At 46.0% G+C, this 144,179-nt stretch overlaps 1 protein-coding gene across 2 annotated transcripts; it reads right to left on the bottom strand.

The window, feature by feature from the left end:
• Nucleotides 1-80,534: 80,534 nt before the first annotated feature.
• AEBP2 (AE binding protein 2) lies at nucleotides 80,535-134,141 on the bottom strand. Of its 2 annotated transcripts, XM_077340137.1 has the most exons (9): nucleotides 133,168-133,994; nucleotides 111,056-111,263; nucleotides 106,039-106,146; nucleotides 101,035-101,221; nucleotides 94,256-94,380; nucleotides 89,087-89,154; nucleotides 86,201-86,314; nucleotides 85,802-85,868; nucleotides 80,535-82,667 (listed from the first exon to the last, which is right to left on the bottom strand). In XM_077340137.1, the coding sequence occupies exons 1-8, from the start codon at nucleotides 133,839-133,841 to the stop codon at nucleotides 85,814-85,816; spliced, it is 1,539 nt and encodes a 512-aa protein (XP_077196252.1). In that variant the 5' UTR covers nucleotides 133,842-133,994; the 3' UTR covers nucleotides 80,535-82,667; nucleotides 85,802-85,813. The 2 variants fall into 2 exon arrangements, with proteins under 2 accessions (XP_077196252.1, XP_077196253.1); XM_077340138.1 differs by lacking the exon at nucleotides 85,802-85,868 and having other exon boundaries at nucleotides 133,168-134,141.
• Nucleotides 134,142-144,179: the final 10,038 nt, after the last annotated feature.

Here is a 144,179-nt window from a genome sequence, read left to right as displayed (position 1 = left end):
AAGTCTGTTCGGCAATACAGGAAGAGCCTCGTTGAGACAATGAACTTCCTGCAGGCTTCATTAGTTTTATGTTTTTGTTTCCTCATAAACCCTGCTGAGTGCTGACAAAAGTAGTATAACGTTTTCCACATTTCCAAGGATTCCTTTTCAACTGTGCAGCTGGGACGGATTATTACTTTCTTAGAGCAGGTCAGGAAGACAAAGAGCCTCTTGGGGAAGGCCCGGAGATTTTAATTCCTGGGTTTTGAACTGCTGACTAATTGGGAATAATCAGAGTCCCTTTGGCGCCCGTTGCCTTCCTTGTACCAACGGACCTATCTATTAGGTGAGATAGATACGAATTCAGTTTATTTGCATTCATCATTCCACATAGTTCAGCAGCTGAATAGGCTGCCTAAGGAGGTGGTGAGCTCCCCCTCACTGGCAGTCTTCCAGCAAAGGTTGGATACACACTTTTCTTGGATGCTTTAGGATGCTTAGGGCTGATCCTGCATTGAGCAGGAGGTTGGACTAGATGGCCTGTATGGCCCCTTCCAACTCTATGATTCTATGATAAAATCCTGAGTGTACTTCCAATGACATGCTGGCCCTCTTATTTGCCCTCAGTGGGGAGGTCCTATGGAGGGCCAACCACAGGACATGCATGGAAGCCTACCTTCTCTCCCTACCTTCTCACAGCTGCCAAGCCTGGGGAAACTGGGCCACTTCCTCTGTGGAGACCCTACCTATCTCATATGCTTCTTCCCCACCAGTGGCAGCAGGGAAGGTGGCTGACTCCTCTGTGGAGGCCCAGCCAATCCCACCCACCTTCTCGCCATTGGCAGAGGCAATGGGGCCACCCACATCCTTCACCGCAGCCCTGCTCCTCTCCCCGGCCTCCCATTGGGAGAGTGGAGGGGGGACCCTGGCCCCCCAGACTACTTCTAAAGCAAGCATCTTCTCCACTTCTCCACTAGTAGAGCAATAAAGAAATGACATAAATCGTATGGCAGATACTAAAAGGTGCAATTTTGGGCTGGGAAGGAGGCGAACGTTTGTGTAGAGAAGAGATTGAACTTCAAAAGCTTTGTGATTAGATTCAAATCGCCCCGTGCAGTCTCTTGTGAGGATAGGTGTGGTTTTAATGTCACCTGGAATCAGGCGATTGGTCCATCAAGATCAGTATTCCCAACTCAGACTGGCAGCTGCTCTCTGGGGACTCAGACGGAAGCCTTTCATATCGCCAATTATGTGTTCCTTTAGCCTGGAGGTGACAGGGATTGAACCTGGGGCCTCCTGGGCCTATTCTGCACACATGGGATAATGCACTTTCAAGGTGCTTTTGCAGCTGGATTTCCCCGTGCAGAACAGGATAATCTACTTCTAAAGTGCATTATCCAACATGTGCAGAATGGGCCCTGGATGCCAAGCTGATGCTCTACCACTTAGCCATGGCTCCTTCCCTTTTTGCTGAAATGTCCCTGTCCAAACGAATGTGTGCGATTTTTGTGTCAGTTGGGTAAAAACTGTAAGAATTGGATTTATTTATTTTATACCCTGCTTTTTACCCCAAGGAGGACCCAGTATGGCTCACATTATTTTCCTCTCCTCTGCTTTCACTTCACAACATTCCTACAAGGTAGCTTTGGTTAAGAAGAACTGGGCCATATAGGGTTGCCAACTCTGGGTTGGGAAGAACCTGGAGACTTTGGGGTTGGTGTCGGGAGAGAGGATTTGGGGCAGGGAAGGACCTCAGTGGAGTATAATGCTATGGAGTCCACCCTCCAAGGCAGTCATTTTCTCCAGGGGAACTGATCTCTGTCACCTGGAGATATGCTATAATTCCAGGGGATCCCCAAGTCTGGCACCCAGCAAGTCTATATGGCACCAGTGGGGATTTGAACATGGATTTCCCAACTCCTAGAGTTGAAAGGGATCTCATGGATCATCTAGTCCAACCCGCTGCAGTATGCAGGACACTCACAACCTATTGCTCATCCACTCTAACCTGCCACCCCCTTGAGCCTTCACAGAATCAGCTTCTCCGTCAGATGGCTTCCCTAGCCTCTGCTTAAAAATTTCCAAACATAGAGAACCCACCACCTCCTGAGGAAGCCTGTTCCACTGAGAAACTGCTCTGACTGTCAGGAACTTCTTCCGGACGTTTAGATGGAATTTCTTTTGAATGAATTTCATCCCCTTGGTTCTGGTCCATCCCTCCAGGGTTTCTCAACAAGGGTTTCGTGAAACCCTGGGGTAACTTGATGGCCCAGGAAGGATTTCTCAAAAGGGTGGTATGCCTCGCGCCCTAATGGCCAATGACGGGACTGGAGAGGGTGGGAAGGGGAGGGGCCCCAGGTGGGCATGTCCACAGCTCTGCTTCCCAATCATATTCTGCACCATCATGCCACTTCTGGGCTTTCTCAAAGCCTGAAGAATGTTTCAAGGGTTTCTCAGTGGTAGAAAAGTTGAGAAAGGCCACTTTAACCATGACACCACGCTGGAGAATGTATCCTGAATGCCAACACCATAACCTGTGAGGCCCAGAAGAAACGACAGCCATTGTACTGGCTCATTCCTAAACTTACTTTGGGAAATCAGGATGGGAAAGGTAGAGAAGCTTGTACCTTCTCAGTTTGGCGATTTGGAGGGCTCACTGTACATTTCTCTCTTATTTTCTGTTTTATTGCCTGTTAATGGCTACTGCTTGTTTTTAGGGAACATATTCATGCTGGTCTTTTATGTGTTGTGCTAATACAGTTTTATTGCTTGAATTGTTCCGGGCCGCTCCTTGGGGAGCAGTAGAGCTCAGAGAGCAGGGTACACACATGTTAAACACAGAGGGAGTGTGATTTATGAGTGTATTCATTTTCTTCTACCCACAGAGCGCCAATTCCAGAAGGTGGTGCTGGGGAATTGCTGCTTAGTCCCATGGCAGTCAGGCAATAAAGTCTCGCAGCAATAGTCCCCCTACTCCACCAGTGGAAGAGCTGATCTGCCTGTTGGCAGAGTAATGAACAAAGCAATGATGCACAACCTGATTAAAGAGTCGATAAAGTTTTGTTTAGGAACTAACATACTTGATAGGAAAGAGGAGACCAGAGATAGGTTTCCATCAGGTAATTCTTCTTCTCCTGGGTTAATGTGTGTCGTGCCTAACTGGCTCCCTCTTGTAGGTATAGGGATGCCAATCCCCAGGTGAGGCCTGGGGATCTCTGGAATTACAGGTCATCTCTAGACTGACGAGATCTAGAGAAAATGGCTGCTTTGGAGGGTTCCTCCCTGCCCCAAATCCAACCCACTATTGGCTCCACCCCCCCCCCCAAGTCTCCAGGTATTTTCAAGCCCAGAGCTGGCAATCCTATGCAGGTGTTACTAATTGGGCCCTTGCAACTCACAGACCTCTGCTCATCTTCAGGGTCAAAGTGTAAAACAGGCTAATTGGCTTTACGTGAGAACTAGTGAGGCACTAGTTTTGAGAGCCTCTTGTGGCGCAGAGTGGTAAGGCAGTGATATGCTGCCTGAAGCTGTCTGCCCGTGAGGCTGGGAGTTCAATCCCAGCAGCCGGATCAAGGTTGACTCAGCCTTCCATCCTTCCGAGGTCGGTAAAATGAGGACCCAGCTTGCTGGGGGGTAAACGGTAATGACTGGGGAAGGCACTGGCAAACCACCCCGTATTGAGTCTGCCATGAAAACGCTGGAGGGAGTCACCCCAAGGGTCAGACATGGCTCGGTGCTTGCACAGGGGATACCTTTACCTTTACCTTTACATCTGTGAACTGCTGGCAGCAACGTCGAGGAACACTTGAGCCGAGGCCTGCATTTTCATGCTAGAAAGATTGTGTAATCTTATGCAATGTTGATTGTGTTAGTTAAGCTAGTATTTCTTATTTTCCGAGTTGCTTGATTTTAGACACCCATGTTGCCTATTGATAAACTGATATTTCTAAATTTGTTGTAATAAACTACATTACATTTAGTGTATTGGTTAGGAGTGCAGACTTCTAATCTGGCATGCCGGGTTCGATTCTGTGCTCCCCCACATGCAGCCAGCTGGGTGACCTTGGGCTCTTCACAGCACTGAGAAAGCTGTTCTGACCGAGCAGGAATATCAGGGCTCTCTCAGCCTCACCCACCCCACAGGGTGTCTGTTGTGGGGAGAGGAAAGGAAGGTGACTGTAGGCTGCTTTGAGCCTCCTTCAGGTAGAGACAAGCGGCATATAAGAACCAACTCTTCTTCTTCTTCTACATATATATTTTTATAACAGTCTGTCACTTGTACACACTTGCCCAGGAAAAACATGGGGTACAAACCTGGATTCCTTGACAGTTCCTAAGAAAATTGCCCTAAGTGTCAGATAGCCACTGACTCCTGCCATGAATCGCTTGACCAGAGTCCCCGAACTCTCCATGGAGAATTGTTCCACTCACACACACTTTTCTTTCTGTTCCCAAGCTCTGAGCCAGAGGCCCCTCTATCATGCCTCCAGAATCTTTGGCTGTAAACAGTACTATCCTTCGAAGATAAGAGCCATCCTGTGCGAACCTAAATTGTGTACAGGTTGTGGTGGGGATTTGCTTCCGTAATTGCCTTTTGATCCCTATTGCTTTTGTCCTTAACATTGCAGGAGTCCTGTGATGCTGTTCGTTCTCTTCTGAAACAAACTACTGAGTTGTTGTTGTTTTTTTTGCCAAAGCTCTGAGTCTACCGATTTTGGGGAGGTTTACTATGGTATGCAACAACGTAGAATCATATAAATCATAGGGTTGGAAGGGACCATACAGGCCATCTAGCCCAACCCCCTGCTCAAGGCAAGATCAGCCTAAAGCATCCAAGATCTGCCAGCCGCTGTTTGAAGACCACCCCATATCCTCAGGCAGCCCATTCCACTGGTGAACTACTCTGACTGTGAAAAAAATTCCCCCTGAGATCTAGCCGATACCGTTCTACATGTAATTTAAGCCCACTACTCCAGCTTCTATCTTCCACTGCCAACAGGAACTGCTCCCTCCCCTCCTTTGAGTGACAACTTTTCAAATACTTAAAGAGAGCCATCACATCCCTGCTCAAACCCAATGTACAATGGAGACAGACAAGGAATGACAACAGAAGAGAAGGTACAAACCTATCTGATTGTCTTCCTGCTGCCTTCTTCAAGGTCCTCATCCCGTCTTCTTTGTCTGAGTGTCCTCCTGCTGCCTTCTTCAAGGTCCTCATCCCGTCTTCTTTGTCTGAGTGTCTTCCTGCTGCCTTCTTCAAGGTCTTCATCTCTTCAACTGTGGCAGACGTTTTACTTGAATAAGTCAATAGCAAGTCACAACCAGTGGGTGTTATGGTGGGGGCCAATAATTAGAGGCAATATAATTGCCATTAGCCTTGGCCCAGATAGCTCAAGCTAGCCTGAACTCGTCAGAACTCGGAAGCTAAGCAGGATTGGCCTTGGTTAGTTCTTGAATGGGAGACCATCAAGGTGGTTCAAGGTAATCCACCACTGAAATCTCTTGCCTTGAAAACTTTATGGAGCAACCAAAAGTCATCTGAGACTTACCAGCAAACAAAGTGTGTGTTGACTTAGGTTGCCAGCTCTCACTGGGGAAATCTCTGGAAATTTGGGAGGTGGAGCCTGATGAGGACAAGTTTGGGGAAGGGAGGGCCTTCAGTAGGGTATAATGCCACAGAATCCCCCCCCCCTCTGAAGTGGCCATTTTCATCAGGGGAACTGCTCTCTGTCACATGGAGATAAGTTGTAATTCCCAGAGATCTCCAGCTACCACCTGGAGGTTGGTAACCCTAGAGGGGAGTCAACTTTACAAACAGTGCCTCGTAGAAGCCAGAATTCATGGAGCAACCTCTGCACTTATTTATTTTTATTTATACCCCGCTTTTCTTCCTAGATGGGACAATGGCTCTATCCCTGGAACTGCACAAATTAGACCCTGATGCTAACAAAGGTTACACTGAAATTATAATATATAAAATATAGCTGAATAAATATGATGCCTTTTTATCCCTTCTTCTAGGTATGAGTCATATTTGGAAGGAAAGGTTTCTCCTCTAGCTGTATATCAGGACAACCCAAAAGGCAAATCTTCCATTGAAGTTGGGAAAGATGATTTATAGAGCGTAGCCGGTATGGTCTCCTCCACGGTAGCCCGGAAAAGGGGTCACTGTTGGAAGACTGCCTGTTACAAAGATGATCCAGCACCATGCAGCCATTTTCTAGCCAACATCCTGCTGAAATAACTTCTGTTCATGTAATAAAAGGGAATGCGGTTTGGAGACTGGAATCCCTGGATTCTCTCTGAAGTCCCTAGCATTAATCCAGGACAGCAGTTTCCAAACAGATGGCTTTGAGTGATACTTCCCTGACATCGCTGCTAGGACGGATGGTAAGCAGGAAGAGAGATCCCCAAACAGAAAGGGTGCCAAGATCAGCAGTCATGTCATACCTTTTTTATTTGGGACAGCCAAATTCCCTCCCGCCCCTTCCACATGTGCAAGCTTTCCTCCAAAGCTAAATTGTTTGCTGCAAAAAAAAGGGGGGAGAGAAGGAAAGGATTTCAGGACATGACAGAACCACTCCCAGTCTAGATACAGAAACATCGAGCGGGAACAATGCAGGAAATTTTCAACTACTTCCCTGGTCATTCTCCCGATGACCCCAGAAGAAGTCAAAAATCTGGGCATCTAAGAAAGGGCTCATCCCTTCCTGCCCTCCCTCTCATGATCTACCGAAATCCCTATGAGTCATACAATCAGCACTACTGTCTGATGACTGTCTAACCCAGGGGTCAATTAGCTGTCTAGCCTGTCTCCTGTCAGATGATCATCTAGCCCAGGGTAGCCAAACTGTGGCTCTCTAGATGTCCATGGACTACAAATCCCACGAGCCACATGCTGGCAGGGGCTCTCCAGATGTCCTTGGATTACAATTCCCCTTATCCCCTGAGCCCCTGCCAGCATGTAGCTTATGGGAATTGTAGTCCATGACATCTGGAGAGCCATAGCTTGGTCATCCCTGGGCTAGCCTCTGCTTAAAACCTGCCAAAAAAGGAGATTCCACCAACTCCTGAGGAAGCCTTTCTCACTCAGGAAGTTCTTCCTAATGTTTAGCCAAAAACCTTTTTGATCTAATTTGAATCCATTGGTTCTGGTCCACCCTTCTGGGGCATCAGAAAACAACCCCGCTCCATCATCTGACAGCCTTTGAAATACTTGAAGATGGTCTTTGCATCACTTCTCAGTCATCTTCTCTCCAGACTAAACATTCCCAGCTCCTTCAGCCTTCATAGGACTTGATCTTCATAGGACCTTTGACAGGACTTGACCTCCAGATGCCTTCCTTAGTTGTCCTCTTCTGGATACGTTCCAGCTTGTCAACATTCTCCTTCAACTGTGGTCCACCAAACTGAACACAGTTCTCCAAGTGAGATCTAACCAGAGCAGAATAAAGTAATGCCATCACTTTGTATGATCTGGACACTATACTTCTGTTGGTGCAGTCCAAAATTGCATCTCCCTACTTAGCTACTGCATCGTGTGGCTGACACATGTTCAGCACTTGATCTACTTAGACCCCTAGAAGATTTTTGAATGAGCTACTAGCAAGACACATCTCTTCCATTTGTTTTATTTTTCCCTACCTAAATTCAGAATTATAAATTTATCTCATTTGAAATTCACTTTGTTTGAGAGCCAGTTTGGTGTAGTGGTTAGGAGTGCGGACTTCTAATCTGGCATGCCGGGTTCGATTCTGTACTTCCCCACATGCAGCCAGCTGGGTGACCTTGGGCTCGCCACGGCACTGATAAAGCTGTTCTGACCGAGCAGGAATATCAGGGCTCTCTCAGCCTCACCCACCTCACAGGGTGTCTGTTGTGGGGAGAGGAAAGGGAAGGCGACTCTAAGCCATTTTCAGCCTCCTTCGGATAGGGAAAAGTGGCATATAAGAACCAACTCTTCTTCTTCTTCTTTAGCCCAATTTTTAAACTTAATGATTATTAAATTTATATGCTGCACCTCACTTGTGTCTTGGGGTGGCTAACAACATTATTATAAATACAATTCAAACAACAGTAAAACAGAGTCCATTAAGGCAGGAGTAGAAAGGGTGTGGACTCCCACCAGAGCTCCTACAGGGGTCTGCAGAGCCCTGGTTGAGAATGGCTACTCTGGACTCTGAAGTCCAGGTCTTTCATACCTTTCATTTTCCAACCAGTCATTATCATCCTGCATCTTGACTCTTGTCTTCCGGTGTGTTTATTGCCCTTCCCAATTTAGTATCATTTGGACATTTAATCAACATTCCCTCTATTCCTTAACCTTAGTCATCTGTAAAGTTCGTAAACAGCACAGGGCCCTGGAGAGTTCTCTGAGGCCTTCCACTTGTCACTCCTCTCCAAGTGGACGAGGAACCATTAACAAACACTCCTTGGGTGCAATCTGTCAACCAGTTATAAATCCGCCTTAGTGGGAACCAAACCCTGTTTTTACCAGCTTGTCAACAAAAAACATCATGTGGAACCTTATCAGAGGCCTTACTGAAATCAAGATAAACTATGTCTACAGCATTTCCCTGATCCAACAAAGCAGTAATTCTCTCGAGAAAGCAGATAAGGGTAGTCTGACATGATTTGTTCCCGGCATGACCTGGAAACTGCCGTCTACTGATTCAGATCACCGGTCAGTCTTATCTACTCTGCATTGCAGTGGCTCTCTAGGGCAGTCACTTTCAACCTTTTGATCATGGGGGAGCCCCCGAAATAATTGGTCAGGCTTCAAGGAGCCCCAGACGTGATGTCAGTTGGCCACGCCTCTCTGCCATGCCCCCTGGAAGTGACGTGCCACCAGAAGTGACATCACTACCCGTGTTAACAGGCAGGCTCAAGGAGAACTGAGGAGGGAGACAGGACAGAACTCTATGATTCTATGACATGGTTTAAGGTGGGAGTAGGCATGCAGGCCCCCTGCCAAGTGGGAAACCACAAGAGAACTCACTCATGCTTGAGAGGGGGATGGGGAAGCAATGGAAGTGGCCAGTCCCCTAGAATCATAGAATCATAGAATCATAGAGTTGGAAGGGGCCAACCAGGCCATCTAGTCCAACCCCCTGCTCAACGCAGGATCAGCCCTAAGCATCCTAAAGCATCCAAGAAAAGTGTGTATCCAACCTTTGCTTGAAGACTGCCAGTGAGGGGGAGCTCACCACCTCCTTAGGCAGCCTATTCCATTGCTGAACTACTCTGACTGTGAATTTTTTTTCCTGATATCTAATTTGAGGCCGGGTCCATTAAGGCAGGAATGAAAAGGCTGTGGACCTCCTCTGGACCTCCTGCAGACCCCCTGAGGTCTGCAGGCCCCTGGATGGGAATCCCTTCTCTAGAGTCTCAAGTCTAGGATAAGGCACTTTCAATGTGCTTTGGCAGCTGGATTTTCCTGTGCAGAACAGGAAAATCTACTTCTAAAGTGCATTGAAAGTGCATTATCTATTGTGTGCATAAATGCCCTCCTCCTCTATCAATAACTACACTGATTACTGTGACAGTTTAAGTGAAGAACTTTGAACACTGAGAACAAGGAACTGGGTATCGGGATAGTTGGCTAATATAGAGAGAGAGCCAGCTTGGTGTAGTGGTTAGAAGTGTGGACTTCTAAACTGGCATGCTGGGTTCAATTCTGCGCTCCCCCACATGCAGCCATGTGGGGGGAGCACAGAGCCTCCTTCGGGTAGAGAAATGCGGCATAGAAGAACCAACTCTTCTTCTTCTTCAGTAATATCAGGGCTCTCTCAACCTCACCTCCCTCACAGGGTGCTTGTTCTGGGGAGAGGAAAGGGAAGGTAAATGTGAGCTGTTTTGAGACTTCTTTGGGTAGAGAAATTGGCATATAAGAATAAATTCTTCTTCTTCTTCTGAGTTTCCTCGGTCACAAAAACACGACTGTGTGTATTAAAAGAGTATTCCCAAGAAGTACATTTCAAAAGAAAAAAAATAGCACTTACTCTAGTAGATTCATGCAAATGGGTCGCCGTTTTGGTCTGAAGTAGCACAATAAAATCAGAGTCCAGTGGCACCTTTAAGACCAACAAAGATTTATTCAGGGCGTGAGCTTTCGAGTGCAAGCACTCTCTGTCAAACTATCTTCTTACATTATATTCCCTGTCATGTAAGAAGATTATAGTCTGACAAAGAGTGCTTGCATTCGAAACCTCACGCCCTGAATAAATCTTTGTTGGTCTTAAAGGTGCTACTGGACTCTGATTTTTTTAGTAGTTTCAGTTTACATACTGGTTGTAAATTGGTGGGGTTAGGGGTGAACTTACTGCGGAAGGGAAGAATCAGGAAGTAAACATAAATGTCCCTGTGTCTCCTAGAAATGACATAGTACGCTGTGAATTTTGTGGCCGACATTCTGGTATGTGAAAAGGAGGGGGGGGGGATTTTCCTGTTTTGTTTGTATTAGGATGCAATTACAGAGCCTCTTGTGGCGCAGAGTGGTAAGGCAGCTGTCTGAAAGCTTTGCCCAGGAGGCTGGGAGTTCAATCCCAGCAGCCGGCTCAAGGTTGACTCAGCCTTCCATCCTTCCGAGGTCGGTAAAACGAGTACCCAGCTTGCTGCTGGGGGGGTAAACGGTAATGACTGGGGAAGGCACTGGCAAACCACCCCGTATTGAGTCTGCCATGAAAACGCTGGAGGGCGTCACCCCAAGGGTCAGACATGACTCAGTGGTTGCACAGGGGATACCTTTACCTTTACCTTAGGATGCAATTGCATTATCCTGCATGCTCAATTCAAAAAGAAGGGGAGGGGAAGCGAATGCCCACTCTCCTGATAGAAGTACCAAAATGCAAGCTGTGAGAAAACCCCCAATGCAGAATGCCAGCCACAGATTCGGGGTTTGCATCCAGAATTCAATGCAGTGAGAACAATGCTGGCAGATCACAGCTGGTGCAAGTATTTGCCAGCCTGGAGTAGGCAATCCTAGATTTTGGAAGGCCAGGCCAGTTAGATTGGATAGGATTATGCTCGACAGTCTGTCTCAAGAGTCAGACGGCTCCTTTATGTCCTTGAGGCCCATTTGATTCAGCCAAATTGTTGGGGGAGCCCCAATCCCTCCTCACTCACCAACCTGACCCAAGTAAAAAAACTCTGCGTTACAAACAAAACAGTCAGTTGAGCTGCATAACCCCACCACTGATCCTCGTCTGAGATGATTCCTGTACTTTTTGGAGTTTGGAGCTCATAATACTGGCTTTTGCCCCTGTAATTACTGAGAACAGCTGCATCGGGTGAAGTTCTCCCCAACCCTTAAAAGGTGTCAGAAACCCCTTTAAGGTTTGCATCTGGCCACCTAAAATGGCAATGATAATAAAGACGATGTTGTGAGTTTTTTTGCAGGGTCTTTTTTTTTCTTCTTCTTTTTTGTCATCCTGGGCAAGCTTCCAGACATTCTACATTATAAATAAAAGCGATGGTTTCTTATATAAGTTTCTTCTGTGTCATTGCTCTTTCAAAATGTGCTTCTTCTTACGGAGAGATAAGGCAGCCTGTATGTAACCAGAGTGTTTTTACAATAGCAGAAAAGGCAGATAATCCAACCAATTGTATAATTGTTTGATGAAGCCCAGATGTTGCAGACAGCTAAGGCCTGACTGTTTCTGGATTAGTTATTTAAACCAGGCTGCCCTTTTATATTCTGAGGTAAATTTATGCCAGATATATCCGCCTAAACAATACACCGTGGTAGCCAGGGCAGATTTACTTCAGGATGCTCAAACTCTCTGACTTTTCTTAACCTTAAAAACTGAAATGAGCTTTTCTTGTTCAGGGCATAATAACCACAGATTAGCTGGGCCAGATTTTCAACTGGAAATTCTCCCGCATCCTTCCCACTCCCTCACCCCGCTCAGGATCCTCCCAGGAGTAGTAACAAAATGACTTTAAAAGACCCATATCAATATAGTTTCAAACGGAAAGCTATTTTGAGCTATCGGATGCCAAAATAAGGTAATATTCATGTCTAGCTTGCTTTCAGCCTACAAATCCCTTATTCAAATCTTACCTTGGCTCTGACCTCATTTAGGCAAGCTACTCTTATTAGTCTTTCCCTGCTATGCATTTTTTAAAAATGGGAAGAATAGAATATTATAGGGTTACCAGATGTCTTTTTTTAGAGGATGTGTCCTCTTTTTTTTTTTGGTGTCTGTCCTCTTTTAGGCTCTTTTTAAAAAAACTGGTGAAAATGTCCTCTTTTGGGGGTTGGAAAGTTAGATATATTCCTTATTAGTAGCAAGGATCACAGCTTAAATAGAAGGGGTATTTAAAATGAGATTTGTCGTAGCGTCACTGTGCTCTAGCATTTCACAAAAAAAAAACTCTATGGTTTACCATAGAAAAAAAATGGCATACAAGAACCAACTCCTCCTCCTCCTCCTCCTCCTCCAGGGGAACTGATTTATCCAGCCTCCATTTGCGGCCAGTAAGTTGCCCCCGCGAAGAATAGCTAGTATGATCGTGCCTCCTTCTGTTCAAAATGTAACCAAACAAGGGGGTCTGGCCTCTTGAGATCGGTGTAATTCAGTGACTCTTTTCACAGGCACAAGTGTGGAGTGGGAAATGGGCCACATTAGAAAAACCAAGAGAAAACAAACTTAACTTTTTCTTGGCTTGCTTCCGGAGTTCTTAGAAGTATAGCTTGTTCATGCTGCAGCGGGAAGAACAATGCTTGCTATAGTTGGCTATAGCAATTAATCAAACGGGCGACTTATTTTTCATGTGTAAGATATTAGTAAGCCCCACACCACCGTTGTCTGCTAAATGATGCGGAGGATTTTATCACTGCTTCTTCCCCTGAACCCTTCCCCACACCACCACCCAAATTTGTGGCCAAATCGGGACATGCTGGAGAACATTCCCAGCTGTGACTTTCCCATCCAGTTTGAGCAACGTCCTCAGAGACTGTTTGTGACTTCTGCGTTTCAAATACAGAGCCCACCCCCCCAAATATCTCTTTTATTGTTCATCCACATATTGCAATCAGCATAATTTGAAGGAAAAAAAGTGTTCAAAAAAGTGTTAAGTATTTGAAAGGTTGTCACTTGGAGGAGGGCAGGATGCTGTTTCTGTTGGCTGCAGAGGAGAGGACACACAGTAATGGGTTTAAACTACAAGTACAACGATATAGGCTAGATATCAGGACAAAAAATTTCACATTCAGAGTAGTTCAGCAGTGGAATAGGCTGCCTAAGAAGGTGGTGAGCTCCCCCTCACTGGCAGTCTTCAAGCAAAGGCTGGATACACACTTTTCTTGGATGCTTTAGGATGCTTAGGGCTGATCCTGCGTTGAGCAGGGGGTTGGACTAGATGGCCTGTATGGCCCCTTCCAACTCTATGATTCTATGATTCTATGATTCTTTCACTCTCTAATCTTGCATTCTCGGTCCATGTGGGGTCCCACACACCGAAGCAGGATACTTTTGCTTGATCCTCACAGGCCGTTCCTTTCCGACACAATTTATCATCTCTGATCGCTGATAACTGGTTCTATTTTGCCTTTCCCTCACAACCCTTTTCCTCAGGCCTGAAACATCTTTTTTGACACGTCTTTCATAGCCCCCGTAACGCTTACATAACCCGAGCGCGTTGCTGGCAGGGGTTGAGTCAACCAAGCAGAATATATTAGGAAGAAAATGGTCTCCCCCACCCAGCCGGCTCCCCGGAGGATGCTCAAGGCCATGTAAATCAGGTTCTGCGCATCACACCCCTTCACACATCCATCTCTGAATGCAGCCGAGAGGAGCATGTACGCATATCAAAGGTATCTTTTATGGCAACGTCGGCAAGATTGGGCGTTCAGCTGTGTTAGCAAAAGGGAACTTTTTAGGGAACAGATGTAGGAGTGCTTGAAATCTCGGGCATGATACGGGGTGGGGGGGGAGGCTTGCTCATAGACTGGATTTCAAAGGGGGCATTTATAGTTCGGAACTGAAATGGAACTGATTTGCGGTGGACAGAATACATCAAGAATAGGGCCAGATTCCACCACCACAGAGTTTCATGTTTCTGTGGAAGTGGATTCCAGGTTACCTTAGAATTACTGGACAGCTGTTAGCATAGCAGTAGCTGTGGTCGGCTGGTTCCAAGGAAAAGCGGTCTATAAATGGAAATTTTAAGGAGCTGAAACAGATGGGAACGGGTTCAGAAGAGGACAATGGAAATGCCTGTTCGAATCCAGGCTTCCTCAACCAGGGTGTCGTGAAAATTCTTATATAAAATTGTTACACATTTATTGGGGGATATGGCCATAGATGGTCCTGTCGGCTTACCCCTCCCCTCCCAAAATGGCCAGGAGGGGGTGGGAAGGGAAAGGGTCCCGGGTGGGCATGTGCACAGCGATGCTTCCCAACCATATTCTGCACAATTGTGCCACTTCTGGGGTTTCTTGAAGCCTGGAGAATATTTCAGGAGTTTCTCAATGGTAAAAAAGTTGAGAAAGGCTGGTCTGATCCATATTTTGTAGCAGGAGAAGTAGAAGACAGTGAGTAAGTTTAGTCTGGAGAGAAGATGATGGAGAAGAGAAATACTGGTACTCTTCAAGAACCCGAAGTGAACATCCAAGGTGGCCTTGGGCAAGTCACCATCCTGTTATAGCGGTTCTCACAGAGCTATTCTCTTAGTTCCAGCAACCTCACAGGGTGTTCGTTACAGGGAGAGTAAGGGAAAGTGATTCTGAGCCACTTTGAGACTCCTTTGGGTAGTGAAAAATTGGGTACCCAAAAACCTCCTCCTCTTCTTCTTCTCCTTCAGAAAGCATGGGTTGGATCTTTGCTTTAAAAAAAAAAAGATGGTATAAGCATAGACGATTTAAGAAAACAGTTTGCAGTTGAGTGTTTACATGCAAACACATTTCAGGAAGGGAGTGGCAATTATTTAAAAGAATTTGGAACTGGACCCAAGGGACAAGTCCGATGAGCTTCTAAAATGGATTGACTTTCAGATTTCAGCACACATCCCCCTCCACGGCTTCCCGTTTTAAGGCCCATCCAAAGGGGTCTGAGAAACCACTGGAGCAAGCAGGAGGGCTGTAATGAACGCTGAGTGTAGCCATCTGCCCATTCCAGACAGCTGAATAACTTCCAGGGCTCCCCGCGAGACCGACAGGGACACGGATTTTAATAGAGTCTATCACAGATGGTTTCTGTAGTCGGGACCTTTCAGCAATGACGTCAAAGAGGTTGCACAGCTAGTATTTCACATCGCTGCAGGCTTGTCCTAAATGACATTAGGCCGTAATGAATTTGGGGGTGGGGAGAGGACGGGAGATTCGTCTATCTCTGTTAAATAACAAGCAAGGACAGCGCGTTCGCTGGTTTATCCTCACTAGGGCAGCCCTTCGCTGTCTTTGCGTCAGACGAGGAAAGGGTGTGAATCCCATGGGCGAGCCGCGTGACTCGATTAATTTTCAGGACACCGCCAGAGCAGGCTTTGAAAACCCCTGCAGAACCTGGTTAAAATATAAGCCTGAAATGGAAATATCATCTAATATTCAAGGTGAACAGGAAGAGAATGACCTCAGGTCCCGACAAGAGATACTGTTTATTTCTTTGTCCACAGATTTGTACTCTGCTTTGCCCTCTCTGCCAAGATCCAAAGTGGCTTACAAAGTGTTTGTTTGTTTATTCCTTTATTTATTAGGCTAATAGACAGCCACTCTCAGCCCAGCCGTCTTGTGGCAGTTTACAAAATATAAAATAGATATTTTAAAAAAACCCTCAGAGTTGATGACAGCATGATCAATAATACAACTCCCTTGTGGACCCACAACTCCGATGCTCACAATCGTTAATTCAGTGGATGACCCTAGGTAATGTTAGTCTGGGGTGAGGGGAGACCCAGATTGTAAAGGACAGGGAGGGACCTGCAGATCTAGTAACTCCAGTCGCTGCCCTGGCCTCAACCAAATGCCTCAATTTGCATGTACATCTAGGTTTGCCGCACAGTTACCCCCTCCTATGTCTATTGATCCTAGAGGAGATCAGCCCGGACTGCTCCTTAGAAGGCCAGATCCTGAAGATGAAACTCAAATACTTTGGCCACCTCATGAGAAGGAAGGACTCCCTGGAGAAGAGCCTAATGCTGGGAAAGATTGAGGGCAAAAGAAGAAGGGGACGACAGAGAATGAGGTGGCTGGATGGAGTCACTGAAGCAGTCGGTGCAAACTTAAATGGACTCCGGGGAATGGCAGAGGACAGGAAGGCCTGGAGGATCATTGTCCACATGGGGTCGCGATGGGCCGGACACGACTTCGCACCTAACAACAACAACAATGTCCATTGAAAAGAGAAGACCGTTTAGGACTGCACTATTATTCCTGACGCAGTCCCATGTTCTCCACAAAGCCTTCTCGGTTGTGACCCACTAGATTTTGTCCTGGTTGTGCACACACCAGGTACGCTCTGTATGCCTCAAATCCAGTGTTGGCCATTAGTCCCATTATCCATTCAAGACAATTTGTCTGGAACTCCCGTTTGCAAACTCAATCAGACTAGGCTTGAGCAATTGCAGCAGATTTATGTCATGATGATGTAAGCAGGCTGCAGAAGGCGCTTTGCAAGGGAGCAGACTGTGTAGTTGTTCTTGAGACTTTTTAGCGAGGCAGCTCTGTTCAAAAGGGGGGGGGGAGAACTGATTTGTTGTTGTTGTTAGGTGTGAAGTCGTGTCTGACCCATCGTGACCCCCTGGACCAGGGGTAGTCAAACTGCAGTCCTCCAGATGTCCATGGACTACAATTCCCAGGAGCCCCTGCCAGGGAATGCTGGCAGGGACTCCTGGGAATTGTAGTCCACGGACATCTGGAGGGCCGCAGTTTGACTACCCCTGCCCTGGACAATGATCCTCCAGGCCTTCCTGTCCTCTACCATTCCCCGGAGTCCATTTAAGCTCGCACCGACTGCTTCAGTGACTCCATCCAAGCACCCCCTTCTTCTTTTGCATTAGGCTCTTCTCCAGAGAGATTAGACCGATCAGATAGCTGGACATTGTGTTTTCTGGGAACGGCTGTCTAGATCTACGACATCGTCTCCCCCAGCCCCTCAAAGTGAGAGACCACCGATTTGAAACCCTGCGCTTTAAAAGGGGAAAAGAACATGCCTAATGACATTAGGAGTCATTTGTAGTCTCAATGTTGTCTGTTTCTGATTAACTTTGATGCAATAGTGATAAATTACTATTTTCTGGGAACAAGCTGTCAAGGATGAAGCTGACCGGACAGGGGGCATCGGGGGAGATAGGGGCAGGCAATGGAGAGCAGCAAGCTTTTCTTGGACCGTTTACACACTGGTGGTTTCCTGCTGGGATGCAGCCTGGAGTTTTAGTTGTGGCAGATTGCCCCACCTCTTCCTGCACCCACACAGGGGAGCATTTAGCTTGGTGCACCTCATCCGCCCCCGATTTGTGCTCCTGCACGGGAGCTGGGGCAGTGAAGTTCCCAGTGCGTAAACGGTCTTGATCATGCATTTTGCAATGCGGATTCTTTGGGCATCCATGAAAGGGGGAAAACCCTTCGCAAGAAAAGACAGATGCAGAGAAGACAGGTTAGGCAGATCCCGTGGTAGGGAGAACACAAAGGGGGCATCGAGGGAAAACTGGTCTGTGCATTGGCAATGGGTTTGAATGGGTATTGCTTTACGTCCAGGTACATGTCCATGTCCTGCTTTCCCTCTTTAAGGCCCTGATAGAATTTTCCCAGTCCTGCAGGCCCTGTAAAATAGAGCTCTTCTGCCAGGTCTTTGGGCGAGGCCAGGCTGAGTAAGATTTGGGCCCCTCCCTGAGTTAGCTGGAATATGAAGCTGCCTGGAGCAACCCCTGAGGCAGATTTGATGCTTGTTGAGCAGGAGGGAGGGCCGTTGCCTGGGGTGGAGATGGGATTTTAATGGGGTCTGTGTTAATTGTGGAATTTTACTGTGAAAGACAACTGTTATCCACCACAAGCCACTGTGTGGGAGTGGAAGGAGTGGAGGGATACAAGTTGGATCATAGATAGATGGATGGATGGATGGATGGATGGATGGATGGATGGATGGATGGATGGATGGATGGATGGACGGACACATCAGCACATCAGTTAATGCATGGGGTCATCGTCAATGGAAATGAGTTACCAGGATTGGGGAATCTGACTGCAGCCAAGATCCATAAGCAAAGGGTGGGGTATTTGCAATATCTGTTCCATCTGCAAACAGCCCTTCTCCATGGCTAAATTCGTTCCAGTTAATCTATTTATCGAATGGCAGGTGTCAGTTCAGCTCATTTATACACCATTCCAAAAGCTACAATTAGAAACCGTACGTCATGGGCAGCAGAACCCAACCAATTCTAATCATCATTGGCAAGCTGCTATTCCGGCATTAGGCATAATTAGTTACATTAAACCTCCAGGGAGAAGGAGGAAGACAAGGAGGAGGAGGAGGAGAAGAAAAGGAAGAAGGAGGAGGATGAGGACCATGAGAAAGATAAGGGTGTGGAGGACAAGGAAGAGGAGGAGGAGGAGGACCGCAGAACACCTATGGCGAGGGCGCACAACTGGCCTCATTCTCTGGGTAGCCAGGAGGGTGGAGCATGGTGTGGCTGTACTGAGGTTAGCCAGGTGGCCTCCCTCAGTCTCATAGCAATTGGCATCCTCACCCAGTTCCCTGGATGACCTCATGCTGGATCTTCCTCCTTATTCAAAGTGCCAAAAAGTGGCACGGAAGAAGAGGAGGAGGCCAGATGTGGGGAAGAGGCTCTGACTGGCCCTCAATGAGGGATGGCTGTACCACTGAGGGCCAATTAGAGGGCTGACATTGTCGGGTAATATCCAGCACTTTTTATACGATGTGATTCTGCAGATTATTTTTAAAAATGCCTCCCTGGGAGTGAAGGAAGTGGGGCTTACTCCTGTGTAGACTTGCTTAGGCTTGCTTCCTGTGCCAACCCAATTCCAGCTCATCGACATGTGTGATCTCATCACCCCTCACCCCTAAATTGATCCGCCCTAAAAGTACGTCACTCGTTGATATCTCCCAGGAGATTACCGATTTCTCCCCACTTCTTCCCCTTTGTCCAGATACCCCTTTCGCTGACCGAGAGTGAACCAGATAGGAAATCAACACTGACTTTGTTCAACATGAAACCCCTGCAGAACTCCCGGCATCCTAGCCCTTGGCCATGCCTGCTCTGCTAGAGAAACAAACGAGACAGAAAATCGATTCAGATAACAAGGACGTTCTTTTTTAAAAAAAAAAGAAATCAAGGTCAGTGGCATATAAGGCATGGCTTTACAGTACTGCAAAAAATGCAGCCTTGGCAATTAGATGAGCATGTAGAAGATGTAAGCCTATATTGGCAGGTGCCTTGTACCTTGAAGTCACAAGGCAAATTAAAGGGGACCGCACCAATATATCACCAGTCTAGAAAAACAGGGTAAATTGCTCTGATATTGTTGCATAGAATGGGGGAAAGCCAATATTAAACAAGGTATACTAGACTGTAGAGCAGGGGTAGTCAGACTGCGGCCCTCCAGATGTCCATGGACTACAATTTCCAGGAGCCCCTGCCAGCGAATGCTGGCAGGGGCTCCTGGGAATTGTAGTCCATGGACATCTGGAGGGCCGCAGTTTGACTACCCCTGCTGTAGAGCCTCTTGTGGCGCAGGGTGGTAAGGCAGCTGACATTCTGTCTGAAGCTCTCACCATGAGGCTGGTAGTTCAATCCCAGCAGCCGGCTCAAAGTTGACTCAACCTTTCATCCTTCCGAGGTCGGTAAAATGAGGACCCATTCAAACAACATCCATCAACATGTCCCCCTGGCATGAAACCATCGCACCCTCCTGATTCAGGTTCTGGCATGCCTTGATTTCTAGCACACCATCATCTAGCATAGGGGTTTCCAGAGGGGGTGGGATGCCCCCTGGAGGCAGTGGAAGGATCCAGGGAGGTGGTGTGGAATTTTGGGGTAATAGGAGGGCAGAAACCAGACTCTTCCTGCTGGTGCTCTCCCATCCCAGTGTTGACCAAGGCCAATCCTGCTTAGCTTCATGAAGGAAACAACAACTTCAGAAGGTGGGCTGGATGGGGGTCGTATTCCTGCCGAGCTCCTTCCCCTCTTCAGATTCTGTTCTTCCCAGGCTCCAGCTCAGATCTCCAAGAATTCCTTAACCCAAGATTTGCAGCCCTCCCCCCAAAGTCTCCATCTTTGGGAGGCTGGGAAAGCTTTCTCCTGCTTGTTCCTGGCCATGGAATTTTCCATTGCTTGCCTCTGTCTCTGTCTCTGTCTCTGTCTCTGTCTCTGTCTCTGTCTCTGTCTCTCTCTCTCTCTCTGTCTCTCTCTCTCTCCCCCCCCCCCATCGGTCTTTCTCCCCAATGAGGACTCAAAGTGGCTTTTAAGAACGGCTTTTACAAAGAACATGTTTATTTTTGTCCAGACTGAAATATGGCCGCCACACAACAACCAAAATATAATTGTAGTCAATACGGGGTGTTCTGAATCTGCAGTAGACCTAACATCAGGAAAAAGCTGTGTGTTCATGTGGGGGGGGCACTAAGGATATGGCCTGGGAGCCAGGGGGGCAGCGGCCCGAGAAAGCTTGGGAACTTCTGATCTAGTATATATAGTACACGTCCCTATTGGACCAAGCTAATTCTCACTAGTGCAGCAGAGGCAGAAAAGCAGGACGGTCCAAACTGTGGACAAGGTTGTAAAGAAAGCAAAGTTGCCCGATGGAGGCATGACAGGTGTCTTATCCATGGACCTGGGAGGACTGACCATGGCAAGACCTTGTCCCCTAGACCAGGGGTAGTCAACCTGTGGTCCTCCAGATGTCCATGGACTACAATTCCCATGAGCCCCTGCCAGCGTTTGCTGGCAGGGGCTCATGGGAATTGTAGTCCATGGACATCTGGAGGACCACAGGTTGACTAACCCCGCCCTAGACAGAAAACCCCAACCAAGTCTTTTGGAGGTCTTGCTGTGGCGCTCAAATCCCTTTTTGTTCTTTCTCCCTCCCAAGTGAAAGCCACATGCAGTGCGTCATTAAAGCTTTAACAAGCCTCCAAATTCGCAAGGACACATTGTGTGTCGTTGACCTGCCAGTCGCGCATAGTTCCTTCTTTCCCTTCCCCCCTTCCCCATCTTTGGATGTCACCATTTGGCAAATCTTATTAGCAACTTTATCTCCTGAGATCCTTTTCAAAGCCTGGGGTGCATTTCATGAGCTGACTCATAACGCAACCCGGCCACGCACAGCTTTCCTAGGCGGCCTGAGCAATTACCACGTCGTCATTGCTACGAGCGATGGGGGGAACCCCGCCGGAGGAATTCCATCGGTGTTCGCTGTTCCAGGCCCCAATGACTATCTGTGAAAATCTGAGCCAAGTCTGCGTTCACTGCCCTTCCTTTTCCCCTGACCTTACTTCATTCAAAGGCCCTGGATTCTTTTGCTCCATTGGAATAAACAAAATCTGCAGTGTGCATAACTGAGCAAAATATGAAGGGTGTCCTGCAGGGGGCATTGGAGGAGATGTACATTTAGCATAGATAGGATAGGAACTTCCTGATAATTCTGAAATTATCTCCTCCTGGTTGGCTCGACAGGAGACTTCCTGCTTTCTGAGCATACCTTCGCCCAGCTTGTCTCCAGAACAAAAATTGTTGAACAGAAGATGGTCTGTAGATAACAGTTAGCTAGCCGTAAGTCTCTCTCTCTCTCTCTCTCCAAATATAGTTTATTCTATTTTATTCTTTAAGTGATTTTTGAGCTTTATATTTAGAAGGAGATTGGTACTAACTTAAATGGACTTCGAGGAATGGTAGAGGACAGGAAGGCCTGGATGATCATTGTCCATGGGGTTGCAATGGGTCGGACACGACTTCGCACCTAACAACAACAATATTTAGAAGGAGAAGAGTTGGTTTCATAGCCTGCTTTTCCCTACCTGGAAGGACACCCAGTCGAGGACCCCACTTTCATCACGTCAGATTCTTTCAACCCTAGCAACTCCACCAAGAAATTCCCTATTGGTTGAAATAAGCATCCCACCTTGATCAAGCTGTAGTAGCCTAGAGCAGGGGTAGTCAACCTGTGGTCCTCCAGATGTTCGTGGACTACAATTCCCATGAGCCCCTGCCAACGTTTGCCAACATTTACAATTCATGGGAATTGTAGTCCATGAACATCTGGAGGGCCACAGGTTGACTACCCCTGGTCTAGAGGTCATTTTGACAATGGAATCTAGATTGCAGCTTGGCCATCCACGTCTCATTGTCTTGGAATGCTTTGGTCATAGCCCTGTAGACCCCCCAGGGTCATTGATGAGAAGAAGGAATTGCTAGGGGTTCAAACTGGGACACTAAAACTGCATAGAAGAATCCTCCTCGGCTCACAAATCAAATGATCCTGCAGAGTTAGTCCTTTGAAATTGTTCATCACAAAGCCAATGTGCTCCTTCAGCCTTTCATGCAGAAGGAAACACCGAACATCAAACCTCCCAGGCTGGTGCATGCCCACGGTCATGTTTCAGTAGGGATAGACAGGCCAACACCTGCCTCAGCATCTCGACTGGCTGCACTGATTATCCACTAGTCAGAAACATTTGCCAGCCAGTCAACCATATTCTTCTCCCTCGTCGTGAACATTTGTACCAGAATCTTATTAGGAAAGGCTGAATGCCCTGGGTATTTTGTAAATCAAATAACAACAAATGATGTTGACAGTTTTCACACAAGTAAAAGGAGCCTAGAAAGAAAAGGAATAAAGATAGTTCACCCAGTCTGCTGAGAATTGGACAGGGCCCAGTTCATGGTCTGCAAGAGGAATATTCGGAGAGCTGGTCTTCAAGAGGAATATTCAGAGAGTTGATCTTTAAGAGGAATATTCGGAGAGTTGAGAGTTCAAGAGGAATATTCAGAGAGTTGATCTTCAAGAGGAATATTCGGAGAGTTGAGAGTTCAAGAGGAATATTCAGAGAGTTAAGAGTTGGTCTTCAAGAGGAAAATTCGGAGAGTTGAGAGTTGGTCTGAATATTCGGAGAGTTGAGAGTTGGTCTGAATATTCGGAGAGTTGAGAGTTGGTCTGAATATTCGGAGAGTTGAGAGTTGGTCTTCAAGAGGAATATTCAGAGAGTTGAGAGTTGGTCTTCAAGAGGAATATTAGGAGAGTTGGTCTTCAAGAGGACTATTTGGAGAGTTGGTCTTCAAGAGGACTATTTGGAGAGTTGGTCTTCAAGAGGAAAATCTGGAGATTTTTGTCTCATGCCACAGCACTCTGTTCCACCTTATCTCACAGGGTGTCTGTTGTGGGGAGAGGAATGGAAAGCAATTGTAGGCCGCTTCAAGACTCCTTCAGGTAGACAAGTGAGGTATAAAAAACAACAACTCTTCTTCTTCCTCCTCTTACTCATCCAGCACTCTTTACCATGACACCCCACTGGCTCACAAGCCAGATGTTAGGAGTATGTGCTGAGGATAAGAGGCAACTGATATATTTAACCGGGACAACACGTATTAATATATTTAACTGGGAAAACATATCCCAAGCTAGAGATTCATGCTTTGTTGGTGGTTTCAAAAGCTCTTGCTAACTATCTCCCCTTTATGACGGGCCTAAATTTAGAAGTATACATTACAAAACTCTGCCGTTCTCGCTCTTCGCCTGACATTCTTGGCTATCTTCTTGGTCGCATCTGGCACGGGCTGGTATTTCTCACAGGAAACCAGCATGCGCACATAAAACCCGATATATAAATATTCCATGATTTTTTGGCAATCTCTTGGGGGATTAAATCTGACCCTTCCCCGCACCCCCCTCCATGAATATGCAGTTGGAAATTAATGTCTTTTCTCCCTCCGATCCGCAGATAGCGATAATGATCTAGTCCTCGTTTCCAAAAATTTCTTAACTATATAAAAAGCTGCATAAAGGCAGGAAAATGCTGGATCGAAACCAGATACTGAGAGAGTGAGGATGGGAGCATCTGAGTAAGACCCAAAGGGAAATTGCAACCATGCAGGGCCCTGACTTGAATCCAAATCATGGTGCAGAGGAGGAGAAGAGGGGGGAAGCTAACCTTCCATCTGTCCTAGGGTGGCCAACCTCCAGGTGGTAAAATCCTATCACCTTTCCTTATCACCTTTGGACTGGCATCTCTAGATTTCCCACTATTACAATTGATCTCCCGGTGACCAGGGTCACCTCCTCTCCAGAATATGGCAGCTTTGGAGGGTGGACGGTATGGCATTAGACCCTACTGAGGTCCCGTCCCTCCCCAAACCACACCCTCCCCAGGATCCACCCCCAAAATCTTCAGGTATTTCCTAACCCTAGTCAAGGCTATGGTCTTCCCAGTTGCAATGTATGGCTGCGAAAGTTGGACCACAAGGAAGGCCGAGCGTCAAAGAATTGAGGCTTTTGAACTCTGGTGCTGGAGAAGACTCTTGCGAGTCCCTTGGACTGCAAGGCGAACAAACCGGTCAGTCCTAGAGGAGATCATCCCTGACTGCTCCTTTGAAGGCCAGTTCCTGAAGATGAAACTGAAATACTTTGGCCACCTCACTAGAAGGAAGGACTCCCTGGAGAAGAGCCCAATGCTGGGAGCGATCAAGGACAAAAGAAGAAGGGGACGACAGAGAATGAGGTGGCTGGATGGAGTCACTGAAGCAGTAGGTGCAAACTTAAATGGACTCCGGGGAATGGCAGAGGACAGGAAGGCCTGGAGGAGCATTGTCCATGGGGTCACGATGGGTTGGACACAACTTCGCAACTAACAACAACAATTTCCTAACCCAGAACTGGCAACTGTGTTGCAGACTGTAATACCCACCGTATCCCTGTGCGGAGATGGGGGGAAAGGACAAAATGGTTGAAATTAGCTGTTGAGGGAAACAAGGATGTGAGTGACTCTCCGCAAGGCAAATCCTGTTTCCACAAACTAACCACAATCAGAATAAACCTTACAGTAAACATTGTGCATCTGTTTCGCTGTTTCAGTGTTTGCCCTGGGATTACATTGACAGGAGGGTTGAATTGACTCTAAGGACATTACTAAAGAGTGGGTTACAGCATGAGGCAATTTACATACTCCAGCTGAGAACATAAGAACATGATAGAAGCCATGTTGGCTCAGGCCAGTGGCCCATCTTGTGCAGCCCTCTGTGTCACACAGCGGCCAAAATCCAGGTGCCACCAGGAGGTCCACCAGCAAGCCCTCCCATTGTTGCTCCTCCAAACAAAAAATTATAGAGCACTACTTCAGACATAGTGATCCATCTATATAGGACTCTAACAGAAGCCATGTTGGATGAGGCCAATGGCTCATCCAGGCCAACACTCTGGGTCACACAGTGGCCAAAACCCAAATGCCACCAGGAGGTCCACCAACACAGCCAGAACCCCCAAAGCCCTTCCCACTGTTTCCCCCTCCCCAAGCACCAAGAAGACAGAGCATCACTGCCCCATGCCATCTATAAGAACATAAGAAAAGCCACATTTAACCAGGCCAGTGGCCCATCCGGTTCAACACCGTGTCACAAAGTGTTGTGTCCGTAGTAGTGCCAAGGGTCGAGCTGGAGGTACGAGGCAGGATTGTAAGCCTGCACAGTAATTGACGACTACACCACTAGATCCCACCAGCTGGATCCAGTCAGTTTAAAATGAAACTCACCCCACCTCCCTCACAGGGTGTCTGTTGTGGGGAGAGGAAAGGGAAGACGACTGTAAGCTGCTTTGAGACTCCTTCAGGTAGAGAAAAGAGGCATATAAGAACCAACTCTTCTGCTTCAGTATTATCAGGGCTCTCTCAGCCTCACCCTCCTCACAGGGTGCCTGTTGTTGGGAGAAGAAAGGGAAGGTGAATGTAAGCTGCTTTGAGACTCCTTCTGGCAGAGAAAAGTGGCATAGAAGAACCAACTCTTCTTCTTCTTTAGTCATATTGCTTTAGGATGCTTTGGGCTGATCCTGCGTTGAGTAGGGGGTTGGACTAGATGGCCCGTATGGCCCCTTCCATGATTCTGTGATTCTGTGATATCAGGGCTCTCTCAGCCTCACCTCCCTCACCAGGTGTCGTGGGGACAGGAAAGGGAAGGAGATTGTAAACCGCTTTGAGACTCCTAGTAGAGAAAAGCGGCATATAAGAACCAACTCTTCTTCTTCTGGAGCCACTGAAGAGGTCTCCAACATGGCAGCCATAATCAGCAGAGGTGACAAAGCTCTGTAGGCCGCCAACTGGTAGAAAGCAAAGTTCTTCTCTGGGCCCTTGAAGCTGTAACACCAATAACTGAACGGCTCCTTACCTAATATAAATAAAGGGGCTTAAGTGACATTTCAGGATGCTGCCTTGCGAGCCAGGAAAATCAGAAACAGTCAAGAGGGCCATACATCACACACACACCGCAGCCTACGGCCAAATGGAAACTTGCAGAATGTTAAATGTTTCCCAAGTGAAACTCTCGATCAACAAGCACAGTGTCAGAGCAAGGAACAGGGCCCGTGACAGTTGTTTGGACAAAGACCCTGTCAGCGCCCTAGTAAAGTCAAAACCTATTTTAAAGCTCGAGGTTTACAATACAGAGAGCCAGCCGGAGCCTTCTCCTGTATCAGAAACCCTGTTTCCTTGCAGGGACTTGATTGCGTGTTGATGCTTTGCTGAAAAATGGCCTCCCAGGTTATTTTTTTTAAGTCGCTTGTCTTTTTTAGAGCAGCTGGAATGAGCTGCTGAGTAAAAGATGGAACCGTTTGCCTTGTGCATTTGCTCATTGTTCATCTTCTTGGAAGACTCATTGGGAAAGAAGAAGAAGAAGAAGAAGAAGAAGAAGAAGAAAGAAGAAGAAGAAGAAGAAGAAGAAGAAGAAGAAGAAGAAGAAGAGTTGGTTCTTATATGCTGCTTTTCACTGCTGAAAGGAGCCCCCTATCACCTTCCCTTCCTCTTCCCACAACAGACACCCTGCAAGGTAGGCTGAGAGAGCTCTGACAGGGCTGCTCTGTGAGAACAGAACTATCAGGACTGTGACGGGGCCAAGCTCACCCAGCTGGTTGCAGGGGAATCAAACCCAGCTCATCAGATTACACGCTGCCACTCTTAACCATGACACCACCCTGGCTCTTTTCTGGGTACGTATGCCCTGAGGGCAGGGCCAGGATTCCTGTCTCTCTCTAGTTATTACATTTAAAAAATTCTGCCCTTCTTCTAGAGCAATGGTCCCCAACCTCCGGTTCGGGGACCGGTATCAGTGTGTGGATCAGTCAGTACCAGGCCGTATCTCCTCCTTGCCCTCCTCCCTGGCTGTTGCCTCGGAGGGCTGCCTTGCCACTCTGCCACCAGCTCACCTTTGGTGCTCTCCAGCGGCCACCATGACTGGGGCTCCCCCTCGGCGTGGCACTGTGCAGCTGCTGCTGGCAGCGCCCCCCAGCAGGCGGCAGGAACTCAGGGGTGCCGGTGGGAAAGCAAACAGAGAAGGGGCTCAGGTGGTGACATCCCTCGGCAAAAGACTACTGCCCCTCCTGGCCTCAGTAAAATTGTCAAGCATTGACCAGTCCCTGGTGATAACAAGGTTGGGGACCACTGTTCTAGAGAACTCAGCCTGGTGTGACTGGCTTTGCCCCTTCCCCATGTTCTTCTTTTAGGAAGGGGAGGCTGAAGGAGAGAGCGGCTGGTCCAAAAGGCAGTTTGGTGTAGTGGTTAGGAGTGCGGACTTCTAATCTGGCATGCCGGGTTCGATTCTGCGCTCCCCCACATGCAGCCAGCTGGGTGACCTTGGGCTTGCCACAGCACTGATAAAACTGTTCTGACTGAGCAGGAATATCAGGGCTCTCTCAGCCTCACCCAACCCACAGGGTGTCTGCTGTGGGGAGAGGAAAGGGAAGGCGAATGGAAGCCGCTTTGAGACTCCTTCGGGTAGAGGAAAGTGGCATAGAAGAACCAACTCTTCTTCTTCTTCTCATCATGCACAATTCCTGGCTGACTGTACGGGTGTCAGGTCTCCCCTGGAGACAGGCAAGGGCTGTAGGGGACAGGGCTAACCATTTCAGGTTAGGAAGCTCTTGGAGATTTGAAGGTGGAGCCAGGAAAGGTCAGGGACCCCAGTGGGGTACAGTACCACAGAGCCCACCCTCCAAAGTATACCCAGGAAGATGACAATACAGCATTTCAGAGGAGGGGCTTGATCTTCCTTCACTTGGCCTCAGAGAGGCCGAGGCCTTCATAAGAACATCATAAGAGCCCTGTTGGACCAAACCAGTGGTCCACCTAGTCCAACATCCAGTCTCCCACTCTGACCAACCAGTCCCTCTGCAGGGCCAGCAGCAAAGCATAGAGGTCTGAGAGTCATTGGAGGTTCTCTTTGGTCACCAGGGCTACTAACTCCTGATAGATCTATCTCCCATGAATTTGTCCGGTCCCCTTTTAAATCCTTCTATGCCCGTGGACATCACCATGTTTTCTGTCAGCAAATTCCGTGTTTTAACCTCTCTCTCTGTAAAGAAGCATTCCCTTTTGTCCATCCTAAACTTACTGCCCATCAGCTTTACTGGATGCCCTCAAGTTCTAGCATTTTGGGAGCAGGAGAAACATTTCTCATTGTCAGCACTCTCACCCTGGGCATAATTTTATAAACCTCCAACTTGTCCTCTGGAAGAAGTTCCCTACAGTTAGAGCGGTTCCTCAGTGGAACAGGCTTCCTCGGGAGGTGGTGGGTTCTCCATCTTTGGATGTTTTAAAGCGGGGGGCTAAAAAAAACATCAGATAGAATGGCTGATTCTGTGAATTTAGGCAGATTGGGAGTGGGTGGGCAGAAGGGATTGTGTCTGACCTTGGCTCTTGTGGCTCTTTCTTGCATGCGAAGGGAAATGCCAATTGCCACTTTGAGATCAGGGTGTAAGCTACACGGAGCTTTTATTCCAATCCCAGGTCGATTCAGTCCCTGCCATTTCCATTTTGATTTTGTCAGATTTAAAATTCCCCTCTGCAACAGGTATGATTGATCCGGAGTAACCCTACCTTTATCCTGGAATATCTTAGAGTGCTTTTAACTCTCAATATTTTCAGAATCGGATTGAGAAAGCATGGTAGAGAAACCCTGATTGGCCAGGGCTGCCCAGGTGACAAGCTTGCTTTAAAGGGGAAGCCCCTAATTTCTCAGCAGAAGCCTAATTTCTGTCATAGCGATTTGCGTCTTGGATTTTTTAATTATTTTTTTCTCCCTTCTCTGCTGTCTGCAATCCTCTCTCCCCCCCCCCCTTCAAGAAAAGAAAGAAAGAGGCTCCATCTGTGCTTGGCTCCTCCAATCCTCTCCCCCCCCTTCAAGAAAACAAAGAAAATCTGTGTTTGCCTCCCCGTTCCCCTTCTGACCCTCCCTAAGCACGTGCAGAACACTTTTCTGTTTCAATGGGGGGGGGAGCGGAAGACCCGAGTTCAAATCGATCTGAATTCAACAGGATTGACAATGAAATAAACAAAGTAAGTACAGATTCAGCCCAGGAGGTGAATTTCCTCTAGACCAGACTGGCCAGGGATTCTATTTTTTTTTTAATGGGGGCATCATCTGTGCATGGAATTGGGGTCATGGTGAATGGGCAGGTAGTTGTGAGTTTCCAACTCCATGATTCTATGATCTCTTTCCTAAACTGAAACCTCTAAGCTTATTTATTTCATATATTATTAGACTTATATACCCCCACTCCTGACCAGCCAACTTGAGGCTTGTAGAAGGGGAAGGGGGAAGGATCCATTCTTTCAATTAACTCCTCTGTTGTCTCAGACCCTGTTTTCTCTGCCTGACCCACCTCACTTCCAGAACCCCAGTTCATGTTCCCTGACCCTTCACTAAAATGTCCATTTATAAATATAAATCAAGTTTTTGGATACACATACAGTACGTGGAGGACCAATAATGACAGATGTTTAGATCTCCAGCCTCCTTGCTTTGGCACTTGAACGTTCCCTTGCCAGATGGTACGGACACATGACAAAAGCAAACTTTCATCCTCAGAGCTTGCAGATGTCAGAACATACTGCCTTTGCCAGCCTCCTCTCCCCTGTTCTCCTCGTTCGGCTGCCGCAATGGGTCACAAAGCACTGAGCAAATGGTTTAATTCAGCCTTTCTTGACTTTTTAATCCTGGAGAATTCCCTGAAACATTCTCCAGTCCTTGAGGGACCCCAGAAGTGGTGCAATCGTGCAGAATGTGGTTGGGAAGCAGAGCTGTGGACACGCCCACCCAGGGCCCCTCCCCTTCCCACCCCCTCCAGGCCCATCACTGGCCGTTGTTGGGTGGGGTGGGTGGATATATATGGTCACATCACCTGATAAATGTATGTATGTATGTATGTATGTATGTATGTATGTATGTATGTATGTATGTATGTATGTAATCAATACATTAATCAATTAATTACTAAATTATTGAACTACTAATTAATATATAAAATAATTATTGATTGTTGTTGTTGTTAGGTGCGAAGTCGTGTCCGAGCCATCGCGAACCCATGGACAATGATCCTCCAGGCCTTCCTATCCTCTACCATTCCCCGGAGTCCATTTAAGTTTGCACCGACTGCTTCAGTGACTCCATCCAGCCACCTCATTCTCTGTTGTCCCCTTCTTCTTTTGCCCTCAATCGCTCCCAGCATTAGGCTCTTCTGCAGGGAGTCCTTCCTTCTTATGAGGTGGCCAAAGTATTATTGGTGATAAAATAATAAAATCAGTAATAATAAATAATTATTGATAATAATTAATAATAACCGTTTTGAAAGGGTGGGGTGGGTCGACATGACCATATACGGTCATATCACCCAATAAAAGTTTAACAAATTAAATATATATATACCAGTTGGATGATGTTATATATATATATATATAAATTAACTCCCACCTTCGTTGAGATAGCTTGATTTAATTTTTTTTTGGTCTTAAGAGTCAGTCCACACCATGTGTCTCCCGTATCCTCATTCATCAGTGTAATGCGACCCTAAACGTAGGTCCCCCTATAGGGAGTCTGTGGCTCAGAGACAGAGCATTAGCTTTGCCTGCAGAAGGTCCCAGATTCAATCAGTCCCCAGGACCTCCAGTTAAAATGATCAGATAGTAGATAGTGTAAAATGTTGGAAGCTGTGCCCTCTGCGATGTCTCGTCCCTCTGCCTGCAGGAGGAGAACATTCCTTACCATAGAGTCAGTGAGATAGATAGGAACACTGACCACTCACCTTTTTGAGCTCTCTCATGGCTGTCCCTTTAAGGATAGACTGAGTCTCTTTGGGACAACTTCCTGTTTCCTGCTTTGTCTTCTTCCATTTTGCCTGCTTACACTATGGTGGGTGTAGAGATGCTTCCTGCACCTCTCTCCATCCATTCCAACCAGTTAAATTAGGGCCTATTTTCTTGCCTTTTTGGTCTAGAATGGCGTTCTCTAATATTAGTTTAATAGCACAACCAGACTATGTGCTTTCTTTCTTTCTTTCTTTCTTTCTTTCTTTCTTTCTTTCTTTCTTTCTTTCTTTCTTTCTTTCTTTCTTTCTTTCTTTCTTTCTTTCTTTCTTTCTTTGTTGTTTTTGGCCTACATGAACTCAGTATCCAGCAACACTGCGCTGAGCACACTAGCTTAATTAAGCACTCTGCTCACTTTTCTGGATATTGTAGGTCCATACAACGGGTCCTGCCATTCAATATCCTCATAAACATCCCTCCTGCAAGAGCTGCTGCCAGTCAGAGTATGCAATACTGATCTTGATAAACGCATTATCTGGCTCAGCAGAAGACTGCTTCAGGGGGTTACACCCTTCTGAGCCCATTGACTTTAAAGGACTTTGAAAGGTATCTACACATTTCTGTACCGAGAGAACCGTCTATGGCAGATGTTCAATCATGGGGTAGTTTTGTAAAGCACAAGACATCAGACATTGACCAAGAAAACATACGTTCACATCCTTACCTATCCAAGAAACTTGTAGGGTGAGCTTGGACCAGTCACCATTTCCCAACCTACCTCACCTCCAAGTACAGTTGTGAAGGTAGCAAAAAGCACTTCCCTTTCTCCAAAACTGAAGCAAACCTCCTTTTCTCTTTTTCCCTGTGTACTGTAGGTTCTGATCCAAATCAGGCCCTGAGGAATGTTTCAAAAATCACTGGTAGCTCCAGACCTGAAACTTCTAGGGCACGTCCAGACCTGGAGCACACCTGGAAGAACAGGAGGATGGGGTTAAAGGCATGCAGAATTTCATGCCTCAATTAAAGGCAAAATTAGTTTTTCTGGGGAGAAAATGTAGCAGCCGCAAATTCACATTGCAAGGATTATATCTGCTGAAAACCATGTTGTCCTTGTCTAAAATCCTGCACGAAAAACTGCACCAACAGACTTGGAAGCCCCTCCTGGACGCACTCCCAAGGCCCAAATGGATGAGAGCAAGCTTTGGCTTGCCCCGTGCCATTGGAAACACTCTGCACATGCTCAAAGGTGCTGTCCTGTGCTTTGATTTCATTCTAATGGAGGGACCAGGCATTAAAATCCCACTTGGGAGGTTAGGTTCAAACGATGCGTGCCTCATCCATGCGCTGGAAGCCTCCAGGATAAGCCCCGAGGCTTTGAGTGTGCAACCCCGCCGTATGGTTTGGCGCTGCAGCCCGGAGTATTTAGTAGCAGGAGGATGTATCCCTCACTCGTATTGCTGGCACGTTTCAAAGCGCAAAGAGAATAGCCTTTTGTCTGAAAACCTGGAAGCGGCACAGGCCTCCGGGCCTCTCGCTCAGCTGTGCAAATGGAAAAAAAGGGGGGAGATTGCGTGCGCTTCACTGGTACGAAGAAGCAGAATGTGGTAGGTGATTTCACCGGCCTCCTGATTTATGGGGAATGACAGGTGTGGATTTCTAAGGCAAGCTGCCTTGCTGTCATCTCTTGTAAACTTCGGAGATAGGGAGGCCCAGAGATCTATTTCAGAACGTCTCTCTCTCTAGAACAAAACACACTTGAACAAAATTGCTGGTGACTCATTTCACAAGAGAAATAGGACAGGCGCAAACCTGGGATGTTCTCTAAGCTACATGTTCAGATTGGTGTCAGTGCCTTTCTCCAGGGAAGTATAGTTCAGCAAGGGGATGTGACCCTTAGCAAACTACAATTCCCAACGTGCTTTGGGGAAAACAGCATCCAACTGGTATAAAACAAATATGAGTTTGTCTGGGAGACATGTACTCAAGTGGGGGAGGGCAGGGAATAGACGAACTCTCTACTTACTTCTGAATTCTGCTGAAGGTCAAATTCTGGGCAGATCTGAGGTTTGGATCCTGGTGGATCTTCATTTGACTAGCTTCGTCGATGGCAAAACTAGACTAAGAAACTCCCCCAAAGTAGGATTCCCAGCTCTGGGAAATACCTGGAGAATTTGGGGGTGGAGCCTGAGAAAGGTGGGGTTTGGGGAGGGGATGGATCTCAGCAGGGTGCAATGCCATAGAACAGGCATAGTCAACCTGTGGTCCTCCAGGTGTTCATAGACTAAAATTCCCATGAGCCCCTGCCATCAAATGCTGGCAGGGGCTCATGGGAATTGTAGTCCATGGACATCTGGAGGACCACAGGTTGACTACCCCTGCCATAGAAGACAAGGAAAACTCAGTGAGAGTGCAGTAAAGCAGTGGTGACACATACGTAAATATCCATAGGACTAAGTAACCATTAAATGTCAAACGTAGAAAAGTCCTTTTTTGGAGGGGTTGAGTTTAATGGCGAATTCACATATATCATACAAACCTCATCGAGGTATAGCAGAAAATTCAAAATACAAGTCCATTCTATGCAAATGTTATATATGTTTTATGTAAACCACCCAGAGCCGTAGGGAAGGGCGGTATTAAAATCTAAATGAATGAATGAATTAATGAATTAATGAATGAATCATAGAGTTGGAAGGGGCCATACAGGTCATCTAGTCCAACCCCCTGCTCAATGCAGGATCAGCTCTAAGCATCCTAAAGCATCCAAGAAAAGTGTGTATCCAACCTTTGCTTGAAGACTGGCAGTGAGGGGGAGCTCACCACCTCCTTAGGCAGCCTATTCCACTGCTGAACTTCTCTGACTGTGAACATTTTTTCCTGATATCTAGCCTATATCGTTGTACTTGAATGAATGAATACACAAAAACAAATAAGGCAACTTCCCACTTCCTATCCAAAGTGGTCATATCCATATTGGGTATGAAAATTCCTTTGAATGAGATGACATGGTTGACAAAAAGTCCGCTATTGAACTGATACGCTTTAAACCAGAGTCTCTAATTCCAATGCACAGTTAGTTACCAAGCGATACAAAAACCAACCAATACTCTAAAGAAAAAAACAAACAAACATAAACCCAAAGGAACATAGTAGCCAGGCAAAATATGTTCAAATGATAGTTAGAGATGATAGTTAATACAGTAGATAAAGATAAAACAGGTATCCGGCAACTCCCTATTTCGATCTTGCCTTTCTCAATTATCTTTAAAACTAGTATCAAAGCCCATTTTAAAAATGGGCTTTGAAAGGGGCAGCAGGCAGGAGGGTGTCAGAGGGTGGCCGCGGCTCCCTTTGGCCTGCAAAGCGAGCTAAAGGGAGTGGCACCCCCAGCCGATGGTGATAGCAACAGGGTTTTGCAGTCCACAGGGATGCTCCAAACTACCCCACCCAGCAGAAGCGTACCTGAGGGCCTCAGAGCCCTGTTTCTGCCTCTCTCCTTGTGGGCGACAATGGAGGCCACAGCCACAAGGCTTCTAGCAGGCAAGGAGGGAGGGTGGGAGGGAGCTGGAGGGGGAGGGCCAATCATGGTGGGCCTGGACGGACAGGGCTCCGGACAGTCTCCTCCCAGGAGGCTGTTTGCCAAATATAAGAGAGCGAAATAGAGTTAAGGATAAGTGTCTTTTATAAGGCTAATTTTTTTGATCTGTTCTCAAATGCATTCCGTGGCCTCTTTTTTCTGTTAAAACTAGCTGTCCATAATCCCTCCCCCACCAAAATGAGCCTCCCTATATCGCCATTGATTAGGGAAGAAAAGAAGGAAGAGGGGAAGACAGTTCCAAGTTGGATCTCCTCGCTTCATGCCTACGAAGCAAAGTTTCGTGACGTCGGAGGTGAATCAAACAGACGATTTTTCTGTGATACCATAATACAAACTTAAAAACAAACAAACAAGCCCTGCAGTGCTATATTCATCCATGTATCCTGAGGTGCACATAAGGAATGTGTCTAAGAGCCACTGTGTGGATTATGGCTGCCAAGTCGGCCAACGGTATCATTCCGAGTTCGTCGCGAAGGTCGCTTTGCTCGTAACGGCAGACTCTCCTGTTTACAGTGATTTCGCCAAAGGGTTCTGTTTCATATCATGCGCGAACAGCTTCTAACATCGCCCTGGTAAATAGAGCGTCATCAGATTTCCAGTCCTTCCTGGGGAATTTCTCTCCTTCCCCACCTCCTGTTCTATAAATGTTTGTCTTTATCATACCTCTTCCTCTGCCCTTCCCCGTCTCCCCCCCCCCTCCCCAGTCTGCTTTCGCTCTTCTGCTCAACGCCAGGATGGCATGTTCATTGCGACGTGGACCAAAGACCCCGCAGCCCTGAGCAGCTGGGGCCAAGGTGCACCCTGCTGGCTTCGTGCATCCGATTACATTCACAACTTCTCCGGCCAGGCCCTGAGCAGCTGAGAGAAACGGCTTCCCGTTAAACAGCACGCAGCCCCGAGTTGGCTTGGACCAAAGACAGATAAAGAGAAACCACCAAGACGAACCAATCAAAAAGCCGCTTCTGGTCCCTTGGCATCTTGCAAGCAGGAAAACTAGAGTCAGATCCCGTTGATTTATGCGCACGGTGCTCAGCGCCAGACGTACACAGGGGTAGACATGTAGGTTAAAACTCGATCCCCCTTGATTATTTTCCCCCCATCCAAGCTGTGTTGTGTTTGGCAAGGAAGGCTCCTGGAACGAAGAGCAGCTTGCAAAGGTTTGGCTGCGATGAGTTCTGCGATAGGCTTATGTGCAGGCAAAATGCACAGCCTGCGTCGAGAACTCGTATTTTCTTTTGGGAATGTTAACCCTTGGATTGCAGCCGTTTACCTGACGCAGGATGGACGCTTGCTCTACAATTCACGGTTTCGCAAGCTGCTTGGGCAATATGCAAACATTTCCAGTTTTATTTATTTATTCGTAGGTCTATTTGTAGTCTGCCACTCCTGGACCTGCCAGCTTACGGCAGTTCACAACAAAGGTTAAAAATATGATAAAATACAATGGAATCCCAACCCCAAGGCTCCCCCCACACACCAGTCCTCACCATTCCAACCCCCCTCCACCACCGCTCAACTAGGATCACTTGCCGAAATGTTAAGGCTTTAAAGCAGGGGTGGTCAAACTGCGGCCCTCCAGATGTCCATGGACTACAATTCCCAGGAGCCCCTGCCAGCGTTTGCTGGCAGGGGCTCGTGGGAATTGTAGTCCATGGACATCTGGAGGGCCGCAGTTTGACTACCCCGGTTTTAAACCAATCAGAAGTTGGGTTAGATTTGCTCTGTCCCCCAAGTCCTTGATTCTATTTACCCCTCCATAGGACTCCAACCGTATTTTTGTATTTTTCCATCTTCTGAGATATTTTTCTGATATAATCTATTCATTTTTTCAACCTGATTCATGCACCATTCAGTCAATACGTTAGGGATGTTAGAGACGAGACGATGTTTCAGCCGTATCTTTATTCTATACTGTTTGATATTGTTGTATTTTATGGTTTTTATGTCAGGGGGTTTAATGGGATTTTTTAGATTATATCTGATATTTGTAACCCGCCATGAGCCTTCGGGGAGTAGCGGGAAATAAATCACAAAATAAATAAATAAAATGAATAAATATTAAACACACACTAGGCCAGGAGTGGCCAAACTGGGGGTCTCCAGATGTCCATGGACTACAATTACTATGAGGTCAGTAGGGCTCATGGATGGATGGATGGATGGATGGATGGATGGATGGATGGATGGGTGGGTGGATGGGTGGGTGGGTGGGTGGGTGGATGGATGGATGGGTAGATGGATGGATGGGTGGATATCTTACAAGAGTATAAGAAGGATGGTCTAATAATCAAACCAAACAGAGAGAAACAGATCTATCCAATGGCAATACAATAAATATATTCATAAAGGAAAGAAAAGTGTCCTTTTTGTTGTAGTTTTCCTTATCTGTTTATTCTGTAGGACTTCTGTCAAAACGTAATCCAGGAAATATCCGTTTTCAGTGAGATTCTTTCCTCAGTGACAAGTCCTCCGAGTCTTCAATATTTTTATCAATTTTATAAGTATTGAGAATACCGGTCTGGGGAACGTGTCAATACAGACCGGTATCCCCATACCTATGTGAGCCTGTGGCCAGTATTATATTATTCTTATATATGAGGTTTAAATTCTCGATACTTATAAAATTGATAAAAATATTGAAGACTCGGAGGACTTGTCACTGATGAAAGAATTTCGCTGAAAACGGATATTTCCTGGGTTATGTTTTGACAGAAATCCTACAGAATAAACAGATAAGGAAAACTACAAAAAAGGACATTTTCTTTCCTTTATGAATATATTTATTGTATTGCCATTGGATAGGTCTGTTTCTCTCTGTTTGGATGGATATCTTGCCAGTTGATATTCATCATGAGAGCCAGTTTGGTGTAGTGGTTAGGAGTGAGGACTTCTAATTTGGCATGCCAGGTTCGATTCTGCGCTCCCCCACATGCATCCAGCTGGGTGACCTTGGGCTCCCCACAGCACTGATAAAGCTGTTCTGACCGAGCAGTGATATCAGGGCTCTCCCAGCCTCACCCACCTCACAGGGTGTCTGTTGTGGGGAGAGGAATGGGAAGGCGACTGGAAGCCGCTTTGAGACTCCTTCGGGTAGGGAAAAGCGGCATATAAGAATCAACCCTTCTTCTTCTTCATCCATCTATTACCTTCTGAAATCTGATGAGATCAAGTTAGCCTGGGTCATCCAGGTCAGAGCTGGCAAAATATAAATTACATAAATTCCTCTTGCCCACTCACTCACAATCTGCCTAAATTCAGTATTTTGGTCAGATGAATATCTAGCCTTTGCTTAAAAACTTCCAAAGACGGAGAACCCATCGCCTCCTAAGGAAGCCTGTTCCACTGAGGAACCACTCTAATTATCAGGAACTCCTTCCGGATGTTAAGCCGAAAATTCTTTTGAATTAACTTCCTGCTGCCTTTAACTTCTCCTAGCCCTATTTCCTTTTCCAGTGACTCTTATCTTCTCAGCAAGTGTCCAAAGTACAACAGTCTCAGTTTGGTCATTTTAGCTTCAAAGGGAGAGTTTACACCTGATTGGATCTAGAACCCACTTCTTGGTCTTTTCGGTGGTCCATGGTATCCATAAAACCCTCCTCTAATTCCACATTTCAAATGAGTCATCTTCCTTCCTGTCAGCTTTCTTCGTTGTCCAACTTTCCCTTGTAAAGCGGATCAATTCAATTCGAGGCCGCTAGCTGAAGCGACGATTTGTAAAGGGATATTCTTCTGTTCTTCCCATTGCCCTTGCATCAGAGCTTAATAATGCAATGTTTTGTTTGCTTTGTAATGAAGACTTTGGCTGGGGGAAGGGATGGTGAAAAGAATGGGCAGCAGCAAAATAACACAAGGAACGGATTTGATTTCATGCCGGGTAATTTCCACAAGCTGTGTCAATACTCAAGCGGAGAAAGTCTTTTTTCTTGGGAGACTTTGGGATTGGACAGATGTGGGCAAGAGGGAACCTATGTGAAGTCTTTCAAAAAAAGTCTCATTGATTTCTGTGGGAATAGCAAGAGTTTCAAACTGACCAATCACTGGAATTGAAACATTTTCAACTTTGCCTGGTTCATGAACTTTGTTACAGGAAAGAGGGTTCCTTGAAGTTGCATCCTGAATTGAGGTCCCAGTCCTTGCCAAATCATGGAATCATAGAATTGGAAGGGGCCATACAGGCCATCTAGTCCAACCCCCTGCTCAACGCAGGATCAGCCCTAAGCATCCTAAAGCATCCAAGAAAAGTGTATATCCAACCTTTGCTTGAAGAATGCCAGTGAGGGGGAGCTCACCACCTCCTTAGGCAGCCTATTCAACTTGAGTTCCCCTATCCACCTAGGTATATCCCACCCCCGCCCAGAAAAAGAGACAACATTATGTTGGATGAGATGCAGAAGAGGACAACCAAGATGAACTGGTTTGGATCAGCTGAAGAGGATCTGAGAAGGAAGGGGTTAAGAGGAAAGGGTTATGAGAATTCTCTCTGACAATTTCCAAACTGGAGGATTCACGCTAGTTTTCAGGTTGGAGTTTGAGTAGGGGTGGGCTGGCCCACCTCTTCCTGCTCCCGCACGGGGGAGCATTTGGCCTGGTGCACCTTGTCTGCCCTAGATTTATGCTCTCTCTCTCTCTCTCTCTCTCTCTCTCTCTCTCTCTCCCCACACTCTCATTGGTTAGATGTTAAGCCTCTTAGGGCCTAGTTTGCCTTCTGTTTTTTCATCTTGTATCTTCTTCTCTGTCTTGGAGCTGTAGCTGTAGCAAGCTCACTTTTTTGAAGTTAACCTAGTCACAGTAAGTGAAATGTACCTACATGAATATGACATGTAAGATGTGCTTCTAGTTTTCTGGGTAAAATTTCTTTCTCTTGTTCCCATTGGAGTCAGATCATCTTTGTTATTCGTTTGAACAGCATTTGTCCCTTAACTGGGAAAGGAGGAGGATCGGGGGACTTCCAAAAAAGCTTCTGGGCTTCCTGTCAAACGTAAGAGAACTCACAACTAGCTTCTTAATAATCAGAAAGCTTTATTGAGAAGTACTACACGCATCAAGACTGGAGAAGTCAAATCTGACCTGAATACAGATTTGCTTCTTCTTATCAATACAATTCTCCCGCCCAAAACTTGAAAGTTCCCAAAGGAGGGGGGAAGGACAGAAGAGGCACATGCAATTAAAACAGTGATACATTCTCATGGCCTTGACTGGGTGATAGCGAAACCAGACCCAGCCGAGAGGCCTCAACAAGTGATAAGAGTTACAACAACATATTTCACTTATAATTGTTAGCAGGAATATAGGACCTGTGGCAACCAGGCACCAAGCAATGTAACTGTCATGGAAGAACTCAGGCTAATTTATGACAGAGATTCTACAATCCTGACACTTCCAAGGGAAATGATCATCTTAAACATTTAACCCAATAGCAACACCTTTGCTATGAGGACCTTTCCTATGAGCTTAAAGAGTTTAGGGCTTCAGTTTAAAGAAAAGATGGCCAAGGAGAGGACCTGATAGAGGTTTATAAAATTATACATGGGGTGGAGAATACGCATAGCAGGAGCTTTTTATCTCTTCCCCATAATACTAGAACCCAAAGGCACCTGGTGAGGATTTGGGACTCTTGTCTTTAAAACTAAATATCCTCAGACTTTGTAGTCTGAAGAAGCCGGATGGAACAAGCAGGATTTGGTTGAATGAAAGAAAAACCTAGTGGGAAACACGGGGAACTCATCAAAGAACACATGCACATAATTAATGTGCATGACATTTAGAAGTTAAAGCAGCAACAAATGGCAGCATTGTTCCACTAAAGAAAAGAAAAAGAGAGGCAGGGGTAATCGGTTCCCTTCAAGAAGCTGAATTTTCCGCCACAAAGGTGAGCTAGAGCCAAGAGATGCATCCACTCCAGGCTGGCCTGAAGGCATTTATATGAGGGGGAAATGATTCAAAGACTGTTTAGCTGGAATGAATGGAGACCTTTTCGAGTCATCCAAGATGGGATGGATTCAGACACTTGCTTCAGAGGTCCATGTAATGTATATGTGGTGCTCCTGTAATGGCTGTTGTACATTGTGTGCAGTGCTCCTGTGTTGGTTGCTGCAATGGGCGTGCAAGCCTTCTGCTCCTGTAGAGTGCCCCCCAGTAAATTTCCATTTCTTCCTCCACTGAAAAAATATTCCATCTGGGAATGGAGCCAAATCAGTTGCCGTCACATCCATCGAGCCCTTCTTCCATGTGGAGCTTCTGGAGAGAGGGAGAACTGAGAGCCATGCTTGTGTCTTTGTAAAGGGTTTTTACCGTATTGTTTTTTGGTGGGACATTTGGACTCGGTTTGATCCTGAGTCCCTCCAGAGAATTAGAGATGCAGAGTAACAGAGTGTTTTGAAAGTATGCAGTTATTAGTTACCTTTGTGGATGAGGCACAAATACTCACAGTGCTTTGAAGTTTAAAAGAGAGAATCTTTACTGGAAAGATTATACAGAACACATATCATATTCATCTGCTTCAGTCTCCTTACTGCAACAGAGTACAAAAACTTAAAGTGTGGCTACAAAAGAAGCGCATTGCAACCCTCTATGGCTAGGGTGCAAGCAGACAACATGACCAGACATTAGCAGATGGAGAGAGCAGAGCCTTAATGGCTGCTGCCTGCTTGCTTCTGCAAAGCGCGCACTTCGCTGCTCTTCTTGAAGAAGCAGAAAGTGGGTGGGAGTCCACATTAAACAAAGGAATCCCCAGCCATGTGCTTGGGATATTCCCCCCTGCAACCTTCAAGGGACCATCAGGTGTCACTAGTGAGCAATCTGGAACAGTTTAACAACTTAAACAGCTTAACAATTTAACAACAGCTTAACAACATCCCTTCGAGGCTGAATGCAGCAAATGACTTGCTGACTACAATTTCAAAATTTTTAAAGTGCAATAAAGTTTGAATCCACTGGCATCTTTAAGACCAACCAAGTTTTATTCAAGGTATAAGCTTTCCTGTGCATACAAACACAAAAGTTTATACCTTGCCAGGAATGTGGTAGTCTAAAAGGGGCCCCTTCCAACTCTGTGACTCCAAAATGGCTGCCTACGGAGGTGGTGAGCTCCCCCTCACTGACAGTCTTCAAGTAGAGGCTGGACAGAGACTTCTAATGGATGTTTTGTACTGATTCCGCATTGAGCAGAGGGTTGGGCTAGATGGCCTGCATGGGTCCTTCCAACTCTATCATTCTATAAACACAGGATGTCGTCTTACATTGCCAGAGCGTTGGCTCGTATCACTCAGAATCATCTGTTTGGGATGGCAGAAGCTTTCCAAGGCTTTGTGCAGAGGTCTTCTTGAGCACCTGCTCCCTGATAGACCCTGCATGCAAAGGATGCGCTCAGCCACTAAGCTATGTCCCTCCACGATGTCCAGCATGCCAAAGAGCCACTGTGCAGCACCTGGGAATGTATGGAACAGATCAAGGAAAGGATGGTATCAGCTTTAAGGAAGGTGCCACCAGCCATGTCAGAACCGCACATGTTAGATGTTAGAACCATTCTGTGCAGCTTGCACTGCGTAAGCATTAAGCCAAAACAGATTTCTGCCCCCCCCCCCAAGAAACCGGGGAAATATTGATTAATGTGACTTAAATGGAAAGTGGATGAGGATCAAAGAAGAGCTACGGTAGCGTTTAACACTCACAGTTCCTTTTGAAACCCAAAATTCCTTTGAAGTGCAGCAGAGCGTCCGGCCATTAAGAGCGGTGAGACTGGAAACCAGTGGAGAACATTAAAGGCAAAGTAGCATAGCCCTGAGCGACTGATGTGGCGCGTTTCGGCCTCAGAAATGGTTTTGCAGGGCGTCTTAGGCAGGCAGATTACAATTGCTTCGTGTTGTTGGGGATGCTGAATCAAAGCAGAGGCAAATAGGGTTCCCCACTTCTTTTCAGCCCTGACCTCATGTCTGGCCTTATCAGATCACGGAAGTTAGGCAGGGTCAACCCTGGTCAGAATTTGGATGGGAGACCACCAAGGATATTCAAGGTTGCTATACAGAGGCAGGCAATGGTAAGCCACCTGTGATCTTCTCTTGCTGTCTTGGTCCGGGCAGCTGCAAGAAGAAAGTGGACAATCCCAATAACACAGTAAGGGGGTGGGGGGAATCTGTCCATGGTTTTTGACTAAACTTCCCCATACATGTGAGCCAAAGGCCATATATATATTATTTAAATTATTTAAATTTCATTATCTAAATTCTGCCAAGAAGTATTGATCCTATTGAAGGACTTCACTAGCAAACATTAAGTTGAAAAACAACCACTGATGAAAACTCACTTGAAAATGGTTTTAATCTGGAGGCCATTTTGGTTGTTCTATTAAAAGAAGAGATAAGACACTTTTAGTTACATTTATTGTGAAATTCTTTATTGTATCCTAGGGTAGGTTCTTTCTTCTGTTATTATACTCATTTCGCACTGTCCTTTTTTCGTGGTATACTCACTTCGTCAGTGGCAATAATCACAGAATCATAGAGTTGGAAGGGGCCACACAGGCCATGTAGTCCAACCCCCTGCTCAATGCAGGATCAGCCCAAAGCATCCTAAAGCATCCAAGAAAAGTGTGTATAATGAGTCTAAATCGCAAAATATCCTCATTAGGATAACATACTGTATCAAATCATAATTGGAAATGTACAAAAATGTCCATATCTCCACAAAGGGGTATTAATCAATTCAATATATTCAGTCTCAGTGTAAAAGCAAGATGGTAAGATATGAATTCACAGGCTTTTTGGCCGTTAGAAAGTTTGAACATTTGTTCTAACAGTTACTTTTAGATTACAGACAGAACACAGAGAGATTGAATATACTGAACTGATTAATACCCCTTTGTGGAGGTAATGGACATTTTTGTACATTTCCAATTATGATTTGTTATATTTGTTATAATAATAAGGACATTTTTGTGATTTAGGACTCATTACTGTCATAGAACATACATAGAACATACATGATGCACACTTTTCTTGGATGCTTTAGGATGCTTAGGGCTGATCCTGCGTAGAGCAGGGGGTTGGACTAGATGGCCTGTATGGCCCCTTCCAACTCTATGATTCTATGATTCTATGTTGTTCTGTGAGAATCACCCTGAGCCTCAGGGGAGGACGGTGAATGAATGAATGAATGAATGAATGAATGAATGAATGAATGAATGAATGAATGAAATAGGCCAGGCAGCTGGCCTATTCCTCCTTGGAGGAATCAGAAAAATCATGCGGAGGAGTGGGAAATCAGCTCCAGTTCTCCAGAGCAGAGTCTGCCACTCTTAACCATTACAACTTCTCAACCAAGTGTTGAAGAGGACTTCCTCCAGGTTGCAGGATATGTCTGGATGCCAGGCTGCCATAGAGCAGTGCCCTCAGAATGACCCTGATTTCTCCAGAATGCTAACCCCAGAGATTTAGGAATATGTTTGCTTTAATTTCCCCCCCTTTCAGACCAAACTATTTGCAACAGCTTCGTTATTGACGAACAAGCCGGGCTTTCAGGAAAAGAAGCTTATGGAGCATTCACATACCGGAGTCCTGAGAGGAGGCAGGAGCCGGTAGGCCCTTGAACAGCCTGACGGAGGCAGCCATTTTATGGGCCTCGTGAAAACGGCTTGACATCTTTTCACATGATTGAGACCAGAGGCCCAGTAACTGCCGTTCCTCGTCCCCGGAGAGAACTCGTTCATTTGTTATATTTTTATTTCGCTTTTCGGAAAACAATGATCTCCCCAAGGAGCCCGGAGCAGTCAAGAAACACACAAGGTCCTGCCCTCGCATCGACAAATAATAAAAAAGAAGGCCGAGATGAGTGTGGTGTTACTTCACTGACATAAGTTGTTATCATTAGTACACCGAGACGGCGTCCTACGTACTTCCATGAGGGAATTAATTAAGTAGCTTAAAGAAAAGCAGACCACGAGGAAGGGCTTTAAATCAATCTCCGAGCCTAATTATTATTTATTTTTTTTAATGCCATTGTGCAGCTATGGAGCGAACCCTCTGGGTGCCGTTTTCTGTCACCTACGGCATTGTGAACGCACAAAAATAAACCGAGCCGGGAAGTACCGTTGCCAATTTTTCATTTTGAAAAACATGGTGGCGGGGAAAAGGGAAGCCAGGGCTGAGGAAACATTACAATGAGAATTGATTTTCCATATTGACTCCATCTGCAAACACTGTGGCTCTTAGCCCTCCAGATTAGAGTGAGAGATTTGTTTGCTTACAGCGTTTCTCAAATATGTTCCGGCTTCCACTCAAACACTGCAGCTGGAAAAGAGGCAGAAGAATAAATACCACCCACCCCCCTTGCAGAGGCTATTTCTGCATCCTCCCATCACCAACTTGGCAGGGTTTTCTGGCCTATCTGCTTTAGATGGATTTCGTAGTGATGATAAATGTATCCTTATGGCTGGGCAGAATCGATATGGGAAGAGGAAGAGAACACAGAGGAGGTTCTGCAGGTTCGTGTCTTCCTTCATACATCAGCAGGTGAAATAGATGGTGATGGCCATTGGTTTCAGTTGCACATCAAGGAAGCCTTTCTCAACATTTTGACCCTTGAGAAACCCCTCAAACATTCCTGAGGCTTCGAGAAACCCCAGAAATGGTGTGAGCGTGCAGAAGTTGGTTGGGAAACATGGGTGGGGACATGCCTACCTAGGGCCCCTCCCCTTCCCATCCCCTCCAGGCCCATCATTGGCCAATTTGGGAGGGTTTGGCAGATTGGCATGACCATGTATGGTCATATTGCCAGATAAATTGGTACATCTGGATCCTCGCTCACAATGAGGAAAACTTTGGCCAGCTATAGTTGGACAGAAGGAGAGGGTTAGAAGTCTTTATCACCATCTTTTAATGCTAAATGGTAAGGTTAATTTTAATGGGCTTTAGTGGGGCCATACTGGTTTTTATCATTTTATTGTGAACCGCCGCGAGTCCAAATGGAATGCGGCGGTATATAAATACAAAAATAAATAAATGAATGTTTAACAAATTTTAAAAATATATTAAAATCAATTAACTCCCACCCATTCAGGAAACCCTTCCAGGGCCATCAAGAAACTCCAGGGTTTCACAAAACCCTGGTTGGAAAAGCCTGCATTAAGGCATAGCTATTTGTATTGTCTAAGGGTTTTGATGGGTTTGGTATTGTAATTTTATGGGTTTTATACTCTACAAACTGCCACGAGACAGCTATTGTCGAGAGTGGTGGTCTAGAAATTGAAAGATTAATTAACCCACCCCTCTTGATATATGTTTTTAGATATTTATACTCTGCTTTTCTCCATAGTGGAGACACCAAGAGCTTACTTTATTATGCGTCTCACGGCCAATGGCTTGCATTGGAATGGGTTGTGTTTTAAGGTTGTGGATTCAAGCCTCAGACACGTCTATCAGGCCTCAGAAGAGGCAGCATGGAAATAGTCTAAATCCAGAAGAAGAAGAAGAGCTGGTTCTTATATGCCGCTTTTCCCTACCCGAAGGAGGCTCAAAGCGGCTTACAGTCGCCTTCCCATTCCTCTCCCCACAACAGACACCCTGTGAGGTGGGTGAGGCTGAGAGAGCGCTGATATCACTGCCCGGTCAGAACAGTTTTATCAGTGCCGTGGTGAGCCCAAGACCACCCAGCTGGCTGCATGTGGGGCAGCACAGAATCGAACACGGCATGCCAGATTAGAAGTCCGCACTCCTAACCACTACACCAAACTGGCTCTCTGCTTGTATGGGGCCTGGGCTTAGCTGTTGACTTGGACCAGAGTGGCGAACATGCTTGCCATCCTCCCCTTGCTATGCTGAAATCTCCACATGTGCTCAGCTGTACCTTATGGCTTCAGTATTCAACTGTATTAGGTCTGTGGGTTCAGTCTAGACACAGACACTTCAACAACACTTCCATGGGATGAAATTAATGCAAAAGAAATTCCATCTAAACATCCGGAGGAAGTTCCTGACAGTCAGAGCGGTTTCTCAGTGGAACAGGCTTCCTCGGGAGGTGGTGGGTTCTCCATCTTTGGAGATTTTTAAACAGAGGCTGGATAGCCATCTGATGGAGAGGCTGATTCTGTGAAGGCTCAAGGGGGTGGCAGGTTACAGTGGATGAGCAATAGGCTTGTGAGTGCCCTGCACAGTGCAGGGGGTTGGACTAGATGACCCAGGAGGTCCCTTCCAACTCTATGATTCTATGATTCAACTCCATCACTAATAGAACTTTTATTAACCAGCACGAAAACTGAACTGAACTGGAACAAGGAGAAAACACACAGGTTTTATATATATGCCAAATGCTTTGGGCCATGTCACTTGACATAGGCCACCTGCCCACGTTTTGCCTTCTGTCGTAGGGATGTCAGACTTCTACTATGGCATGAGACTTCCCACTGGCCAGCCACTCTCCCTACCTCAACTTGGAGGAGTATCAAGAGAAAAATAAGCAAAAACAAAATCACGATTGAGCCAATGGCATAACATCACTTCCGGGGAAAACGTGGAAGTGATGTCAGTTCTCTCTAGGAGTCACCAAAAACTCTACAACTATTCCATAGTTTCCAATGCTTCCTAGCACGTTGTGACATGACCTTCAGGTTTCCTCTGAAGTGATGCGCCCCCAATGCTCCCCCCAAATCCAAAAACATTGCCAGACCATGCATAGAAACCCTATGCCCTCTGATGCTCTGGCACAAACTCAGGTCTCACAACGGCATGCTTAATTTCCTTGGCCTCCAGCTGTGGAGAAACACTCATGCTACATGATCCAGTTGATGGGCAATCAGCTGTGAGAAGCGGTGGGAGGGGGGAAGAGTGTTTAGAGCTTTGAAAAACTTCTTAATTGGGCCAAAGTGTTTCCAGAAGGTCTGCTTTCAGCTCAGACAATGTTACGCCTCCTACCCTTAAGCGATCTTTTCTGCCTCCATTTGCCAAGGAACACCTCGTGCATCTGCCTTATAATCCCAGAAGGTCACAACAGATTCCAGGGGAGGGCAGTATAGCCAAAGACGCCTTTGGCTTGTATGGGCTTGGGCTTAGCTGTTGCCTTGGACCAGGGGTAGTCAAACTGCGGCCCTCCAGATGTCCGTGGACTACAATTCCCAGGAGCCCCTGCCAGCATTCGCTGGCAGGGGCTCCTGGGAATTGTAGTCCATGGACATCTGGAGGACCGCAGTTTGACTACCCCTGCCTTGGACCATCCAGAGAAAGTGATCTCCAGTTATCAGTTTCTTCCTTGACGCCCCCTTATCCCCTTCCTCGGAGCAGCTCCCCAAAATACGGAAGCAGCTTAATATCCTGCCTATTCTTCCACTGAAATGAATCTATGCTCACACGTACACATGCACACACACACAGATGCAAATACATGGACTCACAACCCCACCCCCAGGGCAAATTGTTAAATCTGAGGGTGTGTAGGAAGACAGGACCACTGGGAATTGAATCAGTTCTTTATTGTCACCCCAACATGACAGTAAGGTAAAGGTAAAGGTATCCCCTGTGCAAGCACCGAGTCATGTCTGACCCTTGGGGTGACGCCCTCCAGCGTTTTCATGGCAGACTCAATACGGGGTGGTTTGCCAGTGCCTTCCCCAGTCATTACCATTTACCCCCCAGCAACCAAGCTGGGTACTCATTTTACTGACCTTGGAAGGATGGAAGGCTGAGCCAACCTTGAGCCGGCTGCTGGGATCGAACTCCCAACCTCCTGGCCAGACAGCTTCAGACAGCATTACTGTCGCTTACAACTCTGCGCCACAAAAGGCTCTAACATGACAGTATAAGATGCAAAATTGGGCTGAGGAAAAACTCATTGGTTACAGCCGCAATCCTTGCTCCCCATTGGCTGTTCTTAAGCTCCTGAGCTGAGATCTCAAGCTCCTGATTGAGTGTTTTAACCAAACTCATGCTCTGGTCCTCTGGGGAACTGCATACACAACACAAATCATATCTTATGTTGGAGCACAGCAATAAGGTCTCCCACCATATAGTTTAACCATGAAAAAGGGCTGTGGAGAAAGATAGGACTGGGGGTCCAACACTGGAGTAAGGTAGAAGGTGCACCCAATGGGCACACCATTTCCTAGGTTTCGATCTGCCCCAGTATGGAAAAAAGGCTGGCTGAAACTCTGTCTTTTTCCTGATCTTTGCTAATGGCAATCTGAAGAAGAAGAAGAGTTGGTTCTTATATGCCGCTTTTCTCTACCCAAAGGAGTCTCAAAGCGGCTTACATTTGCGTTCCCTTTCCTCTCCCTACAACAGACACCCTGTGGGGTGGGTGAGACTGAGAGAACCCTGATATTACTGAAGAAGAAGAAGAATTGGTTATATTATGCCGCTTTTCTCTGTCCGAAGGAGTCTCAAGGCAGCTTACAGTTGCCTTCATTTTCCTCTCCTCACAACAGACACCCTGTGTGAGAGGTGAGGCTGAGAGAGTCCTGATATTACTGCTCAAACAGCTTTATCAGTGCTGTGGCGAGCCCAAGGTCACCCAGCTAGCTGCATGTGGGGGAGCAGGAATCAAGCCCAACTCACCAGTCCACGCTCCTAACCACTACATCAAGCTGGCTGGGGATGGGTGGGGTATGGTTTCTATTGGGGGAACTGCATTGGCAAAGACGTGAAAACTCCTTCCCTCAGTAGCCTGGCCCTGATCCCGATCCCTACAGATATACACACATGTTTGGGGGGGGAGGGGAGAAGCGAACTATTCACAGACCCACAAAATAACGTGTACTTTGGCCCTTCGTTTTTCCATTGCGTCCCGGTTCCTCCGCTGAAACCACAGTGTTATTGGCACTTTCGTGCTAGCCCCTGTCTGTGAAACCGGTATAAAATCTTGCACAAAGGAACCAGATTGTTAGAGCCATCTACAAAATTTGCATCTGGATTCTATCAGGTTTCCCCCCCCCCCACTATAACAACTGTTGATAACTCTGATGTATATTCCAGGTAAGCTGGGTCTGCAGTTAATTCCCAGGGGCTTCTAATGGCAAAACTGCACTGTTTTCTAGCTGCAGAAACAAGACAACAAAGAATACAATTCTGTGCGGAAACAGATTTCCCATGTTTCGCGGGCTGCAAATCGTGCAGGTCGCAATTGTTTCGTTTTAATGAGTCTATCGGATGTGAGCAATGAAACTAAGAGGGGCCCAACGATTGGCCCACGCTGATTTATAACAACGTAGCAAAACACTTGATTGGATGAAACTCTTTTGGCACATGGCCTCAAAGACACTGGAAACCAGGAATAAGGAAAGAATATTATGATTCCACTATCTTATAACGAACCAAAACCCCCTCCGAAAAAATGCTTTAAACAGTTTTAAACAATTGTGCATCAAGAAAAGTGGTCAAGAAGAAGAAGGGGAGAAGGAGGAGTTGTTTTATCTACCCTGCTTTTCTCTACCAGGAGGAGTCTCAAAGCAGCTTACAGTCTCCTTCCCTTTCCTCTCCCCACAACAGACACCCTGTGAAGTTGGTGAGGCTGAGAGAGCCCTGATATTACTGAAGAAGAAGAGTTGGTTCTTATATGCCGCTTTTCTCTACCTGAAGGAGTCTCAAAGCGGCTAACATTCGCCTTCCCTTTCCTCTCCCCACAACAGACACCCAGTGAGGGAGGTGAGGCTGAGAGAGCCCTGAGATTACTGAAGAAGAAGAAGAGTTGGTTCATATAAGCCACTTTTCTCTACCTGAAGGAGTCTCAAAGCGGCTAACATTCGCCTTCCCTTTCCTCTCCCCACAACAGACACCCAGTGAGGGAGGTGAGGCTGAGAGAGCCCTGAGATTACTGAAGAAGAAGAAGAGTTGGTTCATATATGGCGCTTTTCTCTACCTGAAGGAGTCTCAAAGCGGCTAACATTCGCCTTCCCTTTCCTCTCCCCACAGCAGACACCCATTGAGGGAGGGGAGGCTGAGAGAGCCCTGAGATTACTGAAGAAGAAGAAGAGTTGGTTCATATATGCCACTTTTCTCTACCTGAAGGAGTCTCAAAGCGGCTAACATTCACCTTCCCTTTCCTCTCCCCACAGCAGACACCCAGTGAGGGAGGTGAGGCTGAGAGAGCCCTGAGATTACTGAAGAAGAAGAGTTGGTTCATATATGCCACTTTTCTCTACCTGAAGGAGTCTCAAAGCGGCTAACATTCGCCTTCCCTTTCCTCTCCCCACAACAGACACCCAGTGAGGGAGGTGAGGCTGAGAGAGCCCTGAGATTACTGAAGAAGAAGAAGAGTTGGTTCATATATGGCGCTTTTCTCTACCTGAAGGAGTCTCAAAGTGGCTAACATTCGCCTTCCCTTTCCTCTCCCCACAACAGACACCCAGTGAGGGAGGTGAGGCTGAGAGAGCCCTGAGATTACTGAAGAAGAAGAAGAGTTGGTTCATATATGGCGCTTTTCTCTACCTGAAGGAGTCTCAAAGCGGCTAACATTCGCCTTCCCTTTCCTCTCCCCACAACAGACACCCAGTGAGGGAGGTGAGGCTGAGAGAGCCCTGAGATTACTGAAGAAGAAGAAGAGTTGGTTCATATATGGCGCTTTTCTCTACCTGAAGGAGTCTCAAAGCGGCTAACATTCGCCTTCCCTTTCCTCTCCCCACAGCAGACACCCATTGAGGGAGGGGAGGCTGAGAGAGCCCTGAGATTACTGAAGAAGAAGAAGAGTTGGTTCATATATGGCGCTTTTCTCTACCTGAAGGAGTCTCAAAGTGGCTAACATTCGCCTTCCCTTTCCTCTCCCCACAACAGACACCCAGTGAGGGAGGTGAGGCTGAGAGAGCCCTGAGATTACTGAAGAAGAAGAAGAGTTGGTTCATATATGCCGCTTTTCTCTACCTGAAGGAGTCTCAAAGCGGCTAACATTCGCCTTCCCTTTCCTCTCCCCACAGCAGACACCCAGTGAGGGAGGTGAGGCTGAGAGAGCCCTGAGATTACTGAAGAAGAAGAAGAGTTGGTTCATATATGCCACTTTTCTCTACCTGAAGGAGTCTCAAAGCGGCTAACATTCGCCTTCCCTTTCCCCTCCCCACAGCAGACACCCAGTGAGGGAGGTGAGGCTGAGAGAGCCCTGAGATTACTGAAGAAGAAGAAGAGTTGGTTCATATATGCCGCTTTTCTCTACCTGAAGGAGTCTCAAAGCGGCTAACATTCGCCTTCCCTTTCCTCTCCCCACAGCAGACACCCAGTGAGGGAGGGGAGGCTGAGAGAGCCCTGAGATTACTGAAGAAGATTTGGTTCTTATATGCCACTTTTCTCTACCTGAAGGAGTCTCAAAGCATTCACCTTCCCTTTCCTCTCCCCACAACAGACACCCTGTTGGGTGGGTGGTGGGTGAGGATGAGAGAGCCCTGATGTGAGTGAGGCTGAGAGAGCCCTGATGTTACTGCTCTGGGAGAACAGTACTATCAGGGCTGTGACGAGCCCAAGGTCACCCGGTAGGCTGCATGTGGAGGAGCGGAGAATCAAACCCAACTCACCGGATTAGAAGCCACCACTATTAACCTCTGCACGAAACTGGCTCTCTAATCTTTGGGATGTCAAAATCTTCCAAATATCATCTGCAGGCTAAAAGCCATATTTAACCCTTCCATCTGGATCAAAATATCCATACCACAGAGGCTGCAATGTAATCAACACTTAAACATTAAAATGCAGGTGCCTAAAAATCTAAAACCTCAAGATCTGGACCTGTGCAGCAGAAATAGCAACAAGAAGCTCCAGGTAGCATTTTAGTTCAGGTTGCAACTGGATGGAAGGTACATTTCTGGGTAGAGGTATGTGCGAACAAGATCTGGGGGCACTTGTAGACTGTAAACCAGGGGTAGTCAAACTGCGGCCCTCCAGATGTCCATGGACTACAATTCCCAGGAGCCCCCTGCCAGCGAATGCTGGCAGGGGGCTCCTGGGAATTGTAGTCCATGGACATCTGGAGGGCCGCAGTTTGACTACCCCTGCTGTAAACTAAAGATGAGCTGACAGTGTGATGAGGTGGTAAAAAAAAGAAGAAGAAGCAAATGTATCAACAGAGGCATCACACTGAGATTGCAAGATGTCATAGTGCATTGGTCAGACCACACCTGGAGTCCGGCGTGCAGTTCTGGAGGCCTTGCTTCAAAAAGGATGTGGACCAAACAGAGAGGGAGCGACAAGAGAGCAACAAAGAAGACCTGGGACCTCATGCCTGATGAGGAAAGGCTGAGGGACCTGGGAATGTCCATCCTGGAGTAGAAGCAGTTGAGAGGGGGCAGGATTGCTGTCTTTAAGTATTTGAACCGTTGTCCCTTGGAGCAGGGCAAGGAGCAGTTCCTGTTGGCAGAAGAGGAGAGGACACGCAGTAATGGTGTTAAACTACATGTGGAACGGTACTGGCTAGATATCAGGGGGGGAAATTTCACAGTCAGAGTAGTTCAACAGTGGGATGGGCTGCCAAAAGAGGCGAATTGAGATCTACGGTAAAACTCCTCAAACTAAAAAGCCAGCGTCCTGGACAATCGCCTTCAAGTGGGATAATATTTCACAGCCGGGAAAGAATACTCTACCAGAGTTCTGCCGCTTGGAAGTTGAATGAATCTCTCCGGCACCCGGCAAGCTTCTAGCATAATCGTTTATGGATTTGAAGGGATTTATTCTAGCGGTGATTGTTTTTCCCGTCTTCAGGTTTGCGATTAGGGAAAAGGTCACCAGGAGATCATCTTCCATCGTGTGCCAGCTCAACGATGCAAGAAGACTGTCTGACGGTCCGTTTATTATTTATTTATTTACAAGGTTTTGAGAGTGCCTTTCCACCCGCTGCCTGTCCTGGAAAACCTCAGAGGGCAAACGGTCCCTTGCCTTTCAAAGCACACACTGGGGGCCAAGCTCTCCTACAGCCTTTCTCGACCTTTCTACCGTTGAGAAACCCCTGAAACTTTCTCCAGGCTTCGAGGAATCCAAGTGGTGGCGCAATTGTGCAGAATATGGTCAGGAAGCAGAGCTGTGGACACGCCCACCTAGGGCCCCTCCCCTTCCCACCCACTCCAGGCCTATCATTGGCCATTTGGGCGGGAGGCAGGTTGACATCATCATATATAGTCATAGCACCTGTTCAATAAAATATATAAAAATAATTAACTCCTACCCTTCTGAGAAATCCTTCCTGGGCCATCTAGGTCCCCCAGGGTTTCACAAAACCCTGGTTGAGAAAGCCTGGGTTGGCCTAGGATCCAGGAAATCCACATTCAGATTCCTACTGGTGCCATGGAAACTTGCTGGGTGTCAGACCTGGGGATCCCCTGGAATTATAGCACATCTCCAGGTGACAGAGATCAATTCCCCTAGAGAAAATGGCTGGAGGGTGGACTCCATAGCATTGCACTCCGCTGAGGTCCTTCCCTACCCCAAATCCCACCCTCTCCTGGCACCATTTTGAGAGGGTGGGGTGGGTCGACATGACCATATACGGTCATATCACCCAATAAAAGTTTAACAAATTTAAAAAAATATATTAAAAAATTAACTCCCACCCATTCGGGAAACCCTTCCAGGGCAGTTAAGAAGCCCCAGGGTTTCATGAAACCCTGGTTGAGAAAGCCTGCTCAAGTTCTATCCAGTGTTGCAGTTTTTGAGCATGTGTGTCTGCATGTTTGCCACTCCTGGAGATGTAGTGGGAGGAGCCTGAGGAGGGCAAGATTTGGGGAGGAGAGCAGGGTCAAGGCCATAGAGTCTACCCCTGCCCCATCGGCCATTTTCTTCAGGGGATCTGAACTATACTGCCCAGGGATCAGTTGTATTAGTGAAAGATCCCCAGGAACTGCCTGGAGGCTGGCAACCTGAGCACGTGCCACTTTCTTTGGCGATAGAATTCAGAATCCTTTTTCATTCTGCCATGCCGATTTGCCGCCAGCTCCGGCTCGACCGGAGAGCCCTTTTCGCAGGCATTTGAATGCCTCTCTGACTAAGACTTTGTATCCCAGCGAATTTATAATACATCGCGGTTAAATAAACAGTCGCGTTGTGTAATTATCTGCAGCTGCACAAACCTGTTTGCCCAAAATTCAGGAAGTGACAAGCATGGCTTTTTTTCCCCCTCTCCAGACATTCCCAGATTCCAAAGTTGTTTATTCCTAAGTGTTGGCTGCTCCTAAGTTTGCTCACCTTATTTATTTTTCCCCAAGTTACCACTGGAAAAGAGTTCAGTTTATTTAACCTAAAACGATGCATTCGCTACACCTGGTTCTAATACGTTGGTCTTTCCCTACGTGTCCAGATTAAATGATAGAAGGAAGAGGGAAAGGAACAGAAAAACAGGGTTTAAAATATTACTTTCTGAGAATATCTGACCCACATCCTGGAAGATGAGGGGCAATGCATATTTTGGGAAATTCCACCGTCATTTTAAAACATTTAAGAGAGTCAAATGGAACTACAAAGCAACTTTCCCCTATTGTTTTCTTACAAATGCATCTCATTGTGGTCGGATTTCTTCTTAGCCATAACCGGTCACCTGATGAACTCACCTTTTAAGAATTTAGTTAATCATAAGCCCAGGGTTTCCCCCCCATTGACGGCTGTACAAACAGCCAGTGCAGTACACACCCAGTCTGCAAGAACGCATAAGAATATTTAAAGAGCCCTGCTGGACCAGACCAATAATACATCCAGTCCAGCATCCTGAGAACATCAGAAGAGCCCTGCTGGATCAGACCAGTGGTCCATCTAGTCCAGCATCCTAAGAACATCAGGAGAGCCCTGCTGGATCAGACCAGTGTCCATCTAGTCCAGCACCCTGAGAACATCAGAAGAGCCCTGCTGGATCAGACCAGGGGTCCATCTAGTCCAGCATCCTAAGAACATAAGGAGAGCCCTACTGGGTCAGACCAGGGGTCCATCTAGTCCAGCATCTTAAGAACATCAGAAGAGCCCTGCTGGGTCAGACCAGGGGTCCATCTAGTCCAGCATCCTAAGGAGAGCCCTGCTGGATCAGACTAGGGGTCCATCTAGTCCAGCATCCTAAGAACACAAGAAGAGCCCTGCTGGATCAGACCAGGGGTCCATCTAGTCCAGCATCCTGAGAACATAAGAAGAGCCCTGCTGGATCAGACCAGGGGTCCATCTATTCCAGCATCCTGAGAACATCATAAGAGCCCTGCTGGGTCAGACCAGTGGTCCATCTAGTCCAGCATCCTAATAACATAAGAAGAGCCCTGCTGGGTCAGACCAGTGGTCCATCTAGTCCAGCATCCTAAGGAGAGCCCTGCTGGATCAGACCAGGGGTCCATCTAGTCCAGCATCCACTTGTCATGTAAAGAAGTATTTCCTTTCATCTGCCATGAATCTACCACCCATAACAGGCTTTCTCAACCAGAATTTCGGGGAACTGAGGTTTCTTGATGGCCCTTTAAGGGTTTCCTGAATGGGTGGGAGTTAATTTATTTTTATATATAAACTTTTATTGGGCGATATGTCCATATATGGTCACATTGATCCGCCCACCCTCCCCAAATGGCCAATCATGGGCCAAGAGTATACACAACTATGCTTCCCAACTGTATTCTGCATGATTGTGCCACTTCTGGGGTTTCTCAAAGCCTGAAGAATGTTTCAGAGATTTCTCAACAGTAAAAAAAGTTGAGAAAGGCTGACCTATAAGCTTCATTGGATGCCCTCAAGTTTTAGCATTTGGGGAGAGGGAGATAAATTTCTGTTTGTCAACTCTCTCTCTCCCATGTTTTTATAAACCTCTATGACAGTGGTCCCCAACCCCCGGTCTGGGGACCGGTGCCGGTCCGTAGATCAGTCGGTACCGGGCCGCAGCTCCTCCTCGTCCTCCTCCCCAGCTGCTGCTTCAGCGGCTGCCCTGCCACTCTGCTCACCTTTGGTGCTCTCCAGCGGCCACCATGGCTGGGGCTCCCTCTCGGCGTGGCACTACGCAGCTGCTGCTGGCAGGGTCGCCCGCAGGAAAGCAAGTGTAACGGGCTCAGGCAGTGGCGGTGACGTCCCTTGGCAAAAGACAACCCCCCCCCACCGGCCTCAGTAAAATTGTCAAGTGTTGACCGGTCCCCAGTGATAAAAAGGTTGGGGACCACTGCTCTATGATGCCTGCCTCCCCCTTGCTCATCTCTTTTCTAAACTTCCCCATGAAGCCTGCTGGGTGACCTTGGGTAAGTCACAGTTCTCTCAGAACTCTCTTAGCCTCACCTGCTTCACAAGATGACTGCTGTGGGGAGAGCAAGGGGAGGAATGCGAAGCCAGTTTGAGGCTCCTTTGGGTAGAGAAAAGCAGGGTAAAAAATAAACCTCCTCTCCTACTCTCTATACAGCCATCTGTACCTTTGAAGGCCCTACAAGTTTTGAGTCTCTACATCTTTTTCCAAAAGTGATATACAAAGCTCTGGCTTTATTTTCATTTTCTTTTAAGCACGTGTTTATACAAGCTGGTACGAAGCACAGAGAAGCATGAATTCTGCATTAAAAAAAAAAACAGATCCCATATTTTGAATTTTAAGACGGCAGTTTCCTGCCCCGAATGTCGAAGACGGAAATTTGAATAAATAAATCGTGTGCGGAATTTGGAGGTCACACTAGAGTTTCTTAAAGGCATCCTTTTCTTCCAAGGAAACTGGTCAGCATGAATGGAAGCCCCACAGAAACCGACCTCTTAAGGGATCAGAGAGTCAAAGAGAAAAACTAACACAGGTGGGATATACAGCTCCCAATCCAAATACATGGGACCGCTTGAGAAGATTATGCCTAAGGCTAACCGGAGGAGGCGTTTGGATTCTTGAAACTCAACTGAAATAAACGCGGTTCTGGAACTGAGCACTGCGCATATAAAACATGCAAAGACCAGCTCCCCCTCAAGCATCCTTCAATTTTCCAAATAAAATCCCTCTTTTTTAAGAGTTTCCAGCAGGAAGGCTGAACTACTCTGCTCTCCCACAACAGGCGTGTCTAACGAATGGCCAATCTAAAATCTGGAAATCCCTGAAGATTTGGGAATGATAGGGAAGATAGGAATTCAAAACTTTGTGGGACAACATGAGCCACACCTGTGGTCTCATGGAGCATGGACATGGTGTTTTCCCGTCTGAATTGTACATTCTGGGTTGCCAAAGTGAATAAATACACTGGGGGGGGGGACATAGAAATGTGTTGCTAAATCACAAGGATACCTGTTGTGCCAAAATTGGAGTATTTGACTTGAAAGAATCTGTGGAAAACAGAATTGTTAGAATGCAAGAAGAGCCTGACTGGATCAGAGCAGGATTCTATCTACGGCTCAGCAGCCTGTTTCACGTAGTGTCCGAGGGTCCAAAAACCTTTACCTCTGGTCAGTGGAGGGAGAACTCACTATGACCATTTCCGCACTGGCCCCAGTTCCTGTGCAGGAGCACAAATCGGTGGCAGATGAGGTGCATTGTAAGCCGCTTTGAGCCTCCTTCGGGTAGAGAAAAGCGGCATATAAGAACCAATTCTTCTTCTTCTGTAATATCAGGGCTCTCTCAGCCTCACCCATCTCACAGGGTGTCTGTTGTGGGGAGAGGAAGGGAAGGGGAATATAAGCTGCTTTGAGACTCCTTTGGGCAGTGGAAAGTGGGGTATAAAAACCGACTCTTCCTCTTCTTCCTCTGAGGTCTTGCTCCCTCTCCTCGAAGCCATTATAGATGAGGTGCCTCCAGGCCAAGGGAACGAGAGCCTGTCAGTTACCGACCGTGATGAATAAAGCAAGCCGCCTTAATCGGGGAGAATGCAAGTCTCCCCTCTCGCTCCTGATGAATGAAAACAGTAGGTTGTCTTCAATGGAAAATGCAAGCAAGTGTGCCATTCATAAAAACATTCAATTACACATATGAAGCTTATCCTGCCGTGACCCACATACACTTGGCTTTAGGGTAAATCGACTGACCCTGTTTTGAAGCCTTCTATCTATAGCTCCCATTAGCAACTCCATTGACCGGCTTCGAGAGGGAAGCAGAGAATATACGGTTTCAGAATCAGCGTTACGTTTGCCAGGTGGCCCCTTTCTCCAAGGTGATCCTGGGACTAATGCTTACCCAGGTGGGCTCCCTTTGGAGGAGACTGTATTGGAAGATTATGGCCTGAGGAGATGGGGATGTAATATTTTGACAATGGTACAGTTTGGTGTAGTGGTTAGGAGTGCAGACTTTTAATCTGGTGAGCCGGGTTTGATTCCCCGCTCCCCCACATGCAGCCAGCTGGGTGACCTTGGGCTCGCCATGGCACTGATAAAGCTGTTCTGACCGAGCAGCGATATCAGGACTCTCTCAGCCTCACCCACCCCACAGGGTGTCTGTTGTAGGAAGAGGAAAGGGAAGGTGACTGTTAGCCGCTTTGAGCCTCCTTCAGGTAGAGAAAAGTGGCATATAAGAACCAACTCTTCTTCTCCTTCAGTAATATCAGGGCTCTCTCAGCCTCCGCTCCCTCACAGGGTGTCTGTTGTAGGGAGAGGAAGGGAAGGCGAATGGAAGCCACTTTGAGACTCCTTCGGGTAGAGAAAAACGGCATATAAGAACCAACTCCTCTTCTTCTTCTACAGGTAGAGCAGCAATGGACATGCAGAGGGTCTCCTAGAGCAGGGGTAGTCAACCTGTGGTCCTCCATATGTCCATGGACTACAATTCCCATGAGACCCTGCCAGCATTTGCTGGCAGGGGCTCATAGGAATTGACTACCCCTCACCCCACACAGGGCCCATTCTGCACAAGTTGGATAAGGCACTTTCAATGCACTTCAGAAGTCGATTTTCCTGTTCCGCACAGGAAGATTTAGCTGCAAAAGTACATTAGAAATGTATTATCCAACGTGTGCAGAACTTGCCCAGATCTCTGGAAAGAGACAAAGCTCTACCCTCCCACCCTTAGCTGTGTCAGCCTGGGGCAAAATGGGAAACCCAAAGGAGTCCTGCCACTCACCCCCAATAGTGGTAGGAGAAAGAGCTGGCTGGAAAAAGGAAGAAGAGGAGGAGCTGGATTTTTTAATATCCTCCTTTTTACCAACCACAGGAGTCTCAAAGCAGCTTGCAAACGCCTTTCCCTCCCTCTCCCCACGACAGACACCCTGTGAGGCAGAGAGCTCGGATGGAACTGCTCAGTGAAAGCAGCCCTAAGAAAGCTGTGATAGGTCCAAGGTCTCCCAGCTGCCTTCCTGTGGAGGAGGTGCGGGGAATCAAACCTGTTTCTCCACATTAGAGGCCACCGTTGTTAACCACCATACCACGCTGGCACGCCTTCATTTATTTTGATTTATTTATTGGTTTGAATGTACCACCCCTCCCTTCATGCAGGCTCGGGGCATGTACATGGTCTATAAAACCACAGTTTTAAAATTTATTTTAAAAATTATAATATTATTATTGCATTTATTGACCACCACTCCCGGCCAGCCGGCTCGAGGAGGTTGACATCAGCGTAAGATACATCAATTTAAAAGAAACCAAAGTCACAACCCCAACCCACCCTCCTCCCCCTCCCCGCTCCATGGACTGCTCCAGCCTCCTACCGGTTCACGGCGGGGTGTTCAGATGAGACACCCAGTTGATGTTCCACCACCTGGCCTTAACTAAACCCCTGGTGGGAGAGCTCCGCTTCACAGGCCCTGTGGGACTGTGAAAGCTCTGGCAGGGCCCTTTGCTCTTCCAAGAGCTCCTTCCACCCGGTCGGTGCCAGGACTGAAAAGGGCCTAGTTGAGGCCAAGTGTATTTCTCGTGGTGCTCCATGACATCTGCTCACTTAGTTGATCTACCTCCTGGTCCATTTGATGGACACTATGCTGTTTGAATCAGATTCCAACTCAGTGGAGGGAAACCTGGAGATGGATGGAGGGACACCGTAGATTTTATTACAACGGATCTCCAGATAGTTCCCCTGCAGAAAATGGATGTTTTGTAGGGTGAACTCTATGGCACTATTCTCCAATGGAACTTTCTATTCCCTAAATTCCACCCCTCCCCAGGCTGTACCCTCAAAATCTCCAGGTATTTCTCAAACTGGTGCTGGGAACATGTAATCAGGGGTTACATGTTGCCACTGCAAACCAGTCCTGGAAAATCTTCTTGAAACAGGAAGGACTTTATTAAAGAATAAGGAGAAGAGGAGAAGGTTTTTATACCTCACTTGTCTCTACTGAAGGAGTCTCAAAGTGGCTGACAATCACCTTCCCTTCTTCTCCCCACAACAGAAACCCTGTGAGGTAGGTGAGGCTGAAAGAGCCCTGATATTACTGAAGAAGAAGAAGAGTTGGTTCTTATATGCCGCTTTTCTCTACCCAAAGGAGTCTCAAACTGGCTTACATTCACGTTCCTTTCCTCTCCCCACAACGGAAACCCTGTGAGGTCAGAGAGTTTGAGGGATTTCTGACAGGACTGCTCTGTGAGAACTGCTCTATCACGGCTTTGACAAGCCCAACCTTACCCAGCTGGCTACACATGGAGGAGTGGGGAGTCAAACTTGGCTTACCAGATTAGAAACCGCTGCTCTTAACCACTACCCCAAGCTGGCTCTCACAGTGTCGTTGAGCCATGTAGCTTCAACAGCAGTCCTGTACTTCCACCCCATCCATGGAGTTTCTCTCTTTCTCAGCTGAAGGGATGGTTAATGGGGGGCATCTGGATAAATCAATTAAATTAAATACATCAATCTTTATTTTTATACTTATCAGAAGCATGTTTTGATTCTCCAATTTGCTCCCCTTCACCCATAAAAAGTGCGCCGTTCGGAATCTCTCCTTGCCTCCTTTTCATCCGGCATCCTAAGGACATCTTAAGCGTCGATCTCCCATTGTATGTCATTAAACTGCCTTGCTTCACCTCCAGAGCAGTGTTATCTGACTCTCCTAAAGCCATTTCATCTCCAGGCCTAAGTCCCTTTTACTGTAGATTAGCTTGTTATTCACCAGTCAAGCGCCCGAGTACAGTAACTGGAATAGAAATCAGAGAAGGGGATGGAGAATTTTTCACTGCCTGCTATGGAAAAGGGCAAGGCCCCGGATCGCTAAACCTATGTGTAGTCAACACGATCGTTCGTGCAAAAATGAATAGGGACGGTTACTCGCTCTTGGTCATCATTAAACATTTACCCTCAGCTGTTACCTAAATGAGGACGCCGTTGATATATCAAGCCGGGGATACAAGGAAGCTTACAGGATAAACTGCAAATGATAGTCATGCTTTCTATTTTTAAAAAAATTACTCATATTTTATCAGAGCCAGAGTAGTGTACTGGTTAAGAGCAGCGGCTTCTAATCTGGTGAAGCGGGTTTGATTCCCCGCTCCTCCACATGGACACCTGGGTGACCTTGGGCTAGTCACAGCCCTGATAGAGCTGTTCTGACTGAGCATTCCTGTCACAGCTCTTAGCCTCACCTCCCTCACAGGGTGTCTGTTGTGGAGAGAGGAATGGGAAAGCGACTGTAAGCCACTTTGAGACTCCTTCGGGTAGAGAAAAGCGGCATATAAGAACCAACTCTTCTTCACAGAGCAGTTCTTTTAGAGCTCTTTCGGCTTAAGCTACCTCACAGGATGTCTGGTGTGGGGAGAGGAAGGGCGCCTTGATTCTCTCTCAGATAGTGAAATGCAGAGCATAAAAGACCAACTTCTCTTCATGTTTTTTCATTAGCAATGAATTTTTCAACTTTTCTCCCCCCCCCCCCGCCCCACCCCACGCACACACACTCCCTGAAATAATGGGGGGAAATGTTTAAAAACTGGGACAGCAAGGGATTACTAACACAGCATTTGTGAAATGAGGGGGGGGGGGACAAACGGGGACTGTCAAGGCTGTCTGAAAAACACTTTGGTTATTTACTTAGTATATCCTGCTCACCTTCCAAGACGTTCAGGGTGGCATACAGCATTCCCCTCCCCTGCTCTATTTTATCATCATGATAACTCTGTGAGGTTCGCCCAGAAAGCTCCATGAGAAAATGTGGGTTCGAACCTCCCAGATGAAGATGATCAGGAAAAGTTGTGTTTTTATATTCCGCTTTCTACTGCCTGAAGGAGTCTCAAAGAGGCTTACAATCGCCTTCCCTTTCCTCTCCCCACAACAGACACCCTGTGAGGTGGGTGAAGCTGAGAGAGCCCTGATATTACTGAAGAAGAAGAAGAGTTGGTTCTTATATGCCGCTTTTCTCTGCCCACAGGAGGCTCAAAACGGCTTACAGTTACCTTCACAGTCGCCTTCCCTTTCCTCTCCCCACAACAGACACCCTGTGAGGTGGGTGAGGCTGAGAGAGCCCTGATATTACTGAAGAAGAAGAAGAGTTGGTTCTTATATGCCGCTATTCTCTGCCCACAGGAGGCTCAAAACGGCTTACAGTTACCTTCACAGTCGCCTTCTCTTTCCTTTCCCCACAACAGACACCCTGTGAGGGAGGGGAGGCTGAGAGAGCCCTGATATTACTGAAGAAGAAGAGTTGGTTCTTATATGCCGCTTTTCTCTACCCGAAGGAGTCTCAAAGCAGCTGACAATCGCCTTCCCTTTCCTCTCCCCACAACAGACACCCTGTGAGGGAGGAGAGGCTGAGAGAGCCCTGAGATTACTGAAGAAGAAGTGTTGGTTCTAATATGCCGCTTTTCTCTACCCGAAGGAATCTCAAGGCGGCTGACCATTGCCTTCACTTCCTCACCTCACAACAGACACCCTGTGAGCGTAGTAGGGCTGAGAGAGCCCTGACAGAACTGCTCTGTGAGAACAGCACTATCAGGGCAGTGACTGGCCCAAGGCCACCCAGCTGGATGCATGCGGAGGAGCAGGGCAGAATCAAACCCAGCCTGCCAGATTAGAAGCCCCTACCCTTAACCACAATACCCCGCTGGAGGTGAGCTACAATTCCAGGGGATCTCCAGGCCCCACCTGTGGAGTGGCATCCCTAATTTAGAGACCATGTGCTAGTATTCTCATCTGCTGTTTCTCTCTCTCTATTTTTATATGTTCATGGTTCCCATGGCAACTTTCCATCTGTTTCTGAATGTTTTTACAGGCTTTTTTAAAAAAAATTAAAGCTTAACTTAGGAGAGTGTTCCCAAATTAGCTGTGTCTTCTGAATAAGCCGTATGCCTCTTTGACAGAGCCTGCCGTGCCAATACCGTTGAGAAGAAATGTTTGGAGTCGGTTTTCACACATCTTCTCTGACTGAAAACAAAGCAGCCAGGCGACGAAGATGTTGGGAATGTTTGTACAACGGATGCATTTGTCATCATCCAATAAAGCTCTCACGCGCCTCCTGTAATGGATCATCGCACCAGTTAGGCATGGGAGGCCACAGTCCCGAGAGAAAACGCGGTGGCAGAGGAGAGAAATGTCACATTGCCTGAAAATCCAAGCAAAACTGCTACAGATTTAAATATATAAATGGAGTCCATCCTCTAAGGCAGTCATTTCTCAAGGGGAACTGATCTCTCTGTCGCCTGGAGATGAGCTATAATTCCAGAGCGTTCCCAGGTCTCACCTGTGTACTGGTGTCCCTAGTTCTAGGGACTACGTAGCTGTAGAGAGAACTTTAGGACCTTGGGGTTTTCAAGGGAAGAGCAGAGGTGGGCTGCTGTGGCCTTCCTCTGCATGGGGAGGAAAGCTATGGCAAATCTAGACAGCGTCCTAAAAAGCAGAGACATCATTCTGCCAACGAAAGTGCGTCTAGTCAAGGCTATGGTCTTCCCAGTTGCAATGTATGGCTGCGAAAGTTGGACCATAAGGAAGGCCGAGCGTCAAAGAATTGAGGCTTTTGAACTCTGGTGCTGGAGAAGACTCTTGCGAGTCCCTTGGACTGCAAGGCGAACAAACCGGTCAGTCCTAGAGGAGATCAGCCCTGCCTGCTCCTTAGAAGGCCAGATCCTGAAGATGAAACTCAAATACTTTGGCCACCTCATGAGAAGGAAGGACTCCCTGGAGAAGAACCTCATGCTGGGAGCGATCGAGGGCAAAAGAAGAAGGGGACGACAGAGAACGAGGTGGCGGGATGGAGTCCCTGAAGCAGTCGGTGCGAACTTAAATGGACTCCGGGGAATGGTAGAGGACAGGAAGGCCTGGAGGATCATTGTCCATGGGGTCGCGATGGGTCGGACACAACTTCGCACTTAACAACAACAGCCTCTCCATAACCCCCTGTGAGAGGCTCCGAATTCTAAATAAGTAAACCTCTTATTTATTTATTAAAGAATTGCAAGTACCTAACACATCTAAGACAGAGCTAGAACTGATTCACAAAGCATAGGGTAAGCAAGACAGGATCTTCCCCCCTCCCTTGGGAACTCGAACCAGGCACAGTTCAAAGGAGTCAAAACAAAGAGATAACCCTTTGGATTTCAAGGGAAGGGAAGGTGTGGGAAACTACAGGGCACTAAGGAAGGGGGAGGTGAGGAATGCCTAGGGAGGATGGTAAGCATCAAATATAGCGGCAGGAAATCAACCTTGGTGTGTCAAGCTAAGGCATCTGGGTTACATCATGGCACAAAGGCCAGGAATGCTAAACACTCTAGCATACAGCAGAGTACAATTACGGCAGAAATACATGGGGCTTCTGACATCACCCAGGTCTTCCTTCCATCTAATGGTGGTTGTCTTGCAGGCCCTGTGGAACTGTGCTGGCACCGTCAGAGCCTGATTCTGCTCTGGGAGTGCATTCTACCAGGTAGGGGACAAGACGTTCTCTACTTCCTTGGGGCCAGCGACCACCAACTGATGGGAGCCTGCAGAGTGAAGTGCTCTTCGGGAGGTATGGTGAGAAAGGCGGTCTCCCAAATATGCAGGTCCCGGAAGCAAACAATGGCAAGCTACCTCTGGTCATCTCTTGAAAACTGTACATGGTATGCCGTCTGATGCGATCTGATGGCACCTCCCGTTACCAAGCATGGCACACTATGAGAGTCAGCGTGATGGAGTGGTTAAGAGCGGCAGCTTCTAATCTGAAGACCTGGGTTCGATTCCTGACTCCTCCTCCACATGCAGCCAGCTGGGCAACCTTGGGTTAGTCGTAACCCCGTTAGAACTGTCCTCACAGAGCCATTCTGTCAGAGCTCTCTTAGCCCCACCTGCCTCACAGGGTATCTGTTGTGGGGAGAGGAAGGGGAAGGGTGTTTGCAAGCCGCTTTGGAAGTCCTTTGGGCAGTAAAAAGCGGCGTATAAAAACCACATCTTCCTCCACCTTGCTCTTGAATGTGAGTTTCAGTGTAAATATTTCACCAGCTGAGGCAGGAGAAATCATTCGTGGAGCTCTGCACTTTTTAAACTGTTCCGGTACCTTAGCGGAGCACCTCTGGGTTGTCCACGTAGCAGCTCTGCAAGGGCGGTGACCCAGTTTGAAAAGGATTCCGCACCAGCACAAAGTCTCAAGAGGAAACTCAGCTAGCTGTGCGTTTAAATCATGGCTAGCGTGCACCAAACTACAGACATCACAAAAAGCAACACTGCAATGTTCCTGGCCTTGCTTGGCATCTTTCCGATGCACGGGAGACACGTTTGCGCCGAGTTCTCCCATCGAAATTCCCTGGAAATTTAGTTTTATTTTGGGCTTTCTCATCTCGGGCCCACGTCTAATTATACATCAGTTTCTCCCTCAAGGGTTCTTTTCATCCTGGCTCTAGTCAGCTTGATTTGTTAGCTCATCATTATGAGAAAGGTAAAAAAATTATAAAGATAAAACTGAAAGTCAGAGTTGGAAGAGGCCATAGAGGCCACCTAGTCCACCCCCCTGCTCAGTGCAGAAGGATCTGTCCAGCCGCTGCTTGAAGACTGCCAGTGAGGGGGAGCTCCCCACTTGCTTAAGCAGCCATTTTAGAGTCATAGAGCTGGAAGGGGCCAGACAGCCATCTAGTCACCTGCTCAATGCAGGATCAGCCTCAAGCATCCAAGCTAAGCATCTGTCCAGCTGCTGCTTAAAGACTGCCAGTGAGGGGGAGCTCAACACCTCCTGAGACAGCCCATTCCACTGCTGAACTACTCTGTGGAAATGTTTCCCTGTAATCTAGCTGGTACTATTCTTCATGTAGTGAGTGAAGTGACAGACTGCCTTTATTGGTGTAATTCGATTCTGGGCCTTTTGGCTAAGATCAAGTGCAGTACTGGCATAAATCAGTTGTTAAAATATTGACAAATGCAGCCCCAATATCATGAACAATCCCAGCGCATGTCTGTATGATTATCCTTTTTCAAACTAAGACTCCATTGTTTAGATACTGCCACCAAGAAGGCTGCCACGTCTGAAACCTTGGAATCTCGATCGGCTACTAATTTACAGATCGGTTCCTGATTATTTGGACAAGGTGTTGGAACTATCCTTATCCATGGTTCCTCTATATATTTGTGAAACAGCCTGGGGGGGTGGGACGTGTCCGGCTTTCCAAAACCGGCTGCACCCGATTGGCCCTGCCTCTGCAGCTCCTGCCCTCCATCCCTGGACTCTAGCCTCTTTGCTCCCATATGCCCCTCAGTGCCTGGAGCCAGCAGCAGGTAAGGGGAGAGGGGCCTGGGCAAAGGGTTGTGGTAAAGGGCCTGCTAATGAGGGCTTCTTGGCCTGCTAAGCAGGGCCTGCTAATGAGGGCTTCTTGGCCTGCTAGGCTGGGCCTGCTAACGAGAGCCTCCTGGCCTGCTAGGCTGGGCCTGCTAATGACAGCCTCCCGGCCTGCTGACTGCCTGCTAAGGAGCTCTGTCCTGGGCCTGCTAAGGAGCTGGCCAGCCCCCTCCCACCCCACTTGATTCAGCTGCAAATTGCAGCCCAAAGCCACCTTAAGCTGCCTGGCCAGGGGCCAGGGGAGGGGGCCCTTTCAAGGCCTGTTCTTAGGAATGGACTTTGAAGCTAGTAGTTTCTATAAGATGTGTTCTCATAAATTACTGTAAAGGTGGAGATCTGGAAGAATGTGTGACAGGGAGTCAGGATAACCCGCTCCACATCTCCATGGCCTTTTTTGATAAGGTGTTTTCTAAAATCAGCTACATAAGGTCACTGAGGGCAACAAGTTAGTTCTTACTTTCATGAAGGCATTCCTGAGCTTGGGATAGTCTAAAGCAGTGGTTCCCAAACTTTTTCAGGCCACTAGCCCCTTCGCTCCCAGGCCACATCCCTATTGTGCCTCTCACCCCATACCTATAAACACAGATCTCTTCCCTGGTCTTAAGTCTACTGCACATTCAAAACATGCTATATTGCCTACAGTTCTTTTTTGGCTGTTGTGCAGCTGCCAATATACGTATAAGTTCTTTGTAAAAGCCACTTTGTGTCCTCATCGGGGAGAAAGGCAACCAGGGAAAGAAAGAGAGAGAACAAAGTAAGCAATGGAAAATCCCACGGCCATGAACAAGCAGCAGAAGAATTCTCCAGCCTCTTGAAGATAGAGACTTTGGAGGAAGGGTTGCCAAACTTGGGTTAAGAAACTCCTGGAAATCTGGGTAGAGCCTGGGAAGGACAGAGTCTGTGGAGGGGAAGGAGCTCAGTGGGAATACGATCCCATCCAGCCTACCTTCTGAAGCTGTCGTTTTCTTCCGGAAGCTAAGCAGGGTTGGTCCTGGTCAGCACTGGGATGGGAGGCCACCAAGGAAGTGCAGGGTCGCTACCACCCAGAGGCATGCAAAGGAAAGCCACCTTCGAATATGTCTCCCACTAGGAAAACATAGGTACAGCAGGAAGAGTCAGACTGCTGCTTCCCTACCGCCCCAAAATTTGTCCCTGGAACCTGTCACCACCCCAGAGGAGCGTTCCACCCACTTTGGGAACCCCGAGTCCAAAGAGTCTAGATAATTCAGGCAGATGAGTGGATATCCCAATCCCAAGGTATTGATGTAGCGAAGTGACTCCAGCACTGTTAGCACCTCATCTATCAATGTCCGAGCAGCTCAACCTTTCTCAACATTCTTCCGGCTTCAAGAAACCCCAGAAGTGGTATAATTGTGCAGAATATGGTTGGGAAGCAGAGCTGTGGACATCCCCACTTGGGGACCCTCTCCTTCAGGGCCAAAATTGTCCATTGAGGGGGCCAACGTGACCATAGATGGTTATATCACCTGAGATACGTCTAACAATTAAAAAATCATAGAATCCTAGAGTTGGAAGGGTCCATACAGGCCATCTAGTCCAACCCCCTGCTCAACGCAGGATCAGCCCAAAGCATCATAAAGCATCCAAGAAAAGTGTGTATCCAACCTTTGCTTGAAGACTGCCAGTGAGGGGGAGCTCACCACCTCCATAATATATATACTTAATTAACTCCCAAGAAACCCTTCCAGGGGTGTCAAGAAACCCCAGGGTTCCACAAAACCCTGGTTGAGGAAGCCTGGCCATTCCCCAATGCTCCATGCAGTCTTCTGCAGAGAAATCCGGTGATGCCGGACACAAGGGAACCAGCCCCCAAAGCGTTAAAGCGACCAGGTAACATGCCACAGAGTGCGGGGAGTTTAATCACTCCAAATTTGGTCAAACACACAGATTGCCCTTCAAGTTGAGCATGGAGCCTTGGTGCTCGAGCTCCTCTTGATCTGTGCAAAGCTACATTTTTCGTTCCTCGCTTCCCTACTAGACAGTATTTATAAGGATCATGCCAAAGGCAACAATGGCTGTATTTTTCCAAGAGGTCTGCCCGGGGCCAGTGTCTACAACACGGAGTAGAAGGCAATTCTCTAAAGACCAAAGAGTGTTTGAAAAGCAAAAAATGGGAGGCAGGGGAGAGAACAGCAGCCCAGTACTTATTCAGGGTGACCCCATTCTGAGTGGGCTCGGATGAAAATAAGTCTGGAGAGGATTGTACTCTTGCAGTGCTCATCCTCAGAACGCCTTTCTGATTGTAAGCCCCGTTCAATAGACTTCACCTTGAATTTAGAGGGGACCGGCTTAGGTTGAGCAGAGTTAGTCGTTTGATTAAGCACCCATTCTCTAGAACGGAAGATCCGAGAGAGCACCCCCTACTGTCAACCGTGCAGTATTGTCTGGCAACCCTATAAGACTTAACCATTACTGAGGCTCAGGTGTGGCCTTGTGTATGGGGACAGTCAAGGCGAAGAGCTCGAAACAAGAGATGGATCATGGACTCTTGATTGGGATTTGGCGAGTCCCTATTCCTGATCATCAACCGTACCAGGCTTTCTCAATCAGGGGTTCGTGAAACCCTGGGTTTCCTGAATGAGTGGGAGTTAATTAATTTTCAATATATTTTGTTAATTTTTTAAAAGCATTTATCAGGTGATATGATCGTGTTGACCTGCCCCCCCTCCCAAAATAGCCAGAAGGGGGCAGGAAGGGGAGGGGCCACTGGTGGGCGTGTCCACAGTTCTGCTTCCCAACTATATTCTGCATGATTTAGCCATTTCTGGGGTTTCCTGAAGGCTGAAGAATGTTTCAGGGGTTTCTCAATGGTAAAAAAAACTTGAGGAAGGCTGTATTGGACTATGGCCTATCAGAGGCCTCCGTTAAGGACCAACCAGGCATCTTGGCGGGAGCCTCAAACATGTATTTAAGTTTCTCTGTTTTGCTTGCTCTTTGTTCGGGACTCGGTGCTTAGTAAAGATTCGGCTGTTTGGAACTGAAGTGCCTGCGTATTTACCGAATCCATGGATTTAATAGGCCTGTTTGATTGAGTCGGTTTAGTTCCAATAACATAATTCTTGGGAGCACTGCTGCCTCCAGAATGGATTCTTTTCCCGCTGAGACAAAGCACTGGTATTTGTCGATTACTTCCCTTTTGTCTGAATCTGCGGCATCCTATACTTCGCCACCCTTTCCCCCAATTCAAGGCTACAAAAGATCCAGCCTCTTTGTTGATTCTTTTCATTGGGAGCTTTGCCCTTCCAAGAGCTCCTCCAAGAAAGAGCCTGGCATGCCGAAGAGCAGGTTGAAGCAGCCCCTTGGAGGGCCCTTGACAGCTCCTGCTGAGGCAAGAGGCCTCTTAATTGATCTGTGTTCAACCCATTTGCAAATGCCCCCGGCAGCTGCATCCCGGCTTCAGGAGGACCCGAGCAAATAGCAAACACGTTTTTGGAGGGGGAAAGTACCATTTCGGCACTGCCAACGACGCTCCATGGGAAAAGGACTTTCCGCATGCCTCAGCATCTTTATTCGTATTTGAATAATTAAAGCAAAATTCGCCAGTCTGATCTGTTGGGACAAAGTTATATCAGAAGCCGAATTGTTCTGTAAAATTATAACATGATGCAGTGGTTAGAGCTGGGGTGGTCTGAAGGTCACTTAGGAGTAGAGTCACTGGGTTCCCACTTGGGTAGGAGGAACCTTCACCCTCACCGTCACCCTGGAACCCTTGTCCCAGACAACATGAGAGAGCCATTCTGTTGTGTATAGGAAGTGATGTCAAGTCACCAGCAATGAGAGGATTCCTTGATATTTTGGGTAAAACTCTATGGTAAAAATGACTTCTACCATAGAGTTTTTGGGCAAATACCAGAGTGTTCTCATATTGCCTGCAATGTGATGATGTTACTTCCTGTGTACACCAGAAGTGACAGTGCTGTGTTTCAGGCAATGGTACCCTGGGCCTCTTACTGCTCCCAGTAAGTCCCAAATGCACCTGATAACCCTACCTGGGAGTGAGTAGTCACTCTCCAAACAAATTAAAAGCCATTGTTTGCCCTCCTTCAGTGATTTCCCACTTCCCCTCCACATGTAGCCAACTGGGTGACACTGGGCCAGTCCCAGGTGTCTCACAACTCTCTCAGCCCAACGAGGTGCCTGTTTTGGAGAGCCAGTATAGTGTCATCCTTAACAGTGGCACATTCTAATCTGGAGAACTTGGTTTGATTCTCCACTACTCCTCCACATGAAGCCTGCTGGGTGAGCTTGTGCCTGTCACAGTTCTCTCAGAACTCTCTCAGACCCACCTACCTCACAAGGTACCTGTTATGGGGAGAAGGAAGGAAGGAAGGGAAGGGAAGGGAAGGAAGGAAGGCAATTGTAAGCTGCTATGAGACTCCTTACATTGGAAAAAAGATCTACTTTGTCTTCCAACCCAGCACCTTTAAAGCTTCCAGGCTTATCAATATACAGGTCACAACACTACTCCTAGAAGACAATGGGAACTCCTTGAATACACAGAACATTTGGTTGGTAACATTCATGGAACATGATTTCTACTTCAGGACCAGACTTTCTGCTAAGTGTTTGCCACCGCTATCTGCCAGGCCCATCCATCCGTCAGTCAGACTTTAGTTAAATGTCATGGTGTGCCTGTGATGAACTACGGACAGGAGGAACAAGAACCATCTAGGAACCCTTGGCTGGGTTTCATTGGGTTTGACTTTCACGCAACAGGTTCAAGCTAAGCCACTGGCGCGACTTTACCGCAAACGTGGTGCTTACCGTGACGTTGCCAACCTCCAGTTGAAACCTCTCTCCGTTGTCGATCTCCAGATCAATTCCCCCAGAGAAAATGGCTGCTTTAGATGGTAGACCCTCTATCAGCCCTTCCCCACCATTTGATCAGGGAAGAACTCCGAAAATAATTTCCCAGGCTTCGGGGAGCGCCGGAAGTGATGCCAGCTGGCCACACCTTCCTGCCACACCCCTCGGAAGTGACAGGTCACCAAAAGGGACACCACCACCTGTGTTAATGGGCAGGCTCGAGAAGGACTGGGTGAGGGGAGGCTGTTAAAGGTGGAAGTTGTGTGCAAGCTCCACCCCTTCGTGGCTTGTGGCAGGAGTGGGAAAGCTGCAGACCCCCTCTGGAGCTCCTGAGGACCCCCAGGGGTCTGCATATCCCTGGTCGGGAATCTCGGCTCCTTCCCCTCCCCAAGCCCTGCCCTCCCATGTTCAAAATTCCCAGGTATTTCCCAACCCAGAACTGGCCACTCTATTTGCATTTCATTCTGCTAACAGCTAAAACAACAACGATAAATTGGAGCCCCGTAGTGGTTGCCATCCAAGTTTTCACCAATCCTTATTTGCGTTCTAATTCTGAAAAAGCTGACATTTCTGGGGATCCAACGAGTGTGGAGAAGAACTGTTTTTCTTGAAAAGACCTTTCTCCCGGGCTCCGAGGACGGCCAATTATTTGTGCATTTCGGCTCGAAATCAAACAAAGGCGCCATTGTCATGCCGCCGGGTTTTTTTGGACCAGCTTTGAGACTGAAAAGAAAACAAGGGGGAAACCTTCATTGGGCGGCTTTTGCAGCGGCCGTTGCTTACCTGGAAGGGATCTGCAAGACGTTCCCTCCCCTAAGTCCACTGGCCTGCCCTTGGGCAAGATGGCGCCCTCTTTAAACAAATAACTGCGCCTTGCCAATCTAGACCTCCCAGGTCAAGTGGGCTGGTTGCATTGTCCCAAGGGTGGGTGGTCCCCACCTCACTCAGGCGCACGGCTTGGAGAAGCTTCCAAAAACACCAGACTGGGATTGTTAAACAAGAAGAAAGCGGATAATTGAGGGGACTGCTGCGCTGTGGAAATGGGAAACGGCGACACAACAATTCCAGTTGGGACGGAAGCGGGCCTCTTTCTCCACCCATCTGTTTTAAACCCAAAGAGACCAGAGTGAAAGTCAACATCCACACCGGTGTGTGGGTGATGGCCCCAAAACATCAGATAGCCAAAGCTCTTTGCCGATGTGGCACCATCACGAAGCTAAGGGCAGCATGAAGGCCACGGACCAAGTAGGCTCCTTGGGGAATAGAGCGCGAGGTTTTGACTCCCCCTTCTGCGGCACAAAGGCACCACTACAGTAACAGGTTTTCAAGGGATGCACATTTGTAGAGTTCCCTGAAAGAGAAATGTGAGCATCTTGGCTGCTATGTAAATGTCATTAAGATAATTTCAAGTGAGCAGTTATATTCTGCAGTAGAATAGCTAGATTTGGAGAGGAGAAAAGAACTTTTCCCTATGCAAGGGAGTCCCCAAGTGGCTTACAAATTCCTTTCTCCACCTCAGACACACTGTGAGGTGGGGGGGGGGGTCAATTAACTATTCAAAACAGACAGGCGGAGTCCTGCTTCCGCAAGGAGGCTGAGACAATCGACAATCGCTCCGTCCCCTCCAAGGCTGCTGTCAGATTGAGCGGTATTAACTTAGTGAAGAATGCAGAGGCCCCAACCTAGCCCAATTCCATCAGATCTTGGAAAATGGTTATTTCCTCTTTAGTACCTGGATAAAGGTAAAGGTATCCCCTGTGCAAGCACCAAGTCATGTCTGACCCTTGGGGTGACGCCCTCCAGCGTTTTCATGGCAGACTCAATACGGGGTGGTTTGCCATTCCCTTCCCCAGTCATTACCGTTTACCCCCCAGCAAGCTGGGTACTCATTTTACCATCCTTGGAAGAATGGAAGGCTGAGTCAACCTTGACCTGGCTGCTGGGACTGAACTCCCAGCCTCATGGGGAGAGCTTTAAGACTTACCACTCTGTCCCACAAGAGGCTCATAGTACCTGGATACGAGACTACAAAGGAAAGACAGGATTAGAAGAAACAGGCAATGTCAAATTATCTCTGCGACTCTTGCCTTGAAAACCCTACGGGGGTTGAAATAAGTCAGGTGCAACTTGCCAGCACGTCCAGGGGTTCCGTGAGAGCTCCTCAAGGGCTCCCAAAGCCTTCCCCCTACATCCTCCCTTAATGGATTCGGCCACAAGCTACTCCGGGAATTGCCATGAAAGCATTTCTGTGGAATTCTGTGGCTCCTTGAAGGCTGAGAAATATTTCGGAAGCTCCTTGCCCGGAAATACTGGGTACAAGTAAAGGTAAAGGTACAGGTATCCCCTGTGCAAGCACCGGGTCATGTCTGACCCTTGGGGTGACGCCCTCTAGCGTTTCCTTGGCAGGCTCAATACGGGGTGGTTTGCCAGTGCCTTCCCCAGTCATTACCGTTTACCCCCCAGCAAGCAAGCTGGGTCCTCATTTTACCGATTTCGGAAGGATGGAAGGCTGAGTCAACCTTGAGCCGGCTGCTGGGATCAAATTCCCAGCCTCATGGTCAGAGGTTCAGACAGCATGTTGGCTGCCTTACCTCTTTGGGTACAAGTACATCTGGAAAAAAACACAAATTTACCTATTATAAAACACTGGATTGTCCAGCTGTTTGAATTGGCCGAAATGGCTAAGCTTACTGCTTTGGTTAGAGAAAAATCAAATCTACTTTTGTGACAGAGCGGAAACTTTTTTTTTAATATATTTTACTGGGGAGAGGACAAAACAAATGAACAACCTGTGGGCTTGAAGATTGAAGAAAATAGATCTTTGACTCTGTACGATATAATGGAAAGTGACTGATGATTAGAGGGTGGGCAAGCCTTAATTTGGTTAGAGGTCAAGTAAAATATGGTATCAATAGCAACTCACGTAATCCTACATTGTAATGTAAAAGACAGACAATGGTTGCACTTTGTCCTTTTGTTTATAATCTTTTTTCTAAGCTGTTCTATTCTATATTAAAATAAAAAGTCATTCTAAAAAAGAGAGAAATATTTCAGGGGCTCCTCCATGGTCAAAAAGTTGGGAAAGGTTGCTTTACACCTACACAGAGTCCTTCCAAAAGGGCTTGTGATCATGGCCCAAAGCATCACTGGCAGTCTTCAAGCAAATGCACACTGTTCTTGGATGCACACTGTTCTTGGATGCTTTAGGATGCTTTGGGCTGATCCTGCGTTGAGCAGGGGGTTGAACTAGATGGCCTGTATGGGCCCTTCCAACTCTGTGATTCTGTGATTCTAAGAAAGTGAGTAAGTTTACTCTGGAGAGAAGATGATGGAGAAGAGAAATATTGGTACTCTTCAAGAACCCGAAGTGAACATTCAAGGTGGCCTTGGGCAAGTCACCATCCTGTTATAGCTGTTCTCACAGATCTATTCTCTCAGTTCCAGCAACCTCACAGGGTGTTTGTTACAGGGAGAGGAAGGGAAAGCAATTCTGAGCCACTTTGAGACTCCTTTGGGTAGTGAAAAATTGGGTACCCCAAAACCTCCTCCTCTTCTTCTTCTCCTTCAGAAAGCATGGGTTGGATCTTTGCTTTAAAAAAAAAAGATGGTATACTCCTTTTGAAACATCCAACCTGATGAAGAGTTCGGATCATTTGAAAGCTTGGGGGAGGATTGCATGTGATTAATAAAAAGGATGACACGATTTTGGTCTTTCTCTCTGGTGCTCTGTGGAGAAGTGATCCCTGGAGCTCTGTGTCCCCGGATCTTCCAGCTGTGCGGAGAAACAGGGAAGGATACAAGCTTATCCCACCGAGACTATGAAAGCAGAATTTGTTAAATGGCAATGCATAATAACTTCACACACCACGTAATGGTTTGTTGATACACATCAAAATGCTTTCTTCCAAGCTGGGCTCTATTCATATATCTCTCGATAGGAGTCACCGTTTCGGGGCTCTTCTGGAACGGCGTGTTGCTGCCACCTCTTGGCTAGATGGCTGCAAAACCAAACATTTCAGGGACCTACTTTTCCACAGGATGGGAGAAGACAGATTATACAAGGACGGGGAAGGACCCACTCTTATCATCCGGTACTCCTGAATGGGTAGGGTATGATATTATAAATGTTTAGCCAATTTTATACAAAAAAAACCAATTGTTGACAATAGTACATAAAAGATACATTTATAAGGTCATATGACCATATATGGTCACAATGACCCCGCCCCCATGGCCAATGAAGGGCCTGGAGGGGTTGGGAAGGGGAGGGGCCTCAGGTGAGCATGTACCTCCCCCAACTATATTCTGCATGATCACGCCACTTCTGGGGTTTCTCAAAGGCTGAAGAACGTTTCAGGAGGTTCTCAAAGCTAAAAAAGTTGGGAAAGGCTGAGTTAGATGGATGGTTAGAGGAGGGACCCCATGGATCTTCCCTATCCTAGCCTGATGGAAGATCTCCACTGTGATAGCTCCATCAGGGCCCTCAGCTCTTCTGGGAGCTCATTCCATCAGTTAGGGGCCAGGACCAAAGAGGCCCTGGCCTTGGTCAAGGTCAGGCATACATCACACGCGCCGGGGACCACCAATTTATTCAGACTCGCAAAGAGCCCTGCAAGAGTCATAGGAGTTAGACGGTCCTTCAGGTATTCTGTACCCAGACTGTGAATAGCCTTGAAGGTCAAAAACAAAACCTTAAACTTGATACAGAATACAATCATAGAATCATAAAGAGTTGGAAGGGGCCATACAGGCCATCTAGTCCAACCCCCTGCTCAACGCAGGATCAGCCCTAAGCATCCTAAAGCATCCAAGGAAAGTGTGTATCCAGCCTTTGCTTGAAGACTGTCAGTGAGGGGGCGCTCACCACCTCCTTAGGCAGCCTATTCCACTGCTCAACTACTCTGACTGTGAACATTTTTCCTGATATCTAGCCTATATCGTTGTACTCGTAGTTTAAACCCATTACTGCGTGTCCTCTCCTCTGCAGCCAATGGGAACAGCATCCTGCCCTCCTCCAAACGAGAACCGGCAACCAATGCTGCCGCCGCAGCACCTGCTGAATGTGGGCTTTCCAAGGTGTTCTCATGGGAACCCAACAGCTGCATTTTGTACCAGCCGCTATTTCCAGGTCAAATAAATATTCCTTTCAGAAACCATTCTACGTGAATCAAAAATGCAGGATTCAGATTAACACCTAATTAACAGGGGATCATAAAGCACCTTATGCAATTAAAAACAAAATAAAAATGGTCAGATGCCAGTTCATGTATATTTCTAGGTTGTGTTCTTCTAATAGCCATTTTCAGACTCTAATCTGTCAAGCATTCAACCTTTGAACAGAAACTGCGGGAAAGCATAAATATTGGGATTTTGTTGTTCCTCTAAAAATGCTTCTCCAATGGGGTTTTCCCACGGGATTTTGTAAAGGCGACAAAAGTCTGCAGACTTGAGTTTCCCGTCTTGCACAACCCCAAAGCCACAGAATTCCAACACCACCTTTACGAAATGAAACATTTCTGTATTCATTCCGTGGACCTCTAGTGTTTGAATTTGTTCTAACAGCTTGCAACGACAGACTGAAAATGCTTGCGTCGCGCATTGGTACAAATCCCAACAGGGCTGCGTTGCAACAAAGCTTGGAGAACAGACGGTACTTTAAGAGCTTTCCGTCAAGAACGTAGGGAAAGAAGCACAGTTGTCCACTTCATGGGCACTTGACAATAAGGGCTCCAACTGCATAGATTTGGAGTGGGTTCCTCAGGAATAGAAAATCTCAGTCGTCATTGCGTACGTGCACGCACACGCTTGAATATTCTGAAGCGCATAATGTTTGGTTTGGCCACAAGTCTCTCAAAAATAGCACAGATTTTTTTTTTCAAACAGGCGTACCTGCAAAGATGAACTTGAAACTGGATAACGAGGAAATTCTGGAAACTGTTTGGCTCACAGGTCTCTGCATGCTCCTTCATCATATTTTCTGAAGACTGTAGAATGCACAGTGTATTTGGGTAGCCACATCACCAAGCTCTGGTAATAGATGGCTGATAAGAAAATGTTTGAGAACGCGCATTGTCAACATCCGACAAGCCATAAAATGTTAACTTTTTTTGCGCCAAAAAGCAGTCAACTTTAGGGCAGGCTATCTCAACCAGGGTTTTGTGAAACCTTGGGGATTCTTCACAGCCCCGAATGGGTGGGAGTAATACAATTGTATGTATTTTTTAAAGTTTGCTAAACGTTTATTGGGTGATATAACCATATACGGTCATGTCGGCTCACCCTTCCCCTCCCCAAATGGCCAATATTGGGCCTGGGAGGGATGGGAAGGAGAGGGGCCTTGGGTGGGCACGGATACAGCTAGGATTCCCAAATTCTGCACAATCCTCCTGCTTTTGGTGTTTCTCAATGCCTGAAGAAGGTTTCAGTGGGGGAAAAAAACCAAGAAAGGCTGTCATAGGGTTTTAATGGCTTTTTGTACCAGCCTAGCAATTTTAATGGCTAGCAATTGCTTCCTCTTTATCTTTATTTCAATTTATATACCATATGCCATTCTTCCACACAAGTGGGCTTGGGGATGCTTACAATAAATAATAAAACCAGATAAAACCAATACCTCCCCCCCCCAAAAAAAAAGCAAGCATTTCTTGGTGGTCTTCCATCCCAAAACTAGCCAGGGCTGATCCCTGCTTAGCTTCTGAGATCTGACAAGCTCAGGGCAAAATTTCACTTTTCATCTACTAAACACATCTTTGGTGTTTTTTTCAGGGGGAAAAAATATTTGCTAGTCAAGGGGGTTGAATGTTTCCGATTATTCAGGAGTTCTTTGACCCCCTCATTTACAAATCAACTAATGAATGGATTTAGGGAGGTGGGCAGCCTTTAAATGGAAGTTCACTTGTTCCTGTTTCACACAGCATTCCTACAAACATTCTCTCTTTACTTCCTCCGTGGAACAGGGAAGAATAATCTGCATAAATACCTTTAAAAGGTAAAGGTATCCCCTGTGCAAGCACCGGGTCATGTCTGACCCTTGGGGTGACACCTTCCAGAGTTTTCATGGCAGAGTTTGCCACTGCCTTCCCCAGTCATTACCGTTTACCCCCCAGCAAGCTGGGTACTCATTTTACCGACCTCGGAAGGATGGAAGGCTGAGTCAGCCTTGAGCCGGCTGCTGGGGTTGAACTCCCAGCCTCAAGGGCAGAGCTTCAGACTGCATGTCTGCTGCCTCACTACTCTGCGCCACAAGAGGCTCTATATAAATACCTTAGCCTTCCTCTAAGAGAGCCTTTCTCAACTTCTTTACCACTGAGATACCCTTGAAACATTCTTCAGGATTCAAGGAAGCCAAGAAGTGGTGAGAGCATGCACAATATTTGTGGGAAGCATGGCTGTAGACATGTTCACCTGGAGTCTCATGGAATAAAAATTCTACTTACCCCAAAAGAAGAAAATTAGCACTGATATTGACAGCACAAGTCTCAGCTTCCAAGAATTCCCCACACAATCCACTGATCGGCATGACACGGCAGAGATGACAATTTGTCAACAGCAAAAAATTAAAAGCCATTCCTACCTTTCGGTCCAATCCAATGTCCGAATAGGTGTTTATTGACGTTATTTTTGGACTGAGTCATTACAATCAGCAGGATAGGAAGGCAGTAAACAGTGAAATAGGATGTGGATTGTAGGACCAACCAGAAATCCAGAACCAGAAACAAGGCAAAGCATTAAGTGCTAACATGACACATTAAATGGGGCAAGATGACACAGCAACACAGTGGTATAGACCACACCCCCTTATACCTCGTCTAAGTAACTTTATGAATTATTTCATACCCTATCTCCAGTGGAGAAAAGCCTTCAATAATTAAGTTCTGCATAGATTCAGGTGGGAAGCAGCATGGGTCTGAAGCAACAGAACCAAGTTTATGTCCAGTGGCATTTTTAAGACCAATGAAGTTTTAATTCTGGGCATAAGCTTTCATGTTCGTACACACTGAATTAATACCCACATTTAAACTTGGTTGGTCTTAAAAGGGGCCACTAGATTCAAACTTTCTGCAGTTTAGCATACCCTTGCCCCGCCATCCTGTAGGTACAGGGGTGGCCAAACTGTGGCTCTCCAGATATAGAATCAGAGTTGGAAGGGGCCATACAGGCCATCTAGTCCAACACCCTGCTCAACGCAGGATCAGCCCAAAGCATCCAAGAAAAGTGTGTATCCAGCCTTTGCTTGAAGACTGCCAGTGAGGGGGAGCTCACCACCTCCTTAGGCAGCCTATACAAGAAATACAAGCAGCAGATATTCCAGGAGTGCATGTGGAAAATTCATTTACTGTGTTCCCCTTGACGCTAGTTTCCAAAAGACCAGTTGGGCTTGATGAAAGTTTGGAAACTCGAAAACTGGTTGTATTTGCTCTGTTTTATTAGAAAAAATACTCAGGCAAGGTCTACAATCATTTGTCAATTATGAATGGCATACAAGAAACTCATGAAAGCAATAAGATTAAAAAAAAATACAAATACAAACTATATCTGAAAACACCTATTTGGCAAATTTTATAACTTTAACAAAAAAAAAAAAATCAAAGCAATAGCAGATGACCATACGAGATAAAAAGATTAAGCAGTAACTGAAGTGCTTGAGCAAGTAAAAAATAAAAAAAACCGCATGTGTGTTTTTTTAAATAGTTACATTGCTACAGTTCTTTATGAAATACCTTTTATTATTAAACAACTATTCCAGAAACCATTTTCGTGTTAGTGGTGCTTATAAATGTGCACTTCGAGAAGGAATTCAAATGTTCAAATACCTCTCAGGACCCAAGCAAGCATCTATCTGACGAGCACCAAATACAGGCCCCATTGACGGTATTTAGAAACACCTGCGCATCCAGAGAGTTGAGTTTTATTTTATTTTTTTTGCTATTTTAATTAAAAAATTAGAGTAAAAACCGCTGGTATTTTATATTCACTGTAGTCGTGTGAAAAATTCCTCCTAAACAGGGAGGGTTAATCATGCAGTTTGACTGCATATAGCCACCATATATATATTTTTTACATTTTGTTCCTTTCAAGAAGCAAGGAAAAGATCGATTCATATCCATTACCAGCAAGGTGTGCCGTAAGCTTCCTATGGATACTGTGCATCCCTCAAAGATCTCTGGAAGGATGTTTAAATGTAATGTTTGTTCTTAAAACAGTAGTATATAAGTCCCTTAGAAATCCAAAAGACTTCTTTTTCATTATTGTTAAGAAAGGTGCTTGCTTTTAAACAAATATTCTGGCAGCACTAGTGAATAACAATATCCTTCAATATTATTCCTACCATAATATATACATTTGAACTTCCATGCCTCTAGAAAAAAACATCTACAATACTTTTCATAATATAAAAATATATTACAAATCTGCAAAATTATTTACAAGCAACGTCTTTATCTATATGCGACATTTTTTTTTGTCTCCGTACAAGACGAACAAGATTACACACGTTTTTTTTTTTTCCTATTCCTGTAGGTTAAGAAAATCCATAATTTCTTGCTTAGCAAAGCAAGTAAACCATTTTAATTCTTCCTTTTCTTTTCTTAGCCAACTTTGGTGCATAAAACGATTGTTTTCCTAGATGCTTTTCTTTTTTAAAAAATACACTTTTTTTTTTTTACATCTAGAAAATTTTAGGCCGAAAAGGGGAAGGGGGGGGGGGATAAGAGGTTCTTCAGAAGCAATCAGGAGTTTTAAAGGCCAAGTAATATTTTTTAAAGTCACTACCTTTAATTAATTTTTTTTTTGCCGTAGAGGTTATTGAAGTCTTATTAACTTACAGTAATAGTCTTATAGAGAGGATCAGATATATAGCAACACTTAACATCTATCAACCTCTCAAAATATATATTTCACTAGGAATGGAAATATGCCACCAACCATTTGCTTAAACATGATTAACACCACTTAGGGTTATGCTGATAGGACACCACGAGTTTACAAAAAAGTGACTATGGATTACTCTCCACCAGACTTTTGAGGAAAGGGACTAGTGTATGCCAGGTTCAGTTTTACGGAGGAGAAGTTCCCCCAAGACGCTTGTTTACAAAAAAAAAAAAAAAAAAAGGAACGTACTGCAGGAAAGGCTGTCAGTGGCAATACAGCACCCGCCACTTTGCCCGAGAGAAGCAACAGAGTAAAACAAATAATTAAAAAAAAACCACTGAAAGAAAAGCAGCAAGCATGCAAGGCCGTCCAGGAGCCCATTGTATTGCCAGACGAATGCTTGCCCCCCCCAACCACTCCCGGTCACACCACTCCATGGAGATATGTACTGATCCAGAAAGAGGTTAATAGAGTCCGCAGATGCGCCTCCTTCATTCACAGAATGGTTGTCGCCGACAGCTGGGGGGCTGGGTGCGGGGGGGTCCGGGGGGTGGCCTGACCGATGTGCAACTTCAGTTCTAATACAGTGGCCAGAGAACACGATGGTCGATGAAGCGTCCCCCGATGATCTATCTTTTACCTCTTCAACCTCTTCTGTGGCATTGTTCTAGGAAGGAAGAGGAAACTTGGCGTTATTGCCGTGGTGGCTGAAAGGGACTCGGGTTTTCGAGATTTGCTTTTCTTTTTGGCACCGACCTCTAAACATCACAGTTCTTCGCAGGACTCATTCACAATGCAACTACTCCAGGCTACCTTCCCCCCTTCCCCCCAAATTAAAACGTGAACATTTTACATCGGTTAACATGGAATCAGTACTTCATGCCTAATTTACGTATGACGAGGAGGCAAATCCACATCCAGTGGCCTCCTCTTCTTCCCCCTCCTCTTCTTCTCCAAGCTCAGTCCCATTTCCCCTTGCAGCTTTGCAAATCATCCACAAATGAGCTGCGTCCCACTTTTTAGGTCCCGGCTGTCAGTTTGAGAACCACTTCTCATAATGTCCTATAAAACAGAATGTGCCTAGATGATCAGGTCCACAAACTATGCTCACCCTCGTAAAGCAGATGCGAATTGGGGGGGGGGGGGCATCTGGCTTCCAACCGTAAAGGCTCTCTCTGAAGGCAGCCCGGGGTCTGCTCAATGAACAGGTTTGAAGGCAAGAGAGATACAGACGTCGAGAATCAGGAAGCTCAAGCTTACCTCTCATGAAGTGAGGAGTGAAGATCTGACACTACAATCCGCATGCTTTTTTCCCCCTAGGAAGATATAGGTATGCCTCGGGAGCATGCCTTTCAAAGGGCGTAGGAGCAGGAGTCCCTTAGCCACGTTTTGTCACTAATCCAAGGCATGGAACACAGTCTTCATTTCCCAATAGGATTCACAGAATCGTAGATCATAGAATCATAGAAGTTGGAAGGGGCCACACAGGCCATCTAGTCCAACCCCCTGCTCAATGCAGGATCAGCCCTAAGCATCCTAAAGCATCCAAGAAAAGTGTGTATCCAACCTTTGCTTGAAGACTGCCAGTGATTCTATCTCTCCCCCCCCCCTTTTGTGTTTCACAATGTCTTCTATCGTGTGATTTGATTTCAGACCCAACCCACCCTGCAAAGAGTTCGCATATGGGATGCCAGGAGCCAAAATGTCAGTAACTCTTCTTCTATGTTTGCAGAGCACTTTATCTCTGTGGATTTTTACAAATCCATAATCCATATAATAATAATAATAATAATAATAATAATAATAATAATAATAATAATAATAATAATAATAATAATACTAATAATAATAAATATATTATAAAACATCAGACAACTCTCCACGGAGACTGAGAATGCAGGCAGGTTTCAAATTACGTTCCCTACCCCGGTCTGAGTGATAAACCCAATTCAGAGAGAGCTGTAGAGATACAATTGGGGGGGGGGGGTCGGAGAGGGGAGGTGCTTATTAGTGCAGTAGAAACTCCAGCATTTAGGCTGGTCCCACTTCAGAGGGCAGTCTGACTTGGGGGGGAGGGGCACATTTTAAGAGACATATAATGACTTATCTGAAGTTTGTAGGAAAACTATAAGTATGTATTCATGACATTTATCTTTTATATATGTAGTATATTCATTTACTAATTACTGTTGTACAACCACTAATTTCATCTTTGTATTTCCTAAGATTTAATGTCCCTTGGCAAAGCCAGCGGACGAAACGCATTGGGACTGCTTTGTACAATAAAGAATAAAGAAATAACAGAAGATTCAAAACTCTACAGAAGTCTATTTTGGATATTGTGCTTGCCACCTTGGTATCCCAGTGCCTCTCTACTTGATTTGACCTGGGGGGGGGGGGAGGGAAGAGCATGTCCCTCATATCACTTTGGGTCCTGGCTAAAGATTTAGATGAATTTTCCTTTTCCAGCAAGTGCACTTAGCACAACGTTATGCCGGAAAATTCTGTGTTCCCAGGCAAAAGGTCACAGACTGGGAAATGAAGGGTAAATCAAAAGGCTTACTAGACGAGCCAGTAAGGCTTCAGTCTGGATGGAAGGGTTCACCACAATTTGAACTCTCATACTAACAAATTCAAGAAAACCCCAAAGAAGCCTTGAGGCATCTTAAAGATACCTTTTAAGGCCGGGCCGCGAAGGCCATGGTGCCGGGCCGCAGCTCCCTCTCCCCGCCCCCCCCCCGCAGTAAAAAACTTCCCCGGCCGCAAGCTTGCGGCCCGGGAAGCTACTTACTGCGGGAGGGCGGGGAGAGGGAATCAGGGCCGGGCTGCGCCCGCGCGGCCCGATCCGCGGGTGTGGCTTGCGGGCGCGGCTTCCGGGCGCGGCCCAATCCGCAGGCGCGGCTCGCGGGCGCGGCCAGAAGCGTGGGCGTGGCCCGCGCGGGCGCGGTCCCCGCGGGCGCGGCCCGATGCCCTGCCGGTCCCCAGCCTGATAAAAGTTGGGGACCACTGTTTTAAGGAACCACAAGAGTCCTCTGGGTTGTTGCTGCAACCAAGGAACGAGTCTACTTCTATGGAATCCATAGCCGTACAGCAGGGGCGGTCAAACTGTGGCTTTCCAGGTGTTCATGGGCTACAATTACCACGAGCCCCTGCCAGCATGGTGCGGGAGGGGGCTCATGGCAATCGTCCTCCATGGTCAGTTGGCAGAGCCGCAGCTTGGCTACCCCTGCGATATAGGAACATATGAAGTTGGCCTTACAATGAGCTAGGGCCATTTAATACTGCCTCCCCCTAACTAGCAGCAGCTTTAGGCAAAGTTTCCTTTCCATCCTCCACTGCCGAAGTTCCCTTTTAACTGGCACGCCCCAGGATGGAACCTTCCAGCTTGACTCCTGTCGGGCCACACCCCCTTCTCCACCTCAGCCGGAGTATCCCAACAAAAAATGCACGACCCGTAAATTTTCCCCAGCAGGACAACACGCTTTGTTTCATTTCAATACGTTCATAAATATTGATTTCATGAGCATTTTCGGTTACCTTCGGGGGAAGGGAAATATGTACAGAAGATATAGTTGTGGGCATCGACAGCATTAACGCAAAAGAAATCGACTTTTCAGAAGCAGATTAGAGGAGCCAATCTCAAGCAACATCGGATAGCCAAAAAATGAACTAGGACATTTTCTTGTACCGAGTGCAAATTTCAAAGTAATACCACACGTATTACAGGCGGACTATAATAAAGGTAAAAGATTAATTTGGATTTAAAAAAAAAAATTGGTATACAAAAATTGGTATACAAACCAGGATGTGATCTTAACAGAAGTGATCTTTCAGGATTCCACTGTGTGTACCTTCTTTACTAGACTTTCTGTACACCAAGCACAAAAAAGTAAAATACACTTGGTAAATACACACATTACCTGTTTCTCAAGTCACTAGAGTTCAAGAATTGTGACGTGACCTTAAACCTCCAAGCTTAACTCCTGGATGCTCCCATTCTTGGAAGACTTTGGTGCACTGACGGTTACTTATTGGTCCTGATTTTAAGTGGCAGTATTACCAGGGAGACAGAAGACCTTTAAGGAAGGTTCAAGGAACGTGAATGGTTTAGGTACTCCAAATACCCTTGTCAGCTTCAAGAAGTTAGCTGAGGTTTAAGGTCGTACTGGGAAAAGAGAAAGTTCAAAACTGGGAAGTTACCTGTATATGTTTGGATCCAGAAGCAAGGCAGTATCTTTTGGTAGTTTTGATAAATGAACTACTTTAGTTTTTAATTGATGCCGCTCACTTTCATTTACCCACACATCAGGCAGACTATGAATAAATAAAATAAGAAGTATTCAAAAATGGTCAACCCTTTTTTGCTTTTATTTTTCTCACCGTTAAGCACAAGTGGCACAACTAACCATGCTGAACTGCCTTTTCAAGACAAGATCCTTGCTGAGAGTTTAGCTGTATGAGAGGCTTGGGCCAATGGACTTTTCCCCCCTTGTAAGTGCAACATCTGTTACTCTTAATAAAGCCTTGCTTTACTGGTTTATTAAATGTTAACTTTGAGAGGAAAGTTCCGTTGAACAACCAATTTATAACACTTAACATTCTCATTCTTTTGAGCTAATGCCAAGTGAGGGCAGTATTATACACAAAAGATTCCCGATCAAGAGGATTTGGACTGTTAGAAATTAACAACAGCGATTGCAAATATGTTTAACTTTGCTGCTGACTCACATTAACTTGTAATTCTAAGGTAAGTTGAAGAACGGATGAAAAACGTTCTTGAAAAATGGGTCTTGAACTCTGAATGCCTGATGGAAGATCGCCTCCCGTAGGAACCTACCTAGCTGCTGCTACGGTTGTCTTCTGAGGCTCTGCTTTGAAAGCCCCTGACTTCTGAGATTAGACAGGTGGCCTTAAAGGTCAGTACCAAAATCTTGAACTTGATCTCGGCTGCAACTGGTAACCAAGGAAGCTGCCTCGGCATTGGTTGGATATGGGCCCTTCAAGATGTTCCTGTGAGCAGCTGCATCCTGTTTTAGTCAAGTTTGTTTCTAGCAATTTATTAGGTATGTTTTTAATCTGCCTGGTGGCTCCAGTGAGGGACGAAAAGTGGTATGAATTTTTAAAATAAATAAATAGCTTCTGATACATCTATGGTCTTTTTGATACTTCTACAGTCCTTTTGAGAGCCAGTATGGTGTAGTGGTCAGGAGTGCGGACTTCTAATCTGGCATGCCAGGCTTGATTCTGCACTCCCCCACATGCAGCCAGCTGGGTGACCTTGGGCTTGACACAGCACTAATAAAGCTGTTCTGACCGAGCAGGAATATCAGGGCTCTCTCAGCCTCACCCACCTCACAGGGTGTCTGCTGTGGGGAGAGGAAAGGGAAGACAACCGTAAGCAGCTTTGAGCCTCCTTCGGGTAGAGAAAAGTGGCCTAGAAGAACCAACTCTTCTTCTTCTTCGACTTTTACTGTTGTTATTATTAATTACATTTCTAAACCACCCTCCAAAGGCTGGCTTAGGGGCAATTTACATTCATAGATTATAATAACAGTAATTTCAACAGTTAAAACCACATTTAAACATTAATGCAATCCAACAATGAAAAAACCTTTAATAATTTAGCAGCATCTGATTGACAGCGCTGATGATCTTTCCCTCCAGAAAACTGGTCACTGTCAGTAGGTCTTCCCAGGGTGAGTGTCTCTAAGGGGGTGTCTTTTTTTTTTTGTCAGGGGGTCCCAAAGATGTTAACACATGGCATTCATGACATGTGGAGTTGCCTCTATGCACCACTTTGGGATGGAGTTCCCACGCAAGTTCCCCGTTCCACCTAAACTCCAAAACACTGGGGGGACCGGACCTGACTCTGGGGTGGGGAGAAGGAGCAAGCCCCTCCTCTCCCACCCCATGATCTTGACCCATACTGGGTTCCCTGTGGCCTTTCAGAATTTAGCTTGTGTGAAGAACTTGCACCACTGCCTAATTACAAGGTTGTGCATTTAAAAGTATCACCAAGGCTGCTCCTAAACAATACAGATATTTTAGATTCAGATCTGCTGTTGTTAGCACTGAAAACGTGGTCAATTAGAACGCAAGAAAAGCCATGTTGTCTCAGGTCAATGGCCCATCCAGTCCAACACTTTGGGCAAGATTACGGCTTCAACCATGAGTGTAATTAAAACTTACCTTTAAAAGGGCAAATTAATTTTGTGAACTAACACTGCACTGTGCTCATTATATGACCAGTGGCTCAATGGAAGAACCAGGTGCAAATTCAGGGTAAGAGTTATGCTCTCTACAGGCAGCTTTACTTTCATTGTCATGCATGAATGAGTGCAAAGGGTACATCCTGGTATCAGGATTCAGAGCTCTCTGTTAGTCTGGAAAGGAACCCGGGTTCTCTATCAAACTCCCTCCTTCTCCCACTCATGCGCAGAACACGGTTCAAGTCCTTCACATTGATTAGGCGTAGGCACATGTGTTTGGACATCACAGGTTGCTGCAATCCAGAGACGTGCTTCCTCCTCACAAACTCGGATCCTAGCCTTGGGTGTGGTTTAAAAATCCCAGTGTCGCACACGAGAAACGAGCCCCATTCGCCCATCATCATGGCAAGAATTCACTTGAGATTAATTTCGTTGCCGTCCCCAAGTGACAGGCTTGCTTCTCCAAACTGCTGCCATGAAACAACCTATCACTGTTATGTGAAAAAGATGCTTGTTTCAAGAAGTAGTCTCTGGCCACTCAAATGAGGTTTGAAAGCTTAGAAGGATGGTGCTCGCTTCCGGAAATTACCCCCAACGGTTACAGAATTCTACCTGCAGATTACACAAATGGCCAGTCTACACCTTCCAGGTTGCCCCAGCCATTTTGTCGTGCTCAAATTAGCCTTCAAACAAATGCAATGGTTGTTGTAGTTGCTAACAATGATAATGGCATAGCCAAAGGATGTATTCCCCCCGCCCCAAATACTCTGAAGATGAATGCTGCTCTTGTTTGTACTGTAACTTAAACAGAATAACAAGTAACCCAACGGCCACCATTACCCACACTTCGTCTACCCCCGAAACTGAGCATACTCACATGTCCTCCGGCGTCCAGTGAAGGAGCAGCTTTATTTTCCCAGATTCCTCTTTTCTCTTTGCTATTACCTGGCAACAGCCATTAAAATAGTTATTGGAAACGGTTCTGCATATCATCTTCACAAACTTCAAAAACACACACAGACCCACAGTTGGCCAGAGGCAGACACAAATGCATTGCCGTGCGTGGTTTCCTCACGACTACGGATCATGATTCCATTCTCTGCTAAAGCAGATGTTACTCGTAAAACGGAACATTCTTGCCTTACCCTTCCAGAAGAGGGGAGGGAAGTCTTGGTTGAAATAACACTACGCGGCTTCACGGAACTCAGCCGTTTACGGGGAGGGAGAGGAGGCTAGGAGTCACAATGAGGCAGCGATGGTGAGGCTCAGGGGAAGAGCTGCATCCTGCAATCTATTATGACAACCCGCTATTTTGCTGGACTCTCCCCTGCCCCTCTGCCTCCTGAAACTTGCTTTTCAACGTTTTAAACCCACTGTTTTGTTTAAGGCCATTTCCACGGAGCAGTTGTCTGAGAACCAAGTTTCCTACCTTCTAAGTCAGATTCCCAACCAGGGGTCCGTGGGTGCTCTGGAGGGGGTTCCATGGCCTTTCCCCTCCTGCCTTAATGGCTTCAGTCACAAGCTAGGGAACTGGCCACTTGCACGGTTTCTCTTCCCAAGAGTGAATTCTCTTGTGGTTTCTTTGCCTGGGATGTGGGCAGAGCCTGCATGCTTACTCCAGAGCTTAAAATCACCTCTCTCTCCCTCCCAGTCCTCGAGCCTGCCTGTTAACACAGCTGGTGATGTCACCTCTGGGGGTGTGGCCAGCTGACATCACTTCCAGGGCTCCTTGAAGCATGAGCAATTATTTCAGGGGCTCCTCCATGGTTAAAAGGTTGAAAAAGTCTGGTCTAAGTTGACATCGCTTCTTGAAAAAAAGGACATTTTGGACCCTGAATAATTCTCTCACGTGCATTACTTCCAAGCTCGCCTTTACACAAAGATAAAATACTTGTGGGGAAACAAGCACTGCTCTCACATAATTTAGCAAGACAGCCCTTGCAACTCCATGAGCTGTTTAGGGATTCTCACTTTTCCTTTCAGTCTTACGGCATTGCTCATTAGATGCCTGATAATACGATTCCCTCTTCCCTGGCTTTCTGCAATCCACCTCAGTGGGAAAGGTGGGATATGAATGAACTGAACCAACCAATCGGTCCATCCCTGTGATCCTGACCAGATGTGTCTCTTCTCCTTTCATTTGGCATTTATGCATGTCGCCTTCCCTCCAATGATGTAGGGGGGTGACATGCTGATTTGGGTCTCTCCCCTCCCCTTGAGAATGTGTGTGTGTTTGTAGGAGGGAGTGAGATAGACAGATTCATGGTGTTTCTAGATTTCTCCCTGTCCAAAGAGGGGACAAGAAAGAAGAAGCAGGGTGGAAAAGGGACAGGCTCAGATAAGAGAACAGGAGAAGCGTAACCTACCTACTCGATTATTTGCAAGGGCCAAAGTAACAAAGGAGCACAAGGAGCCATACAATGATATAAAGCACAGGGTGATGTCCCCTTTAAAATGCAAGATCCAAATGGGTAGCCATATTGGTCTGAATTAGCACAACAAAAATAGATTCCAGTGGCACTTTAAGACCCACAAAGATTTATTCAAGGTGTGAGCTTTCAACCCTTGAATAAATCTTTGTTGGTCTTAAGGGTGCTATTGGAATCTATTTTTAAAATGCAAGTTTCACTAAAGTACTGGCATTTCGGTCACAATACTCAAAGATGTTCCTAAAATTTTTGCCAAAAGCACCAAAAAAATGTATCACGGTCACTTGAATTCATTCGGTTTGGATCGGTTCCGTTCAAGGAGTAAATTGCACTTCCATGGTAAAAAACCAACTATTCAGGTTAGCGTTCCTCTGACACATGGTTCATATTTACCCTTTGCTTATATAAATAAAGGGAGAAACCTGGTATTTTACTTTACGTTTCTCCGTATAGCCAATAACACCTTCCAATTCTTTTAATTTGGTCATGGTGTAGTATAATGACAAGATTGGCACATACTGGAGGTCATGTTCTAGTACGGTGTTCTTTTCGTGCTCCGCTCCACAAAGCATTTTGGCTAGGACTAATATGCAAAAAACCGAACACGGAGTTTAGCTGTAGAGAAGCTCCCCCAAAGGTCTCCCTGAGCTGCTGCGGTTGTTGAAAGGTAACGGAATGGAAAGGTACTCATCCCAAACCCTTGAGGCGCACGCAGGTAGCCTTAACCTCCCTCTTGAGGGGAGGGGCCGGAAGTACCGACTCCCTGGTTATGGTTAGAGCTCTCAGGAAGTTCGTGGACTTGACTCTTCGCAAGCACAGAACCCATAGTGAGCTGCCTGGACGGCTAGGAAGAAGGACTGAGCTGCTCAGATGCAAAGTGAACTGGATAAGCCGGTGCACTGTTGACCATCTGAAAAATCAACCTCAATCGGAAATGAAGGTTAGTAGAAATTTTTAAAAAAATGGAATTCTGCTGACCTCTACTGGAAAAGAAAGGAAAAGACCCAGAACGACCATTGAATCACTTACCGTGAATGGTCCTTCTCCTTGAAGTCAGGAGGACGCCTCCTAGTTAATGTGGCGGGAAACACCCACCGAGGCGTCCTCCTGAATATCAAGGGAGAACCAAAATTTACAAGACAGCAAGCAATCTTGTTCTTAAAAAAAAGTCAATGTTTCAGCTACCCATCCCGAAATTATAGGGCTTTCCCCCACCGTGGAATTAATACTAGCAGTAGTGACAGGACTTGATGCTGTCTGCCAAAGGCACAAATTACTTTGCAGGAATCCACACCATAACCCATTGGTGGCCAAACTGTGGCACGCCAGATGACCATGGACTACAATTCCCATAAGCCCTGCCGTAAACCTGCTTATGTGGAAATATTCTCTCAGAGTTATTCATTGTGTGCATGTGTGATCAGAACCACCAAGCTGTTTTCAACTTAAGGGCAACACTACAAATTCTGTGAAGGTTCAAGTGGGTGGCAGGTGACAGTGGATGAGCGAGAGGGTTGTGAGTGTCCTGCACAGTGCAGGGGGTTGGACTAGATGACTCAGAAAGTCCCTTCCAACTCTATGATTCTGTGAATTAGTGACCTCCCAAACAGTCTACTGTAAACAGCCTTGCTCAGGTCTTGCAAACTGAGAGCCATGATTTTCTTGATAGAGTCATCCAACGTAGTTTGAATCAGACCACTGGTTCATCAAGGTCAGAAGCATCTATGCAGATGGGCAGCAATTCACCAGGGTCTCAGGATGCCATCTTAAGAGAGTCCTGTGGTATGGACGACCCACTGTGCTGTTCTGAGAGACAGCCAGGGCAGCGACAGCATTGAGCAGGGGTCAAAACTCTTTATCCCTGGCTGCTCACAGGCCACTTAGGACTATTGCTGGCACTCCACACAAAGGAATGCCCTTGAAGTTCATTCCTCAAAGTGCTTTCATAGAATCATAGAATCATAGAGTTGGAAGGGGCCATACAGGCCATGTAGCTCAACGCAGGATCAGCCCAAAGCATCCTAAAGCATCCAAGAAAAGTGTGTATCCAACCTTTGCTTGAAGACTGCCAGTGAGGGGGAGCTCACCAGGTGATTCACCTGTCTAAGGCTTTGATTAGGCTTTGATTCATTGCCATTTCTGCCACTGCTTTATGGTCAAGATAAATAGAAGGCAGTGCTACAGCAGATGCACATGTGCCTTCTCATTCTGGACTGTAGGTGAATACTGGCTGCTTGTGCGGGGAGGTAGGGGTGGGAAAGGAGTAATAGCGAAAATGTACAAGCAGGCTCCACAGTATAGTGCAGGATGCTTGACTGAGAGTGTTGCTGACTAGAACAGAAGGCAGGAAGGGTGGAGGCAATAAAAAAGGAAAGGACAGCAGTACATTTCAGTAGGAGGGAAAGGAAGTTAGAAAAAAGGCAGAGTAGGGATTGCCTAAGCCAGGGGTAGTCAACCTGTGGTCCTCCAGATGTTCATGGAGGATCTGGAGGATCACAGGTTGACTACCCCTGGCCTAAGCTACAGGTCCTCAACATGGTGTCTGTAGGTGCCATGGCACCAGGTGACACCTTTTCTGGCCCTCACTGAGTGCATCAAAGGAAGTGGGGTCAAGTATGGCTTCTGCCTGGCCACCCTTCTGATTCGGCACTGGAGTTTTGATTGGCAGTTTGTTTTTAAAAAAATTAAACATGGGGATCTTCAGTGTGTGACAGACGGAAAGCTGCAGCAGTCATTCTGTAGCTGGCGGTCACAAGAGGGGGATCCAATCACAAAATGGCTAGCACAGCTCTCCTTCGGTCACATGGCTTTCTGCTTGCGGCAGCCATGTTGTGGCAGCCGATCTGCGTGTGCCCGCCACGATGTGTCAGAATTCCTTTCCCTGACACAAGCTCCCTCAAAATGTACTGACAAGAGAGAAACAGAATCTATCCAGTGGCTTAATAAAGCTAGAAAAGATAAAGAGTCTCTTATGTTATTTATTCAGGCTTTGACTCTGCCAGAACGGTCTCTAGATTTGTTTTCCGTTTTCAGTCTGAGCTCACGGCCTTGACTCTCCATGATACTGGAGCGTTTTTATACTCAAATATTAACAAGGACGGACTCACTGCCACTGATGAAAGATTGAAAACGGAAAACAAATCTAGAGACCGTTCTGGCAGAGTCGAAGCCTGAATAAATAACATAAGAGACTCTTTATCTTTTCTAGCTTTATTAAGCCACTGGATAGATTCTGTTTCTCTCTTGTCACTAATTTGGAATCGTCCATTTTTTTCGTCCCTCAAAAAGTACTGGCAAGGTTTCATCCTGAAGACAACAACGATACCCCACGCTGGACAATAACATTGACAAAACCTTTCTTTTACAAAGTTTGTTAAAAGATGCCTGTTATTAAATCAGTCCCTATGAGCCACTGGCAGATGCCGGTTAGTTTTCTCATATACAAAAGAACATAAACTTATTGGAATAACTTCTCGCCAGAAAAACATTTGGAGCAAAATGCAGTCAAGAAAATCAACTTTTTTTTGTCCTTCATATGTAGAACTTCCAAAAAGTGTAAGAAAGGTTATTTTTTTGACATAATGCATGACAAGGGTATTAGTTGGTATAGTACTTACAGTACTGTGAAATACAACACTGTGGCCTTTCCCTAAACTTTCTATATGAGCGGAGAGGTTGAAGCAGATAGCTCGATGTCGTATCGCGTCCAGGGTTTGTGCGTCGAAGAAATCGTGGGGTCTTGCTAGAAGGGAAAAAAGTGGACGTGAACACGAGCGAAAGAGCTCTGAATCCTAATATTTAAGATATACTAACCTTATTTAAGCAGAAAAGCAACAATTCCCTCTGCACATGTTGTAAAACCAATTTGGACAAGACGGGCTAACTCCTAGAGCAGCTAGAACATGTCCCTTCTGTTCCCTACTTTTCAGGATAGCAAAATATGGGTATCGGCCTATATAAATGTCTCACTCTGCTCACTCTGATCCATCAAAATTTATCCTGCTTAGTACCATGCAGATGACACAGCATAATTTATAGTAGGTTATTTCGGCTGGTCTCAACGTACTACTACAAAGCAGAAAGCTCAATCTCAAAACAAACGATTTAAAATAATTTTAGGCTGAGATGCAGATTAATGCTCTTATGTATATAATATTAAGACAATGAGTTCACTGATAAACCTTACAAAATATCCATTTAAATGCCCACTTTAAAGTTCCATTGCTAATAAAGCCAAACAAATGACTACCTACCCCCCCCCCTCCAGATTTCATTGTGGCTTTCTAGATGAATTAGTTTCTAGAAGGATCAGTTTTATTACAGCAACGTTTGATATCTACGGAAGCTTCTTGTCTCGCTAGAAACAAATGCAGGCTGCAAGAACACCAAGTGTTAGTCTGCATGGGTCTCGAGCAATTTGTAGCACCTGAAAATTTGAAATAGTTTTTGGTCTTTTGCAAGGGGTGGTAAGAGTTGTTAGGGCCTTTGAAGTATTTCTTTAACCCTATTTTTGTCCTATCCAACATGGCTAACCAACTGGGGCCCAGTTCAAAAATTTGCTAGCCTGGGAACAGGCTATGTGTAGTGGGATGTGAGAGAATCACTGTGCACAGAAGTGGCTATGAAGATATCTACAGCAAGACAAACGAGAAAAAAGGGAAAAGCAGATTAAGGTATCTTTAAGCAGTTCTTTCATTCACAGCGCGACTGAAGGCTTACACATACGGCTTGTTTTGTGGCAGGTTATTACAACGGTACGGAATGCAGGCGTGTGGCTAATGAAAGTTCCTAGCTGTGGCCAGTGCAAACACTAAAAATGGAAATTCTAACTTGCAGGGGATTTTTTCGGCCAGAGATTTAATGAGAGTCTCCTCATTCACCTCATTACTTAAGACTTGGCTTAAATATGATTGTCTCTTCAAACTTAGCTTGCACAACCTCAAAGGGAGGAAAGCTCCTTTTCTCAACTGTGCTGCATAATGCTAGACTACATGGCACAAATATGCAGCTATCTAGAGTCTGTGAAAGTAACCAGACTTTAAAGTTATCTTTTTCTGTTTCTTGGCTTGTCCCTGTGCTGCCGTTTGTGATTAACAAGAGCGGATTCTGCGCTGAATCAAAGTTGCACCTAGGAACTTCCCACGTTAAAACAGCTAAAGGAATGAGTAAAAGGAAAACCCTAGAACTATAGAGGTTTTTAGAGGCTATAAAATAAAAGAGGACTATCAGCAAGATAATTCTTTAGAGAACCCCTACTCACTTTGCTATGTTTAAAAGCCTAAAGTGTTAAATAGCGGCTAAGCCAGCTCCCCCCGCTCCCTTAATTTTTCAACTGGAAATAAAATGGAGTATTTGGAGGAATGGCATAAAGAAAACAAAAATGCTTTTCTTTTGGAATAAATGAAATGGCTTTTATCATGTTGTCCGTCACACCAATGGAAATTCGAATACGAAAATGCATTGCACAATAATTTCTAAGTATACGGGGGACCTACACGGCAAACTTCAATGTTTAATACTTAAATATAAATAATTATTGCAACAATTAATAGGCCGGCATTTGTTTGTGTATAACAAAATATTAAAGAGCGAAGCGTCTTCCAACGTTACAACATTTACCTTGAGAGGCAATATGTTGGCAGTCCGAGCCCCTCCTTTGTGGTACTGCTAAGTTTTCTGGATCCTAACTTTTTGGGCTAGGTAGCAGAAGTACTGTAATAATGCACTGGCAGGTTCGAATGTTCCCTGCTATGTTTGCCAGTGTTTGGTGAGCACTGATTGCACAGGTCAAAATGTAAGAACCTTGGAGCTGGTAGCGCATGGTCGTCTGTTAGAACGAACTGAGCTCTTACCGACAGCATTGTTTAAAAAGAACGTTTTGCTTAGGGTTTGCCTGACAACTCTCAACCGAGAGTGACAACTGCCTTGCCTGACAAGTCTGTTTTTAAATTTGAAATTTTATTTATTTATTTATTTTATTTTCTGATTTGGATCCCGCTACTCCCACCAGCAGTGGCTCGTGGGAGGGTAACATTCGTCCCCACGATAAAATCACATGTAAACAGTTTAAATTCCATTAAATTACCCTAGATGGCAACAAACCCTCCCCTTCTCAACAGATTTCTTAAAAATGCCTCAGGAGAAAGTCACAGGGTAGCCAGGTAGATTGGCTGCTTCCAGGAGGGGTCCAGATCTTCCTTGCTCTGGCTTCCGCCAAATACCTGGAGGAAGAGTTCCGTCCTGCAGGCCGTGCGGAACTGGGCTAGTTCCGTCAGGGCCCTCAGCTCTCCCGGGAGTTCTTTCCACCAGCTCGGGGCTGGGACCAAAAAGGCCCTGGAGCTGGTTGAGGTCAGGTGAACCTCCTGTGGACCTCCAACAGATTTGCACCCGCAGAGCGCAATGCCCTGTGAGGGGCACAAGGAGATAGGCAATCCCACTGGTATGTGGGGCTCAGACCATGGATGGCCTTAAAGGTCACACCAAAACCTTGAACCTGATCTGGGTTGCAACCAGCAACCAATGCATAGTGGCTTTGTGATATGAAAACCTTGCCTGTAGCTTTAACGTGTGATAGTGGATTCATATCTGCAAGTCACCATTTGCAACAAGAGGCAATGGGTGATGAACAAGCCCATGCAAAGCGGCCGCAGATTGTCTGGTTCTTGGGTTAGGGTTGACATTTCTGGGTTTGGAAATACCTGGAGATTGTGTGGGTGGAGCCTAAGGAGGGTGCAATTTGGGCTTAATGCCATAGAATGCAACCTCCACAGCAGCCATTTTCTCCAGGTGAACTGATCTCTGTGACCTGGAGAGCAGCTGGAATAGCAGGAAATCTCCAGCCACCACCTGGAGTTTGGCAGCCCTGCCTTGGGGGCTAAGGATTTTCTTGCCTCCCCCTTCTGCTATGCTCACTGAAATCATTACCAGGGAGGGGGGCAGTGGAAGACCCTTAAGAGTACTGTTGGGGCAACCTAGGGCTCTGCAGTGGGTAGAGGCCATTGGTGGCAATCACATGTGAACTGGAAGTGCTGCTTGTGTGACAGGAACCGAGCACAGGATTCAACTCTACTCTACTGTGCTTTAGTTTTTCTTTAGACTTCATTTGCACTTGTGTTCTTCTAAGTAAGAAAAGCAGGACAATTAAACAAGCATCGATTCAGGAGGAGCCCAACATGTACCACATCACTTTCAATGCTAAGGAAACCGATTAGAAATTCATTCTCAATGGCTTGCATTCAAAATTCCTAACAAATAACCATTGGGGAGACCATCGCAATTCCACAATAAACAAATACAGAAGTGTGGACAGGAACGGAACGGAAAAGGCCGCAGCCAAACGCAAACCTCGGACTCTGCGTTTAAAGGATTAACTAACCATGTTTTAGCAAGATCTTTTATCTGTTTCAGTTAGCCCCCACAATTACACAATTAATAGTGTGAGCCTGAGTAATACAGTTACGAGTATTCAGAGGCCCTAAAGATATTATGAAAAAATATCTTCCCAATTATATTGCAATAGATACATGCTGTCCAGTGCTATTCACACTATGGGCTCGTGCAGATATGTTATTTAGGAAGGGAGCTATAGAGCCTTGCACTCCCAGGCAACAACATGTGTAACTATTGCATGGGCAAAGATGACATCAACGCAATGTTGCCGCTGGTACTCAGAATCTGAGTATGAATCTGTGGCCTGCTCTCGACTGGGGTTAAAGAGCTCTCCAAAGACACGTGCCTGGCACTAGCCCTAACTCACTGCGTAAAAAAAGAGGGATGGCCGAATGGCATAATCCAAACTAGAAAAATTCAACCGATTGGCTAGTACAAAAATGTAATCTTTTTTTTTAAATTATAATTATTCCAATCTACGATGTACAATCATAAACCAAAACGGGTTCCGGATAAACATTTTATAGCCCGTTTTCAAGTTGTTTTCTTCCTCAGTGGTTATTATCATATAGGCAGTCCCTCAGGCTCAGTGTTTCGTGGAGGTTTCTTTGCTGCTTCTTGGCTATGCCTAGCTACAGAGTAAATTGGAATAAGTAGAAACAAAAAAGATTACATTTTTCTACTAACCAATTGGTTGAATTTTTCTAGTTTGGCCCTAGCCCTAAGCAGGCGGGGCAATCCTTCACATTCAACCTCCTCAAGACCTGCACATTGCATTCAAATTAACGATTTAGTGTAAGGCTACCAAATGTCAGACTAAGCAAGCTGTTCCTGGATTTAGACAACAACCTGAAGAGTAGACATACCTCCTCATAAAAACTGTTCAGGAGAAAAAACAATGATCTGCCTTGGACAGGAAAGAACGGATCTGCCTCAATTTTGGGGGGAGGAACCATATTCCTCTCATTTATGGATGGTTCTGCTAGACAAGGTGGGCTGATGAGACTCACACACCAGGGAAAGCTACCAGTTTCCCCAACAGGCTAGAACAGGGGTAGTCAAACTGCAGCCCTCCAGATGTCCATGGACTACAATTCCCATGAGCCCCTGCCAGTGTTTACCAGCAAATACTGGCAGGGGTTCATAGAATTGGTCCATGGACATCTGGAGGGCCACAGTTTGACTACCCTTGGGCTAGAACCTGGCTTTCTTTTTAAAATCCCAATCATGCCTCAAACCTGTTCCGAGAAATCCCTGCCTTGCTCCCTCCCTCCCCAAAAATTCAGTTTTACTTGCATTGGTCTCACAAATTCACAACCCTCCTCTCCCCTTCCCTACCAGGGGAAATCAGAAATTAAAATGACTGAATAACCCCACTAGTTTAACTATGGTTGCTCTACTCTTGTCCAGTAGAAATAACAACCACTGGTCATTGTATTGTTTTATGCTAATGTTTTATGACTGTAATTTTTGTATAAATGCTATGTTGTAAGCCGTCCCAGGCCTGCTGTGCAGGGAGGAGTGGCCTAGAAATCAAATAAATCAAATAGAACAAAATTAAGCTTATTACGGAAACTGCCTAAATCTCTCTAAGCATGGGGAAAATTGTCGTAGGAAAACTTTCTAAGAACGGAAAAAACTTGCAGGCATCCTCACCTGCAGTGGCAGTTCTCAAAAAACTACGGAAATAAGTAGGCAGCTTCCACCTCTGCCAGTCACACTGTTACATGTGCAGTTTCCAGAGAGGAAGAACTTTGTGGGTGAACTTGCAAGTATTCAAGTTAAATTGGCAGCCTTAATGAGGGATCGCCTACTCAGATCTCACTGCAACATGGCGATTCATGACAATTGCACTTAACATTAACCCACTGGCAGAACATCAACGTAATCTGAGTTTGTTTGCAAATGGGTCTTAAAGAGTCAACGGTGTTCCATGAGCCATCTAAACAGGTGCAGAATTATATAATTACAATGAAAGTAGGCTGTGATTTACAAAAAAAAATACCCCAAGAGGGCTGTTCAGAATGCTTCATTAGCACCGTAGAAGTTCTAAATCTCCTACAGTAACCTAGGAGGTGGTGAGCTCCCCGCCCACTAGGGCAGCATCTGGGCAGATACTCATCATGGATGCTAGATCCTGCATTGAGCAGGGGGTTGGACTAGAAGGCCTGTATAGCGCCCTCCATCTCTATGCCACTGAAGATTCTATGCCACTGAAGATAATGTTGAGGCAAAAGGACAGAGAAGTCCCAGGATAGGCTCTCGTGCTCTCTAGCTCCACCCAGATTCTTGTATTCTCAATATCAAGCAAATACAAGGCCAAAATATCAAAATTTCAGCTGGGAATAGGAATTACATCACAACTGGCCAATATATGACATTATTTTTTAACTCAGAGGGTTGCCGATTCAGGCTTCTAGCTGAGCCCTCTTGAGCTTTACTTCAGTGGTCCCCAACCCCTGGTCCAGGGACCAGGACCGGTCCGTGGATCAGTTGGTACCGGGCCACGGCTCCTCCTCGTCCTCTTCCCTGGCTCCTGCCTCAGGGGCAGCCCTGCCACTCTGCTGCCAGCTCACCTTTGGTCGTCTCCAGAAGCCGACATGGCTGGGGCTCCCCCTTGGCGTGGCGCTGCGCAGCTGCTGCTGGCAGTGACCCCAGCAGGCAGCGGGAAGTCATGGGCGCCGGTGGGAAAGCAAGTGGAGCAGGGGCTCAGGTGGTGGTGGTGACGTCCCTCGGCAAAAGACTACTCCCCCCTCCCGGCCCTTAGTAAAATTGTCAAGCACTGACTGGTCCCCGATGATAAAAAGGTTGGGGACCACTGCTTTACTTGACTCCCTACTTAACGCACTGGTCTTCTAAAGAGAGCTTTCTCAATCACAATTTCCAATAATTTGACACTCTGAAGAAAGGGGAGCCCATCATGGGGCGGGGAGCTAGCAAGGAAGCCGGGGGCTAAAACCAAGCAAGTACAGCTGAGGATGGATTTGCACCGATTGCCTATGCTTACGTAATGAGCGCCTCCGTTTGTTCTTTAACTTCCGCCTTTTGTTCATCCCAGCTTTTGAAGGAGATTCTTCTTTCGCCTTTGGCTGATTGGTAACTTTTGAAGAATTCTGTTGGCTGAAGTGTGTCGGCACATGACGAGCCAGCCCGCTCTGAGATGCGAAGCTGGCGTTGCAGCCTCCGACGACGCACTACGCAAAATGGTAAACATGCAAGCGTTGTGACCAACAGACAAAGAGACTGGATTGACTTGCTTACTCCAGGGGTAGTCAAACTGCGGCCCTCCAGATGTCCATGGACCACAATCCCCAGGAGCCCCTGCCAGCAAATGCTGGCAGGGGCTTCTGGGAATTGTGGTCCATGGACATCTGGAGGGCCGCAGTTTGACTACCCCTGGCTTCCTCCCTTCACACCTTCATATAGGAATCTTAGGAAATGAAATCAAAATTCTGACCCGTATTTATATTAAGCAAGAGACTACGAGCCCCCACCCCAATACTGTTCTGATTGCAGCACTCTTCCTGGGACAAGAAACGAGAAATGAATTGTAACTGGCTGCAAACATTGGAGCACTGAATCTATGCCGATCACGCCGCGTGAACAGACGTATCGTTCTGCCCTAAACAGATTGAGGTCAGGCAGCTGGAAAAGACTTTCTTTCCCATTCCTAATATCAATGGCTGTTCTTACAGGAATCCCAAATAGGAAAATACCTATTCATCACAATTAAGAAATTGGGAAAAACCCTAAAAGATTACTGTAATGAAGTGTCAATTATTTTTAACTGCTTTCCTGTTTGGGTTTTATAAATTACCTAGAGCAGGGGTAGTCAACCTGTAGTCCTCAAGATGTCCATGGATTACAATTCCCATGAGCCCCTGCCAGCGGTTTCTGGCAGGGGCTCATGGGAATTGTAGTCCATGAACATCTGGAGGGCCACAGGTTGACTACCCCTGACCTGGAGAATTAGTTATGGCAAATAATGTTAGCAACACATGTTCATTTTAAAACTCACACAGATCAAGACTGTAAGCTTTTTACAGTGACGTAAATCTTTATGTTGAGAGGCTTTCCCCAAAACTCTCCAGTATACTTTCCTTGAGTATTCTGTTTGTTTCCAGAAGGCTGGTACACTCTTTTCAATGTCCAAACCCTTCCTCTCAAAACACCAGTACTCGTCTTGAGTTTTTAACTGACTCTTAAGGTCTCTAAAGGTAATTTCTAACAACACCAAAGCAGGGTTCTCTTCATTCTTCAGAGTTAACTCCCTGCCTGTTTGACTGGATAGGGAAAGCCTCCTCTCACTAGAAGAGCTATCCCCTTTGTTTGGTCCGAATGGGAGTCTTTGCCTATGTTCCAAACTTCCTTGCCAACTTTCCCCCAGTTCTCCTGCCGGTGTTAAACTGCTCTGACAGGGATGAATGCAGAAACTGTCACTACTTCTTGTCAGTTAGGGCTGAAATCATACTGAATCCTCAGCATCCAGTTCAGTCTCTCAGCTCAGCTGATGCTAACCAATCAGATCTCTTGGAACCAGCCTGTCACTCAAGGCTCTCTGGCTCTGTGAAGAATTTGCAAAGCACTTCTAAGCATTAAAAGTGCATAAGAATACTGAAGTTCTGTCTATGATTTGGCTCTAAAAATGATAGCAGGAGCAATCAATTGTATACTGCCAGGAAAATCTTCTATTTCATTATGTATTTAAACTGGAGATTAAAATGGAAGCTCGCTTCCACTTTTTCGCAACCTTATCATGATTTTTTATACTTTGCGAATGCCCCATGTTGTGCAACATACAAACCTTCATATAATGAGTGATAGAACAGGGCACATTGTTTGAATGATAGAACAGGGCACATTCATAAGGTAACACAATTGTGTGAGAGGAAACCTAAGTGTGATGTAAAATTTGCTCATGTTAAAATCTAAATCAACAGTAACACGTTTAGGATGGAAAGAAAAAATGCCTTTACAAGTTTTGCAAGTTCCCTGTAGATAAGCTATCTATAGTAGAAGGCTTTTGCATCTTCAAAACCAGGTTAAGGGCTAGCCCCAAAACACCCACTGCCCCCCCCCGACACCCCCTCCCATGACCGAAGAATCTGACCAACCCAAAGCTGTGTCAACATTCCTGTTCCTGTTAAATATTGTTCTGGTTGACATGTTATAGAATAGAATCATAGAATCACAGAATAATAGAGTTGGAAGGGACCTCATGGGTCATCAACAGTCCAACCCCCTGCACTATGCAGGACACTCATATGATTGTTATATTTGTTATTTGTTATATATTTTTATATATTTGTTGCAATGTTCTATGTAATCATGTTATATGTTATATGATGTTATATGTAAACTGCCCAGAGCCATACGGAAGGGCGGTATAAAAATCTAAAATAAATAAATAAAGGTATGGATCAGATTCTAGAACAAGCAGAAAAATATAAAAGCTTAAACCATAAAACCAAGTTTAGGTAGAGATCTTAGTTACAGGTCCTGAAATGAGAAGTAATTTGTTCTTAAGCTATGCAGAGCTGAAGGATTTAGAAAGTTGTTCAGTTCTGAAGGTTTAAAACAGCCAAGTTTTAAAACAAAATGTAGGCTTACGTTTCAGTCCTCAAACAAATATTTGGGGTAAATTCTACATTTGAACTGTCAACTAAACTAAGCCTGAAAGAGTTTCAAATCCTAGCCCAGCTGAATGGTACCACACTATCCTCAATTGACACAATTACTTAAAATGGATATAGGGCAGAAGGACTCTATTTAGACCTTGCTGGCAAGAGCCCCTTGTATAGCAGAGAGCACACAAGATAGTACCGCCAAAATGGATTACGGAAAGAGGAGAGCGCATGAACCTCCATATGCAGAGGCAGTTAACCTCTGAAAACTAGTGTTAAAAGGAAACACCAAGGGGGAACCCTTGGCCCCTAGGCCTTGTTTGTCCTTCAGAGCAACTAGTTGGCTATTGTGCAAGACTGGATGTTTGGCCGATGACCCCTGTCTGATTCAGCGTAGCTTGTCTTAATGGAGTTTAAACATGTGCAATCTATCCTTACTCTCACACTAGCCTATTACATTAGGAGACAAAAAGCCACACCAAAATAATCCAATTTAACAACCATTTGGGATATATGAAAACCAGAGGAGGATAACCCAATATTTGCCCTCGGTATTATTATTTATTATTATTTAAATTTATTTCCCGCCACTCCCGAGACAGGCTCGTGGCGGGTTACAAGTTGTCCCTGCTAAGTATATGATTTTTGTATATGGAAACAAAGTCCTTAACATCTAGTAGGAGAGAATCCACTATTAGGAATACAAAAGATGTGACTACATAGAATATCCATTGGCACTTACCGTGAAGGGTACTTCTCCCTGGGTTCTAGGACTCCATCCCTGATGGATGGTTCTCAACAGCAGTGAGAACTCTCCATCAGGGACAGAGTCCTAGAACCAGGGAAGAACTTTTCCAACACATTTAGAAGGGGTAAAGAAGAAGACCCCTCCTGGTGAAAATGTCCAAAATACAGAAGGATGGTTTTGCTAGCGTGCTGACCACATGCACTCCTTACTTGCCAGCTGCGAAGGTTACAGATATCAAGTCATTTCTAGAAAGGCTGATTATCTGGGATAAGACTCTGATCACAGTGCTTTTTGGCACTACAAACACTGGGAAAAGAACAATACCCAAATCTTGAAAGCCTAACATAGGATGTTTAATAAGAAGTTGAAGCTAAGAATTCCCCAAAGCCGTGCTTCTAGAAGTGCTATCTGCATGGCATTAAAGGACAGCAAGACAGGCTAGGGTAGGATCAGAGTGGGAGATAGTGGTGGCACTCTCCCACAAATTCCTAACATGGAATTTGTTAGGCCAAGGGATGCTTCTTTGGGGAAGAAGGCGAGCCTGTACTAACAAGAGAACATAAGTGTGTTGGAGTAAGTGTGTTTTATAAGAAGAGTTGGTTCTTATATGCCACTTCTTGGTTGGCCTTTTGTTCTACCATGTTGGTCCTGACTCAGTGGATGGTGCCCCCACGGCTAGGCCAGCTTCCTCATCTTCCGCCACCACCACTGCTGGCTGTCTCTGTGGTGGCTGCCACTCAGTGTCTTCTGGCGCGCTCAGTGAGTGGGATTTACGGACTACTTCGGTTTCACCGAGCGCACCAGAAGATGTGTTCCACATAAAAAATAACCTTCCCAAAACAAGCTTCCCACACCGATCTGTGGAAGCAACTGGCTCTGGTTCCTTGACAGTCTATCAAACATCTGTGTTCCAAAGCTTCATGTCTCCCTTCATTCTTTGCCGGGCTGCACTACAGCTGATAAGAGCCGAAAATCCAAAGCTACTGCCAAAATCACAGTAGCGCTGACAAATCTTACATGTACCCTTAATTTCATTATTTGGCAACCACAAACTGCAGGCAAAATCCAGTGGATTATCAGGGCTCAACAAAGGAAAGCAGCCAAAATCGCCTGCACAGAAAGTGTGAGATAACACTTTGTGGGTAGCCATGTTGGTCTGCAGCAAAAATATTTGAGTCCAGTAGCACACTTTAGAGCAGGGGTAGTCAAACTGTGGCCCTCCAGATGTCCATGGACTACAATTCCCAGAAGCCCCTGCCAGCGAATGCTGGCAGGGGCTTCTGGGAATTGTAGTCCATGGACATCTGGAGGGCCACAGTTTGACTACCCCTGCTTTAGAGCGTTTCAGGGTATAAGCTTTTGAAGATCAACAATCTCCATCTGACATGAGCAGAGTAGAAATGGAGATCACTGAGTCATGTTATCTTAGCCCGAAGGTGGGAGAGATATTTTTAAGACTGTTGTGAAGGAAGCAAGGGTACCATGTGTATTGTAATCTGCTTGATCCTGCAGGCTCTCACAGGTTCTTAGGATTCTGGGGCTCGTCCTATTCCCACACTGCAGGCAGAGTAAGTTGGTCACTGAAGCAAACAAGTGCCTACAGGCTCTGCTGTCTTCTACAAGAGAAAAACCAACTTACCTTGAAGGGTTTGTCACCACTGTGGGTCAGCATGTGCCTCTGCAACCAACTTTGGCTTGTTGATGGCGTGTTATAAACTTTGCAGCCTTTCCATAAGCAAACGAATACCTATGTTTTTTTAAAGAGAGAAAGCAGGCATTAAAGACGTGGGAATGTCTATCTACCAACCCTTGTATATTGCTGCTCCCCTGACAAGATTCACAAGTGCAGTATACATTTGTTTTCTTCAGGTGTTCTACAACTATAGGTCAATTTGGATGCTAGAAAACAGGCCAGATTTCTATTGATAAAATGAAGACCACAGTTTGCATCTTTTATCTACAATAGTTGAGGGCTAACTCAAACTGTTCTCTTTTCAATGGCTGCAGATCCATCCCAACAGTCTGTATTCATCACAACTCTCTTTTAAAAAAAGCAAGATTGTATGGAAACACTAAGTTAAATTCAATGTCATTGTTTCCAGGATGAGCTTAAGGACCAGACATCAAAATTAATTAGAAGAGCGATGGGCATCACATGGCAGAGACTTTCTGGCTACGAATGCTAGACACTTTTACTTTGTTCAGATATCATCACAAAATAAGGAACACAGGACAATGCAAAATACTCTCTGGAAAATAAAGAATAAAATTTCATGAAAGCGTTCAGAGGGAGCTAGGCAAATACAGCAATTCTTAGGAAAAGTCAGGGAAAGAAACAGAATACTACAAAGTGATTACATATTTTAAGATGAGATGGCAGGCAGGGATATAGTGGCTTGGACCACGGAGAAAAAAAAAGGGATCATGTTTTGCCAGTTCCCCTATGGGAGACTTCAAATTTCTCCCCCAAGCTATTCTGAAGATCCCTTGTCCCCAAGTGCAACAAGTGGTGGAGGAGTTTTGGGTTAGTGAGAGAGCAGGGAATCTCTCAAAATCCCCTCCCCTGCTCACCCTATCATTCAATGCTTTGTTCAGGTCTTGTAAACTGCAGGCTTCCATTTGAGCCAACCCATCTCACCTTGTATCTTCCCATTTTTCTGTTGCCTTCAACTTTTCCTAGCATGACTGCCTTTAATGAGACCAAAGTACAACAGCTTCAGTTTTGGGTCTTCGTATTTTAAACTGGAAGCTGCCGATTTCCTTCCTCTTACCCAAAAGACTCAAGGTATGGTGTGATACCAGCTCCGCTTCATTTATTTCAGCAGGCCAGGTATTTTACACAGGATGCACACTAAAAGGATTGATGAACAAGATGTGAAACATTGGGTACCCCATTTACCAGTAGCCTAGGAATTCTAGAGATATTGAAAACGTGTGTGTGTTTATATTATTTTGGCTACTCCCCAGGCAAAAGGATCGTGGCTCTGTTTTGGATTGTTGATGGCTAATGCATGGAATTCACAGAATCATGTTTCTATAAAAAGCCACTAGCATAAGTAGCCTCTTTAAATAGGATTAGAGAACTTAAGGAAGCAGAGTTTCATTGCTGACATGACCGGGACATCCCTTGGATGAAAAGATGTTAAAGACAGATGTCTATGGGCATTTATCATCAGCTGTACTTCTTGTGAAATTGCTTGTGGTGCTTGGTGAACACTCAGCTGCAAGGATTGCGAATCTGACCAAAGACAGGATTTCTTACGCTCCTAAAGGCAATTCTGAAAACAGACCAAAGAATAAGAAACTGTGAGAGAGAAGATACTTGGGAGTCTTTGGGAGCAACAACCTTTGATAACAGTATCTTTTGATGATGGCAGAAGTTAAGTGATCTACCACTAGCATTTTGGGTGTGTTGACTCACTGGTACTGCTGCAAATTCACTCTTTTTAGCCTTTCCTCAAATAGGAAATTTTAGCATTTAAAGTATTCAGGTTCTGTAGTCGAATACTCGATGCCTGGGCTCTACTGAGTATACATCTGTTTTTATGTTTCTTCCACTTCCACACATGGTAGGGTGTTAGAATAATAGACTGCCTTGAATTGCCAAGACACAGAGCAAAGGCATAAACAGTTGATGCATGCAGAAAAGGCTACTATAGAAGAACAAAAGTGGGACTCAAAAGGGAACCAGGCATTTCAGGTGCTGCATATTGCTTACTGCGGGTAACCTTCACAGCTTACCAGAATACTAGTAGCTTGATCTGTAACACAGAAATGATAACTTTGGGATGAGAAACTTGTCAGCTGAAAGCCCCTTTATATTAACCCCACAAGAAATCGGCTGACCTCATTAGCCAGTAAAAAATTAATTAATAATAGGTCTGAAGTGAATGACTAAATTGCAGTGAGCCTGAAATGAAAGGCATGAGCTGTTCCACAACTCACCAGCAGATGGTGAACATCCACAAACACAACACAACGCAAGACAGTAAATTGGTGTCATGCCATTGTTTGGAAGAATCATAGCATCTTCTGCCTCCGGGAGGCAAGATTCTCACTGCATTTAATACATTCTCTTTCCTAAGGCCAAGGAACGTGAAAGCTGAAAGTCACACTTCTCTGGAAATGGCCAGGATAAGAATGTGAAGACAGACAGGGTGTTTACGGCCCACTAGAACTGAAATCTTTTTCACGATAAATTAAGAAGAGTTGGTTCTTATATGCTGTTTTACTCTACCTGAAGGGGTCTCAAAGCAGTTTACAATCGCCTTCTCTTTCCTCTCCCCACAACAGATACTCTGTAGGGAGGTGAGGCTGAGACAGCCCTGATATTATTGCTCGGTCAGAATGGTTCTATCAGTGCTGAGACTAGGTCACCCAGCTGGCTAAATATGAGGGAGAAGAGAATCAAACCTGGCTTGCCAGATTAGAAGTTCGCACTCCTAATCACTGCACCGTGCTGGCTCTCATTAAGATTTACATTAGAGATTCCGGAATGTTTGTCCATGCCACCTGAATAACTGCAAATAAACTCTTAAGTGAGCATCTTTGTACTATTTGGCTCAAGTCTATGATATGCATAGGACATTTCTGTAAACAATTTTCTTGGAATGGATATAGAAGATGGAAAACTTAATAGCACAATAGACTGAATCATTCCAGGTGATCTATCTTCATTGCCTGATTCCAAGACAGTCACTCCAGTATGCTAGGATCAAATTTAAACATGGGCTTGAAGCCTACTTAACAAATCTGCCAGTTTTCTTTAAAGAAAGCTTCTTATATATTTTAACAGATTAGTGTAATACTCCAATAATTTCACTTATTTTCATTGTAATTCTGCTGAATGAGTACAACTGGTGTAAATAATTTGGGACATAATCAGGTAACACACTGAGGCTCAGCACACAAGGCAGATAATTAATTAAACCAAATACCCAAGGTAAGTATTGTAAGTGCCTCGAACCGGCATGTCTGAGAGTAGCGGTCAATACATTTAAATATAAATACATATAAATAAAAAAATTCTGAAGTACCATCATTCGTGATAGTTGGACTTGTGCTATAGAAATGAGGCAGGCAAACACCAGGACCACCAAACATAGGAAGGCAAAAGAGTAAAAGGACATCTGTCTTTGCGGGATTTAACTACAGTTGACTCTTCTTGTGCCAGTCCATCACAGTGCCAGCGCCGCCCCTCCCCTCCATGCCACAGTGCTGGCAGCCCCGGGTATCGGTGCTCGCCAAAGTGTCCATGAAGCATGGGTGATAAATCAAGGTTGTGCTTGCATCTCCAGACTCTGATCTCTCATTCAAAAGTCTTAAAAATTGTTAGGGCTTCAGCAGGCCAGTCCCCGGCTTGATAAGTTTTTCCTTTTCTTCTTGCCCCAAAGTAACTCCTCTGAACATTCCATGGCTGCTGTAGGTCACTAGGCATGTTCATAGATGCCTGGACTGATGGGTGGGTGTGTACATGCACACACATGCATGCATGACCAGAGGATAATAAAACTCTGACATAGCCATGTGAGTGATCTTGTTTCGCTGGCCAACTTATAAGCTCCGGACCATCAAAGTTTTGAATTAATTGGTGGTGGCAGAAACTGCTGCTGAAATGCAGCCAGCTCATGGCAGCCCCATAGCACAATCAAGGCAAGAGACATTCAGACACTGACATTGCCTGACTGCATAGCAAGCCTGGTATTCCTTAGAGCAGGGGTAGTCAACCTGTGGTCCTCCAGATATCCATGGACTACAATTCCCACGAGCCCCCGCCAGCAAACACTGGCAGGGGCTCATGGGAATTGTAGTCCATGGACATCTGGAGGACCACAGGTTGACTACCCCTGCCTTAGAGCTCTTCCATCCAAATACTATCCAGGGCCAATCCTGCTTAGCTTCTGAGATCTAATGAGTTCTGGGTAGCCTGGCCTATTCAGGTCTGGGATGAATTACTCAGGTAAGAAACTGTTCATATGTGAAACAGATTACAGGCCATGTAAATCAATTTACACCAAGTGTTTTAATTATTTATAAAAATGTACATTCTACAGTGATGAAGCAGTTCGTGTTTAAGACCAGGATCAACACAACAAAGATTCAAATCCCTTCTCTGCCATGAAGTTCACTGGGTAGCTTTTCATGACTCGCTAACTTTCCAGGAAGAGGAAAAAGAGGAAGAGGAGGAAGAGGAAGAAGAGTTGGTTCTTCTATGCCACTTTTCTCTACCCGAAGGAGGCTCAAAGCGGCTTACAATCGCCTTCCCTTTCCTCCCCCCATAACAGACACCCTGTGAGGTGAGTGAGGCTGAGTGCGCCCTGATATTACTGCTCAGTCAGAACAGCTTTATCAGTGCTGTGGCGAGCCCAAGGTCACCCGGCTGGCTGCATGTGGGGGAGTGCGGAATCGAACCCAGCATGCCAGATTAGAAGTCTGTACTCCTAAACACTACACCAAGCTGGCTCTAAATAAGAGGCTGTTGTCAAAATAAAGCATCCCAAGTTCCTTGGAGGGACGACAAAATTAAAATAAATAAATAAAACAAACCCCCAAAAAGACAGCATTTGGCATTAAGAGAACTGCAATAATTCCACACGCACAAATGGATACATGCACAATTCAGACCCCCCCAAAACAAAAACAAATACAAAACCAACCCCTCCTTGCTGGCCGTCTACATGTATCGAACGAATGTGATCCGCCAGATCCGGGCTGGAGTTGAAGCAAGCATGGCACTGGTCCCAGCAGCAGTTATAGGCAATACTTTTCGCGGATGAAGCAGTAACTCCCTGCCCATTCATCATAACTGGAGTAGAACGACCGCTGGAAATTGTGCTGTCCGCATCCATTATGGTGCTGCTTATGCTACAATGAGGGAGAAAAAGAATAAGTTAATCCAACTGTTCAGTTTCTTCAGTAATGCCACTATTTCAGCCATATTTATTTCTGCTCAAATGGTCATGTTTATTTATTTTATTAATTATATATTTACGTACCGCCGCTCCCAGCTATACTCAATAAGTTAATATTGCCATTAAGCACCTCTTACAAAGCAAACATTGGCAATTGGGAGTTCTTGACTCAATGTTCAATTCATGTATATGTTTATTAGGTTTTTTAGACTGCCGTCCCAGCAAGTTGGCTCAGGGAGTTGTACACAAATACAAATATTCAATATCAGCAATTAAATGAGATTTAAGAATTTAAATAAACAAGTTAAAACAGGTTAAAAACAGCAACAGTGAGTATTGAACCCTTCCAGAAATTCAAGATGATTTGGGAGTGGTCAGTGTATATTAGATGGACCAATGAGTGGGAGGGGCCATAAACAGTTAGGAAGGTAGATAGATCCTAACTTTGGCCCTAACCAAAATCCAAACCATGGTTGCATTCAAACACATAATTTGATGGAGGGCAAGCAAAACTAACCTCAAAACAGGCTACAAGGCACCTTGGCTGCATTGAGACATCTTTGTTTGACAAACATGAGAACAAGCAACATGCTCATGGACCTGCATGCCTCCCCCCCCCCCAAAATGCATTACTGGGGTATTACAAGCTTCATAGTTTGGAACTGGCAGCATTTTTGCTTTTCCTGTGAAACAAGTCAAACATCTATCTGTGATTCATTCTCCCTGTCTACAAAGCAGAAGCGAACTCACGCCCCAGTTTGCTAGCAAGCACTCAGTTTCATTTTGTTTGACCACCATAACGAACTGCGATTTAGTTTGGCCCTGCACTAAGGGAAGGGCAGGCTGAAAGCACCCGGGCTCCTTCACATTACAAATGAACGTTATTTCATGATGTCTGAGCACAGCAGCCTGGGTCAGATTCCAGCTGAGGACTCCACAATGCTCCCGACAGGATGTTATAAACGCTCCATTTCTTCCATCATGATTCCTAAAGTGATGTGTTTTTTTTTTAATTTTCTTACTGTCCACCTTCCTCACTGAGATTGAAGACTAAATTTTCTCTCAGCCACACAACTATGTTTTTTACACCATTCTGAGGGAAAGCAAGGCTCTCCACAAATCAATTTCACTTTTCCTTTAAGGTCTTTCATGTCAACTACATTCTACAACCCCAAAGGAACTCTATTTGACCATTTTATAAACTAAATACAACTCATTCCTTAGAGTAGCCTTTTTCAAACTTTGCCTTAGAAACTTGACCAAGGTTGCAGCATGACTTGTTGCTTTTCTCTCCACCACACCTAAATGCCACTCCATGCCACATGCTACTTTCCCTTTATCTAGTCTGAAGGTAATTCAGAAGTATTAAACATGAATTTACCAGCCACTATTCAAGCACTCTTCTTTGTACAATGTATGGCTGTCGACCTAGGCATAAAGTTGGTTTACAGAAAGAATAATATTTTTTTTTAAGTGATCCACTGTCTTGGTCAGAGGAAATGGTAATGTGTGCATAAAACCTTTAAACAGAAGTCAGCCGGGTCTCCCCATCATTCATGTCATGATTGGGGATGGCAGTTTCATAGAATCAGAGTTGGAAGGTACATCATGGGTCATCTAGTCCAACCTCCTACACTATGCAGGACATTCACAACCCTATCGTTCATCCACTGTAACCTGCCACCCCCTTGAACCTTCACAGAATCAGCCTCTTTGTCAGATGGCTATCTAGCCTCTGTTTAAAAATTTCCAAAGATGGAGAACCCACCACCTCCCGAGGAAGCCTGTTCCACTGAGAAACCGCTCTGACTGTCAGGAACTTCTTCAGGATGTTTAGATGGAATTTCTTTTGAATTAATTTCATCCCATTGGTTCTGGTCCGTCCCTCTGGGGCAAAAAAGAACAACTCTGCTCCATCCTCCATATGGCAACCTTTTAAATACTTGAAGATGGTTATCAGATCCCCTCTCAGTCATCTCCTCTCCAGGCTAAACAGACCAAGCTCCCCCAAACTTTCTTCATACATCTTGGCCTCCAAACCCCTCGCCATCTTTGTTGCCCTCCTCTGGACACACTCCATTTTGTCTACATCCCTCTTTAACTGAGGTGCCCAAAACTGAACACAATACTCCAAGTGAGGCCGAACCAGAGCAGAGTAAAGCGGTACCATCACCTCCCGTGATCTGGACACAATACAGCCCAAAATCTCATTTGCCTTTTTAGCCACCGAGTCACACTGCTGACTCATGTTTATGTATGGTCTACTAGATCCTTTTCACCTAGATCCTTTTCACACGTGTTACTGCCAAGACAAGTCTCCCCCATTCTATATTGGTGTATTTGGACTAGATGGCCTGTATGGCCCCTTCCAAATCTATGATTCTATGATTTGGTTTTTCCTACCTAAATGCAGAACTTCACATTTGTCCCTACTGAATTTCATTTTATTCAGTTTGAAAGTAATAAGCTGAGCATTATTGTATAGAAAATGTACGTTGCCTCTACAGAGAACCTGTTTGAAGTGGCTCACTAGGTAAAGCAATACACCTAAACTCTTGCTTGTGGGCTGGAGAGGATGATCTCAGGTTGGAGAACTTGGATCCCTGGGGGCAGGGTGGGAGAGAAATATGCTCCTCTCTGACAGAACATTTTAAAAGATGCCATAATCTCAGCCAAGCAAAGATTCCACCTACCCATAACCTCATAAGGTGGGTGGGGGGAACAGTGCTGTACCCCCTGAATATCCATTCTGGTGGGCAAGGAGTCCCTCTGGCTCAGGAGAGGATACAATGGAGGAGCCTGAAATGCCACTGTAACCCTATGATGGGCGGGGTCAACAAAGAAACCTGGCAGCTGAGAGAGCGGGGGGGGGGGGGGAGGGGCATCCAACAAGGGAGCCTAGTGTGCGCCAAAAAAAAACATTTTGCACCTTTTGATGGTGCTTTTCTTAAGCCATTCTGGGCTAGAATTGGCGAGGGAGCTCTCTCTTCACAAGAAACAGAAGCAAGGAGGAGAGGATTTCCATCATGTTCAGAGGTAAATCAATTTTTTAGATCTCTTCAAAACCTCTGAGGCTTGCCACTGGGCCATTCCTTTTCACATTCTCCCAGGGAAGAAGGTGTGAAGAGAAAGAGAGAAAAGGCTACAGAGGTTAAGGAAGCCCTCAGGTGTAAAATCACTCTTGGAGAAAAGCAAGTAAACAAGAGCAAAGAGCTTATCTCCGCAAGCTGCACTCCCTAGCAAGGCAAGAAGCAAACTGAGCCAGGACCACTCCCAACCAAGAGACAGAAGTTGAAGAGTTTAGTCCTGCCTCCCTGAGCAATTGGTAAGAATCACCTATTTTTCAGAGCAGAAGGAACCAACAAGCTCAAAGAACCAATGCTGAAGCAGGGAACTCAGCAGCAGCCTGCGGCAAAGTGACAAGCCTGACACGACCAATGTACAACCTGAGAATCCTAGTCCACATCAAACCAGAGAATCAACCAAGCCAAACAGAATAGGAACACTGCTGTAAGCCCAATAGCTAAATCAGGGGTAGTCAAACTGCGGCCCTCCAGATGTCCATGGACTACAATTCCCAGGAGCCCCTGCCAGCAAATGCTGGCAGGGGCTCATGGGAATTGTAGTCCACGGACTTCTAGAGGGCCGCAGTTTGACTACCCATGTGTTAAATCAAAGAACCCAACCCCAATGTACTAGCCAAGAATCCAAGGCAATGTTGAAACACAGAAGCTACTGCAAACCACAAACCAATGCCCAAAGAGAATGCAATGTTGCCAGACCCAGACAACTAATTTCAAACCACAGAATCTAAGGCAAATCAACCCAAAATGCTGAAACCAAGCCCTGTTATAAATGAAGACAGGGATGGAGAGACAGGAAAATTCAGGGGAAAGGGGGCATTATTAAATGGACTAAGCATGATGTACAAAGATATCTGCCACATGGGTTCAGATTTATGACCTACCCAGATAAAGGTCTTTGCAGAAGTTTAACTGCAAGGGCAAACACCATTTCTTTTTGAACTCAGGTATGCGTAGGTTATCTGTACTTTTTGTAATTCATTGCCACACACTAACTGTATATTGTTATCATTTGGAGAACACCAGTTCTTATATTCTGGGGACAACTGGGCATAATCAGCTTCTTCTAATCTGGTCTTTTAAAAAAATCATTTAAAACCTGCGGTACTTACTCTGTGGCTCACAAAGAACCACATTTGCAACAACCTGCAACTAAGAGAGTCACATGATTACCATATGTCATGTGCGCTGCCCCATCAAGTACCGCTGCATATGTCCAATTGCCTCTTCCTACCACGGCTGAATATTAGCCAGCCTTCGTGTATCTGGAGAAAAGAGTACAGCGGGGAGGGGGGAGGGTGGCCAGACTGGGGCTCTCTAGATATCCATGCAGGGGTTTACAGTAATTGTAGTCCATGGACATCTGTACAGCCATGCTTTGGCAGCCCCTGGAGTACAGCTTTCCTCCTGCTCCTGGCCTCAGTAGTAGTAGAGAGCCAGCTTGGCGTAGTGGTTAGGAGTGCAGACTTCTAATCTGGTGAGCCGGGTTTGGATCTGTTTTCCCCCACATGCAGCCAGCTGGGTGCCCTTGGGCTCGCCACAGCAGTGAAAAAACTGCTCTGAACAAGCAGGAATATCTCAGCCTCACCTCCCTCACAGGGTTATTGTGGGGAGAGGAAAGGGAAGGCGATTGGAAGCCGCTTTGAGCCTCCTTCAGGTAGAGAAAAGCGGCATATAAGAACCAACTCTTCTTCATCTTCTTCTAGTCAGAACAGCAAACAAGGGAGATAGATGTCCACAGCTGGGTGTGAAGAGGAGCAAAACCACAGCCACCCCGCAGTGACCCACTTGCTCTTTCCTTGGCTGGCTCTTGTGGCGCTTTCTGCCTCTTTCTCCTCCTGGCAGATTCCCCAGTGAGAGCACAGAGGCTGCAGAGAAGGCACGAGGGACTGTGTGGGAGAGAAGAGGCTCTTTCTTTCCATCTCTGGAATGAGGCCCACAGTCCTCGGAGGCTCACAGCAGCTGTTTTAAGGTGGGAACCACCTGCCAACCCACCAACCCCTACTTGCTGTTCGCTTTCCTGGAACACGGAGGGGGGATGCTTCATGGGGAAAGACCCAGAAACAAGCCATGTGAAAGAGCCACTGAATGAGCATCACTGTTTTAGACAAAGCAATAGTATATTGCATACAAAGGAGGGAGCACAGACACTTCTAAGACTGTAGCACGCAGCAGCATTGTTTTCCTAGGCTTGATTTGATATATGGGAAGTCACTGAATGCAAAGCAATGAACATTTAGAACCAGTGCAAAAGTAATACTGCCGGTCTCTGACCTACAGTCAGGAGAGCAGGCCATGGGGTTCACATCTCTCCCACCTCCTCACTTTCCCCCTCCCTATAGTGACGAAAAATGCCTATATATCAGCACTGACCAATGTTAATATTAACTAGGGCTGCATGAGTAACGCTACATCACAATTAGCAGCCTGTGTGGAAAGGAAGGGGCTGACACAGGAGGGAACTCAGGATCTACTTGCTCTGTTATGCAAAGTTCCAGGGACTGAGGTTTTCTGTCTCTATAGCTAATAAAATGTCAATGCAATAAAAGCCATGATCTTAAAAGTGCAACACGGCCAGAAGCGACAAAGAAAAACAGAAAACAAAATTAATAAACTGCGCTTCCAAATGCCCTCTGAAATGCTGACTTTACTAGGAGTGCCCTGGAGGTTTGGCTAAGACAGAAATTACTGAAAAGGCTCATGCAGACACACACATGATCTCAGACGGATGAATGAGGAGGAGGTCCCAAGTCAGTGATGCCCAACACGGCATGTGATCTTGAACGGAAGAGGGGAAAGGGAGCTTTGACTTGCACCAACTGGCTGACAAGGAAAGTACTCAAGCCAAGCTCATTCCAAGCAGATGGGCCACAACACCTCTAGTGTGACCAGAGACGTTTGTTCATTCATTCACTGTATTTATAGACCACCACTCTCGGCCCGGCCGGCTCATAGCAGCTGACATAAAAAACATAAAACCAGATAACCCCCCCCCCGTACAATCCAATATTGGCGGCAACAATCAAACAATCTAATATCCCCCATGCCATCCCTTAACACTCCCAGTGGGAGGCGCAGGTAGGCACACCTCCTTCCCCGTGTGACGCGGCACTCCCCCCCTGCAGCGCGGTGCTCAATCCTAGCCATGCTGTGGGGGAGAGGTGCGGGCACAAACGCGCAGGTGTGGAAGCTTTGCGCCTGTGCGTTTGTGCCTATGCATCTCCCCCCCCCCAACAGCACGGCTAGGCTTGAGTGCCTTGCCGTGGGGAGGGGGTGCCACACCGCAAGGGGGAGGGAGGTGCACCACACAGGCTTTCAGGATTTCTTTCTTTTATTTTTTTTAACCTTTAGTACAGTTGCCTAGATCAATGGTCCCCAACCTTTTTAGCATCGGGGACCACTCAACGCCTTTTACTGAGGCCCGGTGGGGTGGGGGGGGGGGTAGTTTACTCCTCTACTCTCAACCACTGCCCCAACGCTCTCTGATCGCTATGGTAATGTTTAAACATCCCTTCAAAATAAGATACAGACACGCCACAACAATGAACATAAGGAACATTTTATTTGCATGTAAATTTTAACTCATCAATGGGAACCCTGAGCTTGTTTCTCTGCAACGAGATAGTCCCATCTGGGAATGATGGGAGAAAATGACACCCGAAGTATGTTGTAAAGGGCCGGGGGGGGGGGGGAGAAGGCGTCCTTCGGGGCCCACCTCCAATTAGTCGAAGGACCACATGTGGTCCACGGCCCACAGGTTGGGGATAGCTAGCCTAGATTTCTACAAACTATCCACAAGCGTGTCTTAGGGCAGGCTTGTGCCAATAGGAATAAAACCAATCAGGTTCTTAATTTCCATCCACAGAATACTGTGCTCATAGGTAGCATTGGTCAGTGATTCCAAAATTGAGTTCTTCAACATTGTTAAGACTTTAGCCTACTGTGCTATTAAAAGGGGCTGGAAAGCTTATTCAAGAGAACAGTTTTTAAACGTTAAAAGAAGGGGAGTTGGCCATTTTCTTTATTCAGAAACTAATTTGTCATCTTAAAAGCTTAGAGGAAGAATGTGCCTGTGCATAAGTAGCACTATGTTTAGAAATGTCTGCGTACATCTGGCATTTATTTATATAATATTATTATTAATTAATATTAATTACAGTTTCTGTAACTGTTGCCACTGAAGATACTTTGGTCACCTCATGAGAAGGAAGGACTCCCTGGAGAAGAGCCTAATGCTGGGAGTGATTGAGGCCAAAAGAAGAAGGGGACAACAGAGAATGAGGTGGCTGGATGGAGTCACTGAAGCAGTCGGTGCAAACTTAAATGGACTCTGGGGAATGGTAGAGGACAGGAAGGCCTGGAGGATCATTGTCCATGGGGTCGTGATGGCTCGGACACAACTTCGCAACTAACAACAACAACAACTGTTGCCACAGGCAAATGGATGGGACAACAAAACAAAACAACTCAGAAAAACATATTTATTTATTTATTTTATTATTATTATATTTATATACTACCCTCCCCGAGGGCTCAGGGCGGTTTACAGGAAACCGGCAAAGATACAGATAACATACAGTAACAGGTGATATGGCATCAGCCAAGTTGGACTCAATACCAAAACTTCACTGCTTCTCTCTCTGTATGGAATTCTCATAACTGAGGACACACAGAGCTCAAGCCTCCTACCAGCCCTGCATAGGAGCACTTCAGAGGCTCAGTGAGTTCTTTGGGTTTTGTTTTGTTAGCTGCTTGCTCTGGGCTCCAAAACACTGTGTTCTTGCCCACTGTGCCTGAGGTGTTGAACATTATGCGGTCTCTCTGAAGACTGATGCATACTAGCTTAAGATGTACACCTAACAAAATGACTATTGACATAATATACAGAAGTTACGTAAATTGCTCTTGTAACAAGCACAGATATTAGATCTCTATCAGGACTTATAACTTGCCTTTACATAATCATCTTTTAAAAAAGAAAATCAAACCACCGGCCTCGCCTACAGTACTTGGTCAGCTATATTATCTTGTCTCTCCTTCGCCAAAGGAGGAACACTGAAGAGCAGAGGGATTCTAAGAGGAATACAAATAAACTGAAGCTACTCTGAATGAAGTGGCAAATGTCAGGGTACAAGAAGCACACTACAAAACAAGAGTTAAACAATAAAATTATTTCCATGGATAGTTCTTTGCTCCAAAAAGCGAGGTCAGAAAACAGGTGCAAAAAATAATAAGCAGGACGACACTCCATTGTGTGTGTAGGAAAAAGGCATTCTTTATCCACAGTATGTTTTACAAAGCCCTCTTGAGGGAAGTTGTCTTCACAAGTTAACTGAGACAGCAGAATCTGATACCTCTGCCAGCAAACTTTCTGATCATTGCATTTTAAATATAATAAGAACTTTTAAAAGTACTTCATCTCATGAGTTTCATCTACCACCACTGCCAGCGCTAACAGCAGCCACGACTTAATTGAATTTTCAAACCTAAACCAGATTAATTCTGGTTTAGTCAATTAATTAAGCAATTAAGTTGATTAATTGATTCAATTAATGTTTATTGGAATTGAATGTTTTTAATTTTTGGTGTTACCTGCCATGAGCTGATTAGAAAGATGTGGCTATAATTAAAAATTATTATTATTATTAATTATTATTATTATTATCTGAATGTTTATTTATTAAATTTCTATACTGCCCTTCCCCAACGGCTCAGGGCGGTTTACAAAATTCAGATTCATTCAATTTACATATCATTCAGCTAAAAATTTTAAATTATTGCAATCAACATAGTAAAAGCGCTGGCATTTTAATGCCTAGGAGCAATCCACCCTTTCTCACAGCGTGTATGTGGTGGGGTTTGTGTGTGTGTGTCTGGGGGGGGGGGCTGGTTTCAGCTGGCAGCCTACAGTAACAAAATGCTAGAAAGGGCTGGCAGTAATTTAAACCTAGAATTATTTGATTTGGTTCTGAACTTACAGATTTATCATCAAAAATATATAAGGGGGTAATTTACAGTACAACCTAGGCAGAGCTTCACCCTTATAGGCACAACTACTTTGATAGACGCAGAAGGGCGTAATTCCATTTAGGATAGCAAGTGTAAATTCCATAAATTTTCTCCCCAAAACATACATTGTAACTAACTCTGTAAAGCCTTCCAGCCTTCCAGCAGCCTTTTACTGAGGACAACAAAATACACACACAGTGTTCCTGTTGCAGAGTTCAGTTCTCTGAGGGATTTTATTTCATCACTGTTGCTAGTAATCCCTTTTGGCAAATTTAATGACTAGGCCTGCTATCTAAAGCTCCATCTGTAGCTCACTCATAAAAATGGTAAGGACAAAGGGAGCCGAGAATTTATAAAACAAAACAAACCATTGTAGCTTTCAGCAAATTGCTACCAAGGCTGATGAAAACTTTTTTGTTTGTTTTGAAAGCAGAAGTCAAGCCCCTGCAGAAGGCATCTCAAGCAACGGAAATGTCACTTGGGGCTTGCTGCAAAACTCTGTCCTAAAGCGCTTGACCAGGGTTGCCTTCCCTCAGACACAACTGGGACCGAACAGATGGGCCATTACACACCCGTGGCCTTGAAGGTCAACACGTAGGCTAAAGCTGATCAATAGCAGAATATTGCAGAGATGCAATCCCTGTACTGGGAGTATAATACTAACAGCAACTGAAGACTAGAGTCAAACTTTCTTTTTAAAGCCAATCAAGAATTTCACTTCTAAGTCAAAGCTAGGTATTTCAGAACTTGGATTCACAAAATATCCTGAAATGCAAGACCCAAGTTACAGCATTCTCCTTGGACCTTAGCCTGTGCCTACTGAATAAAAAAGCAATACAGAACTGTTCCACTCCCATGTAAATCTCGTGTTGCAGACCTCTGTGCTTCTCCTTACGTTGATGTTTGATCTCCTTACGTTGATGCAAAGGCTGGCAGGGGCTCTTGGGAATTGTATTCCATGGACATCTGAAGGACCACAGGTTGACTACCCCTGGTCTAGTATACCGATGCCAAGGCTCTGTGGGCAGACAGGGTTCATTTCCACTTGCCTGGGAGCTGGGGGGGAGGGATATATTATACAACGGTGCTCCCTTCCTTTCCCACTGAATTCTATTTCTTCTGCCTGATATAAGAATGAGTTCTTGGTAATCAGATCAGCCGTCTTTAATTTTTGACTTCCGAAGGCTAGGACTGTTTTTATTTGGCACAAGGTGCTATGAGAAAGTTTGAGAGCATAGATATTCTTTATCCCTTGATGCCATTTACCTAGTTTCTGGTTATAAAAAGGAATATTAGTTCTTAGGTGACTTGAAAGTAACCACAGCAGGTGCTGAATCATGCTAGCATTGAATATTCAGTAACACATTCGATGCCAAATGCTCAAGTCCAGTACTGATATAATCGTTCATTTATTGTGGCTATCTCTTTACAGTTTGTAAAACTATAATACTGTCAGTGCTCAGTCCAGAAATCCGTGCTCTTAAATCTAGGAATTAGTATTAAATGTGAGCAGAATTAATCAGGAATTGTTAGTAACCGGGGATTTCTCTGCTCATCTGTTTCAAAGATATAATTTTATTTTAAATGCTGCAATGGAAAGGATGAAAAAACCAATTTAAAAATGCAAACTGAGGACAGCTTTCAGTAGCCTTTGAGCCAAAGCAAAAAGGGGTGGGTTAGGGAAAGAGAATGCCACTTGGACCTGCTCCATTTCTTCCTTTCATTTAATCAGCAGTCTGGGCAAGAAAAAAAATTATGTAAAAAAACCAAGAAATATTCACAGCCAAAAGTAGAGTGCTTTTTTGTTCCAAGAGGAGCAAGAAATGTCCATTAACAGTTTTTTTTTCTTTCCAGGCCTTGAGAAATTGAGAGAGCTTCTCACGCGACGATTTGCACTTGGGTAAAAACACCCAAGAGCCTCTTGTGGCGCAGAGTGGTAAGGCAGCAGACATGCAGTCTGAAAGCTCTACCCATGAGGCTGGGAGTTCAATCCCAGAAGCCGGCTCGAGGTCAACTCAGCCTCCCATCCTTCCAAGGTCGGTAAAATGAGTACCCAGCTTGCTGGGGGGTAAATGGTAATGACTGGAGAAGGCACTGGCATACCACCCCGTATTGAGTCTTCCATGAAAACGCTAGAGGGCGTCACCCCAAGGGTCAGACATGACCTGGTGCTTGCACAGGGGATACCTTTACCATTATCTTAAAAAACACCCAAATATATATTTTTTTCAGGCAGAATACATATTAATTGAAATTCCCATGGATATTCCATTAGAAAAGTAAAGGTATCCCCTGTACGAGCACCGGGTCATATCTGACCCTTGGGATGATGCCCTCCAGTGTTTTCATGGCAGACTCAATACGGGGTGGTTTGCCAGTGCCTTCCCCAATTCCATTAGAAGCAATGATTTTAAAAAAAAGAGATCACACCCCTGGTTTTGTTCATTTTAGGACACAGATAAATACATTTACGTACCTTCCAAAACTGACCTAGCACAACTGACGTTTGGAATTATGTTGCGTTCATAAGGATGGATACATGTAGATTCCTCAAATAAACTCATGTACCTGTCAATGATTTTAACTTTTTAAGTGTAGTATTAAATGTATAGCTTATTGCCTCCTGGCAGCCAAAATTTCCTTTTTTCAAACATAGTCTATGATAACTTGATTGCTATCTTCAATGGTTGCGGAAAGTGCCTTGAAGTCACAGCAGATTTACAGCAATCCCCATGGGGCTTTCAAGGCAAGACACATTTGGAGTGGCTTGCCATTGCCTGCTTCCAAGCCATGACCCTGGTGTGTGTTTTTTTAGGTCCACCCATCCAAATACTAGTCGGGGCCAACCTCCTTAGCTTCCAAGATCCGAAGAGATGGGACTAGCCTGGGCTATCCAACCCAGGGCACTAACTTAAATAGGCATTCCTCCTTTTATTTGGCAAAACAATCTGGAATCACTGACCTCTCAAATCTAGGTGTTCCTACCAAAACAGTTAAGTAGGCCTGTTAAAAATTCATCAGCCACTTCTAACTCACTCTTCAGGTTACTATACTCTAGACAAAGCATGAAAAAAGCTTTACCTGGTCTATTATGTAGTGGGTTGGATCTAGCAATCTACCACCAGAAAGTACTGACAGCTGTGGAATTTCCCCACTTTTCCAGAAGCCATTTCCAACTCTAGAAAAATATACTGGGGCTGAAAGGCCCCCATGTAACTGAAAGAAGGAGGGGGAGCAATACTTTCCTCTGCTTCTCCATTCTCACTGCAGCCCACCAAAGCACATGGGAAGAGAAAAAGCAGGAAAGATCCATGATCTTTGTGCCAGCAGACTGCTGGACCCAAGCCTTAATTTTTCCTCACATTACCTACATTATTAAAAAAAACCCCAATATGCTATTCAAGGATGTCAGTTTGCCGGTTCAACTGTTGGCATGAACAACGTGGGAAAGATATGGCATAACTGGATATCTACAAGTATTTAATCCTGAGCCAAAGAAATGTTGGCTCCTCACAAACCTCATCTTGCAAAAAGGATAACTGGGTCAGATGGCTATCAGAATAAGAGCCTTGTAAAAATTTTGGTTTTAATTTCCCCACAGATATTTCAGTGTCTAAGGGGAAACTTTTATTTAAACAGCTTTAAGCAAACGCAAAACAAATCCAAGGTGCTCTGCTTGTAAAAACTGGGATACAAATATCACGGCTTTGGCAGAGCAGTGCAAAACCCATCAAAGGCCAATTTTTAAGGCTCCAGCTAACTACAGAACTGCTGAGTTGGTCCAAGGGGAAAAGCTCAGGAAAACTTCAACACAAAACTGAATGGTGGTCAATATAGATTTTGTCCACATCCTCCATTAACCAGGCTTTCTCAACCAGAGTTCCATGAAGCCCTAGGGTTTCTTGATGGCCTTGGAAGGGTTTCCTGAATGGGTGGGGGTTAATTCATGTTTAAAATGTGTTAAACATTTATTGGGTGATATATGGTCATGTCACCCTGCCCTGCTACCCAAATGGCCAATGATGGGCCTGGAGGAGGTGGGAAGGGGGGCTGGTGGGCATGTCCCCACAGAACATGGGGACTCTGCTTCCCAACTATATTTTGCATGATGGCATCATTTCTGGGGTTTCTCAAAACCTGAAGAATAATTCAGGGATTTCCCCATGGTAAAAAGGTTGAGAAAGCCTGCCATAAGCCTTCCTTCTAGCCTGCAAGTATGGGCAGGGCTGAAAGGAAGGCTTTTAATGAACATACGTGGGTACTCTCAGCATGCATTCAGGCTATAGAGAAGTGTCTCTAATTGTGGCCAGAAGCTTCTTTACTCTCCTGATATGGAAGCTTCCCAAAGCAGAGTTCCTAGAACTACAGTTTTATGGACCTGCAAAACCAATCTTTGGCAGTGTTTGCTCACTTTTCTATAGACAAGACTCCAAGCAGGCTGTGCAACAGTGAAAACAAAAACTGAACGAGTTGTTTCAATTTGAATCAGAACCTTAACAAATTTAGTGCAATTCAGGAATATGGGGTCCAACCTCAACGGTTTTTGGCCTTCTGTTGTTCTCTGAATACTGGCTACAGCAATTCAAAGAGACAGGATGAAGCCAGGGTAATAGCAACACACAAAGTTCCTAGAAAGCAGCACAAGAAGGACATCATGTGACACATGAGCCAACACAAATCGTTGAGGCCAGGACGGGGTCTCGGTGCTACCATCAGAGGATCCCCCAGATAGGTTAGATCTGGCTCCCCGCTCCCATCGGAAGAGAACTTGGCCCTAGGGCTGAACGGGGGTGGGGTGTTTAGAATTCTCTAGGGTCTGTTTTAATTGTGATAAAGGCTGTCTGTTTTAATCGTGATAAGGGATGTTTTAATGGGTTTTTATGGAAATTGTTGTTTTATCATTGTAAACTGCTGCAAGACCTTCAGAGAGTGGCAGTATAAAAATCAATCAATCAATAAAAAGATATCAATATCCTGCATTCCTGTTCTTTACAATCTCATGGGAGGGGGAAAAATCGTTTAATATTTTCCAAATTTTCCAATAAGAACACAAAACAGTTTACATTGTTCTTTGTCTTTCCATGTTCAACCCTCACAATAATCCTGTGAGGTATGTTAAACTGAGAGTATGTGACTGGCCCATGGACATCTAGCAAAGCTCTATGGTCCATACACACATACCCCCCACCCCTGGCTTTCTGATCACTATATTCACTACCTTTAGTGTATAAAACCTGTAATTGGGCTCACTATATTTATCCAAACTCCAGTGCAATTGAACATGTATTTGGCTTCTGCCTATAGGAAATGACAATGAGCAAAGTTACTGAATACTGAATCAAGAGCTTACTTTTTTAGAATTACTGTCCTGCATCTCTATACTAACTGGAAAGCAGACATAGATGTTTCCATCCTGGGAAAGTAAGGACAGTTTTCAGAATCTGCAGGGTCTATGAATTCTAGCGAAGCTTTTTCATTAGTTATTACCTGTGGTTACAATTTTATTTATTTTATTTATTTATTATATATTTATATACTGCCTTCCCCGAGGGCTCAGGCCAGTTTACAGAAAACAGGAAAATATACAATTAACATATGGTAACAGGTAAGAGTAATAGTAATAACAATATAACAATAATAACTTAACAAGATCATAACAATAACATTATAAAATAGAAATTGTGAGAGCCTCAGCTCAACTCTTACTGGGACCCAAAAACTTGACAATGCTCCTCTTCCCACCCCCACCCCCAATTTGCTCTGGACATGCCAACATCCTTTCTCTTCTCCAAGACCAAACAAAATAAAACACTGCTCTTCCCCACAAATTTCCTCACCCATGCCAGAGGATTTGAGTTCCTGCCCTTTCCTCAGCACCACTGTACAAAACGTATTTTCACAGAATCATAGTCAGAAGAGGCCATATAGGCCATTTAGTCCACCCCCCTGCTCAATGTAGGATCAGTCTGCATGAGATAGAAACTATGTGAGATGCACACACTCGACCACTCTGGCCTAGTACAGTGAAAGGTGCCTCCCACTTAAAACGCTCTGAAGGCCCCTGAGAATTTAGGAGAGTTAATCTGGCAAAACCTTAGCAAAACACAAGGTTGTACACTTGAGCATGTCCCCATTGCCCAAATGTCCGCCACTGTCAAGACTGGGTTTCGGGAGGATTGTGGAGGAAGTAGAGACAAAATCAAAGTATACCTGGATACCCTGGACTAGGCTGATCTTGTCAGTTCTCAGAAGCTAAGCAGGGTCAGCTTCCCCTACCTATCTTATACCCAGAATTCAACTCTGTTGGTCTTAAAGTTATCACTGGACTCAAACTTTGTTCTATTGCTTCAAATCAATATGGCTACAACACTCAAATATCTTCACTGAAGGCATCACATTAAGCTGCATGGAATGAAACACTATTAACCTTATGAAAAAACTTGCCCACTTACAGACTGGGATTCCCTTCCTTACAAAATGCAAAAACCTGGACATTATACAAAGGGACTGAGAATTAAGAATCCTCTACTTATCTTACAAACTATGAAGAAAAATTATAAGCTACACGAAGATCTAATCAGTGCCCTGCACTACAAACGGCAGAGGATCAAGGAGAAATTCTCTGAACTGACATTTCTACAAGGAATCAACTTGCATGGCAAAATTTCCACAAGAAAAGATGAGCCATCTACTCTCTCAATTGAAGCTGCTGAAGGAACAAAACAAAAACAAAACAAAAACAGGGAGCGGACCCCTCTCTAACCTAAAGGCTGCTAACCTTAACAACTAGAACTCCTCCAGAAATATAGTCAACCTTTCACAGCACAGGGTCAGCCCAAAAGAGGAATCTATTCCTCCACGTGGACGTTCATTCCGAAATGTATCTGAAAAAGTGTGCATGAACACAAAAGCTCATACCCAGAATTAAACTTTGTTGGTCATAAAGATGCCAGTGGACTCAAACTTCGTTCTTCCACCTCCTTGATCATCCTGTGGCAAGAGGCTATTGACAGAATATTTAACAAAGCGTTCAACACTTTCCCTTCCTAACACCTTCTTTACGCCTCCTCCTGAATGACAAAAGGCACACTAATACAATTCAACCGTTACCCACTTCTCCAAATCCCAAAAAAGCAAAGAGAGCCCTCATTTTTAAAAAAATGTTACCTGACGTTATTAAACAACCTCTTATCGCTGCTGTTGCTTTGTTACCCTTACCTCATGTGTTATGGAAAGCTACTTTAGCACCCTGATTCAAGTTCAAACAGGATGAAGTTTTTCTTTCCCATGCAGCGTATAGGGCACGCTTCACAGATAAGTCATCAAAAAGCCCCTAAACTTTCCTGTCGGGTTTTACGCACAAAGCCACGTATCGCAAATGTGCACATCTCAGAAATGAGGCATTTGTGTGCAAATCAAATCTTAAGATACACAGTGCACTCAAAGCTGCATCAAAAGAATGAAAAAAGGGATGTGTAGGAGACCTCTGTGGGAAACCAAAGAGGGTACTGAGTACCAGAGGCCACACACAAAAGAAGGCTGATATACCGATTTGTGCACAACTCAAATATTTATATATACTTTTTGCACCATGTATATTAAGTTTTGGGTTGCACGCAAATCAGAATATGTGTGTGGCCTCTGGTACTCACTGCTCAAAGCTCTATTCATTATTCTCAAAATTCAAAAGTTATAAAACACAGTCAAACTCATAAGCTTATAAACTGAAACCTACTTATTTTGACTAAGGAAACTATGGTGGATTTTAAATAATCCCCTTAAAATTAAAAGGCTTAGATCTGTTTTATTTATTTATTATTATGCTCTTTTAATCAGAGGGTAGCTGTAGGCCTCTTGGCTAACTGGTCAATAAACTGAGCTACAAGAGCTTGATAGGAATAATTATGAATACCCTATGCAAATTAAACTATACTAGAGCTTCACAAAGGATATTTCCCCTAGCTGCAAATATTCACCTGTCAAGCTGAATTCAAGTTTAATCAAGACGCTAATTCTTCCAACAGCTTCACTGAAGCATAAGACAAACTGCGACTTAAGACAGAGCCTCTAGAATCAGGGCAATCCATGCACATTTTTTGCTGAAACTGCCTCAGAGATTAACGGTACAATTTAAAACCTCCAGTAACACTGAAGTCCATCTCTCGTTCCTGAGAATAAGCAAGTCTGCACTGGGCAAACAAAACGCATCCTGATTTGAATGAGAAGGGAGGCATTTCAGACTTGCACATTCCTGCTCCCACCACAGGCAGACTAAAAAACCCACTTAGAACACCCCCCTTCCAAGCAAACAGGAGAACTCTTATCAGTTAATTCCAGATCAGAACAGTCATCTCCTCCCACATAGGTGGGGCGTGATTCAAATCTTCTTCAGAGAGGCACTGCATGCCCTGATCAGGATCTGAAGGACAGAAGTGGGAGTTGGCATGCGCAATCTCACCTCCCAAGAATTGTGCTGCAACACATTTGGGCACCTGCACAATCTGAAGAAGATCTGTTACATCAGGAATTCAGATTATCCATGGTAATTATGCAGTTATTGAGATGGGATAGAGGTGTAACATCATTTTGACCACAGGGGGGGAAAATAGGGAAAGTTCCCTTTGCATACAATTTTGGCTACATGTACAGTCATCTGAGACAAAAATGCAGGTTTTGTACCTAGTGGTGTGTGTGTTTCAATGAAAATAAAATTAAAAAACACCTCCTGAGACCAAGGGTAGAGACAGAAGATCAAGCGGATCACACCAGAAGGCTTTTCAACTTAGATGTTTTTCATTCTTATTCAAACAGGGACTTTTAGGCTTTCTTAATTTACATTTTTACCAGCTTTAGTTTTCCTGTAAACTGAGACCAAAGATGGCTTGTTCTGTCTAATCTACAGCAGCAGCAGAGACTTTACTGCCTTGGTTTGAAAGCTAAAAGAAAATTAAGCTATGCCACAGAAACAAAATTAAAATGACTAAGTTGTCCAACCTGGTCAACTTCTAGAAATTAAATCATTAATGCTATATCAAGCAAAGTTCAGCAAGTCAGGCGTTAATACAGGCATTAATTCCAATGGTCTTATTGTGGGTTTGTATCACTGTTCTTCCAACAAAAGGAACTTTCCATAAAAGACTCCCCTGCAAGTGGAAATGACTCGTGTCAGCACAGAGCTCACTCTGCTAGAGGAAAGCGTCACCAGAGAACAAATCCACAGAATCCAACTCTACACAATACCCCAACTCTACCCCTATCTACACATTACCACTTTCATTTACCAAACAAGGAGCAAAACCATATGCAGCAATACTAAAACACAAAAGCAAGAATTCAGTATTTCTAAAAAAAATCCAGTGGACACATCATGGATAGGACACAAAAAGCAAGAACAGCTCTCTGCCTCCCCCCCCCCCCAAATGATCTTTCCTAACTCTTATTCTGTTGCAGTCTGTAACCCACTAAAACTGCCTCAGAAGGCTAGAGGACTTGAGGGGGGCGGGAGTTATCCACACAACATGGAAATATCAGGCCACAATTACAAGGCTTAGCCTCTTCTAGTTGGGAGTTACATTAAAATCACAGAGTTGGAAGGGACCTCCAGGGTCACCTAGTTCAACCCACTGCAGAATGCCAACTACCTGCTGAATGCTTGCGTGATTCTTTGCTTTAACCAGTTATGATAGGTCATTTAGGGATGTTAGATAAGCAAATCATTTCACTTCAGTATGTTTTTGCTTCCCGCTTAGTGGTTGATTTGCATAAACAGAAATGTTTTAGATGGACGGAACTGGACACATGGTAAAGTAAGAGATCAGAAAGCAGTTATTTGACTACGTCACACTCTTCTCTATAATCAGTTTTATAAACCATTCTTATGATTAATTCAAAGAAATAGAAAAAAGTAATGATCTAAAAATTTAAACCTGACTCATTTTAATAATCTTTAGGGTAAGTATTTAGGTCATACATTTAACACCGAGAAAAGATTAACGACTTTAACAGAATACAGTGCCTCTTTCAGTCAAGAATGACTCCAATCTCAGGAGATATTGAAGATGTCACCATCGCTGGCAAGGAATGATCAGACACAAAACGTTGCTTGTGTCATCCAAGGCAAAGACGTTTAACACACCAAAAATGCAGATGTACCAAGAAGGCAAAAATATACAAAAAGAAGAGAGGAGAGGAGAGAAGATGAGGTGTCTAAAATTAAGACAAAGATACCTGCCCACCAAAGCTGCTCCTTCTGCTGTTTTAGACTAAGGGCCACTTCAGGCATCCTTAGAGAACATAGTTTGAAATGACTGAAGAATTCCACAAAGCAGCTGTCTGCTTAAAGCACAGAGACAGAGAAGCCAACAGTCCTCTGTATTCACACATAAACAAGACTATCCAACTTAATTAAATACATTCTTTTAAAAACCACATCAAGATTAAATTCCATGTAAAAACCAGCTTCAGCAATTACTTGGGGAGAAAACTGTCCCAAGGGCAAAAGTTTAAAATAATGTGTTAAATATTAGAGCAGTTGGTCTCATACTGTATACTGGCACCCAAAGGTGGCTTCTGAGCCAAAGAGAAAGGAGGTGAAAAGGGGTGAACTGACAGAAGAGTCTCTTTGGTGTGAAATGGCAATAAAACAGCCTCTTGTTCAATGTTATATATTTACAACCATCCACCACACACACACACACACACACACTAACTAGTGTTATCTGACATGAAATTGTTGCATCTTGCACCAAAGAAAGGGGAAAAGCAGCATGGAATTATTGAGAAATTTAGTCCCCCAAAAGAAGAGTATTTTAGAAATCGGTCCCACTTCAGAATGTTTGAGATCCATTTTATTAATATGTTACAGCACAACTTTTTCCAAATACTCTCTACCAATACATTGAAACAAAGTTCTCCTTTAATAATTCAAAATTAATTTTCTATGGGATTAAACAGACACCATATGCCAAAATTTACAACTCTCAGGATCACTTAAAGTAGTGTTACCTCAAAACTAATTTTAAATACATTTTAGTTCTCCTGCATATATCCATTCCGTCATCCTTGCTCTTAAAAGAACTTCAGTATTCTCAGTCTTGAAAATTACATTGTTGTTTGAAATCTAGCTATGAGTAGTTAATATCCTAATTTACGCATACTTTATAGTTAATCACTTTTTAAAAAAACACTTAACAAATAATATTTTTCTTCCAAAGATAACATTTTAAGTTAAGTAATAACTTACTTGCAAGAACAGAGAATTAAATCAGATCTTCTCCTACGCTTTAGAGTGTATGTAGTGCAGAACTTCGAAACACTGCCCATTCTAAAGCTTGTTATGCCAATGTAAGCACTTACACACATACCCTTTTGTTCAGAAGTACAACTGGGTTTTCAGAAGCATTATAAACCCACTTGTGTTAGTAAATTCAACAAGACATGCTTGTTAAGCTACATGGCTGAGATATACACAATTAGTTATTCCCTGGCTTCTATACAGGATACTAAAGGGGCAAAAACATGAATGATAGGGCCCCGAGATAATCTGTCTTTTAAAATGGAGTTGGGAGTAGGAATTAAATGCTAAAACCTATAAAGATAAGGCAGCCATGTTTGATCAAACAAGGTATAGAGAAGAAGACAGGAACTAACAGAAAGGGGGAGAAACAAGAGGAGAAGGAATTTAAAGTCTAAGCTAGCTCCTGCTTAGAAAATAATTACTCTGGATTTCGACTCATGAAAGGAAAGTCCTGTAATAGCCAAGAAGAGTTATGCCAAAAGCAAGTAAATGACAGAACTTCTCACACCTTAAGGAACACAGCATGCCATGCATAGAGACTCAAGAAAAACTTTGGGGAGTGTCTGGACCTGCCATCGGTTTTGACACATTCAGGGCATTACGGGTGACTGCCAAACTTCAGGGCTTAGCTAGCCATACAAGTCTTGGTGGAGAAGATGATGCCTAACCTACAAGATGGAGGAGGCATTTCCAGAGCAACTGAGAGTCCTGAAAGGGACTTTCCCCCAACTTTCCCAGAACCTGAACTTTGGACAACACAGGGACACACAAATATGATGGGGGGCGGGATATCTTCAAAATAAAACCCGAGCATACATGCAACCAGGGAATCTCTGCAAAATAAAACCAAGGAATACCAGCAACCAGGGAATCTCTAAAAATCAAACCAAGGGATATCTGCAACCAGGAAATCTCTGAAAAATGAAGCCAAGGAATACCCACAACCAGGGAATCTCTAAAAATAAAACCAAGGGATAATCGCATCCAGGGAATCTCTGCAAAATGAAGCCAAGGAATACCCACAACCAGGGAATCTCTAAAAATAAAACCAAGGGATAATCGCATCCAGGGAATCTCTGCAAAATGAAGCCAAGGAATACCCACAACCAGGGAATCTCTAAAAATAAAACCAAGGGATAATCCCATTCAGGGAATCTCTGCAAAATGAAGCCAAGGAATACCCACCACCAGGGAAACTCTAAAAAGAAAATCAAGGAATGGCTGCAACCGGGGAATGTCTGCAAAAGGAATACCCACAACCAGGGAATCTCTAAAAACAAAACCAAGGGATATCTGCAACCGGGGAATACCTGCACCCACAGAATATCTGCACAGTGAAAGCCTCTCAGGGAGCCGAGCAAAGAGGAGAGGAGAAACGGGGGGGCTCCCCCGACTCCCTCTGGCCTCTAACCCCAGCAAGCAGAGCATCTCCTAACCCGGGGCGCCGGGGACGCGACCGCCGCACCGACCTGTCTTCGGAATCCATGCGGCTGAGCGGCTCCCCGTCCGAGGAGATCTCCAGGCTGCCGCGGCGGCCGCCCGACGAAGCGCTGCAAGTGCTGCTGCCGCCGCCGCGTCCTCCTCCTCCTCCGCCGGCCCCGCCGCCGCCTCCCGTGCCGTAGCCCTCGTCGCCGCCGGACGCGCCGCCGCCGCCGCCGCTCTTGCCTCCGCCCTGGCCTGGGCCGCCGGTCGCGCCGCCCGCCCCGCCGCCACCGCCGCCCCCAGGCCCGCCGCCGCCTCCGCCGAGGCCCAGGCCCAGCCCGCCGGCCCTGCCTCCTGCCGCCGGGCCCTTGGCGCCGGCCTCGCTGCCCCCGGGGCTGAGCGAGCGCGACTCGTCGCTGCAGCAGCCGCTGGAGAAGCCGGCGCTGCTGGCGGCCTCCTCGTCGTCGTCCTCCTCCTCGGCCTCGTCGTCGCCGTCGTCGTCGTCCTCCTCGTCGCCGGCCTGGCTGGCGCTCTCCGGGCTGGGCTCCGACATGCTCTCCGCCCCCTCGCCCGCCAGCCGCAGCGGCAGCGACTCGGCCTCCAGGCCCGACGAGGACGACGACGACGCCTCGCTCTCGGCCGCCTCCTCAGCGCCGCCGACGCCGGAGGAAGAGGAGAGCAGCTGAGGCGGCTCCGCCATGTCACTCCGCTCGGCCGCCATGGCGCCTCCGAGTCGCACCCGCCGACTGAGGAGAAGCAGAGCGGGGGAGGCTCCTATGCGGAGAGCGACGGCGCGCGCGCTCTCTCTCTCTCTCGCTCTCACGCTCGCCCGCCGCCTACGGAAGCCGCCTGGGGACAAAAAGGAGGCGAAGGAGCAGCAGTGGTGAGGCGAGGCACCGCCCACTCGCCCGTTCGGAGCGGGAGGCGGCCGAGCGCGAAGGCGATAGGAAGGCGAGGGCACATCCGGGCCTCCGCGTTTAAAGTGCGGGCGCCGTTGCGGCAGTTGCTGCGGCCAACCGCCTCGGCGTGGCTCGGGCGGGGGAGGGTGGCGTTGCCAGCTCTGGGGCGGGAGATGCGGGGGGCTTTGGGGGCGGAGCCGGGAGTTTGGGCGGGATTCAGAGGAGGAGAATGCTGGGGAGTCCGCCCTCCAAGGTGGCCGTTTTCTCCAGGGGTCTTTCATCCAAGTGACCCCAGCAAGGGGCTTCAAGGCCACAGAGAAGCAGAGGTGGTTGGCCATATCCTTCCTCTGCAGAGCCTTCCTTGGTGGTCTCTCATCTAGCCTACTGGTGACCCCAGCAAGGGGCTTTCAAGGCAAGGGAGAAACAGAGGTGGTTTGCCATGGCCTTCCTCTGCAGAGCCTTCCTTGGTGGTCTCTCATCCAAGCCTTATAGAGCTAGTTTGGTGTAGTGGTTAGGAGACTGGACTTCTAATATGGCGAGCCGGGTTCGATTCTGCACTCCCCCACATGCAGCCAGCAGGGTGACCTTGGGCTCAACCACGGTACTGAGAAAATTGTTCTGACCGAGCAGGAATATCAGGGCTCTCTCAGCCTCACCCACCCCACAGGATGTCTGTTGTGGGGAGAGGAAAGGGAAGGCGACTATAAGCCACTTTGAGCCTCCTTCGGGTAGAGAAAAGCGGCATATAAGAACCAACTCTTCTTCTTCTAGTGACCCCAGCAAGGGGCTTTCAAGGCAAGTGAGAAGCAGAGGTGGCTGGCTATATCCTTCCTCTGCAGAGCCTTCCTTGGTGGTCTCTCACCCAAGCCTCATGGTGACCCCAGCAAGGGGTTTTCAGGGCAAGTGAGAAGCAGAGGTGGTCTGTCATTGCTGCCCCCTGCAGAGCCTTCCTTGGTGATCTCTCATCTAGCCAATTTCAGAAGAGAAGCAGAAGTGGTTTGCCGTTGCATTCCTACGCGGAGTCTTCCTTGGTGGTTTCCCTTCCAAGTCCCAACCCCACTTATCTTCCGAGATCTGACAACATCAGGCTATACCATGCCTCCTCCCCCCTCATAACAGACTATTAATGGTGAAAAGGTCTGTGGGTGGGAAGTGACTTTTGGGAGACGTTCGGTGATGGTTGGGTATATTGGGTGGCAATGTCGCAAACAAGGTTCCATATGGGAAAGTATAAGGTCAGATACCTTGGACCCCCCCCCCCCCCCCATTTTAAACATATCTCCTTGGTGTCTGAACTGGCTGAGATAGAGATACTGAGGTCATTGTAAAAACTTCAATGTCAACAAGATGAAAAGGCCGTTATTGTGACGCCCTTGTGTAAATCTATATTGCAGCCTCATATGGTTACCAACTCTAGATTGGTAGATTTTGTTGGCAGACCCTTGGGAGGGTGAAGTTTGGGAAATGAAGGCATCTCAGCAGGGTATAATGCCAAAGAGTCCACCTTCCAAAGGAGCCGTTCTCTCAAGGATAACTGATTTTAGTCATTGAGATAAATTGCAATAATGGGGGATCTCCAGGTGCCACCTGGAGGTTGGCAGCCCTAATAGTACTAGAACTTGGAAGCACCCAATGAAATTGTCCAGGAGTAGAATCAGGACAGACTAGTATTGGAGAAGAGGGGTGGAATGTACATCAGACTGGCTGCTGGCACAATGGACGGCTTTAAAATGGGATTAGACACATTGATGGAAGATAGATTATCAATAGCTACTGGATGTGGTGACTAAAGGGAACCTCCACATTCAGATGCAGTCAGTCTTTGAATCCCAGTGACAGGAGGCAACATCGGGAAGGTCTTAGCCTCTATGTCCTGTTGTTTACCCTCTTTAGTAGCTAATTGTGAGCCACTGTGAGAAAGAATGCTGGACTAGGCCATCCATCTATCAAGGTTGGTAGCCTTTAAGATCGCTGACAGAGGCTGTCCAGGGTCCCAGGGGATTAGATGTTTGATACCACCTACCACTTGATTCTTTTTTAACTGGAGATAAGGGAAAATGAACGTAGGAGCTTCTTCATAAAGACTTGATTTAATATACCACATACAAATGTCTATTGCTAGATTCAGGTGGGTAGCTGTGTTAGTCAAGCAATATAACAAAGTTTGAGTCCAGGGGCACCTTTCAGACCAAAAAAGTTTTAATTCAATGTATAAGCTTTCCTGCACAGACACAAATAAGATGGTACCAGTGTGCATGTGCAGGAAAGCTGATACCCAGAATTAAACTTTGTTGGTCTTAAAGGTGCCACTGGACTCAAACTTTGTTAAATTTGTGTTGCATTTATGTGTGATATACTGAATCAGATCTTTTTGATATTTTGTGCTACCTTTTGTACTTGACACCCACATGCTGCACCTGTAGGGTACAAAACAGAGTTTTGTTGACATGCGTGTGTGGGTGTTTGATTAAAGACACCTGCCTGTTTTTATGTAGCTATTTTGTTCTTTTTCTTTCAACCTTTTTCAGTTCCCTAATTGACCTGCCTTTTCTGATTGGGGTTTTACCTTTTCCTGCCCCCCCCCTCATAAAAAAAAGTGAGGAGAAAGCTCTTCCAGGTTAAAACACCATTAATAATAATCCATAATTATATGTTAGATTTGTATGATAGACTGGGGGTCAGATTTCCAGAAAGTAGACTTCTTAAAAGGGGTGCGAGCATGCAAAAATACCAAGGGGGTAATTGATAAGACACCCCAGTGTAAACATATGAACAGAACAGAAGAGGGGAAACCTCACAAATCAGATTTATTATGCAAAAGAGAATAATAAAGGAACAATGCTGAAGAGATGTGTGCTCATCAAATATCAGTGTGACAGAAATCATTGAGTGTTAATGGAGCATGTAATGCGTGCCTTTGTACTTCCCTTCAGACAGCCAGTGTGGCCAACTGCTGAAAGTATTGGACTAAGAATCATAGAATCCTAGAGTTGGAAGAAGACATCTAGTCCAACCACCTGCTCAGCGCAGGATCAGCCTAAAGCAGCCTTTCTCAGCTTTTCTACCATCGAGAAACCCTTGAAATATTCTTCAGGCCTAAAGAAATCCCAGAAATGGTGTGATCATGTAGAATATGGTTGGGAAGCAGAGCTGTGCACATGTCCACCCGGGGCCTCTCCCCTTCCCACCCCCTCCAGGCCCATCATTTGCCATTTTGGGAGGGGGGGGTCTACTTGACCATATGTGGTCAAATCACCTGATAAACATTGAATACATTAAAAAATATATTAAAAATTAATTCCCACCAATTCGGGAAACCCTTCAAGGACCACCCAGAAACCCCAGGGTTTTGAAAAACCCTGGCCTGAAGTTTGAGGATGTAAATCTCCACTCCGTTACCAAGTTTACAGAATAATCTTGGCTGGTCACTGTCTGTGTTCAGGTATTGTGGCTGAAGAGATGTTTGTTAGGTGCAAACAGGGCTGGTTTTCCATGTCGCACATGTTACAGGCTCCGTGCTTCCAGAGGCCCCACATGGTGCCTTCTCCCTATGGATTAGGGCTGTAGCCTCTCTCCTCCCCCCCCCTTTTCCTGTTAAAAGACACTTTGAGTGACACCCCTTTCCACTGGGGGGGGGCATCTCTGTTTCCTATCCAGTTGTGCTGTGCTAGGGCCCTGCAAATCCTTATACTGGCTGTGGTGTTATGGGCCCTGCAAATCCTTAAATCTCTCCTGGGTGCAAACATAACTTACGTTTACAGGGTTTCCTTGCTCCTCTCTTCTCCTTGGGCCGCAAGCCTGCCCCAATGTGATCACACATTGGTTTGTCATGATGTCTGAAGCCAGGCAAACTGGGATTAAACTGCAGTTTAGAATCCTAGTGGGTGGGAAGCAAACCTGTTGGCCCAAGAACCTTCACTGGGACATCACCGAGAATTGATACAGGAAATTTTCATTCGGGCACTGTATGCTGGAGCAGAAAGGACACAGGAAAGCATCTGTAGCCATCCTCGACATATATTTCCTTATGGGAGAAATAAAAGAGAAGCTATATTTTAAAAATACAAATGTCAGCGTGCCGATTACATCTGTTTTGATATGTATCCTTTGATTCATGCGTATTGATTGCTCAGGCAGACGTTCCAAAGGGATTCGTACATAAAATGCTCAAGATTTTTACAAAATCTCTTCACTGATGACCATTCCCTACATTTGACCATTCACGAAAGCCAAAGCACCTCTTCTATTACATCAGTTTAAAGGTGACTGGAAGAAAATCTGCTTCATGACAAAGTTACATTCTGATGAACTGCCTCTGCCTGACTCACATTTAACATTTTTTTTTTTGGGGGGGGGAGAGAATCTGTTTAAAGGAGGAGAGCAACAATAAAAAGGTCAGTGACGAATAAAGGGTGATGTATTCCAGAGGCGCCCACTCATTACCACATCTAATGGTAAAGTGGGCGGCTTATGCCCGTCATGAAGCTGGCAAAACCAGACCACCCACAGTCACGGTAAAAGTTTACTCAGGTGCATGACTTTATAGAATTAAGCCAGTCAGGGGGAGCTCCCCACCTCCTGAGCCACTTCCTCCAGGTGGGATCTGACCAAAGCGGTATACAATAGGACTATGACATCTTGTCATTTTGATGCGATGCCTCTATTGACCCAGCCCAAGGCTGCATTGGCTTTATCAGAAGGAATCAGTGACTTGAAAGCTTACGCAAGGGGTAGTCAAACTGCGGCCCTCCAGATGTCCGTGGACTACAATTCCCAGGAGCCCCTGCCAGCATTCGCTGGCAGGGGCTCCTGGGAATTGGAGTCCACGGACATCTGGAGGGCCGCAGTTTGACTACCCCTGGCTTACGCTCTAGAAGTCTCATTGGTTCCTAAGAGGCTACAGGATTTGAATCTTGCTGTCTCTGGGGCCCAATGTGACTACCTGCCTGAAACTATCAGAGAGGTTTGAGATGGTTTCATGCACATCCATTAAATAGCCCTGAAAGGTCAACTGCTATTACCGTTTCCATAATTACGTGCAGTTCTGGAGGCCTCCCTTCAAAAAGGATGTGGCAAGTAGCTCTTAACAGACTTATCTTCCATGAATCTACTTAATCCCCTTCTGTAAGAAATCCAGGCGCGCTTGAGACCTTTTAAGTAGTATGACCAGAGCTATTGGGAACGGCAGATCGTGATCTAGCGCCTTCCGCCTACCTTGTGAGGGGAACCCTGGTCAGATTGCGTCAAAGTTTTCTTGTCAAGACTTGTCCTGAATGTCACGTCAAGCAGCTTTACTTTGTGCTGCAGAGCTGGCTCACGCCTTCGTAGCAAAGCGTCTCTTGCTGCAGCCCCTTCTGTGCTTGCACAGTCTGCAAACGGAGACTGCTGGAGAAGAGGCGGTTATCCTCCAGGGCAGCCCCGGAAGTAATTTTCAGGCTTCAAGGAACCCTGGAACTGGGCCACACCTCCTTGCCACGCCCAAGGAGGATGGGCAGGGGGGGCGAGGGGGGGGAGAAAGGAGGCCATTTGAGGCAGGAGTAGTCATCCAAGCTCCACCCCCTTTCCCAGGTGTGGTAACCACATGAGAAGGCCACCCCAAGTCGACAGAAGTGGCCGGTTCCCTGCTTTCATAGCAATGCTGGGAATAGTTTGTGACCGAGTCCATTGAGGCAGGATGCAGGGGAAAGGATGGAGAAGTTTCACAGAAGCCTGGGAATCCAGGGAGCCAGCGGTGGAAACCCCTGCTCTAGGGCCATGATGGGATCACCAAACCGACTCACTGGTCAAGCAGGGGATCCTTTACGTTGCCCCTTCTTTGTGAAGTGAGGTCTGTCCTTCAAATAATTCTACGGAGGATATTTTGCCTGCTTGGTGTCGGGGTTAAGAGTGGTGGACTCTAATCTGGAGAACCAGGTTTGATTCCCCACTTGTCCTCCACATGCAGCCAGCTGGGTGACCTTGGGCCAGTCACAGTTCTCGCAGAGCTCTCCCAGCCCCACCTCCCTCACAGGGGGAGGCGATTGTTAGCCGCTTTGAGACTCCTTTGGGTTGTAGGAAAAAAATATGGTACAACCCCCCCCCTCCCCCCAACTTTTCTTCTTTTTGTACCTGCACAGTCAATACTATCTAGGCTGAGATTAGCACAAACCCTAACAAACAGCAAGATAAACTAGAAGAAGAAAAAGACTTGGCTTTTATACCCCACTTTTCACTACCCAGAGGAGTCTCAAAGCGGCTTACAATCGCCTTCCCTTCCTTTCCCCACAACAGCAACCTGCGAGGTAGATGGGGCTGAGAGAGCTCTGACAGAACTCTGTGAGAGCAGCACTATCAGGATTGTGACTAGCTGGCTGCATGTGGCAGAGCAGGGAATCAAGCCAGGCCTGCCAGATTAGAAGCCGCTGCTTTTAACCCCTCCCCCAAGCTGGCTCTCTGACAGGCACACCAAGACAGCTAAGTAGCAGGTCTCAATTAAAAAAAAACGACCCCAATTCAGACATCGTGCATTTTTACAATCCGAGGGTGGTGGCGAATGCGAGAAAGAATTTTCAAACCATGCAGATGGACACATCTGAACAGCGTGGCCAACTGTGGGCTCCCCAACTGTGACTGGCAGGCAGGAGAGGAGCCTAACTGGTGTCTTGTCTCTGATTACCACCGTAATTTCCAATTCTGTAATGGCCGTTTTCTATTTTCTTGCCATATGCTAGCGTGAAAGGACAGATCCCTCCAGAGAGAGACTCGGTGCTGCCGCTGACTCGGTGCCTGGCAAAAGGCCTGGAATTTCTGTCACTAGCTAATCCTCGCAGGGACTCGCTGTCCACGACAGAAGTGTTCCATTAGGACTTCTGCCAACGCATTTAAATCTCAAATCTTGCGGCTGTTTACCTAATCCGGGCCTCAGTCTGGCGATGAAGAAGAAGAGCTGGGGGCTTCTTGTACCCTGGTTTTCACTGCCTGGAGGAGTCTCAAAGCAGCTTACAATCACCTTCCTTTCCTCTCCCCACAACAGATACCTTCCTGTGAGGTAGATGAGGCTGATGCGTGGAATCACGGCTCATCTCCAGACTGCAGACAATGGATGCTTTGGAGAGGGAACTCTCCGGCCTTGTTCCCCTGAAAGCCAACTTGGTGTAGTGGTTAAAAGTGGCAGCCTCTGATCTATAGTGGGTTTGATTCTTCCCTTCTTCAACTGAAGTTATATGGGTGACCTTGGGCCTTGCACAGTTCTCTCAGAGCTCTCTCAGCCCCAACTACTTCACAGGGTGTCTGTTGTGGGGAGAGGATGGGAGGGTGATTGTAATCTGCTTTGAGACATAGGAGTTCTTCTGTGTGACCTTGGGCCAGCCACGATTCTCTCAGAGCTCTCTCAGCCCCACCAACCTCACGGGGTGTCTGTTGTGGGGAGAGGAAGGGTTGACAATTATAAGCCGCTTTGAGACACATAAGCTCTGCTTGGTGACCTTGGGCCAGTCACAGTTCTCTCAGGTCTCTCTCAACCTCCTCTACCTCACAGGGTGTCTGTCATGGGGAGAGAAAGGGAAAGGTATTTGCGTCAGCCGTTTTGGGACTCCTTCAAGTAGTGAAAAGCGGGGCATAAAAAAATCAGCTCATCTTGTCTCAGGCAAGCCTCTGAAGGCATTTTTTGAAAGACACAAAATCTCTTCTTGTGGCCCCCGTTGGGAAATCGAGCCCAGAGAATCACCTTGTGCTTTGCATCTGTGAAGGCTCAAGGGGGTGGCAGGTGACAGTGGATGAGCGATAGGGCTGTGAGTGTCCTGCGTAGTGCAGGGGGTTGGACTAGATGACCCAGCAGGTCCCTTCCAACTCTATGATTCAATGCTGTAGGATTGCCAACTTTGAGTTGGAAAATTCTTGGAGACTGTGCGGGTGGACCCTGGGGACAGCAGGATTTTGTGACGGGGGACCTCAGCAGGGCAACACATCCTAGAGACCCCCCTCCATAGCAGCCTTTTTCTCCAGGGAAAACCGATTTATGTTGCCTGGAGATCCGGTGTAACATCAGGAGGCTGGGAAACCTGGCTTTTCTGGACTTCTGCTTCCAGCTTCCCTAGAACGCAGCCCTGCTGCACGGTATTAAACACCCAGCCTCGGCTACAGCTCTGCAGCTCTGCAGCTCAGCTCCAGGGAGACCCGACTGAAACCGCAAGCCGGCAAGGAAATGGTTGCGGCGTCTAATGTATCCCGAGGAAACCCATTCCTGCAGAAAACGCATCTCATCCATTACCTGCAGGAAGCCAGACTTCCTTAGGCTCCCTTTTGCCACGGGCACATGGGAGCCACAATTTATGGGCGGCTTCAAGGGCCATAGAGTCCCTGCACATTAGTCCGCGGCCAGATTTTGACCTGGAAAGAACAGTTCAGGGTAGCCCACCCCTCCTCAACGCAACGGTGCCTTCGCTGTTGAAAGCTAGACCCTCTTTCAGAGTTCCTGATTTGGGATGCGATGCAGCTCAAAGCAAACTTACACGGTGTGGGGGCCGTACGGCATATGCGGCATCCCTCCCCCACCTGCTGCAGTTTATCGTGACCCGCTAAATGTGCTCCTGTGGATGCCAGCCTCCAGGTGGGACCTGGGGATCCCCAGAATTATGGCTCATCTCCAGACTACAGAGATCAGTTTCCCCTTGAGAATATGGGTCCTCTGGATTGTATGATGCTGTATCCCACTGAGGTCTGTGCCCTCCTCAGGCTCCCCCCCCCCCAAGTCTCCAGGAGTTGGCAACCCTACCTCCACCCCCATCTGTAGCCAGCAGGGACCTGTGGGCCTGTGGATCCCTACGAAGAGCAAAGAGGTGTGTGTGTGGGGGGGTGTACCATGACAAAATTGGTCAAAATCAACCACCTCTTTTGAAGATGAGGAGTTGGGAGGTTTGATGCCCCGCTTTTCACGACCCGAAGGAGTCTCAGAGCAGCTTACAAACACCTTTCCCTTCCTCTCCCCACAACAGACATCCTGTGAGGGAGGTGGGGCGGAGAGCTCTGTGAGAACTGCTCTAAGAGAACTGCTCTAAGAGAACTGTGACTAGGTGAAGGTCACCCAGCTGGCTGCATTTGGAGTAACGGGGAATCAAACCTGGTTTTCCGGATTACAGGCCACCGCTCATGCCACACTCCAACGCATTGACCAAAAGCAGAAAAGGAGGTCAGGAGGGAAGCCCTGGTGCTACTTGCAAAATAACTCATGGCTTCTCTCCTCCTCCACGACCTGAAAGGCGGAGTGTCACAGCAGTTCACACTGAACCCACGGACTTTTTATACGTTTTTAGACACACACCGACAAAGCAGAGATTCGGCACAATAGATGGAGGGAACCTCATATTTGCCACTGAACCCCCTCCTGGTCCCGTAGCTCACCTGACACATTGGGTTGCCAAACCAACCTGAGAGGGCATGACTTGGAGACAGGAAGGACCTCAGAGGGGTACGATGCCATACATATGTGAAGCAACCGTTTCCTTCCATGTCTAGAGAAAAAGTTGGGTTTTATACCCCGCTTTTCCTTACCCAAAGGAATCTCAAAGTGGTTTCCCATCGACTTCCCTTCCTCCCACCACAACAGATACCCTGAGAGGTAGGTGGGGCTGAGAGAGCTCTAAGAGAACTGCTCAGTCAGAACAGCTCTATCAGGGCTGTGGTGATCCCAAGGCCACCCAGCTGGCTGCATGCAGAAAAGTGGGAAATTATACCCAGCCCTCTATATTAGAAGCTGCCACTCTTAACCGCTATACCAGGGGTAGTCAAACTGCGGCCCTCCAAATGTCCATGGACTACAATTCCCAGAAGCCCCTGCCAACATTTTCTGGCAAGGGCTCATGGGAATTGTAGTCCATGGACATCTGGAGGGCTGCAGTTTGCCCACCCCTGACTTAAACATTCACCCAGGGAAGAAATTTGGCCAATAAAACCCAGAAGCTCGCGCAGAGATAGATTCTGGCCAGGGATTCTGGTTTGGGGAGCGAGGCATCATCTGGACATGGAATTGGGGTCTCTGGGGGTGAACAGGTACTAGTGTTTCATGCATTGTGCAGAGGGTTGGACTAAATGACCCTGGAGGTCCCTTCCAACTCCATGATTCTATGATTCTAAGACATACTGGTTTTCCTTGATCTTTACTTTCTTGTCATCACATCCTTTTT

Source organism: Paroedura picta, chromosome 5, assembly GCF_049243985.1.
Source record: "Paroedura picta isolate Pp20150507F chromosome 5, Ppicta_v3.0, whole genome shotgun sequence".
Taxonomy (NCBI): domain Eukaryota; kingdom Metazoa; phylum Chordata; class Lepidosauria; order Squamata; family Gekkonidae; genus Paroedura; species Paroedura picta.
The sequence above is the reverse complement of the archived record's forward strand: the minus strand, read 5'-3'. Positions and strand labels throughout refer to the sequence as shown.

Excerpts from the sequence above, each read along its gene's own strand:
- AEBP2 (XM_077340137.1), bottom strand. The coding sequence starts at position 133,841 with ATGGCGGCCGAGCGGAGTGACATGGCGGAGCCGCCTCAGCTGCTCTCC. Across the intron at positions 111,264-133,167 it reads CGCATGGATTCCGAAGACAG|CATAAGCAGCACCATAATGG; the intron begins GTCGGTGCGGCG and ends CCCTCATTGTAG. Across the intron at positions 106,147-111,055 it reads TAGACGGCCAGCAAGGAGGG|GTATTCGTTTGCTTATGGAA; the intron begins GTTGGTTTTGTA and ends AAAAAAACATAG.